This window comes from Dipteris shenzhenensis, chromosome 18, assembly GCF_047967505.1.
Source record: "Dipteris shenzhenensis isolate YYH24624 ecotype China chromosome 18, Dip_SZ_1.0, whole genome shotgun sequence".
Classification (NCBI taxonomy): domain Eukaryota; kingdom Viridiplantae; phylum Streptophyta; class Polypodiopsida; order Gleicheniales; family Dipteridaceae; genus Dipteris; species Dipteris shenzhenensis.
In genome coordinates this window covers 29,683,392-29,827,570 of record NC_141613.1, presented here as the reverse complement: position 1 = coordinate 29,827,570, position 144,179 = coordinate 29,683,392, and the positions used below count along the sequence as shown (strand labels likewise).

The 144,179-nt window shown below is 42.3% G+C and overlaps 4 protein-coding genes across 5 annotated transcripts; 3 read left to right on the top strand and 1 right to left on the bottom strand.

Annotated features, from left to right (window-relative positions):
* Nucleotides 1–31,455: 31,455 nt before the first annotated feature.
* On the bottom strand, nt 31,456–37,397 carry LOC147891079 (uncharacterized). The gene is made up of 2 exons (XM_087389142.1): nt 37,082–37,397; nt 31,456–36,879 (listed from the first exon to the last, which is right to left on the bottom strand). Exon 2 carries the CDS (start codon nt 36,864–36,866, stop codon nt 31,797–31,799), a length of 5,070 nt encoding a protein of 1,689 aa, XP_087245268.1. The 5' UTR covers nt 36,867–36,879; nt 37,082–37,397; the 3' UTR covers nt 31,456–31,796.
* Nucleotides 37,398–51,838: 14,441 nt separating this feature from the next.
* On the top strand, nt 51,839–90,203 carry PAH2 (phosphatidic acid phosphohydrolase 2). 2 transcript variants are annotated; one of them, XM_087390077.1, is made up of 12 exons: nt 51,839–54,860; nt 54,961–55,553; nt 55,658–55,731; nt 68,749–68,833; nt 81,337–81,423; nt 81,525–81,597; nt 88,640–88,683; nt 88,848–88,976; nt 89,130–89,228; nt 89,346–89,416; nt 89,515–90,032; nt 90,153–90,203. In XM_087390077.1, the coding sequence occupies exons 1-11, from the start codon at nt 52,277–52,279 to the stop codon at nt 89,552–89,554; spliced, it is 3,879 nt and encodes a 1,292-aa protein (XP_087246203.1). In that variant the 5' UTR covers nt 51,839–52,276; the 3' UTR covers nt 89,555–90,032; nt 90,153–90,203. The 2 variants fall into 2 exon arrangements, with proteins under 2 accessions (XP_087246203.1, XP_087246205.1); XM_087390079.1 differs by lacking the exons at nt 88,640–88,683; nt 89,346–89,416; nt 89,515–90,032; nt 90,153–90,203 and having other exon boundaries at nt 52,159–54,860.
* Nucleotides 90,204–117,147: 26,944 nt separating this feature from the next.
* On the top strand, nt 117,148–118,735 carry LOC147891077 (uncharacterized). The gene has a single exon (XM_087389607.1). The coding sequence runs from the start codon at nt 117,309–117,311 to the stop codon at nt 118,647–118,649; it is 1,341 nt and encodes a 446-aa protein (XP_087245733.1). The 5' UTR covers nt 117,148–117,308; the 3' UTR covers nt 118,650–118,735.
* A 20,028-nt stretch (nt 118,736–138,763) lies between these two features.
* On the top strand, nt 138,764–140,679 carry LOC147891076 (co-chaperone protein p23-1-like). Its single transcript, XM_087389407.1, has 6 exons — nt 138,764–138,942; nt 139,372–139,558; nt 139,717–139,882; nt 139,986–140,023; nt 140,140–140,191; nt 140,269–140,679. The coding sequence occupies exons 1-6, from the start codon at nt 138,938–138,940 to the stop codon at nt 140,304–140,306; spliced, it is 486 nt and encodes a 161-aa protein (XP_087245533.1). The 5' UTR covers nt 138,764–138,937; the 3' UTR covers nt 140,307–140,679.
* The last annotated feature ends 3,500 nt before the right edge of the window (nt 140,680–144,179 follow it).

Here is a 144,179-nt window from a genome sequence, read left to right as displayed (position 1 = left end):
CCCTTCTGAATTTTCCAGCTCTGAAAGCCAAAAGTGGTCTAAAAACTAGCATCATCTAGTTGACCCATTGAGATGAGACTCTTGGTCAACTTAGGCACATGTCTCACATTTTTCAAAACAAATGCAGGCCCATTTACAAACAAAAACTTCATGTCACCTGCTCCCACTATGTCACATGCATAGTTATTTCCAAGATGCACACAACTTGCCTTTCCACTGTCATAAGTGGAGAACCATTCCCTATGGGGAGCAACATGGAATGAAGCACCAGAATCCAAAATCCAATCCTGGGAATATGCATCATCTGAAGTGGTAAGTAAGTCTGCATGTAGACTAGACATGAAGAGAATGTTAGTTAATTACCACAATTAATTACCAGTTAATTACCAAGACGGTGGCATTTGCTTCATGATTTCCAGCCACATTGTAATTAACTACATCTATGGTGGCTAAGATCCATTGTGATGGTAGTTAATTACCAGCCATCGCAGTGCAGAGTGTAGCTAGATGCTCAGTAGAGTGCAATTAATTATCACAGTTTGATTAATTGAGTAGATAGTCATGATTATTTGGATGGAACACCGAGCGTGCAGCCACCATGGTGGCTCAAACTTTATAATATATAAGATCTATGGCATTTAGTATTTTGCTACATTGATCTCATCCTACCTCTGCCCTGTCATTTTTCTCCATGCACCCTCCAGTTGTTTTTCTCTCCTAATCTACTTTGCTCCGTACTCGCTCCTCTAAGTCTCATCACTCATCTACTCCCTTGCTCATCTGCTTCTTTGCTCACCCACTCATCTTCACCATGCCTATTGTAACTACTACCACCCCTCAATGCAACATGATCCCAATGGAATATCCCAATGGAATCTGCCTTCTTGTATAAGGTGATTGTGTTGCACTCTGTAGGACTGTAAATGCTGGCTCTTTTGGACACCCTTCAAACCCTTGGTCAATTTCTCCCACATCTTCATGTCACCATCTTGGATGGCATGGGCACCTCTGGCCTCTTTATGGCTATGCTGTATGGATTCCCCCTAGACGTTGACAAAACGCTCAAGATTTTCACAGTAGAGTACTCTCATCTTGTTGGGGTGGTCATAATCTGAGTCCTAGAAATGTGCATGGACTTCAGCCTCTCCACCATCATCTCCTCCATTGGCTCCACAAAAAATTTGAATGCAGTAAGCTGGCCTGAAGGTAATACTGAGTTGTACAAATACCCTCTTATTCAATGAGGCTCATAACCACTCAGTATTGGTTGGATGTAATCTTTTGGCCCCTAAGGCTCTCAGTGATCTTTTGGCTTGCTATATGTAATCTTGTGGCCTGTAAGGCTCTTAGAAATTGTTGCATTTTTACAAATGTAATCTCTTTTTTTCAATTTGAGGCTCCCAGTATGCATTGGTGTTAATTTTAATGTAAACCACTCAGCAATGGCCATTGCTGCGTGGTTATGGTCACTAGATGTAATCTTTTTGCCTCTAAGGCTCCCAACAATTGTGGAGTTTTTATACATGTAAGACCTTCTGTTCAATTTTTGCGTATAAGTTGTTAATTTTTATATAACCTGTTATTGGATGTAGATGTAATCTCTTTTGCTCAATTTCTACTCGATGAATTGTAGTTGATTATCTAGTTGGCACCACCGGGTCTCTAGTCACCGTGATGGCTCGGAATACTTTTGCCCTCATTTAGGATTTATTGCAACAAGGACTAAAATACCGTAAAGTAGGACTATAGGGCCTCCAGTCACTGCGGTGGCTCAGAATACTTTTTCCCTCATTTAGGATTTATTACAACAAGGACTAAAATACAAGTAAAGTAGGAATATAATTTCATTGGTTTAGGACCAAAATAGCACTAAAATAGCTCCAACAACCCCCAGAGGTGGTTGCATTGAGATACATTTAGAAAAATACAATCAAACTTTTAGAAAATACAATTGAAGATATGGCCCTTGAGGGGTCCCCTCTAGGAGCAAGGGCCATATCAACATGCATTGAGATACATCTAGAAAAATACTATTAAGCTTTTAGAAAATACAATTGAAGATAGGGCCCTTGAGGGGTCCCCTCTAGGAGCAAGGGCCATATCCAAGATGCTCTTAGGCAGATATGGCATGTCGATATAGCCCTTGCCCCTAAAAGGGACCCCTCAAGGACCATATCATCAATTGAATTTTCCTTGGTATCACAAGGAAATACATTTTCCTTAGTGCAGTAAAATATATATTTTCAAGAACCAGCGCAGTGGTTGTCATAGATCTCCTTCTATTTGCCAACACAATGGTCGTCATAGATCTCCTTTTGTAATAAGTAAAAATAGGTAATGGAGCCATAAATTAAAGAACCAACATGGTGGACGCTCCAAGAAAAGCTTTAATTTTCCTAATCTGCATGGGCGCGCTACCTGATGACAGATGGAAAAGCTCCTACAAAAGGCTAGGCAATGACAGGTGGTTAGGCTATTTAGACTGCATTGTGGCAATATTTAGAATGATAGATTGCATCTCATTATTATGCCAAGAAATAGCACAGGGTTCTCTCCAAGCCAACCTTGAATTTTCATGATTTGCAAGGGCACACTGCCAAGTGACAGGTGGCAAAGCTGTGGCAAATGGCTATGTGATGATAGGTGGTCCTGCACTGCACAAAGTAGTGCAGAGATGCATGATGTAGTGTAGAACTACCATGTGTCAAGATCTACAGTGTTCAAAATAAATAGATTGCATCTCATTATTACGCCAGTGCAGCGTCATGACGTCAAGAAAATTTCTAGCGAGAGCACAGGTCCCCATAAAATTCAAATTCTCACCCAGAGTGCATCATTTTGTAGTCCCAAAATGGGGCCAAAAATAGTTCTATGATTGGCTACATGCAAGCAAACGTTGACCTGTGCATAACTTCATGCCTATGAGGATATAAAGGATGCTTTGCAGCTTATAGACCCCGGCATATTGGGAGAGTTTACTTGGTCTAATAGATAGATTGGGGAATGCAAGCGAGAAGCTAGAGTGGATAGAATTTACTTGGTCTAATAAACAGATTGGGGAATGCAAGCGAGAAGCTAGAGTGGATAGAATTTATATCTCCGGCCACCATCTCTTTTCTAGCAATTCAAGGGTAGGCTCTACCCTCTCTTTGTTTGATCACAGGCCAATAAGACTGAGCTGTGACTTTGGTCGAGGGAGGAAAACCTCATCTTGTATCAAGGTTGACCACACAGCCTTTTTCTCTTTAAATAAGTACAATGTTAGATTACTGAGGTTTGGGGCAAGATGGATCTTGTCAAAGATGCCTCCTCTTTTTGGTAAAATACAGTTAGGGACACCCAACAGATTTTGAATAATGCAAGGAAAACTGGGCCAGCATATGGGCCAAAAGAATGGAAAAATTTAAGGAATTCATTGAAGATCTAGAGCTGTAGGCAAGGCAGGGGATCGCTAGTGCTTGAGAAGAGCTCCTAAATGCTAAGATTGACCTCTTGAGAATGGGAAAAGCTAAGTTCACGGAGGCACATGTTTATCCCAAGAATTGGTGGTTGGGTAAAATGGATAGAACAACTAAGGAAGTTTTTAAACTTATAAGGAACAGATCCAACAAGGACATCCCTCCATTGGAAATAGCTGCTGATGATCAGTGAGCTAAGCGTGATGAAGAAAATTGAGAATTTATAACTAAACATTTTGAGAATTTACTCCTCCCCAATCTTCCCCGTACTTTCCATTTCTCTCCCCATGGCTTCTCTACAGGAACTAGCAGAAAACAACGTGAAGATCCCCATGTTTCCCACATTCCCTATCAATCATCAATTGGACAAAAACATTTATGGCATGTGGTGTGTTATGATTTAGTTAGTATTATAGTCTTTCGAGTTGGCAAACTTCATTCTGGTAGGTGGCACAAGGCCTCGGGGGGTGCACTACTAAGAAACCCTAGGTATCACTTGCATTCAAGGGGTATTAAAAAACCCCTCAGCTAAAATTTTTGCCCCAATAATAACACCCCTCTTTACTTATGAACTAAGTGATTGTTTCCTAATTTAAAAGTTGAATTATAAAACCCCTCTTGTTATTGTAGTCCTGTTAAATTTTTCCAAAAAGTTGAATTAAAATACTCCTTTTGAATGCACATGGTACACTAAAATCTTATGAGGTGAACCCCCCGAGCACAAGGCCAGATTCTATTGATGCAAGTTTAGGCATTTGGGATCAAAAGGAGACCGAGAATCTGGCTTAGATCTAGGACCGTTTCAATGTAAGGGTATGTTCATTCATCTTCTTAAATTGTACCCCTCCAATTATTAATCATGTAAAGGACATGATGGCTTCCAAGAGTATCTGGGAGCATCTAGCCTCCCTCTATAATTAGACTTCCCCTATCAAAAGGGTCTTTCTTGAGGTTCAGATGAGGATATTGGATCCCACTAAAACTTGTTCTATGCAGGAACCTATCAATATACTTCAAGAATTTCAATAAGAGATACTTCACGTCGAGAAGGAGATATCATCTGAAGATATGGCCATTAGTTTTCTCTCTCATATCACTTCCAAGTACTATGCTTTTTATTCTTCACTAATTACCAATGGCAAGATGAGTACTCTCACTTGGAAAGAGTTGGTGCCTATGGTGCTAGATCAAAAGGAGCAGTTTCAAAGTTCCCCCCATGGCAGTGGCTCCAATGCTCTAGTAGGTCCACTAGAGAAGGAGGCACTTAAGGTGGAGCGATCTTGTAATCACTGTGGTGAGAAAGGCCGTTATTGAAGGAAGTGCACTTATCGGGTCAACAACAAAGGTACCAGTTCTTTCAAGGGTCTAGGTTCTTCCTCTACTGCTATCACTCCCACTTTTGTACATATTGAAATGATTGATTCTCTCGCTTCCTCTGTTGGAGAGTGGGCTCTATCTCTACAAGTGAAAGACTTTTGGACCTACATCGTCCATAGTGGGGCAACTTGAAATATGAGTCCTTCCCCAACTACACTGAAGGATTTTGGGATCTCCGGTGGTGATGTGTGCATCGGCGATAGCTCTATCATCAAAGTTTGTGGTGAAGGCCACCTCGACATCATTCCAATGGAAAAGGAGGGATGCACTCTCCTCGAGTTCTATTTGTTCCCTCTCTTAGATTCAATTTATTGTGTGTTTATGAGAGTTGATGTCTCAGTATCACAATATTATTTGATGAACACTTTGTGGAAGTCTGGGATAAGGCTACTCATCAGGTGGTACAGATTCATACAGTAAGTCATGGCATCTACACTCAGTCTGCAGTTTCCATAATCATGTCTTCTATTCAAGGTGACTTGTGGCACTTACGCTTTGTCACTTGAATGTTGAAGCACTCCAGTATGCTGCTCGTGAATGAATGGTCCTCGGCTTACCTAATGTGGGTAGTAAGTGCAGTGAATGATGTTGATGGCATGTATTCATTGAAAGCAACATTAGGATGCCTGAAGCAAGCTTCATGATGGGCTTCCTTACATCTGGAGTTGGTCCATGTTGATCTCTATGGACCTATGACTATTGCTAGACGTGGGCTCTCTACTTCATCCTACTAGTTGATGAGTTCAGTAGGTTCATGTGGGTATCATTTTCTAGCCCACAAGTTGATACCCTTCTATATCTGAAACTCGATCTGAAAAAATGTGTAAAAAGGGGATTTAAAAAACTCCTTCTTTTGAACCCACATGCTATGCTTGCATATTTATGAATGCCCCCCCCCCCCCCCTTGAGACTCAGTCCCTTCTTCACCCAATTGTTATGCAATCATCCTTCAAGGTAAGCTACAAGGGGATGAGGACCATGCAAGAATCCTATGAGTGCATGTTCAAAAAGATAATCTTTTGCATCCTCTAAATATTCTTCATCTATGGTTGTCGTGAGGCATTTACCTGGTTGATGAGAAGTCTCCTTTCTTATAGTAGCTGGGTCACCCTTATCATGATCATTCGTGGATCGTCCACTCTACTCCACTGTGGCCGTTGGGGTCCTTTGGTTGTTTGCCGGCATTGGATGGCAGTGAACCATCCTTTTTTTTTGGCTCTTTAGCACCATCCTGGTCTCCTTTGCTCTACTGGTCTTATCTCTTTTCTTGTAACTTCGATGGTTTGGGAGCTATCAGAATAGGCCATCTTATGGGGATGTCAAAACAGCCTCCTTTTGCATGTTTATAATGCCCGTGCATAATAGGTGCAGAACTCAACGTCTTGTCTTGCTTTGCTAAGAGAAAGTCTTCTGGGCTGTCCAATGTAACTACTGGGTCATGACGAACCCCTGCCTCCATGACCTCCTCCATTGCCAAGAAAAGAGGCTCTTCCAAGACTTGTGGAGCCTTGTTCACCACCTCCTCCTTGACCGACTCTGTCTTGGGCACCAGCAGGGAATCATGGAAAAGAAGCACCATGTTTGTCAATTTTGTCGGGGGTAGGAGACAAGATTTGTTGATGCTCAGGTCTCTAGTTGAGCAAGGGGGACTCAAAAAGGTCAGAGAAATCTATCTTGGATCTTTCCAAGTGAAAGGGATTGAAGGCAAGAAAAACGCATCAAACTGGGGAGTGACTATCACATTATAGGTAGGATTAGATCTGAACTTCGCATGCATGAGCTCTAGGGGGGGGAGCTAGAGAGGACGGGCTATCCCATTTGAATCAACCTCCATCTCTCACCTCATCTTCACATTCATTGAATTTCTTGTGATTCCAAGCTTGTCCACTTTCTTGTACAAGGTCATTGTGTTACACTCGCAAGGACTTCAAATCTCCTTGAAATACTTGCTCTTGTGGAATGTCTTCATAATTTCCATTGATTCCCCCCACATCTCCATGTCGCCACCTTAGATGGCAAGCACACAGTTGTGGCCTCTTTATCGCTGTGCTCTATGGATTCCCTAGAGACATTGACAAAGGGCTAAGAATTTTCAAAGGAAACTTTTCTCATGTTGTTGGAAGGGGCGAATTTTGAGTCCTGCATTTGTGCATGGTCTCATCATCTCCTTCATTGGCTCCCTAGAAATTCGAACCTAGCAAGCTGGGCTAGCCTTTATGAATAACATAATGTATAGTGGTTTATCATCAATTGACAATACTAAGTTGTACAAATATCCTCTTTGCAACTTTTGCTCAATGAGGCTCATAGCCACTCAGCAATGGCTAAGAGGTTATCCTCACTGGATGTAATCTTTTGGCTCTAAGGCTCTCAGCAATTGCTGAGTTATTATAAATGTAATCTCTTTTGTTCAAATTTTGCTCCATGAGGCTCACAGCAATGCTGAGTTGTTAGTTTTTATAAAATATCTTTGAATGTAGATGTGATCTCTCTTGTTCAATTATTTTCTCGATGATGTAATCTTTTGGGCTCTAAGGCTCTGAGCAATTATTGAGTTTTTATAAATATAATCTCTTTTCAATTTTTGCTCCATGAGGCTCTAAGCAATTGTTGAGTTGTTAGCTTTTATAAATTGTCTTTAGATGTAAATGTAATCTCTTTTGTTCAATTTTTGCTCGATAGGCTCTCAGCAATTGCTGAGTTGTTATAAAGTGTCTTCGGATGTAATATCTTGTTCAATTTTTTTCTCTTAGCAATGGCTAAGTTGTTGTACTCTTCGGGTGTAATCTCTTTTTCAGTTTTAACTTTAATACATATAATACTATTATCAGAGTCATTCGTAGCAGCCATTGGTAGTAGCAATCATTGGTGGTAATTCGTAGCAGACATTGTTGGTTGCAGTCGTTGCACAAGCAATTGGTGCACAAGGAAACACATTTTTCTTGGTTTTAGGATTAACTACAAGCAGCACTAAAATAGTTTCAAGAACCAACACAGTGGTTGCAAGAAAATACATTTTTCTTTATTTAGGATTAATTGCAACCGGCACTAAAATAAAACAACGTAGTGATTGCACAAGAAAACACATTTTCCTTAGTTTAGGATTAACTTTAAAATGAAATAATATGTATTTCCTTCGTTTAAGATTAGCTTTTAAATGAAGGAAATGTTTAACTTTGTGCAATGACTGCAATAAAATAGAACCAATGTAGTTGTTGCAAGGACATACATTTTCCTTGGTTTAGGATTAATTGTTGCAAATAGAACCAACATGGCACCAGGAAATGCATTTTCCTTCATTTTAAACTCAATCCAAAATATATAAACAATTGTCGGGCTCCAATGTAGGTCTCATGTGACCCTGCCAGTTAACGTAAGTACATTTTCTTTTATGTAATTAGGAGTAGTTAGAACCACCTCCAAGAACCTGCATGATGATCGCACCAAGCCAACATCAGCACGATGGTCATGAATTTAGATCAACGTGGGAGACTTGCATGTAGATGACACGTGTCGAGTTGTGGGTAAATAATAGGTGCCGAGCTACGAGTAGATGAAAGGACAGACTATGGACAGTCTAATGTACAAAGATGTGGCATAGAGACTACGTAAAGGAGGGCAAATTTGCTCTTGTAGTGACATGTTCTAAGCTCTACGGTGTTCAAAACAACAAGTTTTGATAGATTGTGTCTCATTATTACATCAATAAGGCAATCATTATGGCAAGAAAATTTTCAGCGAGAGCGCAATTCTGCCCAAAATTCAGAATATCACCCACTAGCATGTCACGTTGTGGCCCCAAAATTGCCCCTCAAATAGTTCCCTGATTGGCTACACCCGATCGTGCATTGACTCTAATGATATCGGTTGTTGCAACACCCCATCCCAACCCCACATCTTCGCAAGATTGGAGGACTATTAAAAGCACGTAAAGGCTACATTTTTTCACTCTAGTGGGTGGTGGTTTTTTAGAAAGGGCATATAGTACTTCAAGAAAAATTCAGCTATCCACAGAATCACTTTGTAACACTCCAACAAGTAGTAGTAGTGAGGGGACTATTAGGCAAGGGGAAGAATGTGACCATCAAGCAGATGCGATCTCAATCCAACCTTCACACACTGAAGTAAGATGTAGAATCCCAATGATGCATTAGGAAACGAATCCAAGTTGGTAGCTCAATGGTGCTAAGGTGGGCTTCCTAGACAAGGATGTATCTCATATTATTAATAACATTTTTAAAAAGTATGCAGAGACCATCACAAGCCGACTTACAAAAATCTCACTGGTGTGTTTCACATACAAGGATGAGCTAAAAAAAAGAATCCAAAGAAAGGAAGATAAGCAATATGTTTAGTTATATTTTTGCTACGGTCCTGATTAGAGAATAGCTCGTGGAGCTATAGTATTTTTTATCATGACATAAATAAAAACCGTCAATTTCTCAAGGGAAAAAACAGAATGATATTTAATCATTTAAAAGGCCTGGAGATGATGTAAAGGAAGACTGCACGAGATAAAGGAGAGAGAGAGAGAGAGAGAGAGGGGGGGGGGGGAGCGAGAAAAGGTGGAGATGGTGTGGGGAGAGAGAGAGAGAACCACTTTAAAGTCTGCATTCAAGTCCATACTGGAGCTAATGCAGAGAAGCCACGTATCAACATATTGTCCAATAGGAAAATTGCACTTCCAAAAATTCTAGATATGCCTAACTTCTGCTTTGCCCAATTTGAAACGTTGCTCTGGCTACCAAAGGGCAGGCCAAAAAAAAAAAATAGAGAGAGATCCAATCAAAAAGCTAGGGACACTCATCGAAAAGCTAGGGACACCTTCCTTAAAACTTACAAGAAATGTCAGCCCAACAAGCTATCTATATAGTACTTTCATTATCATATTTACCATTACACCATGCTTCCATAAGAACACTATTCATAAGCACATCACCTTCATAACACCGAACAAATCGTACAAGCAGTGCCGGATGATTCAACTAGCATAATGTGTTTATCAATCCTTGACCCTTGCTGCAGAGTTTGCATGTAAGACATAACTCTCTTGTTAAGGAGTGGCTGTGTGAGTTTGTAGATTGGCAAAAGAGATTGTTGAAGGAATTGGGCAATAATTACGGCCGCCTCCGCCTAGCAATCTTAGTGTCAATAGTCAGACTGTCTTCCAAGGTAGGATCGACAGGAACTGTTTCTGAGAATTGGACTGTTTGATTCTCATGTTGGAACGGCGGAAGTTTGTACCAGGTATTCCTGCAGATGTTGTAGCAGTACCAGTCGTATCTCTTTGTAGTTGAGTCTACCGAAATCAGCAGTTGGCTTCGCCTGCCTGCGCAAAATAGGTGGTTGGTACATCGAGCTCGCTGATCGTTCGACAGAAACTTCCAATGCCCTGTGCTGAAGCTAAATCGCCAGACATGTATGGTAGGACTACTGTTTGGACGACGCACTACTGCGACCAGCATTAAATAGCCATCCATCTCCGTGATGTTAAACACTGCATCCGCTTCTCCTAGATGTCCGGGCAGCTCTTCCTTCCTGCTCGACCCATCTGTACTATTGAAGATGCATAGAAACACACGTCGGCTGACCAAGCCTATCAGTACAGACGACAAGTAAGCCAGATTTCCGTCGTTCCAGTAGATCCTCGATATCGGACTAAGGGAACGATGCCACAGTAAAGTATGTTCCGTCTGGAAAACCATGCGGTCGAAATCCAACGTCTCTACGGCGATCTGGTCTTCGGTCTGTCCAAGCTGGAACGTTATAACTAAGATCGCATAGCCCGGCCCCGATCGCCTTAATTCCCTTCTTTCCATACGTATGAACCTCGCCTCACCAACTTGAGGTGGTGATTCTATCCATGGGTTTGGAATCCTCGTCTTGAAGCTGGTAAATGTTTTCGAGATATAGAAGTGGGAGGATTCAAAAGACCCCCAACAGAGAAGGCTACCGACGCCACACATCGGGTAAATGGACGAAATGTAATTTCTATCGACTGTGCTACCCTTGTTCTGACGGAGGAGAGGCGCTTGGGGTCGACCTTGGGGAAGAGGGAGTAGATGCCACGCAAGAAAGTTGGTATCGAACGCTGCGGCCCTGAAGGGAGTTTGGCCGGCAGTACTGCAGTAAAACCAAGGACGATCACGTCTGGAGATGGTGTGAAGGAGTTTAGGTGGACCTGTGCAATGGAGGGCAGCGTTCAATTGTGTAGAGACCGAGCGGAAACGGACGAGATCTTTGATGTACAAGCGGTTGAGAACGTGTTTGAAGAGGATGCTTTCGTCCAAGTGTTTCCAGGTGGATGGGTCGAGCTCGTCGTCGTTGACGACGTCGTCCTGCGGCTGCTGCTGCTGTTGAAGTTGGACGATTGCGGCCTCTTGCTGCTCCTGCTGCTGTTCATTATGGACGATTGCGGCCTCAGAAGGCTGCTGCACAGAGTGGCGTCTCCTCTTTCGGTTGTTGTCGGTGTTCCTAGCCATGGCAGCGGATGTCGGAGAGAAGGGTGATGAGTTAAAAAGCTCGCCGGCATGCGTGAAGAGATGCGTCCCTTCCTAATCCTTTTTTTTCGGCCCTCTCCTGGATACACGCAACTCTTTAAAGTGAAAAATACCGTTAAGGGGTGGGGGAGGGCGGTGGAAGAGTGGGACCGTTAAGGGGTGGGGGAGGGCGGTGGAAGAGTGGGAAATTTTTGAGGGGGAAGTGGTGGAAAGAAGGAGGGGGGTCTAGATAGTAGTTACTCCACTTGGCAGCTGCATGTGCGGTGGAGGTTTATGAAGAGCCTTCTCTTTGGACTTATCAAATTAACGTCGGTGCATGATGAGGGTGGGAGGTTGATATGCGCAATAGATACGTTTGGGTGATTACATTAGGGGAGAAATAGGGTCTCAAAAGGGCCTCCGATTAGTGTTTCCTAATTTCAAGGGAGTAGAGAGGGATTTGAGGTGTACCAATGAGAGTGCTAGAAGGTGTGGGGCAATGGTATGTTAAGGTGGAGGGTGAGCAGGCGTGTAGAGAGCCCCTATTGGTTGCTCCCCTTACACTAGGGACCACCCAAACCATCCCCCTCCCCTCTTAACCCATGTTTGACCCTCCTACCAATTGCACCTCCCCCACATGAGCCCAAAACTGCCTTCAACGGGGATGGTAGGGCCCTTCTGGCGAATTTTCCTTCTCCCCTTCCTCTTTCTAGTGCCTCTGTCCCCCACTGTTCTAGTCCAGCCTGCCAAATCACTCCATTTGAACCAAACCCCATGCATTTTCCCTCTTCCCCCTCTTTCTCTGCTCCCTACTCTGGCCTACTTGCTGCAGCTCCTCTCTCTCTGTCTCTGTTTCTCTCTCTCTCTCTCTCTCTCTCTCTCTCCCCTCTCCCTCTCCTGTGCCTCTGTTGGAGCTGCTCTGTCCCTCTCCTTCTCCCTCTCCTGTGCCTCTGTTGCTGCTGTTGCTCTGTCTCTCTCCTTCTCCCTCTTTTGTGCCTCTGTTGGAGCTGCTCTATCCCTCTCCTTCTCCCTCTCCAGTGTCTCTATTACTGCTGCTCTGTCCCTCTCCTTCTCCCTCTTTTGTGCCTCTGTTGAAGCTGCATTGCCCTGTGTAGGAATCCCATTCTTGCTAATGCAACCTCTGCAAGCATGGTTAGAAGCAAGGCTACAAGACCACGTGATGTTGTGACCTCTTGTGTCTTCCACAACACCAGAAATGCATTGGATGAGTGGATCCCTTACACCTACAGCTTAATGATTGGATATTGGAAACTCCTGTCCTCAAAAGTTACTCCCTCAATCAGCTACTATTTGCCATGGATTCAGCTAGAACTGCGTTCCATGACTTCATCTCATGAACTGCATTTGCAGATCGTGAGAAAGAGCTATTTTTAGTGTCTGATAGGACATTAGATGTCCTAGGCACATGTATGCGAGCCAAGGATGATTTCTCAGATCTCATCCTTTACATGCAAGATAATTTCTCAAATTTTGCTTATACACTTGACCATTCTTCAAAGAGATGGGTTTCCATAGATTACATAAAGTATCTATTTGTAGAGGAACCTAACTTTTAAAGCGCTTGGCCGGCTTTTGTGACAACCTTACAGGGTCTAAGCATGGTTAGGTGACATGCTTTTTGTGCTTTATGAAAGCACATAGCACATTACTTATAGCACAAATTATGTACCTTAATATATGAAAGTTTTTAAATATCAATGTTCTTTAATGAACTTACAATATTGTAAGAGTCAAAAAGCACATTTTATCATTGCAATAATTTTTTAAGGTTTAAAAAAGGTGTCCTATACCACTAAAAGCAGTAAATGTCCCAGACAGTGCTTTTTGTGTCACCTTCCCATGCTAAGACCCTACAAAGAAGGGGTTTAGGATAGTCGAAGTTCAATACATCCTAGACGCAGGGATCAAAGGATAGTAAAGGCACCAAATTCCTTTCATGGGAGAGAACATTCATCTTCCTTCTCCAAGAAGGAAATTTAGAGGAAGAAGCCTCATTGTCTAGCACCTCCTCTAGTAGAACTGTTGATCTGGTTGTCCCTATACTCGGACATGTACATGGAAGAGAGTCTTGATGATGCAACAGAGGAGATGGAAGTAGCTCAAGCATTGAGCCCACTTTAAGAGCCCCCAGTAGAGCAAGAATCTGCATCAGAGACCGCTGACCCAGAATCAAAATTATGGTCCTTGTCCCCCCTCATCATCGATGAAGAAGAGTATGTATTCCTCCATGACATAGAGGTTCTTTTTGGACTACAAGAGGATGAGGCACTCGGAGTCCTATCGGGGTTCGATGTTGACACAAGTGTCAAAGATCCCGAGGTTTTAGGTTCTGAAGACCAGACAATGGAAGAGTTTCTCTTGACGATGCTGGTTTCAATGAGGGATGCAGACATGTCCATATATGATGCACAACCCTCTCGTGCAGAAGCTTCCACCTCCAACACAGGTCAAGAGAAAGCGTCCACCTCCTCAAATGGAACATCACACAGCACCTGGTTCCATCAACATTGCAAATGAGGAAGGGATAGAAGCCGGCGACGCTATAGTGGTAAGTTCGAACAATATTTCTTATTTTGATGTTCTTTCGATATAATTTGTTTTGTCAGTCTTCTAATGTTTGTTGAATTGTTGCAAGACGCATTTCAGCTTAATGAATTCTCATCTTGATGGGGTAATGTTCGCAATGCATTTGGGCGAGATCATTCTTTGGCCCATTACCTTGGCAAAGTCGCAAAGTATATCCTGGTCTTTCACAGCAAATTTTCTCCTCAAGGTCCTTCGGAGCTGCTGAAGTGCAAGGCATTGTTGCACGCTATCGGATACTCCAACATTACTTGAAATGCCGACAAAGTCATTTTGGTACACCGCCTAGCTGCTATCAATGCCTTTGGATAGAACATTCATGGCAAGGCATTAACAGCAACGGCTATGTCTTTGGCAGTAGGAGAGGAGGATGTTAGTGCTGTTGCGACAGCTAGATTTATATCTAGGAATCCACTAGGGGATTCAAAGACCCCTATTCTCAATGTACTCGAACTAGCCAAGAAGAAAGATAGCTTGTGAGGCCTTTTGTATATATAAACATATATTTAAATGGATATTTTAATGGATACATGACTACATATCTTTATTATTTGTTTTAAGTTATCATTGAGCTCATCATGAATTCCATTGCATTTTGTTTAAGTTGTTGATGATATATTTTCTCCATCATTTTAATTGTGTTAATTTAATACATTTCTAGCCAATTTAGTATCATTTTCACCAATTCTGGGTATTGAAAGTTCATTTCTGTCAAATCTTGAAGGAATTTCACTGTCGCACAGAAGTCTAGAATGCCCAAATTTGTGCCTTGTTGGGTTTTAGGCTTTCTAGTGTCCTGGCAACGTCCCGACACTTTTTCCTTCTACACGACGGTGAAATTCCTTCAGGATTTGACAAAATTCAAAACTTACATTAAAATGATCAATTACTTTAAACATGGAGAATACACAACAATGCAATAGTGTAGAGAATGTGGATATATTTTATTAAAAAAGATCGGCCCTTGGGCCTTAGATACAAGATAGTGCCTTCAAAGGCAGGGGGTGGTCTAAGTCCTAAGAATGGGTTGCAAGAGAATCTAGGGCTTCAAGCTTGGGTCACTCTGTAGCTGCTTCGCCAGAGCCATGTCCTTGTCCATGACCATGACGTGCTTTGCATGGATGGCCACTGTGCGGATACTTCTTGCGGAATTAAATTCCAAGCATAAACAAGATGCAAATACAACGTTGACCTATTAAAGTACGCATAGTTCTGCGTGTAAAGTACATATGTGTACTCTCTAAAGTGGGATGGGCAAGATGGTATCCCACTTTGGATCCTTCTTATCATGATTGGGAGCTTGCATTTGGCTGTAAGATAGAATGCCATTCTCCCATTGTAAGTGAGCCTTTTTCTTACATTGCGAACACATGCAAAAAAGGCATGTGTTCATTGCATTTGCCCCTGTATCACAACCATGCAAGCACTTGAGGGTTTTCAAATCACTAGCAAGATGCCATTTAGCTCGAAATGTTCCATGGCCATCGACTGTCAATGTTTGCCCTTCCTCTTGTCTTCGTATCATCGATGGGATTCTTGTTCTATCTAGACCCACTTCAATGTCTCATGGCACTCTTTTGGAGCCTCAAATGCCGCAAGCCACCATATATCTTTCTCTAATTGCACTGAGAAATCTTGCTCTACTTCTTCATTCCCTTGAACAAAGGCTTTAAGGCTTTATTCATAATGCAGATGCTCACTCTCTCTAACTTGTGTTCATTCCCAATTAAGCTTCATCCATTTTGATGACAAATATGAGCTTTCCATTGCAATCTGTACAACAAAAGAGAGAAATCGTTAGGATAAACATGATATAGTAAATGAACTAAGTAAAGTGCAATGCTATAATGGATTTCCTCTTACCATCTTCTCTCAGGCCATAGAATTTGACCATTGCTTGTTGCAATTTCTCAACATCTAAGTAGACATTATTGAAAGCATTCATCTCAAAGGTTTGCAAGCCAGATTTCCTTTTACTCTTCCAAGTCATTGTGCCCCTTACGCAATGGTACCCTCCAAGCATTTCTCTTGCACGTTGGTTTGTTTCTCACCGTGCCTGTCTCACAGACCAAGGTGTGGGTAGGGGCACTGTAGACTTCTTATACTTTCCCAAAATAGCAGACATAAAAATTTTGAAAACAGATGTGTAAGCTTCACGACTTACACCGACAGTATCACAAGCTGCAAGCATCTCCTTTGCATCCACAATATCCTTGAAGTCCTTCATCACCTCTTCAACAACTTGCACATGTAGGTGCTTGTGTCGTGTGTCCCTTAGTATCCCAATGACATCGCTTGACTTCAATAAACTAGCTAGAGCATATGAACAGTCACTATCATTCCTGTCTGTTCTTCCCATCACATCTTCCATGAAGTTCCTAAAGAAGAACACGAGAAAAACTTAGTCACAAACAGGGTAGCACAAAAGAGTGTAATTTCATTGGAACATTTGATAACCAACCTTGTAGCCCAGACTCTCCTCTTTCTAGCACCACCAGTGGGTGCCAATGCATCCATGTTATGTAAGTACCTTCTTTTCCTTTCCTTCAATCCCAAAGGTGTTTCTTTCATCTTTTGTACTCGTTCTTCTGCCTTTTCTCGTTCCTTCTCTATAGCTCATCTAACTTGATTGTATATAGATCTTTCCAAGCCTTTTTTAGACTCAGCTAGCTTACAAAGTGACTCTTCTAATTTATGTCACTCCAAGTCCAATGCATTTCGCTCCAAGTCCAATGCTTTGGCTTTATCATGAAGATAATGGTTCTTCCTTTGAAGATCCTGCATAGAGTTATGCATTGCAATAATGGTGCTATTTCCTAAATGTGCTATCATCTCATCTCTGCTTGGGCTTGCTTGCATAGCCATTGACTGAGCATTGTTTAACCGATTGCAATAACCAAGCAACGCTGCATGTCCATTTCCAACAAACCAGACTAGCTCATGCATTGTATGGAACGGAGGGCTCTTTTGGTTGGCAGGATCTAAAGGATACAAGGATCCTTCTACCCCAAGGTCGAGATGCTTGTTTCCTTGTGAGCGAAGACTGTGGATTTTGGAAGCTCCCCTCAATCCGAGACTACGTGTGCTTGCATATTTATCCTCCAACTCTAAGTGAACCTAGTACTTGTTAGAGACGTCCTCGAATGGTGCCATGAGTAAAGGAGTGTAGAGAAGGAGAAGGTGTGGAGATGCAAGCTTGAAGGAGAAACACGCAAGAAGAGGGAGGGCGAGGAGGAGGAGGGATGGGGGAGGGAGGACCAGTAGTTGAAGAGGAGGAAAGTGGGGCAGACTAGAAGGTGTGGAGGGCGAGGAGGAGTAGGCATGGAGGAGGAGGGAGGGAGGATGGAGGAGAAGGAGGGAGGGGGGAAGAGGAGCAATGGTGAAGGAGGAGGGATGGGGAGGGGAGGAGGAGCATGCATGGAGGAGGGAGGGAGGGGGAGGGCAGGAGGAGTAGGCATGGAGGAGGGAGGGAGGGAGGGGGAGGAGGAGGAAGGGGGAGGAGGGAGTGAGGAGGGGGAGGGCGGGGGGGGGGGGGGGGAGGGAGGGAGGGAGGGGGAGCAGGAGGGAGGGGGAGGAGGGAGTGAGGAGGGGGAGGGAGAAGGGGGAGGGAGGGAGGGAGGAGAGAGGAGGGAGGGAGGAAATTCAAAATTCGAAGTTTGAATTTTGAATTTTTTGGTTCCCACCTAGGAGTAAGAGTTGTGTAAGAGGTGTAAGAGGTGTAAGAGGTGGGGTCACTTTTGGGCTTAACCCACCTAGGTGAGGGGGGGTTAGGACTTTTTGGGACCTACCTTGGCCCTTTCATTAGGACTAATCCATAATCCATTCCTTATGAGGCCCTTTTGAGACCCAGGCCCTTAGGCCAAAAGTAGCGTATGATTTTCCTGAGTCTCCACCAACTCACGTCTAAGATCCAAGTGAATCCCTGATTATTTTCCATTTTTGGAATAATAAAATTTCATTTATGTAGATACCCACGTAAAAAAGGTATATGTTTAAGAGCTATATTTGCATTATACTCACCATTACCACGCTATAAATGGTGTAAAGTACTGAGTGCTCCACCCTATCATTAGTGTTAAATTTCATGTTATTTGAGATAGTAGTTACCTCTTACTGGCTCGAGTGCTCCAACTAAAGTTTGATTGGGCACAAAGTAGCTGGTTGTGATTGCGTACTCCCCGTGACTCTGAAGCATAACTATGTAGATGCTTGGAGTATCTTTGCGCACCCACCTTTCACGTCAAAGACTCCGTTGGCCAATATATGAGGTATCTGTGTAGCTATCAAGATTAAGCAATCATGCACAGCTTTACAAGTTAGACCACCACCTCAAATACTTGTTCTTGGTATGGCTTTATTTGGGTGTCGATCAATGTATACCTGGCTTGCTTCCGTTGTAGAAACTTTCCATCAATAGTGAGTGGTCTTCAGGCCTTTAGCTGTGCCGCAAGATCCTTCCTTGCCTTTGGAATAAACTGGTGCATAATTCGATCGTTCAGCCACTTTGTTATCCTATCTCCATGCAAAGGAGAATAGCATGATTTCTACATGCAGAGTTACGCTCAATACCGAATAAGTCTACGGGGAATATAACTACTGACTGAGATCAATGAGTGTATAAGAGCCATGTCTCATCCCTGGACTGAGCATTGATCAGAGTCTCCTTATGGTCATAAGAGCTAAGAGGTCTAGCCGATGTCTATACTAGCAGCTTCTTTCCTTTACAAGGAGCCCACATAGCTTTCCTCTCCTGCTATCAATCTTGTCAAGGGATGGACAAGAGTATTGGCAGTAGTATAGCTCAAAAGCTATTGTATGAGCGAGAGAAAAAGAAAGAGAAACGACCAAGCATCATGCATTATCCCTGGGAATCAAAGTGTGTTTTGAATTGCAATGGTTTGAGTGGGAGGCCTTATATAGTCATCAACGTATTCAGGCCGACCCAGTCGGTCTATATGCATGCAACGTTTCACCTTATATGTGCATTTCCATGCAAAGTCCCATGGGTAATTAAAAAACAATATCCTTTAATAGCAATTCCTCACGGACTAGCAGATGTTTGAACAAAAAAGGTCATGGTCTAGCTTTTATGATAAGTCTAGGATTTACTTCTAAAAAAGTACATACATGTGTGTGTGTGTGTGTGTGTGTGTGTGTGTGTGTGTGTGTGTGTGTGTGTGTGTGTGTGTGTGTGTGTGTGCGCGTGCGCCCAACCATCCACCTGCACTCACAAACCCACACCCTATGAGGGTCACCATGTCCCTTCGTAGGGAGGGGATCATGGTGCCCACCTTTAGAACTGAAAGACATCCGAACAAGCCTAGATTAGATCATGAGTGTTTGATCAATGTTTCAGGAACACCAATTTATGAGAAAGTCAATTATAATCCCTAATCAAATTTTGAATTGAAAAAGTAGAATTTATACCAATTTTATTAGATCCTCAGTCTTGATCAAAATGCTATGGAAATCTCCCTTGAGAAAGTTACAAACGAGGGTCGCCATGCTCCTCATAGAGAGGGGTCATTGTGTCCACCTTTTGAAGAGTTAATAGAAATAATAGTTTAAGAGCATCGTTTTAAGTGATATCAAATAATTTTTATTAGATCACGAGAATTGATTGAAGTCCCAAGAAAATCACTGTTAAGGAAGTTAGAAACAACCCTCCTGAGTCTCAAGCTATTACAACCATTTTCAGAAAAGTATCTGAAAAGTTTACGAATAAAATAAGCCGCCTATTTGTCATTGTTGCAAATGTAAATGATAGGCATAATCTGAGAGCATATAGCCATATAGCAAAGTTTAGATGGTCTATTGCTATCCACATTGATGAATCTTGAAACCTTGTAAGGGAGGGAATCCCTTTTGTCATATTTTAAGATGACGAAGGCTCCATCATGTACTGATGTGATAATGACCTCTGTGCTAAGAAACTTAGCACTAGTTCCAATTATACAACCATTCTCCAATCGGCATAAACTTGTGGTATCAGCAATAATCTACACAAACTCAAGAGGATAAATACAATTATCCCCAATGGAACAGAATATCATAGGGTTAGGTATATTGACCAGGCAAATGTCATCAATGTATTTAAAGGGATATTGAAACCATTTCAAAATATTCCATCTGCCTTGTCTGGCCAAATTGATGCAGAATTTGTATTCAAAGTAAAATAGATAAAGATTGCACCAAATGGGTGAGCAAGACAAGCCCATAGGAATTCCCTTCTTTTGCCTCCAGGTTATGTTGTTAAGTTGAACGTACATGTTGGAAATGAGCCATTAATTAATTTTAATGACCACCTCCATATCATAGTTTAGCTCAAATCCACCTATCAAAGTCCATATACCTTCAATTGGAGAGTGAGGCTTTTTTTGAAAAGAGATAAAGTTGAAGCTACTATCCTTGAATGTCATAATGATTACCTCCCTTATGATGTTAACTAGACCAAGTTCGCCTTCTAGAGGAATGTTTTCATAGCATTGTGCTATGTCAGCTGAAAAAATACTAGTCCTAACTGACTATAACTAGGCCTACAAGGCTCATACCAAGGTATAAGTGGCATCTATGGAGAGCCCATGAGATTAGCCATTAGCCTAGCTTTGCTATTGTTGTTTAAAATAATTCCCCGAGTTAAGTTCTATCAAATGGCATATCGATTGTCAGTCTTCAACAACAATCTTCTTCAGAGAATCTTATCATGCTTTGGGAAGAAGTTCTAGTTTCTTTCTCTTGTTTTGTGGGGGAAATGTTTTGTAGGCTTAGTTGATATTCCTAACTTGCTGCATCAGAGAATATTTTTGTTTTGATGGTTTATGTATAGCCCTCTCTTCAGTTTGAGGGGGGTGTTGATGATAGGACAAACTCAAGGTATGGCTGGCTAAGGGCCTAGATGAGTTAAGGGGTCTGGTTGATTGGATTTTTCACTTGGTGGAATGCATGGTTGGCTACATGGACATTTTGGTGCGCATGATCTAACTGTGGTCACACCTTATACCATGGCACAATTCTTCTTTAGCCACTCGTGGTGAAATATCTTCGAGATGTCTAGATCGTCATAGGCATTGCAACGTGTTAGAGTATGTAGCAAGGTGTGAGAGTTTGTGGTGTGGATGATTTTGTTAGCAATGTAGCTCCAACAAGCTTGGCTACGATGAGGAGATAGTCCAATCTCAGTCGCATATTCTCTGGATGAGATATAGTATTCGTTATCTTTTATTGTTGTTTTACTCTTTCATGCATCAATGCAATCATTTGAATTCGGAAATAACATCATGCAGTTTTCATCTCAAGAGTGTTGTGACTAGCTATTTGTCATTGCATGTAATGATCTAGAAAGCCTACAAGGGAGGATGAGAGATGGAGGAAGAGAAAGGGAAGCTCAACATAGTGAAGGAGGGTTGGAGATTGAGGGAGAAGAGCGGTCACTTGTGAGTGAGAGTGAGCTATATTAGCGTGGAAGGGGATAGAGTAAATTGGTAGGGGGCATTGTTGTTGTGGAGGGAGCTATTAAGGAGGTGTGTTTTGTAAGGTGAGAGTGAGACGTCTTTTTGGCTCTTTCTTATTTCTTTTTCTTTTTTTTGGGGGGAAGGGGGAGGAGGGGGCAGGGGGGCTAGGGAAGGCTGCACCAGGGAGGGACATAATGTAGGGTGCTAGGCATTGTGGTAGGGGACAAGCAAGGCCTAGGGTGATGGGAGGGGTGAAGCCTAGGGTGGTAGGGCATGGGATGAGTATTGGGGTGGGGGAGGAGTAGCACAGGTGGGTCATGGGCACTAGGTCAGGGTCATAGAGGGGGCAGATGATTGTTGCAAGTGGGGACAATGGTGCAATGGGAGGAGGGTGGCATTAGGCCCACCAAGGGGTGGGGAGGGTGTGGGTAAGGACCTTGAAAGATAGGAGGCATAGCTAGGGTAGCACGTAGTCAAAGCAGGGGGTGCAATCGAGATAGGGGCAAATGGGGGTAGCAAGTAGGGGCCAGGACTCAAGGTATGAGTGAGAGGTAGGGGGACCAGAGCAAGTTGCACTAGAGGTGGAGGGTTGCAAGATAGGGAGCCCATTCAAGTATAGAGGCAGGGCCATTAGGAGGTGTTGGGGGTGGGGGACACAAGGGATGGTGAGGAGGGCCGGTGAGGGTGAGCTTCTTTGTGCATCTAAAATACAAAATGCCATAATTTGGAATCACAAAATCTTATTGCACATGCAATAACTCACTTGATGCAATAGCCTCCATCCCTTATGCCACCTCCCTGCACTATGTGCTTGCATGCATGAAGCTCCACCTTAAGCTCCCCTTGATGAATGTTTTCAACACCCACTCATAAGAAATGCCATCGCCAAACCATGTTGCATTACCTTCCTCCACACCCAATTGAAAGGATGACGACCATCAAAGATCTATTGCACAATAATGGCCTTGAGAGTTTTGCACAACTACCATGGGATGCATACTTTAGCAAATTACTTCAACATGGGAGTGTTCTAGCTACTCTACACCGACAACAGGCACCCCCAACCAATAATTCTTCAAGTCCCCCTTTGAGCACATCTAACTCAACAAGTAAAGGGAACATCTTGTGGGCATCCGTGGCCAAAACAATCACCCACCACAAAATCAGCCAAGATAGTAAACGGAGTCATGCCAAGCTACACCAACTTTGTGGCATAGAAGGATGTGGTAGGAGACAAAGACATTTTGACTAGGGGCACACTTTAGCAAATAATCCCTAACCCACGAAGCCTAAGAAAAATAGTCGTTTTGTTGGAAAGCACTGAGCCAAGCATATGTTCAAGCAACCAATTGGCTACCGAAGTGCAGCTCGAAGAACAAGCACCCAAGGCTTTTCAATAGGCTCCACCCATGGAGACCTCCTTAGGGGCAGCATCATGTTCATGAAATATACCTTTGTAAAACTAGAATATATCCAATCATACACATTCATATTTTTGTTGTTCTAAAGTCCAAAATGCTACATTGAAAATAAAAGCAAAAAGAAAAGAGGAAAAAAATGAGCTAGCAATTTTTTTGAAAACAAAAGGTAACCATATCTATCAACCAAAGCAAGGCTTATGCCATCATCAATGCCCAAGCATAAGCAGCTATACTAGTATTCTAAAGACCCGCAGTCTCTTGGGCAAACCCAGTCCTCGATGCCACCTGACCGGCCCATTGGCAATGAACCAAGGAATTGACTCTTACTTTTGATCCAGAGTGCCCCTTTAGGAATCCACCAATGTGGAAAACTTGTTTTAATGCCCCAAGGAGCCAGGTCAAGGTGAGGAGCTAGCTGAGCGATATGGGTCATAAGCCACCTCGCTCAACATTGAATGCCCACCTAGGTAGCCCATTACGATGACATCAAGGTGGAGCAAAGAGAAGCCAAACTCGAGGCTCAAATTATTGAGCTAGCTCAAGAATTTGATGCCTACCGTTCCCACCAGGCCAAGCTCCAACTAGAGCACTCGAACTATGAATCACAAAGGCAAATAGTGGAGACAATGGCTGAAGTCCTCAAGATAGGAAATTGAAGAGGCAACAGAAGTCCAAAGACAAGCCTGCGAAGCTAAGATAATGTGCTATCACAACAAATGCATAGCACAGAACAAGAAAATCAGAACCTTGAGGCTAAAGCAGTGACATGACTGCAACTATTAACCCACATTTGTCATCGAGGAGATGGGTACACGTCGAGCACAACTAGAGCAAATTCAAGAGAAAGGTGTAGAATGAAACAAGAGACTTGCAATCGAAGCTCAACCCATCTAGCTTAGCAGTGTTGCCACTATGCACATTGTCTCTCAGACACAAACTCCGAGCCCTGATGAAGCCTCATATCGTATCGAATGGTGTAAATAGAGGACCATAAAGGGATTAGGGACAAATCCTAATCTAAAGGGGTGAAGTTGCATTAATATGTATTGTTAGTATGTGTCTGCACTACACTCCTCACTCTCTCTCACCTTCTCCAACATGTACGAGATGTCATGTAGTATTTCATTGCACTATCGCACTGCTAAAGCATTTTATTCAAATGGCTTTAATTTCTATCCATGTTCTTCAAGATGTGCATGAGAAAGTTCATGATCAAAACATTTTTGAAGACCTTCCAACCCGATACATATGTTTCAATGTGCTATGATCTGTGAGGTTCCCTCGACATTTGCATATCTAAATCCAAAAATTTATTCTTGAGCATTTCTTTTGTTGCACTCCCTCCACATTTTCTTCCTATGTCAATAAAAGCATCTTAGCTATTACCACTATCTTTAAAGGTCCATATTAAATCAACTTAAGGCATGTACAAGATTAGATGCACCAATTGAATTACACTATTACATTGCTATAACATTTTCCTTCAATGGAATGAAATCCAATCCATGTGCTTAAAGATGTTTGCATGAGAAAATTCATGATATACAAAATGTAGAAGACTTAGCATGCCCACATGGAACAAATACCTTTCTTATACATGACAATATGTTTGAACTCTTAAGGATGCTAGGATTATGTAGAGGAATGCAAATACTTGTAAATAATGATTACGTATTAACATATTATCTAAAACGAATTCAGCTTTCCATGGTATGTTTATTTTACCGTGTTTATTTTCATGGTGTGTTTATTTTATCATTGTGTTTAGTTTACGTTTGTGTGATAATAACGATTAATATGAAATGTAATAAGAAAGAAATTCATGGAACCCTTTTAAACGATAGAATGCTAAACATATGTAAACATAGGCGGTTACAAACAACTTACGCTCATACACACTCACCTAAAAGAATAGCTTAGGTTTGGTGTTAATATTCAAAATGTGTAAACATAAGAGGACCGCATGCATAAGCTTATGCTCACTACATTAACCTGAAAGAGTAGATAACAAGATTTCACCAAAGGATATAATATGTGAACAAAAAGACCAAATATACAACCTTATGCTCATCCATGTTGACCTAAAGGAATAGCTTACCTACCCTTCTCAAAGCATAAAAGGTTTAAACATTCCTAGACCACACACACTAACATTGGAACATACTTATATACTTCTATTTGTGCACATGAACCTAGAAGAATAGACTCCCAACTCTCAAAACAAGACAAACAAATCTGCAAGCAACAATCTCCCACACCATCCACATAATAGAAATGCTCAAATGAATTAACTTAATAGCATTCTTGCATCCATTCACACTATCCTAGAAGTACAAAATGAGAAGTAGCTTGTACTGATCTTTGAGGATACAACCCTTAGACACAAGTCACTTTTTTTTTATTTATTTATTTTAAAATATACACACATCACTCTCAATGTTTAATTCAAACTATCCCAGAAGCACAAAAGAAATATTAGTTCAAATTGCAATGGAGGATAGAATGCTGAAATGCAAGCAACCAAAAAGAAATCACACGCAATTGCACACATCCCAACCTATTTACATGGGTGTATTAGCAAAATGTGCCCAAACAAGGCAAGTAGCAGATAGGAGTATGCGATAGGCAGCAAATTTGGTACAAAATAAAAGAGGGTCCCACAACTTATAGAAGAAAATCCTAATTGACAAAATATATTTAGTACAAAATATATTCATGAAAGAATATATTTATGGAAAATAAAATATTTTGCATAAAACATGTTTTGTACAAAAGATGTTTTGAATTAGGCAAGGTGCCATTTGTGAACTTATATGCCCTATTCACAAAGTTTCTCTTGTTTTTAAGACTCTAAAAACTAGCATAGCTACCTATATATACCTTTGTAAGATTTGAATATATCCAATCGTACAAATTTAGATTTTTGTTGTTTTAAAGTCCAAAATTCTACAAAGAAAATCGAAAGAGGAGAAAAAGGAGGTAACCAAAAAAAATAAAAATCAAGAAAAGTACTTCATTAAGTATGAATAAAAACCGCAAAGCAAGCTCAAGTACGGGAGTACATCATGTCAAGCATGAGAAAAAACAGCTCAGAATGAACAAAAAAAAATCTCGGGTGGTGGCTAAAAATGCCACCTCATCCCTAAAGGAGAGTCAAAGAAGAAAGGACAATCCTTTCGGACTCTGAGAAAAGCAACCCTCCTAGCAATAGCAGTCCTGGAGGTTCCCTATATGTTCGCCCAAATGGCCATCAAAGTGTGTATAGTATCTGCCCAAATACTGGCCATAGTCTGAGAAGGGTGAACCAGGGAGTCCTCCAAAGCCTCTGTACATCTAGCTCTCCAAATATGCCATGCTGTGATACTAGCCAGAATCTCCCAAGATGTGTCTACAGAAGCGTGGGGAGCTCTGAATGGAGTAAACGGAACATCCCGGAAGGAGCATGACTCCACAAGATGTCGTCGAATAAAGAAAGCTATGTCCGTGTCATGTCCCTCAAAGAAAGCCTGTGGACCAGTGAGTGACAACCAAGCAACTGATCCCCAAGTCATGAAGAAGGGTGCTCTATGAAAAGTGCAAAGTATCCTAGCAACACCCTTCCAAACCGTCCTCGCCTGAGTGCACTCCCAAAGGCAATGCTGCACTGACTCAACTGCTGAGTGGCATCGAGGACATGTAGGGTCAGCCCCAAACCTGGATCTCCATAGGTTCATTGCAATCCCTCCATGAATAGTAAGCCAGATGAATAACGTGATTTTCCTATTCCTAAGGGATTTCCAAAGCCGCCTCCAAAAGTTTTTCTGCATCTCTATAGAAATCTGAAAAGTATTATATAGATGCAACACTTATATATTTCCGTACGTCCACAAACTGGACAAGATACAATACCAAAAGGTTCTCCTACTATGTGTCTGGCACCTCTAGATCTCTAAGCCTGCGTGCTCCACTGAGCATATGTAGACTCTCTATCCAAAGGATCTCTTCCACCTTACCGTCTGGATACCAGCCCAGGTGTGCAGCACCTTGAGCTAAGTCTACAGCCCTTTACGGTCTCCTTCACCTCCTATGCATAGGCCCAAGGATGGTCCCCTGCTGCTCCTTCCTGCTCTTGGTTTGCTGCTCCAAGTGATGCCCCTAGGGCCACCTTTTATAGGGCTACAGCCCTGCCAAAAAATCGACTAGATTGCCGACTTTTACTGCCCCTACCAGCCAACTGAAGGGGGAGGGCTATAAGTAGCCCCCCCAGGGCTCATTTGCTTGCTTTGATTGGCCGTGCCTGGCCACATGGCTTCCAGCCATTGGCCCACGCAGTCCCACCCTTTATCCTTTGTCCCAAACCTGCACATAGGGTGCCAAAACCTTTGCTGAATGTGCAGTCTTCTTCATGTGTGGACAGCATCTGGATCCAAATCTGCCCTCCATGGTGGATCTCGTACTTCCACATTCTCTCCATGACAGCCCATGCTGCCAATGTGGCAGCCCCATACCTATTACTATTCCATGGTCCACTCCCCCAATGCACTCGTCATATGGGGGCTCACAAGTGGGGAGGTGACCAATCCTATTCCAACACCCTCTCACTGACCCACATTGGCCAGATCCATGAAGATGCTTAAGTAGCTCCTGGTACCTGGAAAGCTCGAGTTCTAAGGTGGGTTCATGACTGAAGGTGGTGGTGCCACCAGGTGTTGCCAAAGATGGACCTAGGTACCAGACTGGTGTGTGAAAGCAGTGATAGGATAATTTCTGTATATATTTTTCTCCACATAGATTGTGCATGAGGGTAGACACTGAACACATGATAGTGTTAATTTGCGGGTTGTGTGTGAATAAGCCAATGTAACTAGCTGCACATGTAAAAGACCTTTTTATTTTGAACTTGAAAGACTAAAAGTTTTTTTGCAGGGACTTACTTGGGAAATGATGATAGATAGTGTGGGAACACCGAGATTTCCAGAGCAAAAGGGTATCCATGTGATGTCAATGTGGGAATATCAATGTGTCAATCAATGTTCCTTTGTCATGTCATTATGTTGTTACTTGTGGTTTCCGTTCTATGGTGGGCAATGTGACTACCCATGTGTTGGATTTGTTTTTTATATGCCATGTGATAGGGCATTTAATGTGGTCACTTGTGTGTCCATGCAACTAAGGTTGTATATGGAAAGCTTGTGAAAGGTTTGAGTGGTGATCTAAAAGTTCAATGTGCATTAAAATGTGCCTTGGTGTTATTTCATGTGGATTGGAAGAGTGGTAAAATGGTTATGGTGAGGTGGCTGGAAGAAGCACCTAGAGGGTGAAGGTGTCAATTACCATATGAAGAATCGCGTATGGAATAAAATGGACATTTTTTTCTAAAAATACAATGTATGCACGTGGCAGCTGAGGGGTGTTAGGAAGGTAGGAGGTGGCAGCCTGGCCATGCACGTAGAGGTTGCTGAATAAGGGAGACGGAGGTGGTGCAAAGGAACGTCATGGGGGATTGCATTCGCAGGTGCGACTGAGAGAGAAAAAAAGACGACGGACTGTCCACGGTTGACATATCCAGGTGCGTAAGGGAAAAGAAGAAGATACGCTAAAGGAAAACCACGATGGACTGAAGGCGGCCTGTCAATGGAATCGATTTTGGAGGAGCTGCCGGCTGATTACGTGGGCTATTGGGAAGAGCGGCCTACGTACATGATATATGTCGTGGTGGGTCTTCTGTGAAAGGAGAGCTGATAGCATACGAAGAGTCTTGGAAAGGGACGATGGGTATCGAGTACGTCGCTGAGCATAGAGAGCGTGTTGAGCTTACGTGCAAGCAACAAGAAAGGGACATCGCAATAAGTCAAGGAATTTGTCAAATTGTTGCTTGGGAACAAGAGGATCAATAATCGTCAAAGATCTCTACATGTGGTGTTTTTTGCTCATGAAATCTGCGTTAGTTTTCTTAAGTGGCAGGCTGCTTTGATCTAAAGGAACTTGGTCCATGCTTGATATTAAGCTTGGGAAGCTGACTAATAGCCAGACAGAAATCTGGTGTGCATGCTCAGTGAAGAAGTTGCTGAATTGAGAGCTGATCATTACAGAATTGACATGTTGCATGGGCATCATTTTGTTTGAGAAATGTTTGAAGGGGAAAAGTGAAGTTGTTCTTGTGTCTGTGCGTATCCTGGAGCTTGGCTTTGCTTGATGGTTGTGTTGATGTGAGAGTGTTCACTGTACGGTTTATACTTGAGATTTGTGTGGAGTCCTGTGGTCGGTTGGATACCTGCTCTGGAAGTCGGTGCATAAGCTCTACCTTGAGAGCTACCACATTACAGTACTGATCCCGGGGAAGTCCTGAAGATATGATTTTGTCTCTAGAGTTCGATTCTGAAGAAGTGGATATGATACTGTTTGTAGGCTTTCATGTAGGAATTTACTGTCTGAAGAGTATTTTGATGGTCAGTGGACAGTTGAGGGATGAAGAGTGGGAGGGATTGACAGTAGATGAAAGTAGCTTACCAGATTTTGTTTTACATTTTGAGTTTTGTGAAGAGGAAGACACATTGTAAAAGTTGTGTTTTGGTCTTTGAATAAAGCGGGATGTTAGGCATGATTTTGTGTACTTGTTTGTTTGCCTTAGAGAGTTTGTTCAAAACATTCAGGGAGAAAAATGTATGACTGTATGGGGTCAGCAGTAAAGCACTGAGTCATTTTGTGTTTGTCTGAGGACAGTCCTGTGTTTCCCTTTTTTTTCACTTCAGCGGAACTGGACCTGTTGGAGCAGGAACCACTGGTTGAAAAGGCAGAGAAAGACTATGACGACACCCATTGGGTAGGACTCCCTACAAAGCAACCTTAGGCAAGAAGTTCAAGTTCCTTTTTACCAGGACTTCTGAGAAGGTGTACAAGCCCAATCGCATCACAGAGTCAAATGAGCAGATCATGGAGTCGGTGAAAGATCACATTGCAAAAGCACAGGAGGCCTACCTGATGTGGCCTACAAAGAAGGGCAGCTGGTTTACCTTTGGATCATGAAGAAGCGACTTAAATAGGTTGGGAGGAAGTGTCCAAAGCTCTCACATCGAAGCTTTGGTCCCTTTCCAACTATCCAGGTTATTAATGATGTGGCGATGAAGTTACACCATGCATCCAATTTTCCATGTGTCATGACTCAAGCTATATGTGGGTCCGGCACTGATAGTGGTCCCAGATGTGGAGCAGCCCGAGATCGTTGATGAGGCAAAGGTGGTCGAACCTGAGCAGATTTTGCTTCATCGGTTCAAGAAGGGTACAGGCAACCGTCAGCGCTAGTACGCAGTTAAGTTCAAGCATAGGGGCTCCCACAAGGCACCATGGATCGAAGAGGATTCTTCACAAATTATCCCCACCTCCTTTCAGGATAGAAGGAGCCTTTTCACCTAGCCTAGTTCTAACACTAGCAGAAGGGGATGTCACAGGCATTTGGTCACAGGCATTTGCAGCCCACCATGCTAGCTATGGCGGATGCAACAGCATCAGCAGCCAGGTCAGCAGCCGTGTCTGCAGCCATACAGGAGCCGCATCAGCAGCCATACAGGTGCGCTCAGCAGCCACGTGTAGCTCAATTCAGTTCTAGGCACTGGGGGCCTATAAAAGGCAGCCCCCTTGGCCTAATTCTTCATCCACCTTCAGGCTTGAGTTGGGGCAGAAGTCCTCAGCCAGCAGCAGTGTTCTATGGCAAGGATTAGGGAGCAGCAGATCAGCCCCCCATCCTCGACACCTACAGTGTTCCTTCAGGTCCAGGTTCATCGCTTGGACAGCGGCAGCCGGGTCTCAATCAGAGCAGCCCTCAGTTCATAGATCTACAGTGAGGGATTTGCCCGTCCATACAGTACTTCTCGGCCCTTCTTTATTCAGTTATATTTGCAGACATTTATACAGTTTATTTTCCCACTTTGGAGGACACCGTTCATGCACTCACCTCACAGCGCCCACTTGTGTTTTATGAGTGCATTTTCATCTCAAGTTTCTATCTCTATTCAGTCAGCATTCGTAGGAGAGAGAGTGCGTGAGTCTTTCTCCATACTACATGTAGACTTACCAGAGGGTGTACGAACTGACCTTTTCAAAGGGTTCACCGCTTAAACCTAAGCCCATCATTAATGCCAGCTCTTGGGTCATAACCGTCACCTTCCCTCTTCTGCAGGATCCGATCACACCCTCCCAAGCCAAAATCCACATCTGGTTTCACCATTTGGCGAAAATTCACCCCCATTTTTCTTGATACAATACTCCCAAAGATATAATTCATAGGTGAAGGTCAGACTCAACCCTTATGAAGACTAGCAATTTAATGAGGTGCCTCGTTAAAAATTAGTCCACACCTTCACTACAATTCCAATCATAGAATATGAGAATGAAATTCACCATGGAAGAATAACAGAGAAAAAATGGCATAGAGAGAAGATACCCAATGCCTCACAGACCGTCTCCTTTCACAAAAAGAATCCCCATTCTCATCCTCCAACAACAAACATTACCTTAAAGCTAGTAGATAGCCAACTGCCCAAGCCAATCTATTAAATTTTAATAACTAAATCCAAGGCCTCTTCCAGAAGATAGCCCTTAGTTAGAACAGTGTGGTGCACCTTTCCCATCCTCTCACAGTCTTCCTCTTTAAAAAAAGAGCACACTTAGACAAAAATCGACAGAAGGGTTCTTGAATATCACCATAACATTCAACATCCAACTTGTATAGGAGAAATGAAAAAACCTTACATTCCTGATAAAGTCGTCTGTAAAATTATTCGAGACACATCCATAGCGGGAGTGCATACTATGCTGGCACAAATCCAGTTCCTCCCACAACAACGAAGATGGGAAAAGGAACAAGAAGTGGAGAGAAAAAGGCCAAACTAACCCAACAATTGCACATAGAGCACCTCTGCAAAAATTATTTACCATTAACACTGACATCTGTCCTTGAAACACCATCAAGGCACGGAGTATACTAATAGCTGGCATAAAGCCTGCACATCTCAGAGACTTCATTGGAGTTCAAGTATCATCTGCAGTCACAGAGGATGCACTAACTATGACACTCACTTGCCGCAGAAGTTTAATCATCTGGTCCTGTATATCTCCAGACGACTCATTTACACTAGACACTGAGTTTGGAATAAAAGAGCTAAGATTTACAGCCTTGCCACTGTTGCTAGGGCTAGCAATAGCCTGGAGCTGGTGTGGCACGGGAGAATCTACTAACGAGCCTGTCCTCCCATGCTCAACCTTGTTCAATGGTAAGGAATTTGTGACAGCATGCTGTCCTTCTCGTCTGTCCATTGTCGATGGAGAGGTTCTTCCATCAGCTCTCACAGCAGAGTTTTCTTTTCCAGACGATGAAATGTCCTGCTTCATGTCTAATCGTTGAGGACGCCACAATTGATGATGTCCTTCAGGGCTCTCCTTTGATGATGGGGATTTTCTTCCATCAGATTTCACAGGAGGGATATCTTTTCCAAATGACAAACTATCCTGCTTCGTGTCTATTGCCTGAGGATGTGAAAAGTGTCGGAGCCTGAAGGTCACTGCTGCCTGTCCAAAAATTGCATTTTCCTTGGCATACTTCAAAGCCATTTCGGCATCATAACCATGCTTGAAGACAACCTGAGCTGAAGCACTGTTCCTGTACACTCTAGTTTCTGCAGTTTGTAAGGCCCCGAATCTGATAAATGTTGCCTTCAGCTGAGCTTCAGAAGGCAACGCAAAGCCTTGGGGGAACCTCATGAAAAGGCCAAGTGGGGCTTGGGAAGACAATTTTTCATCAGAATGTCGGATAGGGCTCTTCACACCTGACACTGGGGAGGTTGCCTTTCTAGAATATTGCTTTAGATGCTTTCCATTGTGATTCTGCTCAGTAAACTTCCCTGTGATTCCTGCTTTGACAGCATGTTGCCCATGACCAGACGTTCCCAGACTCTTTTTTGTAATCTTAGAGATACCTTCCTGAAGGACCTCAGACTTCCTTTTTCGTGCTGCTAGTGCAAGCTCTTGCATGTCAAGTCTCTCTTTTGTAGGTGCCACATTCTGCGAGTGAGATTTTGACTTTACAGCCATCAATTTTGAATCACTAAGATGGCTCCTGCTGTTTGGATGTGGATCGGTCTTCCCCATAACCTGTTCACCTGACTTTGTCAGTGCAGTACCGTATCCTGAACTCTTCTGAAACACCATGTCCCGGAATTTTAAGAAAGCGCTCGATACTCCATCCAAAGGTTTTTTTGTGATTGTATTGTTTAAGGGACTTCTTGCCAGGGAATGCAGGCCTTGAAGAAGTTGCAGAAAGGTGGGATCCTTCTCATTAGCAGACTCACTAGCAGGTAATTTTGGGTTCCTTAGCTTCTCAAAAGGCTCATAAGCTGAGCTTTTCTTTTCTTTCTTGAACCCTGGCTTCATGCTCGCATCAGAAACAGTTTTCTTGGCTGGAGACTCATCCACATTCTTTGGGATTGGAGTGAGTTCCCCTGCAATTCTTTGAATGCATTCACCCAACTTCGGAGACTTCGTAGTCTTTTTAGCGTCCTCCCCTTGTTGTGAATGCAGGAGGCTGGCTTGCTTTTCCCTCTTCACTCTTTCTTCCTGCATATTCTTAGGGTGCAGCAGTGGGACAGGTGATTTCTCCATATTTAACAAGTCATCAGGAATCGCAGCGTCCGTTAGTGGAGAAGCATTCGCGTCATCATGAAACTTTGTCCTGTCTTCAGAATCTTTTTGCATATGTACCATATCAGACATCACCAAAGATGAATTGCTGGTGACCTGCCCTACCAAGCCTTCCTCATCAGGTTTGGCCACATCCAGAGTTATTTGGGAGGGTTTTACCTCTGGCTCTTCCCTTCTTTCCCTCTTATCAGCCTTCTTATTAGAGCCAGACTTCACGTCAGTAATACTCTTGACAGCACTATCCCTCAAGTTTCCCTTCCTGAGTCTCTTCAGAAGTTTGGAATGGAAACCCGCTATCGCCATCAATGTTTCTGCATCATCATCTGAGCTTTTTCCAGCTTCTGCTACTTTTCCTACCATAGGAGAGGTCTCATCATCTGATTTTTTCTCAAGTTCTGCTACCTGTACAGCCGCTGGAGAGGCAGCATCTCGTTCCAATTCAAATGGCTCAGACCTCCTGGCTTTCTTACTGCCTCCAATATCCTTTGGGACCAAGACTCGTTTGCTTTTACCCAAAACCGTGCCCTCCCTGCCTTCCTTATGACTTTGAACTTCTGTCTTCTCTAGTACCTTTGTCCCATCACTAACAGTAGCAGCAGCTTCTTTTACATGACTAGAGTTCCTCACACTCCTCATTACAATGGATTGGTCTTCACATTCAGATATTGGCTTTTCCACCATCTCATCTTTGCCAACGTTAGCCTTCTTTGCCTCTTTACCTTTTGCTGCAGCAACCTCACTCTCAGTCTCAAGGGCAGAAAATCTCCTCTTCAATTTTGAACTTTGGTCAGCAGTTGCAGCAATACGTCCTCCTTTACCACGGACCTGAATCAACATGTCTTGCAAAAGTTCATCAGAATTCGGCATACCCCTACCAAAGATGGAAGTACGAAAACCATAGGAATGTCCGCGTAATTCTGAATCTTCAAGGCTAGAGCTCCAAGAACCGAAAGGTAAGCAGGCTACACTCTTCACAAATTTCAGTGTCTTCTCTGACTGGAACTTTCCTTTACTCCCTGAAATCTCCTTATGAGACTTGATCCTCACTCCCTTCTGGATGCCTGTGTTTGCATCTGGAAATGTACCAGTGCTATGCAAAACTCCCTCATGACATGAACAATGTAAACCTAGCTCAGCACGCCTGCAAACTTCATCCAATGCTTCTGCAACTGCTTTGCAAAAGCTCTTCATCGTTGTCTGTTTTACTTTATCTTTAAAATTTGGTCGAAATGCTATCAGCTGAGATTGCTGCAGCCAGCCAAAAGTGCCATCACCAAAGAAGGCTACCAAAACCCTACCAGATCTCTGTACCTTCTTGGCAAAACCAGAAGCGTCAGCTGAATCAAAAATCTGGCCAGGCCACCAAGGATGGGACTTTACCTTAGCCCACACCAAATCACCTACAGCAAAGGTAGGGCCTTGCTTCAAACGTTTTGACAACTCTTCAGCAAAGTGCTCATCTTCAGTGTCATCAGAAACACGTTCACCATTGGTTGCCTCGAAGACTTTTTCATCCTTACGAGTTTCTTTGCCAACCTCACCTTTTGAAGCGTTAAAAGCGCTTTGCTTGCCATCCGAAAGACCATCCAATTCATTTGCACAATTTTCACCCATCGAACTTTGATCATCAACTTGCTTCTCCAAATGAGAAATCCCAATAAGCTCCTCCGCAGCATGTTGCTCCTTGATCTTCTCTTCATAAACATGTTCCAAAGAGTGCTGTGAAGCAGGCTTGTCAACGTCCATGCAGTACTCCAAGGCAGACTCGTCAGTTCCCATATGCAAAACCCCAACAATTTCATATGCTGTATTTTTCCCCCTAATGGTCGCTTCATCACCAGGCTCCACCGAACCCTGTGAAGCAGCCTTTTCAATGCCCATGCATGTGTGCAATGAATTATCTTCCTTCTCCTTTTCAAATGTTTCTTTGGCACTATCAGCCCCGAATAGGTCTGTTACATTGGCTTTTCTAAACTCCCCTTCATCCACTTCTTCTGCACCAATGCCTCTATCAGAGCGACTTGATTGCCCAGAGATCAAATCTGTATGACTCTTTGACAATTCCTCATTCTGTACACCAGGTTCCCATGATCTATCCAATGGGCTTGTCTCACTTTGAAGGCGGACAAACTCACCACCACCAATGTTTATCACTGTGTCATTGTTGAACTCAACTTGCACACTCCCAAGCTTTATTTCATTCTCTGTCTGTTGAGATTCCTGTGGAACATTTTCGAGGTCATTCCCAACAACAGTCATCGACTCTCCTTGTGTTTGAGAGCCCACAAAAGTCAACCTACCATCAAAGTTTCCTCCATGTATGTTTTCACTACGTTGAACAGCCAAAGATTTGTTTCCACCATCTGAACCTTCACAGTACATCCCCAGATTTCCTTTTTCCTGAATACAGGATTCCAAAGCACCTGCGCATTGCACAAAGTCACTGCCCTCCATGTGTACTATTCTCTCACTTCCAAAATCCGCTCCAGTGTTGGTCAGCTGAGATCCTTGTGAGGCATTCCCAGGGTCCTTCCCAACAGCTGTCATGGACTCCCCATACACCCGAGAGCTATCGTCTCTCTGTTGAGATCCCTTTTCATGTTGACCTTCATCAGCTAAACCCTCCTCACCCTGAACAAGACGACCCTGTAGACCTTCGTTGTCCCCACGATGAACAGTTGATGGCTTAATTTCAAAAATCCCTACAGATTCCTTTTTGTAGTCTTCCTCATCTGAAGTTCTGAAAGATGCCCTCAAACTTTCTTCTGTCTGTATTAGAAAATCAACAGCTTCGGCACATTGCCCAAAATTCCTGCCAGGCTGATGCACCACCTTCTCCTTGTTGACTTCCAAGGTAGCGCTACACGAATCATCCATCACCTCTGGAATACCTTTAGCCGCAGCATCCAAAGCTGAGGCCCCGTGCTGCTTATCTGACTCGGCCCCCTGCTTGTGGTCTGCATCCAGATCGAGGTAAGCCACCGTGACTTCATTACAATCGTTGAATTCTGACTGTTTGGTAACTGGTGAGTCGTACAGGGATGCTCTGGCGGAATGTTCAGCTTCAAGTCGATCTTCTACGGCACCAGCAGGAAACGCTGAATTTATAGCCTTATCCTGCTTCGGAAAACCTTGAACCCTGTTTCTCCCTGAAATTACAGAAATACAAGCCCCTCCAACGGCCGAATCCAGCGGAACGTTGCCTTCTTTCCCTGCTGAGGAATCTTCAACCCCCGTGGTGTTCGTCTCTGGGTCAGCCTCCAGAGGACCACCATCTGCGAGCTTTGCTCCACGCAACGAAACTTCGGTGTCTTGAGGGAAAGTCTCCGTCCTCCGTTCTTCTAGCTCCGAGACAACTGAACCTGCCCCGAGCTGCGAATTACCAGGAGGGTCTTGTTCGTCCATAGAGAAAGAGAAGCTGCGCGCGCCCAAGGGGGTTTGGTGAGACTCCTCGCACAGAAACGAGAAGCGCAGAAAAACTCGAAATGATGCAGGAAGGGCGGAAAATGAACATCCTCCCCGTCACCGCGTGCCTCCAAAGCTACGAAGAGTCGTCCTCGACGGTCCAAAAACGAAGCAAAATACAAAAACTCAGGGGAAAAACAAAGGGGAAGGCTGACCTGAGAAGTTCGAAAGGAGGGGCGAGGTGTCTGCGAGAAATACACTTCAGCGGGAGGTCGAAGGGGGAAATTGGGCAGAGGAAGGTGCCATGGGAGAGGGGAGGTGGGAGATTGCAAAGGACAGGGATGGGAAGATGGGGTTTGAGCACAAGAAGAGGTGCAATTTGGGGAGGAGAAGGACAGAAGGACGTTGGAGGAGGAGAGGATGAAGAGGGGCTTGCCAGGAATTCAAGCTTTTGCCGCCATAGCCAGCCAGTCACAGAACAGCCCTCATCAAAGTTGTTGATGATGAACCTCACACGCAGAGAGAAATTTTATTAGTACAAGTTTACACACACCCCCCCCCATATACTGCCTAATTAGTCACACGCGCACACTTTTTTTTGGCCGGCCCTTTGGGAAGGGGTATAGGTATGGTTTCAAAAGGTGAATTATTTTCTTTTGTATTTGTTTTGGGAGATCCACTTAGAAATTTTTTATCAGTGTTTGTAGTGGTAATTTAAGTGCTCCTTTATGGTTTCATTAAGGGTGTTTACACACTTGCCCGCCCGTGGACACGCCCAAGGCTCATGGATGAGCAAGATTGCCTACCCACACCCCGCCCACGGTTTAGATGCATTTATGGCATCTTGGGCGCCCATAGTGTGTAAACACCCTAATGTCTCTCAACGAAATCTTTTGCATGCCTGAGAGGATTCGTTGGAGTGCCGTCTTCGTCTTGGAATTCCATGCTACCTTTGATTGCATGTTGTTGTTTTGTGGACTGTAGAGGATTTCTGCATTCATAGACAAGATACTCAATGAAAACATCCATAACTGGCTATCGTGGAGTGGCAAAGATTACTTAAGGCAGGAGAGTTTTGCACTACTCCCCAGAGCTGCTCACCTCGATTTAGAAGCGGCCCTCAAGAAAAACCTGGTGTACCATGGAATTCTTGGTAGTAAGGCCCAGCACAACACAATTGGGAAGTCCTGGAACAAGTTTGTCGATTCTTGTTCAATCAAGTGCACACATCAGTTAATCTCTCTATGATGGACTTCGCCAATTGTTTACATCAAAACTCAATTATCAATTTCAATTTATGTGATTTTCTTTGAAATGGCAACATGTAATTAGTTTTTCTCTTTCTTTTGTTGTATTCAATGAAAAGGCTTATACGAGAGAACCCGGAGTATGTTAATTTGAAGTCAACACAACATTGATTCTAATTAAACAATCAATGGACTAAGAACTTTCTTTGATCTCTTAAACTTTAATCTAAGTGATTATGTATTATTATGAAAAATTATACGTTGTTTCATTTGAAGGGATCTCTATGAGTTAAGGGTTACATGTCTTGTAGGTCATTACCTGCATTATATTCAATTTTCTTACTTCTTTGGTTTGGTGACAAATTCCATAGAAAGGGAAAAGCCCTTAATGTGACATAAATCTTCTCCATTTAGCCAATTCCTCCAGTAGGTATAGCCTTAGTAATCCAAGGTAACCTTTGATCTCAGTAGGTTCCTATCTTGCATACAAGAGTGGTACAAGAGAAAAGCTCTCCTTCTCAATGTTGAATACTCCCTGTAACTCTTAAAACACCATGGGGGATGGACACCTCTGACCCCAAGTCTTATAGGAGTACCTCTTGCAAAGCATTCACAACTCCTCTCAACTAGAGTATGAGTATGCCCTATGTTGCATAGTGAACCTATTTGCTACCCTAAGCTCACAATGACATATGTAGGTGACCCAGGCCCTCAATACTTTCAGAAAGAGATAAGTGAAATTACTTCCAAAGGGAATGAAGAAAGAAAGCAGTCAACAACTAATTTAACTTACAACGTCTCTGTCCTCATCTCTTGGTCCATCAGCAACTATGATTTGGTCTGCCATTCCCTCGTCACTTGCAACTTTGATAATTACAATTGCAAGTGTTCCCATGATGTTAGAGATTGACAATTTCCCAAAGTTGATCATCTTAGTAGCCCAAGGAACATATGTGTGAGGTGGTTGTGTTTTATTTCACAAAGGCACATGTCAACAGCACTAATGTGCTATGTCCTATCAAAGAAACCTCGTCACAAAAACAACTAGTTGAACGTCCCTATATAGTTGTGATAGGTCTTGCAATGTTTCTGTAGATAGGCTTGTGTAGTGAGATGCCATTAGAGGCAAGCGAAGAGCTGCATTGATAGTTGTCCCATGTTGAATGCAGCTTTCCCAGTGTATGCCAACAAGAGGACTTTCGATAGATCTATATTGTGTGTTTGTTTGTGCGAGTAATACTTAGTAGTGCTTGAACAATTGCCATTAGCATAAATGTCTTCCCTGTTCCGACATGTCCTGTCAAAAATAGTTGGATTTTTGTATTGGTATCAATTCTTTTTTTCAACATGATGTCTTCGAGTATCAAACATGTTACATTATAAGTCAATAATGATGTGTTATGTACTTGGTTTTGCTTCTCTAGTTTGGGCATGTCCATTCCAATGTCATATTTTTCCATGTTTTGAAGTTTGGACTGGCTACTTGATGATGTAGAAGCATCAGAAGTGGTTCATGAATTTGTAGGAAATTTTGGAATAAGTTTATTGTATTTTTCTTTATTTTGGTTTATGATATGTTTGTTTTCATTATATGTCTCATGCCATGTAGGAGTCTCTTCATTAAGTGAGGGTTCTACATTGTGATATGGAAAGGAACAAAGTACGTAGTTCTCTGTAGTAGTTTTCTGGATCACGGGATTCACTATAGTTGTTAAATTGAATATTTTCAGCTTTTTCCCTTTTTTTAGGCTTTTCCCGCTGAGACTGTATATTCACTTGCAAAAGTTGCCAAGCAAATGCCATGAAGAGCACTTGTACATTTTAAATATTTGTTGATAATGTCATTAGACAATATGTTTGTGCTCTCTGGATGTAGTACTTGAAGTTGTTCTCGATGTTTTAAGAGTAATTTTCTCTTCTCAGGAAGGTTGTGTTAATGTATTGGAATTGCCTTGATGAGGTTGAAAGTGGCAATGACAGACATAAATGAACAGTTTGTTGGGAGCTTATGTGTTGTGTATTTAAAATTACATTGCCAATGTGTCGAATGCGCTCATTTGGGAGAGTATTGGATGTTATGCTTTGTGAAAGTGCTACTTTTACTGCCTTTGTGGTCTCCTTATCGATTTTTGTCATGTATGAAGTACAATATGCTATAGCCCCATGTGGGTTTAGTATGAATTGTACATTTGTGTTTGCTCCGTAAAGTAATGACAAGGTTGGATTGAAATTATTTGTGTATATGTCTTTTGGTTCTCTTTTCAAGAATAGTGTCGGCTGTGCAATAGATGCCTGTAGTGTTGAAATGTATTCTTGTTTAGACAATCCAAGTGTTTTTAAGAAACAACTATAGTCTAATAACAATGTTGTATCTTCCAACAACAGTAAGTTAATTGATTTCACGTTCTTCTTTAGAATGTTGTCAACAATTTGTTCTTGTAATAGTAATAGCACTTGGGTATTTTTCATGGGAAATCGAGGAAATCCAAATCTACACTTTTTTGTTTGCTTAAAGCATGTTTTACGATGTCTATGAGTTTGGATGTTTTTTTGTGCAAAGGGAAAGAAAGAAATGTTTGTGCAAATGTACTTGTCGCGGCAAAAGCTTCGATCTTTGAATTTGTGGACACACCCAAAATAGGTTCACTATTAATCCAAAGAAGGCCATGATCATGCTGGCTTCCTCTATTTTGGAATTCAGTTATGAAGAAGAAGTCATCCACTTTGCTTAGAATAGTGTCATCTTTTCTAGGTAGTGTCAGGGCTTGAAATTTATGGATGTAATATTGGCCAGTTGTAAGAGGGTCTTCTCAGATTAGGTTTTGCAATTGCATGTTTGGGTTATGATGTTTACTAGTGTCAAGGTTATCGTTTAGGTTGTGCAGACAGTTTACCAATGGTTCCCATAATATGTCAGCAAATATATTAATGACACTACCATGTAGACCAAATTGACCTTTGTAGGTCAGTTCTTGAATTTGGGCAAATGGTATTCTTATAGAGATCAAGTGTACTTCAATGTCATTAAGATTTGTTGTGTAAGTTGTTTTAGGAGCCATCTTCATGTTCTTAGAACATAGCAACGGTACTTTGTTATTGTTGATGTTTTTATAGCACATGGAACAAAGAGAATTACTTGATGAGTGAGAATTGGATATATTTATACCATTGCTTTGGAGAAATATAGCGATTTTGTCTTTTACTTTCGCAATTTTAATTTGAATTTCAATCACCCGCAGCAAACACATGGGTAGCTTGGAGTATCTAAAATTTTTTGTGCGCATTGTTGTTGGTGGCTTATTTGATTTCGCTTTTGTTTGTGTTGACAAGTTCAAGCAATGGTTGTTGAGGTTGGTACTAGTGTTGTCATTGGAATAGTAGTACATGCAAACACAAATCTTCTCGTTTTGTACATTTTGTTGAGAGTAGCTTGTATTGAGTACTTTTTCCCAAACCATTGCTATCTATGAAGTAACATTACTAAATCTTTTGTACATGGTGTTGGATTTTGTTGAACAAGTCTTTGTAGTAGTTCCTCATCTTTGCTCATCCATACATCATATGTAGGTCTTTTGTTCAAATGAATTAGTGGAATGATTGTCAAAACACCATTTGACTCATCTAAAAGTCGGGCTTTTGTAAGTGTTTATTTGGCTTTGCCTATACTAATATTCTTGCACAACTTTATTCCAGTGTAGCATAGCAAAGTGAACGATGTTTCAAAGATGGCATGAAAGCATTGAAGGATATCTACCATCAGTACAAGAGAAGCTGAAGAGTTATCCACTAACTTTTGTATGTTATGACTTCTCAACAATGCATCTTCTGCCAACATGCTCATGTGCCATGGTGTATTAGTTGTCTCAGATGTAGAGAGAATGTTCTCACAAATGGTAGTTAGCAATTGTTCATAACTTGGCGGAGGGAAGAATTCATGAAGACAAACAAGCTTGTTTGTGTGCATCAAGATTTCTAGCAAACAACTAGTTTGACTACTATAGTCAATAGTTCAATTGGTACATTCGACAGTGGTGGATAGTTGCCAGGAGTAGAATAATAAGCCTTTGAGAGTTAGTAGTTGTCAATTTGTGCTACCCAAACTAGTTCAACATTGCAATTAATGCTCCAATCATGCAATAAGTAAGAGGTAACTTCTTTCTTGAAGTCAACATAGAGGCATCTTGCTTGGATATGCCACTTCACACTAAGATGTAAAATCCTATAGCTCAATTTTGATTGCTCTCGTAAGAAGGGGTAGAAGGGTAGGCTATTGCTACTATTTAAATGCTATTGTATTATTGACACCCTACAAATTTCCATTCACTACTCCCTTCGTCACATTCATCTTGCATGCCACACAATTTCATTGCCATGGTGAAGCCTGCTATTAGAGTCCAATTTGGGGAGCTCTCTTTTGAGTCATTTCCTTAGCAGAGAAGTCTCAGCATGTATTGCAATGCTTGTTTAAAACTCAAAAGAAAAATTGATGTAGTTGAAGGAAGTCATGGTGACCAATTATTGAAATCAAGCAAGAGAAAAAAGAGACCATTGGAGAGCTTGAAGGCCAAGGACATTCATATGTATAGGCCTTCATTGCAACCAAAGGCCAATTGGTAGAATCTCTACAAGGAAACCATATGAATATATTACTACACTTGCTAGAAGTCATGATTAATCACCAATTGTGACCCCCTAGTAAATAAATATGCAAACAAGGTCAAACTCTTGAAAGAGGCATACAAATCCATGCATGAAACATATAAATGGCAAAACCAAAAATTAATGATTGGGAAAGATAGAGTCTCTCAACATTCAAATGACATGGAGAGACTAGTGGAAGGGTGCCCATGTTCTCATGGAAAGGGATATAATGACAATCCAAAATCTTAGCAAGAATTGTAAATTCAAAAAGCAAAAAGACATGTCGATTTAAGGACTTGGAAAGCACAAAATCAAAGGGTTAAAAATATATTTTGGAAAGCACAAAATCAAAGGGTTAAAACAATATTTTGGAATCAAATAGATGACACTCTCTTCTTTGATGCCTTTTGACAAATGGAGATCAAGTTGAAGGGGCTGACATATGACCATGTAGTTTAGGAGTCTAGCTTTGTGATTGAAGGTTTGTTATTAGTGTGCACGCAACATTATGTAGGACTTTTTCGATGGTTGGTGAAGCTTTAGGCCATGATTAATTATAGACATCGAGGCTTGCAGATGTGACTCTCTATCTTTCTCACTCTATGTGTGTTGAATTCTAGCCCCCCCTCTCTCTCTCTCTCTCTAAGTCGTGTATATTGAAGTCACTCACTATTTAAACAATGTTGTTTAGTAGAGCTATATATTTAATCAATTGCTAATTAGCTAAAATCAAATAATTAATTTGTCCTTTCATTACATGCTTGCAATCAACCTACGATAATTAGCATATTGATTCATCAATCCCGCGTCTCCCATGCCCTTCGAAAAATCTCTCACCCCTCTTGCTCTGACAACCTGTTGATCGCGTGGTAGCCTCGCCAAGTAGATCATCCCAGAAGAACGGATGGTTTGTTTTTCTCAAAATAAAGGTAGTACACTTCTAATGAAAAGGAAATTGGCAGTGGAAAAGTCGAGGAGGTGTATGGAGCCTACTCCCTCTCTTCTCCCCCCTTCCTCCCTCTTCTCTCCCATTCCCTCTCCTCTCCCTCTCCCTTCCTCTCCTCTCCCTCTCCCTCCCACTCTACCTCCCTAGGCTCAACGCCTCCATGTATTTTATAGATCTCACCTGTTTAGATCCCTCGGCTTCTAGAGACTTCTGATTAATCATAGACCATGCAAGATAGCATTTTTTACATCCATCTGATGCAAAGACCATCCCTTTGATGCAGCCATAGCAATGACTGCTCTTACGGTTGCCATCCTTGCAACTGGACTGAATGTTTCTTCATAATCAATGCCATATGTCTGTGCATACCCCTTGATGACTAATCTTGCCTTGTATCTGTTCACAGAACCATCTGCATTGTGCTTCACCTTATAAACCCACTTAAAGCCAATTGCATTCTTGTCTTTAGGCAAAGGCACCAATTCCCATGTAGCATTTGCTTCCAAGGCATCCAAAGTGGCCTAAGGCCTCTCTATACGTGTTGGTGATTCTTTAGATGAGCCGATAACTCAAGAGGCTACACCAAGACTTGATCCTAAGCAACCTTACATTGAGGCAATGCTAGTTTCTTCATTGGAAATGGACAATGACATTCGTGAATCTTGGAAAGAGAAAAAGGTTGACTTATGGGATGAGAGCAAAACAAAGACCATGTGGGAAGGTGTGATCTTCTACATTTTCCTAGATGACTCTACGAACTTTGATCTATTGGGTAGCAAGTGCATTAGTGTGGGAATTGATAAGAAATAACAAGTTATAAGAAGTAAAATAGGATTTTGTATGCAAGATGTCGGCTCTCTGAGCCGTCTGAATACTTCTAATTAATCATGCCACCCCACCTGACCTTAATCAACGTTTATTTGTCCCACTTCCCCCGCACATCGACTAAATAATTAATATGTTACTTTTTTCTCACTGGGGGGGGCCTATTCTCTCTCTCTCTCTGTCTCTCTCTCTCTCTCTCTCTCTCTCTCTCTCTCTCTCTCTCTCTCTCTGTCTCAAAGCTGTGTATATTGAAGTCACTCACTATTCAAACAATGTTGTTTAGTACCTATATATTTAATCAATTACTAATTAGCTAACCATACATTTTTGAGCTAGCAAACAGAATGTGGGAGATTTAGCAAGTCTTTATTGCAGAGACAATAGGTTGAAAGCATTTAGTACCATAGTTGGTATCAATTCAATTGATTCATTGGATAGTATTGTTAAAACTGACCCACATTTTGCATTAGTAGTTGTCTTAATGTGCACACTTTCTTTTAGCAAGTTCCATGTTTCAACGCCCTTAATAATAATAACCATAATTGGAAAGGGCATCTTTTTTCTTTGGGGGTAAAAGAGAAGTACATTAAGGGGCTGGTTAGGGACCAATGAAAAACCAAATACAAAATTTGGATTTTAGGTAAAGTGGATCCATGGCCTATGCTGTAAGTAGCTAAAAGGAACTAAGCCCTGATATGGGCACCAATGTGGAGTAGCTTCCTACTAACCATAGTGTCCTTGTGGGTTAACACCCACCCCATATCCCTAAGGGTCTCCTTATCTTGAATAGCAATCGTTGTTTCGCTAAAGCCCGCCCCCTCAGCCACATTGAACATGAGATTGTTGCGGAATTCCCACACAGAACTCAATAATGCAACTCAAATGTATGGCCAGCAAGCAACAAGTGAGGATGAAATGTGTGCATCCACACCTAGTAGGACTAGCCTCCACCTTGAATCGATGTAGAACTTTTCCATGATTCCTACCTCTTGGACTACCTTCTCTACTGTTCACCAAACTTCTCAAAAAATTGGACAGTATCACATAAGGTGACCCACAAATTCAATGGCTATTTTGAATAGAGGACACACCAACGATACTGGAAGGTGTTTTGATAGATTCCCTTTAGTATGGAAGCCACTAGTGCATCACTTTCCATGGTAAAAACTGAGCCTTGCATACCACATAGTTTCTCCAAATGGTACGTAGCCTTTGACCCCACCAAGCATACCCCCTTCTCAGTGCCCACTATTTGTTTAGTTCGGGGATGAGCGACCCACATTGCATCAAATGTTAATATGCCAATCTAATTGAGATATTCCTAAGGCAGGTCTTTCCTAGTGACCATTGGTCTTCCCTCCATGGCGGTGATACGACGTGTTAGTAGGCCACGACACCAGGATCCGCGCTTGAAACCAACTTGTATAGCAGATCCCAATCCCTAGCAATACGTGGAATTTGGTTGCATAGTTGCTTCATCGTGAGCCAGTTTGCTGATCTAGCATCCCACAAGTCAGCCCATGACCTCATACCTTTCTTGTACAAATTGCATGCACTGGCTATGTCATGGAGCCCAAACACATCATCCTAGAGTATGTTACTCCGCCAAATGCTCTCAAGGAGATTGGAGTTGCCTTTTAGGCCTTTGCGACCTTTTTAAGAGAGCAAAGAGATGCCCTCCTTCCAAGTCGACACTAATCTTAAGCCCATTACTTGCAAGCTAAAGCCCAAAACCAATCAGTCGTACTAGGAGAGACCTGGCCAAGTTCCTACCCCTCTACCTTACCTTTCTCAATGAACTCCTTAAATATTTCTATCCAAGGTGAGGGACCATGGAAAAGGCAAGGGAGCCATTTGGAGAAGAGGGATATGTTGCATACTCTTACATCAGGTAGTATCCATGCATGCTTACAAAAAACCAAAATCCTTAATGATAGCAGAATCAGCAAAAGTTTGCCAAGTGTGGTCGCTATCCTTTTGATAGAGTCACCCAACCATTGAGGAAGATTAAGGAAATTCACCCATCTTGGACAATCATGATACAAGAATTCATCCACTGAGAACGATGTGCTCCAAAGGATAACCCGCACCGATGTGCTCCTAGACAATCATGATACAAGAATTCGTCAATTGTGCTCCAAGGGATAACTAGCACTGATACCCATGCAAACATGCAAGACCTCCCAAGTATGTCATTCCAAAGAGCTTCTGATGTAAAATGCACCAAGAAAAGCCCCTTCCTGATGAATCTAGCCACATACGCTGTAGTAGGGATGTCGCATTTGAAGACAAGGAGCCGTTGTAGCTATCCAGTGAGGGAATCCTACCAGTGTATACACACTTCCCCTAGATAACTGCTCAATTTTGTGTCAGATCCACTTGTAGCTCTCAAAGACCAATGTGTCTCTGGCTAGCCTCAAACATTGCTTTGTGCCCACCTCTTTGGCATGACGTGCCGCGTTGGCTTGCACAAGCCTCTTTGCTTCATCAACTTCTAATGGGGTGAACCCTGCTTAGACCTTCTTCACTAGCACTTTAACATACGAGAGGGATTCTTCGACATCCTCCTCGACTTTTGCAACAGTCTCCTTGGCATCAGTGGGCACCTCTTTCGAGGAACTCCCCTCCTCCCCACTCACACCATGGCCTCAAGGTCACCTCTATGTCTCTTTAGGGAGCTCCTACTCTCACACTCACGATTGGTTCGAGTGGCATGCATGCATAGCTCTGCTCACTCACATGCACAAGTCGAACCTCCTTGGAGCACCAATAAAACCATGGAATGGAAGGGCATCATTTTATCATGTAGTTGACGTTACTTTCAACTTTCTCACTGTTACAAGTACTAGAACTATGAATATAAAGACCTAATGACTATTGATATAGATGAGTTAATGATATGGTATCCATAATAAAAATAACATAGGGTTTTGGAATTTAAATGTATTGCCATTTACAATGCAAAAAGGGTCTCAAAATAGTTTCAAGGAAGCACATTCTTTTGATCAATGTCATCCACTTTGGATTCACAAGACTTTTGATTTACCCTTTTATGATTTTAAATCCTTAATAAGACTAAAATAAAGTCCAACAAAACTCAAAAAATCTTAATATAGTCATAGCAACCTTAGGTTGAAATTTAACAGGGAGAAATATGTGAATTAATAGTGATGATTACAACCTTTGTTCATGTGTGGAAAAGAGGGAATTTGACTTGAATTCTTTCTCTAGCTTGAAAGGAGGCCAGATCTTGACCTTGAGTTGATGTTTAGGAGTTACCGTGCTACCTCTCCCATATACCACAAAGGTATATGCATCATTTCAAAAAATGGGTGCTCAACACCCCTTTAATAGAGCTCAAATCATATTCATGTGTGCTATTTTTCCTTGTATTGATGAAAGTTAATTAAATCACATGGAATTAAATGCGCTTGTTTGCACAATGTCAAAGATTGATTCCTTCCACCTTTCTCATTGAAGGTGCTAGAAGAAAAGGATCTAGTAAGAATGAGAGTTGGAGAAATTATACATTTGTACTTCCCCTCCTAGAAACCTTATAGTTTATATGCAGTACTCCAATGTAGGCATCTTTTATTTTTATTTTTTGACTTAATCATCATTCACTTTTATAGTCAAGCCTAGATTAATGAAACAAAGAGCCTGAACAGTTATCATGCTTTCTTTCAACATCAACGGCTTGACTTGAAAAGGAATACAGCGGTGCACATTATAGTTATAAAGAAGTTAATGAATCCAAAAACATAAGGATATTTGCTATGTGTAAAAATGAATATCATATAATTCTTGAAAAATCATTCCCCTTGCATTATTTTGGACATAACAAATTTACAATGTGCAGGCCATCTTACGTCAATTCATTTGATTGGTTATGAAACCATGTTTTTATACACTAACACTTTTTGGCTCTACAACAAATAAAATAGTTTTCTATTTGTTATTGTCCTTTAAAAACTACTTTTCAATCTCTAACTGACGTTGCCAAGTGTTTCTAGTAAATAATATCATGATCATTGACCTTTTGTTTTTCACACTCCCTTTTTATAACAAGTCTCCTTCTTTAAGACTCATATAAAAGTCCTAATATTGCATGGAATCCTTTGGTTCAAGGCAATATACCCCATGGCAACAAATGGGATCTTCTAATTGTCCAATTCCATGTAGTATGGAAGCTTGAACGTCATTATACGTTTGTGGTCCTTGAGGATGTGTTGAACTCTCATATCATTCATGCTAGATAAAAAGTTAGCCCTGAAGGAAAGGGCACTGCTATGCATATGATAGAGGCACCCTTAATGCCCTTATGTACTAGATGGATGAAATTGCATAAATTAGTTCCAAAGGATTCTGTTATATCTAAGTCGTGGAACTACTTTCAAGCTTGGGATGGAATAATTAGTTTTTACATCACTTCTTTTCCTAATCAACATGTGTAACTTTGCCCACATGTAGGCCTTATGCTTTCTAACTTTCACTCTATCTAGGCTCTTCATAATAATTTTTTTTCGTACAAGAGAGTGATGCAATATTATTACAATGTAAATCTAGGGTGGTATCGTTGAAATAGATCATTCTATATATTATTTTATTCTTTGGGGTGGAGGTTGTTACTAGTATAGATATTTTCCAAACTTTTCAAAATAATGCATGCAAGCTAGATGTAGGATTCTAGATATATCGATAAAAAGCAACATGTGTGTGACTCACTTTGCTTTGATGAAGGGGAGTTCGCTAAGATAACATATAAAATGCGGCTTGGGAAAATGACCCCTTAGAAAATACCATGGTATACAAGACATGAACCCTTGAAGCAACAGGTTCTTATACACACGTTGACCTTTAAGAATTACCATCTTAAAGAACAAATGCAATTGCTTTTGGCCCCTTAATACCCCTTTAATGCTCCTTAATACCCCTTCCCAATTGTTTTGATAGCATATGGGCAAACCACAAAAAACTATCTTTGTGCCTAGACGAGATCCCTTGGCTTCGCCACCGATAAGGGATCACAAGGAGGTCTCATGCATTCTAATGTTCAGACTATCTAGCCTCACCATAATATCATTTACTTGCTACAAGAAAGTGAGGCAAAATGATGGCAAGGCGAAATCTAGAAATATATGATTTAATATAAAGAAAATGCATACTATATTTTATATTTAAAGTATTTTGTTGGGGTGGAGGGTGTTAATCCTAAGCTTTTCCAAAATTTTCAAAAAAATCCATGCAAGCTATAACTAATATAATAATTAAAGTGCTAAAAGTTTACTTTTTAATGCCCCTATATTTTACTCTAGGCTCCATCTCTAGTATCGATCTTGGACCCAATCATACAAAGCCCACTCACTCTTATCACATTCACCTGGCTTTATTGTGATAGAGGCAAATTTCTCTATGTATGATATGCTATTTATTGTTGGGCTCAGAGCTCACACCCATAATTTAAGCATATGCATCAATCATGTATTCGCGCTTACTTACATAAGAGGGTACAATAATTATAGCCCCTAGGTCCCATTCTCAAGCTATGCAATGAAAGATCATGATGACCCAACCAAATAATTTAAAGATATTAACGTGTCTTTTGCCAATGCAAAAAGTTATCGATGCTCTAATGCAAGAAGGAGTGCTTTGAAAAGTTGTAAATTTGGGTTTCTATTCATGATACAAAGTAAAAGTGCACACTTGGGAAAAGCATTATATGTAAATATGCACATTAGCAAAAACATATTTAATTTTGAATTCTAGCTACAATTGATCCCAAAAGTGAGAGTTAAGGTTTGAAGATAATAGAATTTGGCATTGCAATAGTTGTTTCATGGTTGTGCTACTAGGAGGGTGGTGTATAAGTAAAATTTGACAAGATGTTTCTTTTTTAGAATAGTTGAGAATTGAATTATCGATTGAATTGTCGGATGGTAGCTTGTAGCCTATGTGTCGTACTCTTATGGATTCCTTGCCGTATTAGAATTTGTGAAGTTGAGAACATGACTCAAATGTAGCTCAACTTAAAGAGCAGCTAATACTAATTTGCTTAGCATAAATGGAAGAAGGCAGTGGCCACTCAATCAAAATTGTATTTCATTGTACATACACCTAGGCGTTAAGCGAATTAATCACATTTCATAAGTAACACGTATATGGCATGTGAGTCACTCAATTACAAAATCCCCTTGTCTCTTGAAACACGCTAATGTTGCATGTGATCTCCTAGGGCACATTTTAAAGCCACTGTCTAGAATCTCCATGGACCGACCATTTCATAAATATTTGTCTCGACATTTCTCCCCAAAAAAATCATTGAGAGTTGTGATGTCACCACACTGGAGCCACTATGGCTGTGTTGTTGTCTATAGTTGTTAATATGTATACAATAGATTTTCACAAAACCATTGACCTCAAGAGCTTTAAAATGTGGGGGACTACATGCCACCTTGGCATATTAAATGCTCGTAAAAATGTGGATTTTATGTCATTTCAACCCTCAAAAGTATTTTTCTCAACAAAACCATTGATTTGAAGAGCTCACTCGTTTTGTGGGTCAAAAAATGGGGAAAAAAGGTGGAAGACCAATGCCACCTTGGCATTAAAGTTCCCATAACTACCACAATGTCATAAGAGAGCCTTCTCGCCATGCTGAATCTAACATCCCTAAAATGTCGATTACCTAAAATTTGAACTTCCCAACCTTTGCGCCATCATGCATGTGGTGCGTGTGGTGTGCGTGAGGTGACCATAGGTGTGGACTTTGTGCCCACTGGTCCAAGGCGAGTGGGTGCCCCTTGACAGTTCTGATGCCGCCGGGAAATAGTCGGGTAAAGTGGCAATGGCTTACTTCGAAGGAGGGTTGTGCCCTTGGGGGGGGGGGTTGCAAAGCCAAGGGGGAGCCACGTAGGAGGGGTAAGTGGAAAAGGAAACGGGGAGGGGAGGCGACACGTGGAGTGCTGACTAGGGGGAAAAAAAAAAGGGGGGGTTTGCATTTGGGGCAACGAAACCGGGTCATCTTCTTCATTTGGGAGCTTATTTGTTTTTCTGTCTCTGTGTTTTTGGCAAAGCTTGCTCTTCGCCATCACCATAGCCAGAGCTCGCGAGCTTCAAGTTCTTCTTGCTTACAGAGGTAAGCTGCCTCCTCCCCTTCTTTCCTTCCCTTTTCCTGCTTCCGATCCCCCCCCCCTCCCCTCCATCGCCTCCTCCATCCCTCCTTCCCCTCCCCTGCCTCCCCCTTCCCAAATTTAGGTCTCCCCTTTCGCATTGCGGCTTCCCATCGATCCTCGCTTCCCCCACCGATTCCCCCCCCCCCCGGTTCACACGCCTCCCCACCGTTTGCCCTCCCCTGCTCGACTCTGTTTGGCCCCTTGCCGCTGGATTTTCGTGGCTCCATCGCCTTTGGGTCGCTCTATATCGAAGAGGTTGCTTTTCCTGCTTCTATACCCGCAGCTCGAACCGCCTCGCCTCATGGTACCGCGTTGCAATGCCTTGCCTCCTCGACGGCATATGATTGGGACATCTGTGTTTTGAATCACCTTGCAACGGCACGTCCGAGGAAAATTAGTGGGCTCGCTGTGTCCCATCGTCCTTTCGATTGGTTTTCTCGGGACGAACTTAGGATCTCAGTTTTTTGGGCGCATCGGCTGGCTAGAAATAAAAAAACTTCTCCTGCAGCTAAGCCAATCTCGACTTGCTCGTTAAGAGGAACTGCGTCGTTTGATTTGCAAAATCGATGTGCAGTCAAAATGTTTGCTGTCGGCATGCTAGGCAGCTATATTACGCAGGGTGTGTATACGGTGGCCGGTCCTTTTCATCCCTTTGGGGGGGCTGTGGATATTATTGTGGTACAGCAAGAGGATGGTACTTTTAAGAGCTCGCCTTGGTATGTGAAATTCGGTAAATTCCAGGGTGTTCTTAAAAGAAGAGAGAAGATCGTGGACATTTCGGTCAACGATGTGCCAACGGATTTTCATATGTATCTCGATAATAAGGGTGAAGCGTACTTCGAAAAGGAAGCGGAACCTGAAGAAGATACGATGATGCTTTCACCACCAAGTGCTCCCTCCTCGGGGGATGAGATGGCAGAACATGGCAGAATAAAATTTTTGCTCAACTCAGAGGCCGAAGAAGGATTAGAAATGCAGGAGGCACGATTTAAAGACACAAGTGTCAAAGCCACCGGCATATCTGCTGATGGCTACCCGTCAAATTCTGGAATGACAGAGGATATACAGGCTGATAGCGATTCCACGGTCTGGGTTTCTGATGCTCTCGTTAACGAAGACAGGAGCGAGGTTTTCATTGCTATTTCAGAGACCAATAGCTATTTGGTAGAGGGAAAACTTGGGACTGCCAACGGTACCAAGTTGATGCTGAAAAAGGAAGAGAACAGTCCTCAAGGATCAGGAAAGGAAGTTGCCAAACCTTCCCGGTCCATCTTTGGGTTGGTGTTCGGGAGAAAAACTCAACATGTCTCTGGAGGCCCATCCTCTTCAAAACATCGAGGAAATGAGATTGCAGCAGATGATCTCAAATCCAGACTTTCTCTAGAAAGGGCCGAAATAGTGGCAGATCTTTTAGATAGAAGATGGGGGACTGGTGGAAAGGAAATCCTTCTAACTCCCACCTCTATGGGGCAGATTACGGCCAGTGCTACACCTTCAGGCTCACAGGGGCCTCAACTATCAGAGACAGGAAGTTTAATGCACGGTATAGGGGGTGCTGAAGCTTTTACAGGCGAGGTTTTGCCTGAGCTGTTAGAGCATCAGCAATTGTCTGGCCAAGGAACCCTTGCAGAAGGTCTTGGACGACCTATGCTGGAAGAGTCAGCTTCAGAAAATGCTGGAGTAGATGATTTGCGAATAAGTATCTTGAGTTTAGAGACAAACACCCAAAATACAGAAAAAACTGTTGACAATGTGTCAGAGGACAATGTGTTAGAGGAAGACTGGTTTTTAAGAACAGCTGTGGAAGAACAGAGTTTGGTTCTTCTCTTCCAGGAAACCATGGGAGATGAGCGTCGATCTAGTGATTGCCTTTATGGTGCCATTTATGAGGCTGGACATCAAATTAGTAGATGCAATGAAACACAGGCAGGCAGTGAGAAGGCAGCACCTTCAGGTACCTTAGTCGAGGATGCAAATCAGAACACTGAATGCGGAACCAGTCCAGAAGTTGTGCTCATGAGTGTCGATGGTCATATCATTACTGCGCCAGTAGGTTTTGAAAGTTTTCGTCCAAATGCCAATGAACCTAGCCAGTCTTTTGATAAGGGCGGGAATTATTCAGGCGTGGTTTCTTGTAATGGTGGTGTAGAGGTTGCAGGTACCTTAGTCGAGGATGCAAATCAGAACACTGAATGCGGAACCAGTCCAGAAGTTGTGCTCATGAGTGTCGATGGTCATATCATTACTGCGCCAGTAGGTTTTGAAAGTTTTCGTCCAAATGCCAATGAACCTAGCCAGTCTTTTGATAAGGGTGGGAATTATTCAGGCATGGTTTCTTGTAATGGTGGTGTAGAGGTTGCAGGTAATTCGGAGTCCACTGAGCCTGACGCTGAAATCAGCCATGATCAGCTTGGTGTTGCTACATGTACTAGCAGGATTCCGCATGCCGAAAGTAATTTGTGCTCAGCTCATTTTGGTAATGTGGGCGGGAGTCAACAGCCATCTGTGAATATGGAGGCTAGGTCTGAATCTTTTACCAGGGGTAAGAGCAATCTGATAGTCGTACCCCAGGATGAGAGTGCCAAGGAAATGGTTCCGACTTCTTCAGCTTCATTGCCAGCTCGATTACGTGATATTCAAAAATCGGATTATGGGCACAGTCGTTCAGCAGGGTCTGATTCCTTCTTAACGCCTCAAGTACAGTTTGATACAGGTGCTACTTATATTTCCGGCAAAGATGTAGATGGAAACCTTGGCTTGGATGACAGGTCTGGTGATCTGGGCGAGAGTCAACAGCCATTTGTAAATATGGAGGCCAGGGCTCGAACTCTCACCAGGGATAGGAGCAAACCCATAGCTGTACCACAGGGTGAGAGTGACAAGAGAATGGATCGGCCATCTTCAGCTTCTTTGCCAGCTCGGTTGCATGATGCCAAAAGATCGAGTTATGGGCACTTGTACAGTCGTTCAGCAGGCTCAGATCCCTTGTCAAAGCCTCAAGTACAACAGTTTGATGTAGATGCCACGTATGTTTCTGGCAAAGAGGTAGATGGAAACCTTAGCTTGGATGACAGGCAGACTATAGAGGCCATGGTCTACAGAAGCGGAAAGAATTTTGCAGAAATTGAACAGGCTCTTGATGCAGGAAAAAGTTCTAGTGTTGGTAATGTTTGTCTCTGGACTCTCTTTTTGCATCTTTTTGAAATGACAACCTTGATGTTTTTGAGTCCTTAGCTCATGTCTTCTCTGGCTTGTGTTTCCAGATGTGGAACTCTCTCTGTGTAGGCATTTGCTATCAGAGGGAATGGGTGCTGAGGCTGCTGCGAGGGCCTTTGCAGGGCAGAAAGTTTCCTTTGAAGAGTTCCAACGTTCAGCATCAGCTATAGTTGCTGATGAGAAACTTGTGGTAAAAGTTGGTGAACGTTACTTTTCTTGGGTTGAGGCTGTGCCTTATATCCATGGTATGGTGACTTTTAGTAGCGAAGTAATGAAAGGAGGCATTGCAGTTGAAGCAATCGATTTTACCAAGGATACAGAAAGTGGAACTGTTGCAATGGTTTCTTCTCCGACTAGGTGGAGCCTCTGGCCTTTCTCCTTTAGGAAATCCAGGGTTGAGAGAGGTCCTCTATCAGCATCCACTGTCTCTAAAGAGGCATTGCTAGCAGCTACAAATGTAGCTGTAAAAAGTCCTTTTACGGAAGAGCTTTTACAGAAGAATGGATATTATAAGCGGCCACGGAAATCTAAAGAGCGTACATACACCCCAACATCAGCACAGCTGGCATCTTTAAATCTTAAAGATGGTCCAAACAAAGTGACTTTTACATTCTCCACACGAGTTCTTGGACAAACGCAGGTTTGCTATGCTGTCGTATGCTCTTCTGTGCTTGTGGTGATGACGTGCAATGTAGAATTGGGAAGAAAATGTTAGAAAAATTTTCTTATCTGCCAAATCTGCAGGTGGATGCCCGAATCTATTTATGGAAGTGGAATACCCGGATTGTGGTCTCTGATGTTGATGGAACTATTACAAGGTAAACTGCTGTGGAGTTTTGGTCTTTTTACTCTGCAGGAGATGTGAGACATTTCTGTTTTCATCTTTGTAATATTGTGAAGCACGTGAGCATCTATCTTGGTTGTTGATCATAAATGTAGAAGAGAGGGACGGGCAGAACTAAGGAGGGGTACTCTTGCACAATGCCTTTTGCCTGTCATGATTGTTCAACTGGTAAAATCCTTACATTTTATGAGGCAATCAATATATACCTTGATGCGAAGTATTTTGTCTTTGAAACCCACACTAGGAACAAGCAGGTTTTGGCCCTCACCTACCAACAAAACCTGTTCCCGAGGAACCATCGGGACAGCGTCTTGTGGTTGGCCATGTAGAAGGAAGGAGTCTAGGCTCAAGATCCCGACCAGACCATCCAGTGGTGTGTGCACACCATCACAACAGCCTTAGCCACTCTTATATTGAAGAGCATCCCGCTTTATGGAAAGCATCCTGGCAAAAGCTACCAACTGGCCCTTTGCTAGTGCTAAGTCCACTAATCGGAGAATTAGTGTGTAGGTATCCTCTCTTAATCATTTATTGTTAAGTGATAGGAAAAGTTCTTGTGCGAAATAGCAATTGACTCCCAAACCTATCCTTCCACTTAACTTTGAACTTTGGATTAACTTATTCCTAAGTTTCCTTTCCCTAAAACCGATAACTCTTGTTTCCTTTCCCTAACCAGACCATCCAGTGGTGTGTGCACACCATCACAACAGCCTTAGCCACTCTTATCTAGAAGAGCATCCCGCTTTATGGGAAGCGTCCTGGCAAAAGTTACCAACTGGCCCTTTGCTAGTGCTAAGTCCACTAATTGGAGAATTAGTGTGTAGGTATCCTCTCTTAAGCATTTATTGTTAAGCGATAGAAAAAGCTCTTGTGCGAACTAGCAATTGACTCCCAAACCTATCCTTCCACTTAACTTTGAACTTTGGATTAATTCCTAAGTTTCCTTTCCTTTGCTAGTGCTAAGTCCACAAATCGGAGAATTAGTGTGTAGGTATCCTCTCTTAAGCATTTATTGTTTAGCGATAGGAAAAGCTCTTGTGCGAACTAGCAATTGACTCCCAAACCTATCCTTCCACTTAACTTTGAACTTCGGATTAACTTATTCCTAAGTTTCCTTTCCCGAAAACCAATAACTCTATTAGGTTCATATGGAACATAGGTCAAATCCTCAAGTTCCACAAGTTTTTGGGGCAAAATGAGACTGTCTCCAGCTTCTAGCACTTCTTTTAGTCTACTGACATGAAAGACCTGGTGAACTCTAGTTTATACGCAACTTCATGAATCTTTTTCAAGATGATCAAGGGTCCACAATCTGTAACATCTAAATTCTTTGGTATTCACAAGTATACATGCATTCCCTCAGAAAACTCTATGGGTTAATGCTGTCTATCAGCTTAAAACCATGCTCTATCCTGATCACTCTTGATAGATTCGCGTGTAGTCACTAACATCTCTTGCATGTCCTGCAAGATATCCTCCATAGGTTCGCTGTATTCCCAGATGGCCTATGGTTGGGGCATCACACATTCATATATAATTGTCCTTCCAACCTCTTCTATCATTAAGAACCCAAACATTTCATTTCGGAACAACTCCTCATTCTAAATATAGAACTGACCACCGGCCACTTGAGCAAATGGTATAATCCCCGAGTTTTGGTCTATTTGTATGGAGCTCCTTGTTTGGACCTGCTACCAACAGTGACTCAATGACTATCCGTCTAGGTGAAACTCGAAGAGTTTATTTCACCAATGTGACTCAAAGCATCGGCGATCTTGTTCAAGCTACCCTTCCAATATCTAATCTCCATGTTAAAATCTTGCATTAATTCAGCCCATTGTTATCCCCTCAACTTAGGCCTACCACATATCCATTTGATGGATTCGTGGTCTGTCAATACAACAAACTTTTCTCCATATAGGTAATGTTTCTAAATTTTGAATGGATAAATAACCGATACAATTCCTTTTCCTGAGTAGGCCACCCAACTTGGTATCATCTAGCAAAAGCTAATGCAGTTAAGGCAAAAATTTCAGCTTTCCTCAGACCCAGAGTCTAGGATGGCCCTACCCAAAAGCACCAGCCTGAACAGGGAGCAACTGTTATCGGCAATAGCTCTGTCAGGCACGCAATTTACACCTCCATGGCCCTAATCATGCTCACCAGCCGACTGTTCCCACGATGGATCTCTAGTAGCACACAATCCCCTACTAATCGTATAATCATGTCCCGGTCAAGCAGTCGTACTACACAACAGCTCCTATATGCTTACCAGATAGGTTGCTCTGTACTCCATCTCTGTGTATTGGCCCTCAGCACCTGCGATCTACTGGTACAGCCTTCAGCAGCACCTGCGCATAACCGCATCAATAGTTCTTTTATCTTTTGATTGTTCTGACATCCCACCCTGCGCCACGATTACCCAGGTGGGTGTCACGGGACGCGAATTTCTAAGCTTTATGAATTTACTGTGACTGCCCTAGCCTCCAACTGATTAAAACAGTTCAAAGGACACTTCAATGCAATTAATTCCATGGGCCAAGTTAAGGGGCTGAAGGTTAGAGAGGGGTAAAAATCCCTTTCGCTAAAAATAGCTCCACGAACCACGTTTGGCTAGCTAGCTTGGAAGGCAAGCTGAAAAGTCAATTTGCTTTCATGGCTGTTTTCTGGACCATAGAAGAACATGGAGAGGCAACGTACAGGCTAGGCAAGTGCTCCAAGGCTAAAATAGCTTCAGGAGCCACGTTTGGCTAGCTGGCTTGGAAAGCAAGCAAAAAAGTCGAAATTTGCTTTTAGGGCTGTTTTTGGGAACACAGAAGAACAAGGAGAGGCAAGGCACAGGCTGGGAAAGTGCTCCAGGGCTATTCTATCACATCGCCTTGCTGATTCTTGACTACCAGGGCAGTTTGTGGGCTGCCAGAAGCTCAAAAACGAAATTCGTTGTTGTGCCAGGAGCCTCCAGAGCAGTTCGTCTCTGCTGCATGCCTACTCTGTTCATGCCTTCTCAGAGGCCCAAATCTGATTCGCACTTCTTCCAAGAGGCTTCCAAGCCAAATGCCTATTAAAATCGCACTTTCCAGGCAGTTTGGAGCTTCTAGGGAACTCGATTTGCTTCATGGCGATTCTCTTCCAGCAGCTTTTTGCTGATTTTCACTTGCGAGGCTGCAAAAGATCTTGCCAGGGAATTCGTTTTTCCATGCTTGCTGTTTTCCCAGGGTTTCCCGAGCTTTCCAATCAGTTGATCCATTTCCAAGAGCTTTCCTACTACCTCAGAACCTTCAGATCCTTTGGCTTTGTGCAGCTGGCCTTTTTGTTTGCCAGGAGCAGCCAGGTGTGGTTGTTTTGCTGGCCTCTGTCTTACTAAGACTCCCTTGATGGGTATTCAGAGTTACCAATATGGATTGAGTTGTTTTGCTGGGCCTCTATCTTGCTAGGACTCCCTTGATGGGTATTTAGAGCTACCAAGACTGATTGGGCTGATTTCTCTCCTGCTAGGACTCCATTTTGGGCTGATGCACGATAGTGGGTTTCTTGTATTATGCTAGTGGGTTTCTTGTATTTGGATGCCTTTTGAATAAATGATAAAGAAATACTGAAAGGGGCGCTAAGTTTAGGGCCAATCTGGTGTCTGGTGCAGATAGGGGAAATCTTGCTCCTGATTTTGGTTTTTGTTATTTATTTGATTGGCTGTAATAATTCTCTAAGTGGCTGTAATGATGGTATTTGCTTGTTATTAACTGTTCACCACCCTTTGGATTTTCTGAAGGCCGGTTACAACTTACAGTGGGTTTAAACTGCAACAATCAGTCAAACAATTACCTGTTTCAGCAAAACAACCTCCTACAAGGGCCTGCAAACTGATTCCACCCACCTTGCTGGCCTCTACAAGCCTCACTATAGCTGTGTGAACTGGTTCTGTACCAGTTGCTCAGCCCTCCTTTCTGAGATAAGCAAACTAATAGCACAAAGCAACTAACTCGCAGATAATTTGTTATGCTCAAGTTGAGGCAACATGACCTTGGAAGGGTCAGTTGACATTTTCCTTTAAAGGATCAATGTTTGTATTATATTTGTTTGGGCTTTACGTAAATGATCAGAAAGGAATCAAAGTCAAGGTCCTTGGTGAGGTTGATATGGCACTAGACTAGGTGGATCTAATTGTAAGGGGTATAAATGCATTAAATGTGCCAAGGGGCAAATGATTTCAATGATATCCCAAGAGAGGGGTAAATGATGCATTTAGGAGGTACCCTAAAATGTAGACATGTGGCATACTAGATCCATCTAGGGAATTGGGGCTCGTTGGGATTTTGCAAGCAGGAGCTTTTACGTAAAAAATGAGATTCTGTAAGCTTGCTACCATCGAGGTTGGCTGGGAGGAAAATATGTGCCTATGCTCGTGATTGTAAAGAGAAAGATAGGCCTTTGAATGTTTAGACCAAGTTGCGGCCTGCTGGTATTGTGATAATTTTTTCTATCTTAAATGGTGCGTTGCCCTATCAGCTAGATTTAGATTTAGATGCTCCTTGGGGAGAGACTAAAATGAAAATGTTTAGACTTCACAAGCAGTTGTAGCTTGAATGAAGAGATTTTGGACTACCTTTTGATTAGCCTTCTCCTTTAGTGCTAGCCTTCATCATGGCTGAGTCTGCCCTTCACCTCCGGAGTGCCGACAGAAACTCAGTACGAAGACTTTGTATAAATGGATGCTCAAGTATGTGTGGGTGTGTGGATTCGTATGTGTGAGCATATTTTTATACTATGGTCTACACTCACTGTTGGGCGCTGATGACGTCAATGGGGATGTCATAGTAGCTAGTCCCTGCTATGCATGATGGAGTTTATGGTTTTCAACCTTGTGAGTGACTATCATGAGATTGAAACTGCACTATGTTGTGTTTTTAGAGGATGAGTTTGGGAATGTTCCTGGATTCATCTAGGTATAGGCCTTTGAATGTTTATATCGTGATATTTGGTATCAGAGCTATAGGCGATTGGGAAAAGGGGGATTGAGAGAGGTCTTGGACTGGCTGGGCGTATGACTAAGCTAATGAGCTGAGGAGGAGATAAGATGACGTCGTGTTATCTATCCACGTTATTTGTGAGTATGTAGTATATCGTGGGCAGTTTGTTAATCAAAGGGCTAGGTGACGCCCCAATTTTGCTCCGAATAATACGGAGCGTAGATCATATTTTGGTATTATATGTTCACGGACGTCATCGCAATTGAAAGATATCAGGATCGCGTACTGTCGCAAGTGCATAATTTGGTACCTTTAGGGCTCTTTGGCATCGCGTGAGGAATATTATATGGTTGGGGGCGCTCGAATCGTGGGTCAATTGTTGTGCGAAGTCCATGAGTTACAATAGTCACATAGATTAGTCTTCTTCGTCATCGGATTGACTACACTGGTGTTGCTTTTAATTACGTTTATCGCGGAGCAATTTTGGAGTGTGAAACAGTTACGGCTTGGGGCTAAGGTCACAATAGTATCCGGTGGATTTTAAGGAGTGATGGGTCGTCTGAGTGCGTAGAGCTGGGTGTGATGTTTACTGTTTACGACGTGGTTACTTTGCAATGATATAGCGTCCAAATCAGATACTCACAGAGATTTGGTGAAGGAGATTTCGGGAGCAAGGCAACCGTTTAAATGGTTGTATTGACAGAGGACACATCATTTAAGGTCTTTGGACCTTGAAGAAGAAGAAGAAAAAAAAGAGAGCCACATCATCCATCCAGGACAGATTATAATTGCTGATTGGGAGTGGTTTGTAGGGACAAGTTGGTCTCTTCATGCAGCAAAAATATGACCAGAGAGCTCTCTATGCCTTTTAAGTTTTGTTGGAATATATGCTAGTTTATTTGATCTCGGTGTTTGAGTTATTTGAGATTGCTGATATTTCCCTAGTATAGGGAAAAGATATTCATCTTGGTTCTCAGCTATTTTCAGTTGATGGTTATGCCTGTTTAGACACCTTTTGTGGTTATGAGATTGGAAAGCAGTTTGTAAATACAGTTTTAGGTGGTGCTTGATTTAAAAAAAAAAAAACACCCATCGGCCTAAATGGAAGTAGAAGAAGAAGCTTCTAGGGTGGATTCCGTAGAGTCGGGAGTCCGGCCGACCCCGCAGGTATCGCGCCTTGCAGGCCATACACTATCTTGCAGAATTGCATTATTGGAGGATGCCTTGCAACAAATTTTAGCACAACAGTTACAAGCAAATGTAGGGCAATCCGATCTCAGGAAAATGGTTCATAGTATGTTTGCTAGACCATCTCGTCAAGAGAAAGGTAAATCTCCAATGGAACCTGAAACCAGTGTTCATACGGTCGAGACTAGGAGGGCTAAGGTGCCTAATATTGCCAATTATAGGTCAGAAAAGTATTCTGGTCGGATGTCTGACTGTAGTTCCGATATCATAGAGACCTGGTTATACAAATGGGAAGAGGCTTTCGCCATTTGTGAAATTAGGAGTGATATGAAGAAAATCCGCGAGGCCACCCATATGTTTAATGAGGCAGCGGATAGGTGGTGGATAAAACAGCAGAAAGATGGAGTGGCATCCACTGCTTGGGAGGGGTTTAAAAAAGAATTTAGAAAACACTTCTTACCTCCCGACGAAGGATCGCGAGATCTTAAATGTGGCTACCATCAAATTTGTATTAGAGCCGAGGATGTGCATAAAACCGCTTTTAGAAGCAGGTTTGGACATTATGAGTTTTTGGTAATGCCGTTTGGACTTACCAATGTTCCAGCTACATTCGTCATGCTTATGGATGATTTACTACGTCCGTATATCGGAAAGTTTGTAGTACATTTTATTGACGATATTCTTGTGTTCAGCAAAAGCATTGCTGAGCATCACGAACACTTAAGAATAGTGTTCAATACTTTGAGGAAAGCCAGTATTTATGCAAATAAAAAGAAAACTATACTGTGTATGGTAAGACTTGAATATTTAGGATTCATTATTGCTCCTGAGGGGGTAGAAATGGATCCAAAGAAAGTGGCTGCGAGACTGACTCGGCCAATCCCTTAGAGTTTGACCGCTTTGCAATCATTCTTGGGATTTGTCTAATTTTATCGAAGGCATATCAAAGGATATTCCGAAATAGTATCGCCATTGACTGATCTGACCTCAGATAAAGTACCTTTTATATGGGGATAGAATCAGGACCGGTGTTAAAAATAGTTGATCCCCAGAAACCGTTTTTCCTTGAAACCGATGCAAGTGGCATTGCAGTAGGAGCAATTCTCCTCCAAGAGGGAAGGCCAGTAGCCTTTGAAAGCAAGAAGCTTTCTCCCTCTCAACGAAATTAGCCAACTCATGAATTAGAGTTGTATGCTGTTGTCCATGCTCTGAAAACATGGATACATTATTTATATGGATCAGAGTTTTATGTTGATGTTGATCATGATACTCTGAAACATTTTTGTAAACAACCTGACTTGAGAGGCCGCCAAGCTAGGTGGGCAGAACTCATGCAGGAGTTTAACTTGACGATTCAGTACCGAAGAGGGAAGGATAATAAAGTTGATGATGCGTTGTCACACATTATGCATAATATGAGTTTCACGGTATTAGAAAGTGCTCTAATGACCGAGATTAGAGAAACTCAAAAGGTGAACTAGTTCGTTCAGATCCTTTGGCCTAAGACTCATGTATTTAAACCCGGGGAAAAGGATGACCTGGCATCCAAAAAAAGCATTTTATGCAAGATATACCATAAGAGATGGTATGCTGAAAAGAAATGGCAAGGTAGTAGTACCTAGTCAGAATGATCTCAGGCAGAGAGTCATTCAACAATGCCATGATAGCCCATGTGCGGGACATCCAGGAGTCGAGAAGACATATGATCTCATGAAGTGAGATTTCTTTTGGCCAAAGATGAAAAAGCATATTCATGAATATGTGATACGTTGTTTTTCGTGTCAGGTAAGTAAGGCAGAGCGAGTGAAGCCACCCGGACTTTTACAGCCTTTGGAAATACCACTAGGTAGGTGGGAGAGCATTTCCATGGACTTTATTGTAGGTTTGCCTATGACACAAGGTGGATATGATTCTATCCTTGTGATAGTTGATCGTCTTACCAAGATGGCTCACTTCATTCCAACTAGAGAGTTTGTTAGTGCTCCGCAAGTGGCGGATTTGTTTATTAAACATATATTTCGTTTGCATGGATTACCCAAATCCATAGTGTCAGATAGGGATGTGAAATTTACCAGTCATTTTTAGAGTGCGGTGTTTGAGACACTAAGGACTGAGTTGGGAATGAGTAGTGGGGATCATCCAGAAACGGATGTTTAGACGGAAAGAATTAACCAAATTTTAGAGGATATGCTTAGAGCATATGTGTCATTGAGGCAACATACATGGGACAAGTGGTTGCCATTGTTAGAATTTGCCTACAATGATAGAAAACATTTTTCTACAGGATTCGGTCCGTTTGAGTTGAACTATGGTTATAGACTAGCGAATCCAACTACAGTTGTAATACCTCAGAAAGTGCCTAGTGCCGCGAACTTTGTAGTTCAGATGCGGGAGATGCTAGCACTTACGAGAGCTAACATCCGCCAAGCTATGGATAGAGCTAAGGCGTATGCGGATGAAAATAGACCCGTTAGAGAATTTAAGGAAGGAGAAAAAGTTTTTCTCAGAGTTCCTTCGCACTATAAGTCTTTGACTGCAGGAGAGTGTGCTAAGTTATCACCCCGATATTGTGGGCCGTGGTTAATTCTAAAAAGAATAGGCAAGGTTTCCTATAAATTAGAATTACCACATGGTTGTAAGGTATACCCAGTGTTTCATGTTTCTCGTTTAAAGAAATTTTTGCATACAGGTGACTCACTAATCGAGAGTGTTGTTTTGTTTTAGGAGATAGAGGATAATGCAAGACGCAAACCAACAAGAATCTTGGACCGAGGAACAATGCAAGTACGCAATCAAAAGATACCCATGGTATTGGTTGCATGGCATGGTTTACCTCTATCAGAAGCTACCTGGGAATCCGTGTACCAGTTACGGAGAGTGTTCCCATACTTTATCGTTAGAATGTTACGCTCAAGTTGAGACAACATGACCTCGGAAGGGTCAGTTGACATTTTCCTTTAAAGGATCAATGTTTGTATTATATTTGTTTGGGCTTTACGTAAATGATCAGAAAGGAATTAAAGTCAAGGTTCTTAGTGAGGGTGATATGGCACTAGACTAGGTGGATCTAAGGCTAAGGGGTATAAATGCATTAAATGTGCCAAGGGGCAAATGATTAGAATTATATCCCAAGAGAGGGGTAAAATGATGCATTTAGGAGGTACCCTAAAATGTAAACATGTGGCATACTAGATCCATCTAGGGAATTGGGGCTCGTTGGGATTTTGCAAGCAGGAGCTTTTACGTAAAAAATGAGATTCTGTAAGCTTGCGACCATCGAGGTTGGCTGGGAGGAAAATATGTGCCTATGCCCGTGATTGTAAAGAGAAAGATAGGCCTTTGAATGTTTATATCGTGATATAATTAGTGTTGCAGGACCGATCCCCCCCCCCTCCTTTTTCACCCACCGACCGTCGCGGCAAGTTCTACATCCTACTCCATGACTCTCAACGAATTTTGCCAAACTCGTAGAAACACTTTGCACAGATGAAACACACACCTAGCACCATCTGTTTGCATATCTTGCAACGATTTCTTTGTGTTGAGGGCCGCTTTGATACCAACTAAATCCAACCCTAAACACAATCCAATCAACAATCAGCAAAACCATAAGATAATCAGCAAGTGAATCACCTCCTAGTGACCTCTGAACACGTGGGCCAGAGATCAGACTCCCACAAAGCCCATGCCTATAGCTCTACCGTCCCATACCACTAGAACCCGTTCCTGAGGCCATTGGTACATCCTCTGGTGATCTGCTATGTAGAAGGCAGTAGTCTAGGCTCAAGATCCAGAAGAGACCATCATCTAGTGGTGTGTGCACACTGAATGCCATCACAATAGCCTTGGCTACTCCAATATAGAAGAGCATCCCACTTTATGGAAAGCGTTGTTTGCTAGTGTTCAAGTCCTCTAGTCTCGACTCCCACGTCAGCTTGCTTCCTTTAATCCTAACCTTATGGGATTAAGTTCACTAATCCAAGGATTAGCATCTAGATACGTAACAGGAAAGGTGAGGTAAATATATTTGAGGGGATTAAATAATAAAGATGGCCGAAGGAGGACGGGAATATATTTGAGGGGATTAAAGTTGGCTGAAGGAGGAGATAGATCTGAGTGGGTAGGGAGAAAGCACAGATGTAGAAGAGGGGGATGGGGAGAATTAAGGGGGGGGGGAGAGAGAGAGAGAGAGAGAGAGAGAGAGAGAGAGAGAGAGAGAACTAAGGTGAAGGAAGCAGGAAGGGGGCTTCTAGATTAGATAGGAAATGTCAACATCAAAACGTGAGTACAATAGTGGGGGAATTGAGACTTATATAGTCCTCCCACATTCTCCTTTTCAACCCTCTCAAAGTCTTGTGTTTGCCCCTAGGACTATACCTTAAGTGGGCCTCGTGTTCCCATTTTATTACTTTGAATTTATATAGATTGCAAATGCATTTGTTTTGATTTGTGCCTTGTTATGCATGTGGGGGATGTGGCCTTGCTGTTATGCATGTGGTGATGTGGCCTTGCTGTCAGTGATGATTCAAATTGACTCGTAAGCTGACTTTGTTCATCTGGTTGGAGTTAAGCTCGTGCAAGACCCTACAATGTGGCTGAAGGCAGCTCTTAGTTGGTTGAGGTGCTCATGTTACTGAGCATAGTTGCAAGCAGACATTCGCAGTTTGCAACGTTTGCTTGCTGGTCCTGTTTGAAACAAACATAGACGCTTTACAGACCTGCAGTTTTTAATAGATGCATCTAGTATTTCAACTCCAGGCAAACTGCATGTGAGTGCTGAAGCCTGCAGGCGGCAGACCTGCAGTTGATGACCTGCAGCCTTTACAGACCTGCTATTTTTAATAGATGCATCTAGTATTTCAACTCTGGGCTACTAAAACTCAAACACTCTCATTAAAAAAACACAACTGCTACCAAACTGCATGCGAGGGATGAAGCCTGCAGGCTGCAGGTCATCAGTCATGCTCAAGTGTCATTGTCTAGAGGCCTATGCCATCCTCATCCCCTCCATTGTTTGCAGGTGAAGCATGCCCAAATTTAAAAGGTTTGCAAACACATTTTAGCAAATGTATGCTAAAGCATGCAAACACATTTGTTTGCAACTATGTTACGGAGCAGGAGACAGAAAATTAAGATTGGGTTGGTACAAGAAATTGCAGGATGTAAGGAGTTGAGAAAATTCAGATAGTGACAGGTATCTCTGTTTTCAACTGCAGAGAAAATTCGGGTAGTGCCAGGTATCTCTGTTTAACTGCAGAGTAATTGCATCAAATTTTAAAGCATAAATATTTTGCACAAGCGTAGTAGACTTTGTAGTAGCATTAATCATGCCCAAGAGACTCCGCAGGTCTTTAGAAACCCAGTATAGCTGCTTATGCTTGGGCACTGATGACGACATAAGTGTTGCTTTGCTTGCTAAGTATGTCTTCCTTTTGTCTTTCATACAAGTTTTTGTTTACCTCTTTTTTCTTCTCTTTCATTTTCTCTTTTATTTTCTGTGTAGATTTTTGGTCTTTAGAACAACAAAAAATCTAAATTTGTATGATTGGACATATTCTAGTCTTACAAAGGTATATTAATCATGCTGTTTATGCTTGGGCACTGATGACGACATAAGTGTTGCTTTGCTTGCTAAGTATGTCTTCCTTTTGTCTTTCATACAAGTTTTTGTTTACCTCTTTTTTCTTCTCTTTCATTTTCTCTTTTATTTTCTGTGTAGATTTTTGGTCTTTAGAACAACAAAAAATCTAAATTTGTATGATTGGACATATTCTAGTCTTACGAAGGTATATTAATCATGCTGTTTGTATCTGCGTCTTGAATAAACAGATCTTGCATAGAGGATTTTCAGGTTGCAGGGTTGCTCAAGTCGTTTCGTTGCAAATTAATTGATCTGGCAAACTATTGAGGGAAAACTGCATTGTTCCGTACCTGGCCCCTCATCAGAGCCATTGTTCTAATTATTAAACTTTGATTTCCCACTTAACCGGAGCTCAGCCATAAAGAACCTGAACTAGTCTCAAACGTTTAGTAGGACTGTGTTCATGCTTGACAGTATAAACTCGTTCCCGACTGATGCTGGTGGATGGTCTTTCCCTCATGCCAGTACCTTGTTGAGTAAGCCCATCAATAATCACTCCCAAATACTTGTAGGTGCTGAAAGTGTCCGGCAACCAACAGCATCCTAGACTCAGGTTATAATGGGCACTCAGTAACCCCAGGTCAATTTGGTAAACATTTGAGATGTTTTCATAAGCTGGGATACTATCCTTATGAACAAGAAGGAAAGAAGGTGAACTTCTGACTTTTTCCATTGCTGTCTGTACTCCTATTAGTTTTCAATAGGTTATATGGCTTATTAATACAATCTTTTTTCTGTCGACTCTTGATTGGACAACTCTCTTCTGCTAGCAAGTACCTGTATGGTAGTTACAAGAGTCTGAGCTGGTGTAGTTACCATGACTTGATTCTGCTGGTCTTTAATAACTGTAAGACAGGGTGGTCTGTCAAGGAAGCACCTAGAAGGATATTTAAAATCAGGATACAAGGTGGCCTGGAGGACAGCACAAAGGTAGAGGAAGTTCCTCTAAATGGCCTAGAGGATAGCACAAAGTATATATTCTCTCTGCTGTGTTTGATGGCAGCAACATCACGAGTAGGATTTGTCCACGCTTGTCTTTCTGTTACGGGCTTGCTTTTTAGGCACCCGAATGTGGGAGTTCTTTATATGTAATCGAGGACCTTTTATCATGAAATCAGTCTGCACCCTTCTTTTAACAAGCTGTTCATGCAAAGGGGATGCAATTGTCTCCTAAGAAGATTTTCTTGATGATTCGCAGGTCTGATGTCTTGGGACAGGTGATGCCTCTTGTTGGAAAGGATTGGAGTCAGTCTGGAGTAACACGTCTTTTTTCTGCCATCAAGGTACGAGTTTTGGGCAGTGTAATGTATGTTTTGAGTTGGACATCCCATCTCAATTGTAGAATTGCGATGTGGAAGTACAGATTTATGATGACTTCAATTTTGTAGAAAGGATGTAGGTATTTCTAGCTGGAAGAGAGAGAGAGAGAGAGAGAGAGAGAGAGAGAGAGAGAGAAAGAGTATGAGACCAGCTATACCTCAATGTGGAAATGCTAGGGAAGCCAAAGGGCTTGTTCATGTTGCTAAAAGGAAAAATAATCAGCAAATTACAAAGTACAAACTAAGTCTGAATTCCCTCATCATCAGGTCAATGGAGATCATTTAACACCACATGGTCCCTCCTTGGCTGCATATCTTTGTGGAATGCCAAGGATAAAATAATGTAGCTCTGCAGAATGGAGAGGCAGGGTGGCTTGTCTATATCTATGGTGAATGTTTGTGACCTATCGTTGGTGATTTGTGGTACCCTGTTGGAACCAAGCCCTCGGTCAAGCAACTGTCGTGAAACTACTAGATTCAGTGGATGAGATCCTGACCACATGGGTCCCAGGGAGCTTGGGTAGTCTCTTGAGATCTATATCTTATCCTTCCTACTAGTATTAGAAGGGGGCTTTCATTTGTAGGATTATATATACTCTAGGTGTATATCTTTGTAGCTTTAAGGATGTTCTCTACTCTTCAAAAAATGGATTTGCTCTTTGTTAATGTCAGCAAGAATTTGTGATTCCTCATGTGGACAATGTTGGAGAAATTGGGTCAATACCCCACCTGTTAGCCCTCAAATGAGACGAGCTCAGGGGGTTGACACCTTAGCATACATGTGGGTGGAAGAACCTGTAAGGGGACGGATTGAAGCTGCCATGTAAGCAACGTGGCTGCCACATGGGCAGCAGACCATAGGGCCACCAAGTACCTACATGGGCTGGAAAGAGCCCAGCCAGAAGCCCAAGCAGACGGCACAACAGTGTGCAGAAGTAACAGGCAAGAAAGGCTGCGATAGTACCTGGTCACCAAGTATGGAGGGTACTGTAGGTGGTGCAGCCACTGCAGCAGCATGTACATCAGGAGGGCAGGCTGTACAGCAAGTACAGCAACATGTACAGGTCGGCAACAGCAGCAGCTGCTATACAGCAGGTACAGACAGAACGGTGCTGATTGGACAAACCTTTATAGGCTGAATTCCTGGATGAAGTCATGTTAGCAGGTCAGCCAGAAGAAGAACTATGGCAGGGCCAAACTCCAGGGGGATGTGCCTGGTCTGGTTGGCCAGATCAGCAAACCAGTTGGCTGGTTTATTGGTGCCAGTCGGCCGAGTTTGGTGGGGTTCTCCCTCTATAAAAGGCCCTAGGCAGGGGACCAAAGCTATTTTTTAGAGCTTGGACTGGGCTGCATCCAAAGTAGCTAGGAGGAGCCTAGGAGTCTACTCAGCCTGCATACCCTCGCGTAAGTGGAGCAGTGGGTGTACCGCAACAGAGTTCTTATAGGGGCAGTCGTCCCAGCAGTCCAGAGCACACCTAGGTGCCTACCTGCAGGTTGTAGGAGAGCATAAGAAGGTGCACAAGAGGGAGCTCTGTCAGCAATGAAGTTAGGAGCAGAACTTTGCAGGAGTGCTCAGCCTTGAACAGCTATTGATGCCTACCATAGAGTTTCTTTCTAGAGGTGTTGATACATATGTGAGCAGGTTTTTTTTCTTGAGATTCATGTTGCAAATTGCTCTTACATTTAAGTAAAGCGCATGTATTTGAGTTGTTTTACTGCATTAGTATCTTGTGATCTCCGGGTGAATCTGGTGTTGGCCTTAAGTGAGCAACCAAACATGGTATCAGAGCCAAAGGTTATGATCCAAGGATAGCCTTGCTCCTGACATGAAGCCTGTGAGATTGAAGATCGGGAACCTTCTTCAAACTGAAGGGTGGAGTCTTTGCCTAGGAGGAAGGAGCTCTCACATTCAGAAGTGCTTGTGTGGCTTGCAGTTGGCCAGCAGACTTCAGGTCGTCTACATGAAGCCATGGGATCCAACCTACTCATTCCAAAATTTGGAGAGTCAGGGAAGATGGATGGAAGCAACTATTCAACCTGGAAAGTGAAGCATCAGAGCCATTTGGTTGCCAGGGAGATTTGGGAGATGATGAAAGGCACGGAGCCAAAACCTATTGATGTGTTGGATGCCTCAGCGAAGATAATTATGCCGGACGAAATGTAAGAAATACTTGCTGTTTCCATGATCATTGAGACTATTGCAGATTCAGTGATACCTCACATTCAGCTGGTGGGCACAATGCACTTGGGATGGAAGACCTTGCAGGATTTATATGAGGCAAGGAATACACCTTCAGAACGAACTGTTCAACCTAAAGATAGATGAAATAGAGCCGAGCCAGCCCACAACTTCCTGATAGATTCTCTTGGAGCAGTGCCTCACAAGGTGGACAATAACCAGCTAGCCATGCTTCGGGTTAGTAAAATTCCAAAGAGCTACTACAAAAAAGGCCACTTATGCTCGAGGAGCTAGGTCCATTGTTGCTTTAAGAAGGAGCTCAAATGAAGGTGTACGACGGGAAGGATGAAGACAATGGTGACAAGAAGGCTGTCATAGCGAAGAGCAAGGGTGGCGAACGGAAGAAATAAAAAAAGAGGAATGCCAAGCATGATGACGGGGACGCTCCTGACAGTGAGAATAAGAAGAAGAAAGAAGTGCTTCTATTGTGATACGCATGAACATTTGCTAAGGATTGCGGGAAGAAGAAGGCGGACCAAGCAAAGAGGGAGGACCACTTCGAGCCGGCGTCAACTAATGTGGTAAGAGAAGAGGTGTTCTGAGGACGACACCATGTTCTGGTGAGACATAGTTTGTAGACCTAAGAGTGAGAGTGTTCATGAGAGACATTGAGGAGTGGAGCACAAAGCTTGACTTTGTGGTGGATTATAGAAAGTGCTACTCAGCCATGAGATGCGAGGACCAGTGTAGTACCATTGGCAAAGATAAAGTGGGTTACTCAGAGATGGAGCTTGAAGTCACCAAGGGGAGCTTATGCACAAACTTACACAAAGGAGGGGATGAAGATGGTACTCTGTCAGTAGTGAACTCGGGCAGAACTTGGCAGGTGTGCTCAGCCTCGAGCAGCTATTAAAGTCAACCACAGAGGTGTGTGGTAGAGAGGAAGAGTTTCCTACAGAGGGTGCAGCAAAACAGAGCCTATTTTGGTACCTGACCTCAGAGGTTGTTTCTAGAGGTGTTGGTACATATGTGGGCAAGTTTTTGTACTTGATTCATCTATATATATTTTTTTTTTTTGGCTATATGTACCTGAGTATCTGGATTGCCCTCTTACATTTAAGTAAAATACATGTATTTGAGTTGTGTTTCACATTAGTATGTTGTGATCCGGGGTGAATCTTCCTCTGTTGGGAGTTATGTTGGCCCAGCAAGAAGGAATTGGTGAAACTTGCATTGACTCGGTTTGCTTACATGTTTATCATTTAGCAAACTTGCTGGATGATAGAGTCTACAATGGATATGATATTGAGAGGCAAGGCATCTTAATTGATGAGTTAGATATTTAGAGAAGAGAAGATATTTCAGCCCCTCTTGTTAATAGGAAGGATGGATGTTGCTGCAGCTTCAAGCAGCTCTAGTATTTTGGAGTCCCATTGTGAGGCAGATGAGAATGATAGTGATGAAGATGAGGAGGAGGAGGATGGCACCGATGCTAATGCTAATGCTAATGCTAATGCTGATGAGGATGAGGATGCAGCTTGAGGCTTGAGCCTCAGTAATTGTGATCAATTTCAGCTTTGTTTCCTTGCTGTGGCAGCTTGCAGGCTAGCAGCATGGTAGCCTTTTCTTATATGATGCTTTGCAACTTGTCTTTGATGCTCTGGTGTAGTACCTATAGGCCACTTTTAATTTTCTAGTATCTGCTACCTGCTACCCTTGATCATGATGTTTTGGTGTAGTGTTGATCTATCACTATGTATCAGAATCCAGATGACTTTGGTCCCTTAATTGTTCTATGAATCATGACTTTAAAATTAATACAAGTTTGAAGTTTGAAATTTAGTTGAAAGTTTGGTAGCTCTGTATGTTAACAATGTATACTTTCCTGGTTTTTTGGTGTGTGTAGAATTAGGGTCTCGTATGATTCAGCCCCAAGGGTTGAACCATACTCCAATCATACTTCCGTACCCAACGTATGATATTGGAGTAGATCCAAGGTTTTGCACAACTCACTGGGAGTCATACATATCACAAGATTTTAAAATTCCTCTCAAAGTGTTGAAGAGAAGCTTTTGTTGGAAGTTGAGTTGTGAACAGGGAATGCAAAGTTTGAAGAGTTGAGAAACCAGCTTTATATTCGATCTTTTACGTGATGATAAAAGTCAAGAAATTTCTATGAAAAGAAAAAAGGGCATGATAACTGTACACTGTTCACTAAAGTTTCTTCTAGGTGATTTGTTTACAACCTAGGACACTTGTTACCTAGAAAAGAATTGGTATTTCGATGGTTGCCATTCTGAAGATACAGAGCCACATTGTGGCAAGGAAGGTGTGGAAAGTGACCATAGGAGGAGACTTGAAACCCCTAGCCCACAGTGGATGTGACAAGACATGTATTAAAATGTGTAGATCATAATGGGAGGGGAAAGATGCTGAGATGTTGTCAATGATTATTGGTATGTACTTGGCACTTGCTTTGTGCATTAATTCATGTTTTAGCCACTTTCTTTGGGTAGAGTGTTGGCCGTTATTCTCTATTGGTGAGAGAATAGAGGATGAAAGCCTTCCTAGCAGACAAAGAGGCCCTCAATTCCTGCGTTGGTCAGGCTAACTTTGAAGTACTTGAAGTGCTGACATGGATGAGTCTTTCGGAGGCTTCTTCATGCCAAGTTGCAGATTGCTAGAAGCAAGAAGAGGTGAAGCCTTCATGTTGGAGACGAGACCACCATCAGATTAGGAGGGTATACTGTTACCGGTGGATTTCCCAAGTGGGAGCTCACTTGGAGCTCGTTTTGGTGGTGGAGATTGATCCAGGATTTCTGGAAGGACATGTACAGATGAGGATCTATGTAGAGCTCCAAGCAGCCGTGAGGATTCCATTGCTTGTGTGTGTTGCTTGGTTGTGGATGGTGATGTAATGATGATAAGTTGAAACAGACCCTGGTGGCATGGTGCTTTGCAAGATCCTGGCAGTCCTTGGCTTATGAGGGGGGGACATGAACCTGGAAGGTACCAGGATTGCTCGAGAATGTTGGTATGTCTATGAGTTGTGCAAGGAAGGTGATTGGCATTCAGTAGAGGAGAGAGTGGTTTCCTGGAATTGCTTGTGGTGAAGCCCCATTTTCCACATGATTGGGCTGTGCTTATACAGACACACTTTCTCTGCTCTCTCTCTCTCTCTCTCGTATGAACTATTCTTGGTAAAAGATTGCTTCCGCTGTTGTGCATTATATGCATGGTAAACTGTCATGTGCACGGATCGGTATCTGACGTGTACTAGGTACACAGAACTAGCTCAGGTTAGCCTGGGGAGGCTTAGAGCTAGGCAGGCTTGATTCTCGGGTTGAGTGGCAAGGGTATGAACTATTTATAGGTCTTCGCTATTTTTGGCGCCGGGGCCCGAGTCTATAAAAGAGGCCCAGGGGGTTCAGTTCTCAGTGTGCAGTTGGGAGCAAGTCTCGTTCCCAGGTGCTAGGTTTGATCCTGGATTGTGTCGCGGACGCGCGCCTGCATCTTAGCGTAGCCCAAGGCCCAGTGGCAGATCCAGGGCTTCACAGCGCCACCTGGTGGTATGGGACACCAGGCTGGTTAGGATCTGATTGGGAGTTCGTGCCAGTAGCTCAGCTCGTGGCTCGGGGGGACATCTTCTGGTTCGGGATCATATCCCGTAGATGTCACGGTTGGGTGGTGAGCAGCCTGCTCAGTTCTGATGTTGTGTGTGGTTATTTTGCAGATCAGGGGTTTCAGGAGTGCTGGGATGTGTCAGTTGGTATCAGAGCCAACTCCTGAGGTAGGAACTTCTGATGCGAGAAATTTGACAGATTTCTCTTCCAGGTATGCCCTAAAATTCGAGATTTCCTGCTGCGTTTTTGCTGTCAACCTGGGGTAGAAGGGGTGAAGAAATATCTGGAAAAGGAAGAAGAAGAGGAGTGAAATAGAATCGAAAATTCTGAAGGCTACAGAGAGAAGTCTGAGGGAGGAGAAGGAGAGCAGAAAGGGAGGAGAGTAGGGCAGGAAATAAGCAGCCAGGGAGTAGAGGATGCGGGGAGTAGAAAGGGACGCAGTAGGCGAGGCTGTAGGGGCAGGACAGCCTGCGCAACAGGCTGTCCACAGCCAGCGCAATAGGCTGTCCACAGCCTGCGCAAAAGGCTGCGAACAGCCTGCGCCTAGGGCTGCGTGCAGCCTGCGCAGGAGGAAGGGCCGGAGGAAGGTGCTTTTTTGCGAAAAAAGCACCCCTCCAAAGTTGGAGGGGCTCAGGTGCTTTTTTCGCAAAAGCACCCCTCCAAAGCTGGAGGGGGCTCAGCCTTTTTTGGAAGCTTAGCTTCCAAATCAGGCAGCCCTGCACCCTATATAGGTGGGGGCTGGGTGCTAGGCAACCCACAAGCAGCCCCAGATTCGAGACATCACCTCGAGATCTGTGCCAGCCCGCCTCGCCCTTCAGCAGCGCCTTGTACGAGCAGTTCCCTGCATCCGCCTTGCTTGCGTCAGCCCTGCACAGCTCCCAAAGTTCCGTACCAGCCCGTACAGCTGCAGCGACAGCCGTACAGCCTGTACGGACTGTACCATCTGCTCCTGTACCTGCTGCTGCTCCGTACAGCAGCTGCGCCTACACCCGCAGCCACCGTACGGACTGCGTCAGCAGCCGTACAGGCCACCTCAGCAGTCCGTACAGCCTCTATCGTTGACTGCGCACCCGGTTGCAGATTTGGGGAGGCACCAGGACTCGTGGTCTTCCAGATTTCAGCATCCTTTCTGTCAGTTTTATCTGGGACGGTTTTCTTCTACTCCATCTCCCTCCGTGCTCTGTTTCAGTTATTTATTTTTCTCCGCTTGTAATCGAATCAGTATTCAGCCATGTCTGATGCTCCGAATCCCGAGTTCACTATGGGGGAGCAGGAATTAGACTACACTCCAGTGGGGGAGGATGATCAGGGTCTCTATGACGACCTGATCACTAAGAAAGCCTTCAGTGAGTTCACGACTGCTCTAGATGGTAAATTTGAGCAGGTCAACGTTAATCAATCGGGGTTGACACAGCAACTCCAAGGGATACAAGCTACCTTGACTCTTCTGGCTAGCACGGTTCAGGCACTCACGCATGTGGATGCCATGGCCTCCGTGCTAGGCCCGAATATCACTCCGGATCCCTTTCCAGGTGACCAGAAATCAAGAACAAAGGAGGTGGTTGACACTTGGCTGCACAAGTGGCAAGTTCACTTCCAATTTCACCCCTATCCAGACGAGAAAAAGATTCAGCTAGCAGCAGGGTTTATGTCAGGTAAAGCCTTGCTTTGGTGGAAAGAACTCCAGCCTAAGCCTGACACTTGGACAGAATTTGAGGGTATCTTCAGGAAGGAGTTCCTGAAGAAGGAAGATGACTACGATATCGTCGGCAAGCTCAAAGCCCTCGATATGTCAAAATTGAACTTAACTTTTGAAGTCTATCTTCAGAGATTTAGGGATCTGCAAACCAGGGCCACCAAAATGGATCCTGTAACCTTGTTAGGTTTTTTCGTGGATGGTTTGCCAGACTCCTATAAGTTACAGATTAAGAATAACAAGTGCACAACATTGCAGGAGGCCATGACATATGCGCGCATATATGATGATACCATGGCCGGAACCAAGGCAACCACAGTTACCGAGACCAGCGGAAAGAACAAACGCAAGTTCTTTCAGCATGCGACTGGTATTGGGGAGACGAAGTCTACGGACAACGCCTCCAGGAAAAGCTTAACTCCTGCGAAGAATGGTAAGGCCTGTTTCCTTCGCACTCTCAGGCTCAAGAAAGAGGGCCGGTGTTTTTATTGCGAGGAGCGGGGCCACACGAAGAATGAGTGTCCTAAGCGGAAGAACCAGAAATTGGTGCTAGGACCAAAGCTCCAGGCAGGTCCGCGTACCGCAGCCAAGGGAGCCAACCAGGTTACGATGACAGGTATTTCAGTGAATGTCATTACCTGCCCCCTTTCTTGTAATTGTACCTTTAATACTTCATTGTTTGGTTCCCATGATCTTTTCCGAGTTTATGGAGAAGTTAGGGACCAACAGGTTCACATTCTCTTTGATCCGGGCAGCTCTCACAATTTTGTTAATTACAAATTTGTGCAGAAGATGGGGCTGTCCACAGTACCTAGCGACCACACCTACGAGGTGCAGCTTCCAGCCGGGAAGCAGTTTTGGGATCGCAAGGTTGAAGCGCTTCCCATCCGGATTCAAGCCTACACAGGAGCTCTCACATGTTACGTTATGCATCTAGAGCATGTAGACTTGCTGATCGGGATAGAGTGGTTTAAAACCCACAATATCCAGATCGGATGGACGGAGCATACCCTTTCTTTTGAAGACAAAGGCACCCAATTTTGTATTCAGTGTGATAAGATTATCCCTTCTCAGGGGCCTATTGTATCTGCGATGCAGCTTCGGAATATATTGAACACTTCTCATTATGATGTCTATCAGTGTGTTTTGATTCCACTTTCTACATTTGTTGTTTCGGTAATTAACAAAAATGAATTAAGTGTGTTTGAACACCGAGAATTGAGAATGTTGTTAGATAATTTTAAAGACGTATTTCCAGCTCAACTGCCGGAAGGTTTACCTCCAGAAAGGGCAGTAGATCATCGCATAGACTTAGTCCCAGGGGCTCAACCTATCAGTGTACCACCGTATAGGATGAGCCAGGTAGAGGAGGATGAGTTAGCTATCCAGCTTCAGGATTACCTGAATATGGGCTATATCCGCCCAAGTAAATCTCCTTGGGGTGCACCTGTCCTCTTAAGAAAGAAGAAGGATTCTTCCTGGAGGATGTGTATAGATTATAAACGATTAAATAAAGTTACAATTAAGAACCGCTATCCTTTACCTCGTTCTGATGATTTGATAGACCGTTTGGCCGGAGCGAAGTATTTCACTAAGATTGATTTGCGTACGGGTTATCACCAAATCCGTATCTATGCTAAACACATAGATAGGACCGCATTCCGGACTAGGTATGGTCATTACGAGTTCCTCGTATTACCTTTTGGTTTGACCAATGCTCCTGCTACTTTTCAGCAGATGATGAACGATTTGTTCAGAGATTATCTGGGCAAATTTGTTGTCGTGTTCTTAGATGATATCTTGGTATATAGTAAAACGCTTGAGGATCATATAGGACACCTCCGGGTTGTCTTATTTGTTCTAAGACAACATAAGCTTTATGCCAAGATGAGTAAATGTGACTTCTTTATGAAGGAGATCATTTACTTAGGATACAAGATTTCTTCTGAAGGTATTAGCATTGATCTGGATCGTATCCAGAAGGTTTTAGAATGGCCTATCCCTCAGACTGTGAAACAACTCCGTTCTTTCCTAGGATTTACGGTATTTCTTCGGAAGTCAGTCCGTGATTATTCACAAATCACGGTACCCTTGACCAACATATTGAAAGGTCGTGGACGCAGGTCTACTCAACCGATCCCTTGGAATGATGCAATGAACAAGGCTTTTGAAACCTTGAAGTTATCTATCAAGGAAGCACCCGTTCTTGCATTACCCGATCCTACCCGGCCTTATGTTTTAGAGGCCGATGCGAGTGATTATGCGATTGGGGCAGCTCTATTCCAAGAGGGCAGACCTGTAGCTTTTGAGAGTAAGAAGCTAGACGACACTCAGTATCGTTGGCCCACACTCGAGAAGGAACTTTATGCGGTAGTGTATGCTCTCAAGGTTTGGAGACACTACTTGTATGGTTCAAAGTTCCTTGTATTGACTGATCACCAGTCAATCAAGTATGTGTGTGATGGATCAGAATTGAGAGGAAGGAAAGCTAGATGGGCAGAGTTAATGCAGGATTTTGATTTCGAAATACGTTATCGTAAGGGTTCGTTGAATAGTGTGGCGGATGCCTTAAGTCGAGTTAAGTTTGTAAATGCTTTGTCATTTACGGAAATATCCTCAGACCTATTTCAATCCTTGAGAGGGCTATACGCAACTGATAGTCATTTCAGTTCTTATTGGCAGAGAGTCCAGGATGGGAGCTCCATGGTTGACCAGGACTCAGGGATTGTGCCACCTAGGATACAGGCGGCGGGAGGTCAGTGGATGATTCGGAACGGCTTGCTGTTCCGGAATGAAAAAATTTGTGCGCCTGATGTTCTGGACCTTAAATCCAAGATTCTCTGGGAGTGTCATGATGCTCCTAGTGCGGGACATCCAGGTATACATAGGACTCTGTCTCTTGTGAAGCATACCTTTTATTGGCCTAAGATGCGTGCATTCGTAGAGAACTATGTGGTAGGTTGCCGAGTTTGTCAGGTTACTAAGGCTGAACGCCTTAGGAGCGCGGGCTTATTACAGCCATTACAGATTCCAGGTAATAAGTGGGAAAGTATTTCCATGGATTTTATTACTGGTTTGCCTCGAACGCGCAAGGGTCATGACTCTATTTGGGTCATAGTCGACCGTTTGACAAAAATGGCTAGATTCTTACCTACAAGAACAACTATTTCAGCTGTTCAGCTGGCTCACGAGTTTGTGGACCACTTGTTCAAGCTGTATGGTTTGCCATCTGACATAGTCAGTGACAGGGACTCAAAGTTTACAAGTAACTTTTGGACACTTGTATTTGAGAAGTTAGAAACTACTCTAAGTATGAGTTCCTCGGATCATGCACAATCCGATGGCAGTACAGAAAAGGTCAACCAGTTGGTTGAAGACATGCTTCGGGCATATGTATCTAAGAGACAGTCTTCGTGGGAAGATTATCTACCCATGATTGAATTTGCTTACAACAGTGCAAAGCATTCTAGTACAGGTTATAGTCCTTTTATGCTTATGTACGGGTTTCAACCTAAGTCACCAGTTATGGTTGGATTAAAAGGGATTCAAAATGATGCTGCTAAGAACTTCTTGCAAGACATGCAGGAAATGTTGCAGTTTGCCAAGGAGTCTATTAGAAGTGCCCAAGATCGGGACAGATTTTATGCTAATAGACATCGTTCACCTAGAGAGTTCTCTGAAGGAACGATGGTATATTTGAGAATTCCTAAGGAATCCAAGAGCCTAAGTACTGGTTTGGTTCCGAAATTATCCCCCAGATATTGTGGCCCATTCAAGGTCATTAAAAGAATTGGACCAGTTGCATATCGACTAGAATTGCCTCCTGATGTTAAAGTACATCCAGTCTTTCATGTCAGTAGACTGAAAGAAGTATTGGGTGCAGATGATCAAATTGTTTCTCCTCATGAGATTATAGAAGTTACAGATTTAACTTTTATTCCCCACGAACCTGAATCTATTCTTGAATTTCGTGAAAGACAGATTCGAAATCGTACTATCACGGAATACAAGATTAAGTGGAAGGATCGTGTTGAGGAGGATGCAACATGGGAGACATTACAAAACCTCCAAAGAACATTTCCCGATTTCTTAGCGAACTCAGGAGTGAGTTCTTAGAGGAGGGGGAGTATGTCATGTGCACGGATCGGTATCTGACGTGTACTAGGTACACAGAACTAGCTCAGGTTAGCCTGGGGAGGCTTAGAGCTAGGCAGGCTTGATTCTCGGGTTGAGTGGCAAGGGTATGAACTATTTATAGGTCTTCGCTATTTTTGGCGCCGGGGCTCGAGTCTATAAAAGAGGCCCAGGGGGTTCAGTTCTCAGTGTGCAGTTGGGAGCAAGTCTCGTTCCCAGGTGCTAGGTCTGATCCTGGATTGTGTCGCGGACGCGCGCCTGCATCTTAGCGTAGCCCAAGGCCCAGTGGCAGATCCAGGGCTTCACAGCGCCACCTGGTGGTATGGGACACCAGGCTGGTTAGGATCTGATTGGGAGTTCGTGCCAGTAGCTCAGCTCGTGGCTCGGGGGGACATCTTCTGGTTCGGGATCATATCCCGTAGATGTCACGGTTGGGTGGTGAGCAGCCTGCTCAGTTCTGATGTTGTGTGTGGTTATTTTGCAGATCAGGGGTTTCAGGAGTGCTGGGATGTGTCATAAACTCTCTCACATACTTACATACTCTGTTAACATGTCATGCAAGAGTGACTTGCTTCATGCTAAGACTTCTATGGGATGTCTCTAGCTATCAATGCAATTTATGAAGAGTTAGTGAGAAATTGCACCACCTAGGTGGTTCATCCAAAGAGACTAGCCTTACAGCTGAAGTAAAACTAGGTCACCCTCTGCCTGTCTTTGGTCCCTGTTCATTCCCTAGCACGGAGCTTGAGTTTCTTTTGGGCCCCATATAAAGCCATTAGTGTAATAAGGGTTAGAGTCGTGGGTTCCTTTTATTAACACAGTGACAACTTTTCAGGATAATGGATACGAGCTACTGTTTTTAAGCGCCCGTGCCATTTCACAGGCATATCTTACACGGCAATTCCTCTTGAATTTAAAACAGGTATGTTCTGGTTTTATGGAAAAGAGTAGCAATGTTTTTCCTTTGAATTTGATGATATTAAGGGAAGCAACGTTGTCAATTTATGCTCTTTTGTCTTGTAGGATGGGGAGACTCTTCCAGATGGTCCCGTGTTCATCTCTCCTGATGGTTTGATCCCATCACTTTACCGAGAAGGTTCTCTCTCTCTGTGTGTGTGTGTGTGTGTGTGTGTGTGTTCCTCAAAAGAAAATAAATTTTTTTGTAAATGTATCTGCCACGTTATCTGCTTTAGGAAAAAAAACGTTTCCTGCCTGCAGTGTTTCCCATGTATAATGATTCTGCACCTTGATGTGCTTTCATGTGCATGATATATAGAATTTGGATGTCAGAATGTAGTGGAGTCGGTTAATCCTATGCACGAGCAAAGGCAAACACTAGCAAGGTCATAGAAAGGACACTGTTACTGTTGACACTCTCTAGGGAATGATGATCTGTTAAACATTGAGGGCTATGCAAGTTAGAATTTTCAAGTCCTACATCTTTGTATGCCATATTTCAAATACATAATGTGCGGTATCAAGGAGTGGGTATGTGTTCTTCACAAGCACAAGTTAGAGCTATCTCACAGGGAGAAAATGAAACTGGACAAGGAGGTCTCTGGTGACTAGTTTATGATCATTTTTCAATTGTTGGTATTGCATTTTCCTCAACAGCAGCTCCCTCTGTTCACATTTTTTGCTCGACCTTTTCTGCTAAGCAATGATTTTGTGATGAGATTTTTCTTTTAACAGCGATTGTAGGGTGAGGACTGCATTTGATCTGAAAACAGATCCAATACTCCCAAGCACCCTTCTAGCATCAAATTGCAGCTACTTCAGGGCTTTAGGGCGGGTCGTAGCAGAGAAAACACATCCTAGAGCAATTTGCAGCAAGTCTAGGGCTCAGTGGAGGGCTCGAAATCCAAATCGCAGCAGGTATAGTGTCCCTAGGTGGCTGGAAAACAATTCTCATCAGGATCTTGCCCTCAAAACCTGTCATGCATGCCAAGGACTTGTAGATATGATGCTGGAATTGTTAAGCAACTACAATCCCCAATTTAGGGGCAAACAAACCAGCAGCCAGCAGGGCCATGCTGTCGGCCAGAATCAGGCCGACCAGCTGGTCTGGCCAACCCAGACCTGGGCGACCAGCTGGCCGACCAGCTGGCCAGTCCACCGACCAGCTGGCCGACCTTCTAGGTCAGGCCTATAAAAGACTCCCTACCCCCTCACTCTCAATGGACTGGACCTGCAGCTGCTCCTCACCTCCTCCATGTTGGTAAACTGAAAAGAAAGCACAGAGCGAACACAAACTCAGAAATCTTGCTTATGGAATGAAGAAAGGTGAGGTCTAGGCACCTTTTACATGATCACTGACATCACTGATTACCTCTGAGCTCCACAATCATCTCCTCAATCTGCTCCTAGATTCTCTCAATCATCCTATGTGGCTTCTACCACCACCTAACTGTGCTTATGGGCACCTAACTGTGCCTTTAGCACACACACATAGAAACCAAGGTGTGCCTGAGGCATACACCTTGAGATATCCCAACAAACCCCCCCTCAAGGGAATGCCTCAGGCTATGTCAAGGATACATCTAGCACAAGGTGTCACATGCCATCTCATGGTGGTCATGGATCTATCAATGGCTAGGATCTCAAGCTAGCAAGGGTTCCCATGGGTGTAAGGTAAACAAAAGGGATACAAAAGATTTTCCAATGGTTATCTCCCCTGCATGTACATGCACACAATGTTTGCAGGAGGTACCATGGAGTAAAACACATACACATGGCCTACATCATATGGTGACCAGAGGTGTTTACAAAACACACAAAACACAATAGTTTATTTCATTCATTTTGGAGGACTATCCAGGCTGAGTACCTTGACTCAACAAAAGAGAGATCTGGAGCATACATGGAGATGATTCAAAAAGCATAATCTTTAAAGGATGCCTCATCTTGTGGAGGTACATCAACTGAAAGTACATTGGCATTTTCTGTCTTTGAAGTTGCTTCCTTTTTGGCTCTACAAAACCTTTCATGATGATTGTTTTTGCCACAGTGTTTGCATGGATTGATTTTGAAGCAGTCCTTTGAGAGGTGATTTGTCTTCCCACAATGATTGCAAGGTGAAAACTTGCCCTTCTGGATTTTGATGGCATAGGCTGTCATTGCCTTTCCGGAGCTCCATGTGGCTTTCTTCTTCTTGGAGAGCAGAGATAAGACCTTCAAGATTAGGATTAGGAAGATTTTTCAAAGTGGTAACAATATGATCATAATCTTCAGGCATATTCTTGAGCAACACTGCCATTGCATCATCTGTAGTGATAGGAGAGTTGATAGAAGCAAGTTGGTAATTGACATGGGCAGCCAAAGGAGTGCCACTAACCATCTTCAATTCAAAGAAAGAAATTTTAAGTGATAATTTTGAGATGTGAGAGCTAGCACCAAAAATAATGTCAAGCTTATGCCAAGCTTCTGAAGGAGACTCTAAGTCAGAGATGTGATGAATATCATCATCTCCTAAAGCAAGAGCAATGATGCCATATGCTTTCTCCTCTCTAGCGGGATCCCTTGCCGGGCGTGTCGGAGCTGAGGATTCTCCAGCATTGGAGGCTGTTGAAGAAGAAGTTGAAGCCAGTTTGACAAGTCCCCAGAGGTTTTCCCTCATTAATGCAAATTTCACCTTCATCTGCCATGTGTGGAAGCCCTTACCATTGAACTTATCTATATTCAATATGGTAGCCATGAGAGGGTCTAACCCAGGTATTGGGCAGTGTCTTCTCTCTTGCAAGGCTAGAATAACAACTGAAAAGCTTCAAAATATAAGCATTTAATGTAGCAAAGACTTGTGACCAAATTTCAATCAATGATGCTTTTTCTTACATGCTTCACAGAGGTGGCTAAATGAAAGCTTTCCAATCAAATCTAGGTATAGCAACTTAAAAGAAAGTTGTAGCCACAGTTGTACTAATGCTTTTCAAAACTTCAAAACCTCAGAAATGCTAAAATAGCATCTAATGTAGCATTACTTTCACAACCTTGTCAAAACTGTCAAAAACAGAGGCCTGAACTTGGAGGGCTTGTATCTCACTCTCCAAAGTAAAGAAAAAGGGGCTTTCTGAGGCAAAAGAAAGCTCATATACCAGAGAGAATCCACTGAGGAGGTTGGGCGAAATGGCGCGTTGTTTTGCCCGGGGGAGTTGCTGCAGGCTGAACCTGAGTTTTGACGATTTCTCCTTTGTTACTGAACCAACTGAGCTGAAAAATGACTCAAAATGTTCGTCTTGAGGTCGCCCATCTACTCTTAAGAGGGCTCGAGCAATGGCGCAGCAAGCAGGGAGTATTTTGCAACAGAAGAATGACGAAAAAATGCGCTGTTTGGAGAATGGCAGCCAGCAGAGACGTTTTTTTTTCAATTGCTTGCAGGTGGAGGTTCGCCCAAACGAGAGGTATCTCCAGCAGGAAGGGCTTGGAGAATGGTAGAGAACTGAGGGAGAACAAGCTTTAGCAAGATTTGGGAAGAAAGAGAAGAAATAGTGAAGATGAAGAAGAAGAAGAAGAAGAAGATGTGGCAGAAATGGGCTCAAGGGGGATCAAAGGGCTCTGATGCCATGTTGGTAAACTGATAAGAAAGCACGGAGTGAACACAAACTCAGAAATCTTGCTTATGGAACGAAGAAAGGTGAGGTCCTTAAGTAGGCACCTCTTACATGATCATTGACATCACTGATGACCTCTGAGCTCCACAATCATCTCCTCAATCTGCTCTTAGATTCTCTTAATCATCCTATGTGGCTTCTACCACCACCTAACTGTGCTTATGGGCACCTAACTGTGCCTCTAGCACACACACATAGAAACCAAGGTGTGCCTGAGGCATACACCTTGAGATATCCCAACACTCCATCCTTTGCTGCAGCCCCTCTTGCTCCAGATCTACTCCTCTGCTCCAGTTCTGCCTTAACTCCTCTGTCTCTCTATTCCTCTCCTTCAGATCTAGCCCTGAACCTCCAGCTGTTGCTCGAGATCTGCTCCTGACTGCTGCGTGACAAGCTTCCACATTTGTCCTCTTCATCTGCTGCCATCCTCTCCTACCGCTAGGGCAGCTCCAGCTCTTCATGATCTTCGTCATCATCGAGCTACATGGAGGACTGCGTTTCGCTCCCTCTGTTGCTATCTTTTCTACTGTTTCTCTACATGGAATCATCTTTCTGATTCACCTCAGCCACGGTCCTTGAGACACGACGGCTTGAGATTCTTGTATTCAGTTTTTCATATTACCAAACAGGCACTATGTTTTCTGAGTTCCGTTCTTCAGTTGTCTCTGAGTATCGTCTATTTTTGATCGCTCCACTGCAAACCCTATCGTTTCTCTATATGGTATCAGAGCCATGGTGATCTAAAGACCCGAGATCTCTGGTGATCTAAAGATCCTGCTTCTTCATGGAGGCCATAGGTACGGGGAGCATTACTCCTATGAACATATCAGTTTCCTCTTCATTCCGCTGCGCACTACGGGAGAGAACTCCATCTTCTACTCCCATCCCTCCCTCCCTTTCTAAATTCCATCTTCTACTCCCATCCCTCCCTTTCTAAACTCCATCTTCTACTCCCATCCCTCCCTTTCTAACCTCCATCTTCTACTCCCATCCCTCCCTCCCTTTTCGGTTTCAGGCTTGACCCTCCCCATTCCTTCGAACAAGGAGGTCATGATCCTTCACCTCTACCACCATTGGCATCGACTTCCAAGTTCTACAAGTTCTCCCTAGGTGGGACCCTTTCTGTTCAGATGTGTCATGATGATTGTTGTTTCGAATCTTGTCGAGCATGGAGGTGGGGTAGACTCCTCTCTCCCGAGGTCCAAGATCGGGCACACACTGGCTCACTGTTCAGCTACGACCTCTTCCTTTGGCGGAATCCCACCATCCCTGGATTATCAGTGCTGCTACGACATATTTGTTCTTTACCTTTGCTTTTCCCTCCACCTTTCGGCGGTGAGAGGGGGTGGCTTATTCTCTCGAGCTTCACAGTGTTCTTATTTTTGCTGATCATACGTGTAACTAAGGCACTTGAGGTTGAGCAAGGGCACTCCTCTTGTGACCTCTGCATTTTTGCATTGCATCTCTTGGGCATTTCGCAGGGATAGCCACCGTCGACATCTCTACACGAAGCTCCAAGCACACTATATCTGCCCCTCCAAATTGGCAATTGAGAGGACAATCCCCAATTTAGGGGCAAACAAACCAGCAGCCAGCAGGGCCATGCTGTCGGCTAGAATCAGGCCGACCAGCTGGTCTGGCCAACCCAGACCTGGCTGACCAGCTAGCCAGCCCACGACCAGCTGGCCAACCTCCTAGGTCAGGCCTATAAAAGACTCCCTACCCCCTTACTCTCAATGGATTGGACCTGCAGCTGCTCCTCACCTCCTCCATCCTTTGCTGCAGCCCCTCCTGCTCCAGATCTACTCCTCTGCTCCAGTTCTGCCCCAACTCCTCTGTCTCTCTATTCCTCTCCTTCAGATCTAGCCCTGAACCTCCAGCTGCTGCTCGAGATCTGCTCCTGACTGCTGCCTAACAAGCTTCCACGTTTCTTCTCTTCATCTACTGCCATCCTCTCCTACCTCTAGGGCAGCTCCAGCTCTTCATCATCTTCGTCATCATCGAGCTACACGGAGGACTGCGTTTCGCTCCCTCTGCTACTATCTTTTCTACTGTTTCTCTACATGGAATCATCTTTCTGATTCACCTCAGCCACGGTCCTTGAGACACGACGGCTTGAGGTTCTTGTATTCAGTTTTTCATATTACCAAACAGGCACTATGTTTTTTGAGTTCCAATCTTCAGTTGTGTCTGAGTATCGTCTATTTTTGATCGCTCCACTGCAAACCCTATCGTTTCTCTATAGGAATCAGCCGTACAGCACCTCGGGAAGTGTGCAGGAGTGGAGGAAGTGATTCGCAGCAAGATAAAGGGAGGAGGTAGAGAGACAATACACCACACTCGGGGCCAGAAATAAGGGCTGGCCCCCCTCGAAGGTCTTTATTGCAATAGAAAATAACTTTCTACAATTGGCTCTGAGAAGAGCATGAAGCTGACTACAACCTTGAATGAATCTAGGAGCTTTGAGGCCCCTTCTTTTGTAGACTTGGCCTAGCTAAAAGCTAGACCTGCTTTTCCAAAGCTACTTTTTACAAAAGCTAAGATTTCCTCCTTTTAGCCCACCTTGGGGTAACTTTTATGAACCCCGTGGGTCCTTATTCTTCATTTTTCTTTCCTCTAAAATAATAAAATACGACATAATCCCACTAACATTTGGTCTAGAGTTTGGTATTTCTGACATCACCAGTGCATCTGGAGTGGGCCAAAACCCCCACCTTGCCAACCTGTCAAATCATATTCAATTGCACAAGTGGTTTTTCGGACCTTTTGGTCTTGGGTGCTTTTTGCCTTGTGGGACCTGCTTTTTACCACTTGCTCCATCTTTTTGAGCCTTTTAGCACTCTTCCAAGTCCTACACAAACTCCAGCACTTTAAATTCATTAAAGGTTAGCAAAATGCATGCATTCTTGATTCTTGGACTAATCTAGTCCCTTGTGGGCGTCCCCACAATTCTTTTTTACCAATGCAAAGCCAAAGTAAAACAATAAAACTTATTCTTAGTTAACCAAAGTCAACATTCTTTGACCGAAGTTAATTCTAATAAAGATTATACTTTATTTCTTGAGAGAAGTACCAAATGGTGACATGATCGCTCTCGTTTCCTTTCCTTTAGAGGAGTGAAAGAAAGTCAGCATGTTGGTTTGTTTATGTGCTCTGGCCGAAAAACTTTCAGCATGAAAACATATTCTATTCCACATACAATATTTTAGTGCCTTTTCTAACAAGTAGAGGTAGGCCTCCTTGGCAGCCCAGGCCTCCCAAAAAAAGTACAACGTAATACATGACATATAATAAACATGTGTACCATATATACAAACCAGCAAATCACTTCAGTGCTCATATGTTATATATGGTGTTATTACTCAACCAACGTAGATGCATGTCACATGCATATGATGTAGCCAATTACCATCCGAAAGTTTGATATACAGACCTAAATGCTGAGTTCCTAAAGTAGATGCACATTGCATGCATTATGTCCATTCAAGTCTTTATCTATAGCTGCCTAACAGTACTTTTCATGTGTTGCAGTCATACGGAGAGCTCCCCATGAGTTCAAGATATCTTGTTTAGAGGTAACGTGCATGAAGTGCAGCTCTGTCAGTAAATATATGTATAGATATATACATATATACAGATTTATTTTAAACTTGCACATGCATGCATGTGTGTGTGGTGCTTCGCATATAGATCACTTCTGTTTGATGTTTATTGAATGTTCGTGCATGCTTTGTTTCAGCGAATTCGAGAACTGTTTCCAAGTGACGTCAATCCATTCTATGCCGGCTTTGGAAATCGTGACACGGATGAAATAAGCTACCTTAAAGTAGGAATCCCAAAGGGCAAGATTTTCATAATCAATCCAAAGGTACTCAGTCTCACTCTGTTAAAAGCTTTCCATAGTGCTGATTTGTGGTTACTCCCATCTTTCAATGGCACTGATTTGTGGGTGGTTCATCTTTGTGGAAATTTTTTCTTTTTTGCCATTCAGCTTGATTGAAATTTTTTTACTGTAATATAGGGTGAAGTAGCAGTGAATCATCAGGTGGATGTCAAGTCATACTCATCTCTTCATACACTAGTGGATGATATGTTTCCAGCTATGTCGTCACGTGAACAGGTCTCTCTCACATGGTCTGCCTTCTATGTGGTCGATCGATGAAGCTTTATTGTTGTACCAGTCTCTTCTGTCATTGTGCTCACTGTTCTAATGGAACGGATCTTGTAATGATTGCAGGAGGATTTTAATTCCTGGAATTATTGGAAATTGCCACTTCCTGATATTGACGATGATCTGAGGGCTAACAGGTAAACTGTGTTTAATAACACCAGTTTTTTGTTTGCAATTCTGGGCTTGAGATTGCTTCTAAAACAGTTCTGAGTATTGTTTGTTTGACTCTTTACAGTTCAAGGGGGACAAAAAAGGGTGGGGATTTGAAGAGATAGCTTGCTCTGAGGTCTTGCTTCTTTTACAATTGGTTCAAAGGACCGGCTCTGAAGAGCACTTGTGTAGGTGCATTCATTAGTAATTATTAATGATTATTTGAGTGTATGATTTGGCCACTCCACATGGGGGTTGGTCCGGGACTGTAAAGAAAATGGAGGTTGTACAAATTGTAAGTATATAGTATAACCACCCACCAAGGTTCTTGAGCATTTGATGAGTGCAGTCAGTTTACCCAGATGGAAAAATTTCACGGGATTGTATACTAGTGTACTAAACGTATATAGATGGATAGTCCACTGCCCATTGGATTCTGTATCCTACTCAGCTTTTCAACTTGCTTCTTGACATGTAAATTATGCATTTGGTGGTGAAGTTGGGACAAGGCAATGTAAGCTTTTTAAAGCAGCAAATGGAAGACGCGAACGTATTTGAAAGTTGGTGTCTCCCACAGTTGTACTTTCACTTTCACAGTGTCGGGTAATCATTGTTTGTGCCATTCGGTTGAATATTTCGCTCTTATTGATGTGCTGTATTCTTTTTGTCGAGTCTGGAAAAGGGCTCTTTCCGACTGGTTCAAATTTGACTTTTCGTTTGTAGGACTTGACCTGGTTCTGCAGATCTTCGATACCTGTGATTGTTCTGTCCAAGAGACTACAAAGAAAGGAAATTATAGTGTATTGTATAATCCCCAGACCAAGCATGAAGAAAGGATAAAGGTGGAATTTTGAGGTTTACCTTTGAATGAACCGAAAACATTTCGTTGCCATCTCCAACTAATGGTGCTAGCTGGAACCCATTTTGGAAAGATGAAAGGATGGAATAAACTTGTATAAATATATACAGCTGTAAGGAGATCTCAAAAGCATTAAGCATGGAAAATTTTGCCATTTGAAGTAATCTTCTTTGTATTGTCTAAGTTCGCACCCACAAGATTAGACGAGATAAGTAACGAATGGTTGCTGCAAATAAACAAGCTGAAAGGGAAAATGTGTGAAGAACGACTTACCTAATTCTAGCATCAACGACATGATTTTCAAGAATCCTCCCCTTAATTGTTTTTTTGTATGCAAGATTTTGAAATTATAAATGTCTCTTCGAGGACTACCTCAAGAACAAAGATAGATTGCCCTCTCCTTTGTGGGGAAATATAACACTTTCCTCTATATTTGAAGCTCATGCACACTCTCCATGTCTTGAACTTAGGGCTATCTACACAAAGAGCTATATTCCTCTACTTTACGAGGCAAGAAAATTGTTTGTTTGTTATTGCCTTCTAAAGTTTTTCATGTGCAAAGTAAATGTTCCTCAAAGATTCAAAATTATCACATCTTTAGTATTTGAGCTCATGCGAACTCTCTGTGGCTTGATTTGACTTGCCTAAACAAGTTTCAAGAGGCTTAAGTAGATGGTGCTTGCATAAAGAGTGAGAGTCCATAATAAGCGATGAACACCAATTGATGGAAACATACCTACCATAATGTTGGCGTGACGCGAATCATCATTTGGAAGCCTCCATTACAGTGGAGTCCATTGAAGAATCTAAGCAATGCCACAACACTATCAAATCCAAAAGAAGCTCAAGCAGTACAAATGACTAGAAAAGAAAAGGCATAGGAAAGGGGAAAAATGGTCTTTAAAAACTAGACTACGGAAATATAGTTAACACCTTTAGTGATTCAAGTTTCACAACGAATCTCAAACGATGGATCCTTACATTGATTAGGATAATAATATTAACATGACTTAGGTTTTCAAGAGCCTATTAGAGACAAATGACAAGCATAACACTCTTAGAAGCCTAGAAAGCAAAAGAAGGGAATAAAATTGAGAAGCTAAAAATATGAGGTGAATGGCATAATAGTGCAATCCATATGTTAATAGCCATTGTATCATATGGAAGGGGATTGCAAGACTTTTCAGCACTTTTGTTCACCTACCTTTCTATATGACCTGGGGATCAGTGGCTTGGCTTACTCTTTCAGGGCCCCAGGTATTTTTTGAGAGACTTGACTCCTCTTGGGCTCTTCACATTTGATGACATATACCCATGTATCCCTTCCACCAGTGCCATTCTAGTATTCCTCCGAGGCATGCTATCCTACCGGTAGTTAACCCTATGATCGGTGCCATTCGTCCATCCCGTCGACCTGAATCATCTTGTCGTCCAGTGCTTTAATGTTAACCCCGTAACCCAACCCAACCCATCGACACGTCATATCCTATCCTGCCAACTGGCGCCATAAGACTAACCCTTCGATCTGGCAGCATACATCTAAGCCTCCAAATTGGAGGGATAGCTCTGGGAGCAAATTCTCTTACATAAAATATAGAACTGAATTTGAGGCAGGGTGTGCTTTCGGAGGGGTGTCATACATGCACTTGAGGTTTGGGAGAATTTTGTCCAAGGAACCTGAGCCCGAGGATAGCATTTTGTTACACACAGCCCACCTTTCGCCCCAGTTTTGGTTCAACTCCAATAGGGAATTCAATTCCCAGCTCTCGTTAAGTGTTAGGGCTCCGACGTGATGATCTCTCCAATTTAGATGAGATCGAGAGCTTGAACGAGGAAATGCAAGAACCAACTAGCTCGAGGGCCTCCGAATTCCCCTACACAAGCATAGCTCTACCTCATTCTCCTACTCCTTTTGTAGCCTCTAGATTAAGGAGAACCATGTCCAACATGTTCGAATGGTTAGGACGAACAGATTCAACAGAAATGGAGAACTCTTTCACTACCAGTATGCCCACGAAAAGGGGAGGCCAACGACAACCAATCCTTGAGCCACATGGAGGGATAGAGGCCGATTTTGTGGACTCAAGACCCACAGTCTTGACTGGACACCCTAACTCAAAGTGCATGGAAGACGAGGACCCATTGATTGAGGGACTTCGCTAGACAAAACCTCGGGCTTGGAAACTCATGGTACCTCCAAGAGGTGGGGCTCATTGGAATTAAGCAAGCAGAAAGCTTTCACGTAAGGATTTCTTGGGATTTCAGCAGAGAAGCTTGCAACTAACGAGGTTGGCTGGGAGGATAAACTAAGTGCCTGTGCCCGTGATTCAACGAAAAGCTGGAAGAACCTGACTTCCAAGTGTCCCCAACATTCGCTGTTAGGCCACAGCCCACCGGCTATGTGCCCTTCCAAGTTCCACCCTATAGACCAATGCAAGGAGTATCTATACAGATGCCTAGTAACCAGCTTCCTTATGGAATCCAATAGTTTACCCCCATGGTTACAACCCTGATGTTCGGGGGAGTAGGCATCACAGCCCCAACGTCGGCACTGGCGAACAAATGGACCCCGCTACCAGGGCAAGGCCTAAGGCTGCCTCTATGTCTTATACAGTGCCGCTTCCTCAAGCTTCTCAAACAGTATTATCGAATGAGGCGATGCGTATCCTAGTGGACGCACTAGGAAGGGGGGCCGCTCCACCCTTGGATGTACTCGTAATTCCAGTAGGGAACACCAATCCCTCTAGGAGTCGACCCATAGCCATCTTTGAGATGATAAGTAAATTTCTTGCAAGCGATTTGAGCAAATATGCAAAGCATTTGGTGCTCCCGGAGATCTGGAAACGGTTAACACCTTCGGCCTCAGCCTGGATGGCAAGGCAGGCCAATGGTATAGGCCCCTCAGCCCTGTGGAGACAGTCAATTGGAAGGCGTTGCGAAAAGCCTTTATCATAGGGTTTGCTCCAAGTGGTCACAAGTCGAGTCCAATCAATCAGTTTTAGGAGGTGAAATAGAATGAGAACGAGTCCCTTCAAGACCACATTGCTAGGATCAAACACCCCCAATTCTCTCCCACTTATTCCTGAGAAGAGACAACATTTGGTGTGTAGTTTGCAATGGCAATTACCTCTCGAATGAGTGCCCCTACCTCAGAGCAAGGCAAGCACTCTATTATGCACACTGCGATAGATGGGGGAACCATGACACCTCTCAGTGCCGATATCCGAAGGTCCTTCCCCATTCAATCTACCAACCAAGGCCCCAACTAGCCTTGATGACGGCCCCACCCAACCTGATGAATGCACAAGGAGCCCCTTTAGCCAATCTAGGGCAATATCGGGCACAACATACTCCATTACCGCCGCCCATATGAGGTTCGCAACTGTCCCCACCTCCTATAACTCCAGTCAACCAAGTATTGCTGGAGGAATTACCTAGTGATTGGGAAGAGCATGAACATGATCCCGGCCATCCTGACTATGATCCTTATGAGGAAGGAATTGGCATCATAAGTCACTACCTTTTACATGATGATCAGCATCTTCCAGTATATCAGACAGTGACTGTGGCCTTAAGGGCAAGAGACATGAGTTCAGGAGGCCCCTGATCCAATGCTATATGTGTCAAGGTCCACACATGGCAAGAAAATGCCCATATAAGGGTGCATAATATTTTTTAGAATGTTTGAATCATCAAAGAAATGTTCACATAGTGTATTATTAGATTTATGTTAAATTTTGAAAAGCCAATACTCTTTGGAAAAGACTTGCTCAACATTTGACACCAAAGAAGATGGATATTGTCAGATATCGTGATAGTAACCCACCACCCCTCAAAACATATAGCAAGAACTCTCTTTCTTTGGGGGATGGCACAAGACAAAAGACTCTCTTTGGCCTTACAGACGATTGGTACCAAACCAATAGAGCAATCCACACTAAGAAATAATGTTGAATCCAATAACTAAAGATTACACCACCTCATTCCCTAATTACACTTAGCTATCAAGGATCTTTGATTACACATAGCTATCAAGAAGCTTCAATCCTTCTAAACCTATCAGAATACGTAGCAGTGCTTCAACTACAGCTACTACAAAGGGGTGGTGTGGAGCCTATGTGCCTCCTTAGAAGGCTTAAGTGGGATAGTGTCCTTGCTCAACATCATAGCTCTTTGGATTCTCCATCTCCCATTCGTGAGGTCTCTCCCTATGTGTGACGTTCAACACATTGCTCTAGCAGTTGTCCTTTGTCTTTGTACAACTTCTAGTATGTTCCTCCAATTTTGATGTATTAAGGCCAACTTAGCATCTTGGATGTGGACCTTCACTTGCAACTAAGTTACATTGCTAAGCTTCATTTTTGTGCTAGATATGAGAGATCATTGTCTTGCCCTAGCATGCTACTTTGTCTCATCTCTCCAACAATTTCAATAATAGTTCTGTAACTCTATACCTAGACTTGTGACTACATTATGTCACTAAGTCTAACTTGATGCCAACTAGTAGCACTCTCAACTATTGCTACTATGTCACTTAGCTTAGCCTCATCTTTACAACACCAACTTGGATCTAGACTCCACAAGTGACTACCTTATGATGCATAGTTCATATTTACAATACCTTAGGTCTCCAACTACTTCCTGTCTAGCCATTACAATATGTAGCTTAGCTCCTAGCAACATACCATAGGAGAAATTGCAAAAAATTCCTCCAACCATGCTTCCTTTATTGACTTGATCTTCCTTGATTCTCACGATCTTGCAAATGGCACTGGTGTCAGTTTGAGTGATGCCTTGAATAATAATCATGAAGAGATTACCTCCTAATTTCTAGTCAATGAGAAAACCCTTGAATCAATTTTCTCATTCATCATCCGAGTTTTCAATAGGCTTACCTACCCCTATTAGGGTTAGATGTCATCTGGGTTGTAAGTAGGGCTACCTCTCATCTTAGTCCAAACCAGGACTCCTATGTTTGGAACCTAGCCCCAAATGCGTACATGTTTACCTATCGTCTAAATAAAATTTGGAACTCTTGGTGTGCAAAAGCCAGTCTAGGGTAAATTTTCTTTATTAGAAGATCTAATACCTCTACTTTAGATTTATTAAGAAGACCAAATACCTTTTACCTTCACTAAGACGTCCAAATATGTCTTTGTACTTTGGATTGGTTGAGAAGTTCAAATATGTTCTATTGCTCCCCTCATGTCTTCCTCATATGGGGGTTCATATGCAACGCAATGATCTCTAATAGACATCACCACATAGATAATTCTATCACATGCCTCATTGTTCAACTCATTATCCTCCTCATATGGGGGACTCATATGTGAGGCACTAATCTCTAAGAGAAATCACCGCATAGGCAATTCTTCATCATTTTGGCAAAGACATCAATTTTAGTGGCTTACATAATTTCATTTACATTTGCATAAATCCATATATGTTTTTCCCCCCAAGAAAGAGGGTATTTTATTTATGATTTATAGAAAATACAAAAAGTCTTTGGCACAATGGCCCATGATTGCAAACGGATTATTGATCCTAAAAATGAGTAAAACAACCATAGGGAAAGAAGACACAAGTCACAAGTTCTATTACAAAGCACATAAGTTCTCCAAATTGAAAGTATGCCACATGGGCTAGCCCCCTTGCATGGGTAGGGATTGGAAGATGGCATTTAAGTGCTTTTGTTGTTTCTACGAAGTGCCATGATCTACAAATAGATTCCATATATCCTTGGTAACCAGCAAATGTGTGCTGGCCAAATTTAAGATTTTTTGCAATCATGCATCACAACATTTTATGATCTTTTGTGACTCCTATAGTCACCTACCAATTCAAGAATAGTGGCATAGCATCAAAGAAAGGCTTATTAAAAACCATAACAATTTGTCGAAGCCAAATGAGCCATAAAATCTAACTTCTCATGATTGTCCAATCCCCTTCCACCTAAAAGGCTTAATTTCCAAGGGAACATTTTATAGGAAAGGGGTGAGAAGCCACTAATTTGTTGGAATCTCGACCAGATATTTTTGGAGAACCTACATTAAGGAATAAGTGAGCAATATCTTGTGAGGAATTATGACAACATTGACAAGAGGGGGACCTTCACCAATTGCTACAACCCTTCTACCTACTAGATAGACTTATGAATGATCAACCACAATCAGTATGACTACTTTTCATGCAAATTCTTGTCCCAAATTTCTTTGAACCTAATTATCCAAGACTTTATATGATCTCTCGTTAGCCATTTTTTATTTAGCAATCCACAAATACCCTACTGAATAAACTAGGAGCAATTGTTTCTAACCATATAAGTGGAGTTCGTGTACTGCTTCTATTTGTCTACCCCCCATCCAACCCAAGGACTCCCTATCCTAGACATGCACCCTAGTTTTAATGAGAAAGGTTCAAACTTGTTCCATGTGTATCTTTGTATGAATTCTCGATTTGAGAGCCAACCATTTTTGTCCCACAAGTATCCCTTTCTTATTCTATCTAACACCTTGTTTCCAATCCCCATCTTGCAATGTCTTCTCTATCCATGTAACATAAAACTCGATGTTAGAGTCGGAGGTAAAGGTACCCATCTTCCAATTAATAAAATCCCTCATTACTTTTGACCCTTTTAACAAATGCTCCACCACAAACCCAAACCTTTGGCAATGCAGGGCTCATTGCCAAATAAGGCAATCATTATTGTGTAACAATTCCAGGTTTTGTGCCTAGCAAGTCTAGTATGCTTAAAACATTTCCTAAGTAGGATGGACCAACATTCCTCGTGTTAGAAAGACTTAGTGATCCACTTAACCATAAAGTGAGTAGTAGACCATTCAAGATTGATAATCCCCAAAGCTCCTTTAGACTTGGGTAGAGTGAAAACCTCCCACCTTACTTTGGCAACTTTTCTATAGCTTCATCCCCTCCCCAGTGGAAGGTTCTAAACAAAGAGTTCAAGTTGAGTAAGCCTAAACTAGAAGGAGACCAACATGAGAGAAAATATATGACAAAGGGGTAAAGAAAGTAGTTTATAAATTTTTCTTATTGGGAGGGAGAGCTTGAGGCCGTGCCATCTGTGAAGATTTTTCCTAGTCTCTTCAATGACTCACTCCCAATGGGACTTAACTACCAATGAAACCCCATAGGAACCCCCAACAATCTTAAGGGAACCCTTTTTGGGATCTCTTTAGAACCCTAATCTTTTAAAATCTAAGGAACCGAGAACCTAGTACAATTTACACCTACTTTATTGTGATTAACTTGAGAGATAGAAGCTAACCAAAAAGAATTCAGGCAATCTAATATCTCCCAACTAGAATCTCATAATTAAGGGAAATAATATTGGTGTCATCATCAAACTACTATCAAATCACCCATCTACCATTAAGTATTCAGATGCCCTTAACCTCTCCATAGTTAGGTCATGTCCTATATTAGCCATCCTAGTGCACTTGTAGCAATTGTAAACAAGAGGGAGAAATGATGTCTTATGGAACTCTTGAAAGCAAATGAAACCCCATAGGAACCCCCAACAATCTTAAGGGAACCCTTTTTGGGATCTCTTTAGAACCCTAATCTTTTAAAATCTAAGGAACCGAGAACCTAGTACAATTTACACCTACTTTATTGTGATTAATTTGAGAGATAGAAGCTAACCAAAAAGAATTCAGGCAATCTAATATCTCCCAACTAGAATCTCATAATTAAGGGAAGTAATATTGGTGTCATCGTCAAACTACTATCAAATCACCCATCTACCATTAAGTATTCAGATGCCCTTAACCTCTCCATAGTTAGGTCATGTCCTATATTAGCCATCCTAGTGCACTTGTAGCAATTGTAAACAAGAGGGAGGAAAGATGTCTTATGGAACTCTTGAAAGCAAAGGGATTAGAGTTGAGACCTTTAACCTCCCTTAGCCATGGAATTAGAGAGTAAAGTTTCTACATACCTCCTTGGCCCTACCCCCATATCTTCTAAGGATTGGATGACAAATCCCCATTCCACCATAGCATAACCCTTGTTAATGTAAACCTTCATAAAGCAAATGTCTTGTCCCTCTTCCTATGCCAATTCTAGCCCTTCCCATAGGGTTAATGAGACACTTCTAGTCAAGTCTCTAATCCATTTCTACATTTCGAATCTAAGTCGCAAGGCCAATGGATTAGCTATTATTTTGTAGCTTGCATTCAGCATTGTTAGGGGCCACCAATTGGAAATATTCTTTCAAACCACCCTTAGAGATAAGCTCAATCAAGCTAGTATTCACTCTCATGTCTAGAGATACTTAAATATGAAATCATTTTAAAATTCCAGTAGCCTTGGACCTAGCCTTCGACCTACCATCTCCGAAAATGAGAGGCAAAACTCTCCTTTTAGCCATTACATCAACAGCTTCTTTTAGTTTTTCCAAGGTGATCGGATTTTCCAAAATGCCTACATCAAAGTTAGCAAATACTTTTGGCCTCACCCCACTACACCTCTCCCTTGAAATTAATTTTTCTATGCTGCTGACTTCTCGCTCCCCTATTTTTTATAAAGTGATCATTAATCTCCCTTACAATATCTTAATGTCCCTATTAGGTAAAACAAGATTTTGGATGTATTCCTGGAATGTTTGTTTCCTGAGGCTCTTGAACATGTCTTCAATTGGCCTATCAGCTTTACCAACCCACCAATCTCATTGATAAATTAATTGTTGTTTACATTTGCACCACTCCTCCTTCCTCAATTTTGCCTTAATCTCTCATAGTTCTCTCTATCCTTCCTCTTGTTGCCACTATCAAATCTTTGTAATTTTTCTTGTAAATCAAGTCTTCTTTTCCTCTTAGCTTCTAAAGCTCTTTTTCAAAAACCCTTAATTAAGAATTGGGTTTCATTTATAGCCCTAACCCACGTGCAATTGCAAGAGGTCTTTCCCTCAAAGGCATACTCCCAAATCCTCTTGGTCTTCTACTGCACGTAAGGTAGCTGAAAAGAAGGATTGGCTTTAAACTAGGATCTTCTTAATTGGCACCTATTGGTATGTGGTCTAAAAGGGGAGGTATTTTAAAGTTATCTAACCTCTTTCAAAGTCCTGCCTTGCACCCCTATAGAAATATGAAGCCTATCTAATATGAATTTTCTATGGTTTGTCCCTATCTGATTGTTGCATAATGCAAAACCAACATTTTCAAAAACACCCACTAGACCCACTTGATCTTTAAGTTTCAACCAGACATTCAGTTAACTCTTACTTAATACCTTGCCCAAAGTGTTCCATTTGTCTGCTTGGTACTCAACCATGTTAAAGTCACCCATTCAAATGGTCTTGCTTGGAAGATTGCATCCATCCCATAGGAGGGTCATGTCTTTAATGGAATTTGGAGCATAGATAGAAAAAGAGTGCATATTAGCTTAGGATGAGGGAAATCAATCCCTATGCCATGCTTGCCAAGCTATACAATTTGCAAACTTTTTACTAGTACCTAGGGCAGCCCTGCCCTTGCCTACATCATGAGCTAAAACAAAGCATAATCTATTTTTGTCTAGCAATTGTAACTACCGATGCAACTAAGAACCCCCTACCTTGAACTCCTATAAGGTTAAGAAACTCTAATGTAACTGAGAACCCCCTACCTTGAACTCTATAAGGCTAAGAAACCAAGGTATAATTTCTTGTCTCTAAGCCACCCTTTAACAAAGTAGGTCTAAAGTCTTTAGAAAGACTTGCACGTTGAGACCGAGAAAAGAAAAGTCTAAATTTGTGTAATCCATAAATTAATTATTTTTCTTAGTCTTTTTCTTAAACTAGGCTAGGCCCTTAGGAGAAAGGCTAATACCCTTTGGGGATTCTTTTTATCCTTGCTATCCATTCCTATTAACTCTTGCAGGGATAGTTGTCTTTGCCCCTTTTATTCCTGACCTCTATAAAAGGGCCTCCCTCACCTATATTCAACAAAACTTTGTCTACCAATTCTAATTGCCCTTCCCAAGTTTTCTCCACGGCTTGAGAAAACCTACAATGTTCGGATGAAGGCCCATGTATGGTAACACATTGGCCTCCTCAATGGACATCTCAGGCAAAGTGGGATGTCTTGGGTGGAAGGTAGCATTCTATGACAAACAGGTCCTAACTCGCTATAGTTCAAATCCAGAAAAATTTGGAATGCAAATGCCTCCTCTCTATTGAAATCACTCCAAAAAAAGACGATCTATGAAGTACCACTACCCCTCCTGACTCTACCTGTATCCCTCATCTCATATCTATAAGCTGTCTCCCAAGCGTATCCGTGCTAACCACCGGTGGTGGGCGTTTTGGACTTTGGTGTGTCTCTATGTAGAAGACTATGTCTCATCAGCTCTGAGAAGTTCCTTGGCTCTAACCATAAGGTACCATTGGAGTTCTAAATGGGTCTTGGTGTCCTAAGTCTCATAGACCCTGCCCCCCTATGTGGAAGGGTGGGTGAGTGCCCGACGGGGGTTGGTAAAGAGTCATCCATCTCGTACTACCACCCCCGAGTTACTGTGGATTCGCCCACAGCCCTAACAAGACAAGTTGGCTCTTTGGGCATTCTTGTGCTTCCTTGCACTCTACCCCATCGCCCTTACATTTTCTCATGTTATAAAAACAATTGCACAACACTGTACACATAGCTTCTTTTGTTCTTCACGTCTGCATGGCCACCTCTGGCACCATGCTCCTCTCCACCCTGCTTCTTCTCCTCTTTCCTTGCAAAGACCCACCCAAGTGCAAACAAAGACCTATCAAAGCACTCCAACAAAAGCAATCCCTTCACAAAGAAGTCGTATGACGATTGATCCAAGCATTTCCCCTGCATATTTTTCTACACTGAAATAGTTCCTCTTTGTTTTTCACTTTCCAAAACTACCAAACAAATTCCTTTTGCAACGCAAGGCACAAAACTGGCTTTGGCATGATTCCTACACCCCTTTTCCCCCCACAGTTCCTCATTGACATTGATCAAGTTCTTTTGGATTTTGAGCAACTAGCTATGCACTAACATTGATAGTGTGCTCAACAGTCCCATGGGTGGACGAAGAAGATACATACAGAATGAGGGAATCTCCTACTTCATCAAATGTCCATTTCGTGGGTCATGGCTAGTCCCAAATGACTAAGAGGGAAAGTTGATGATGAGAGCATCAATAAGGGAAAAGTACATGTAACATGTTGCTTTTTTACTTTTAATAGCGAGCTTGCTTTAAGGGCAACATTTTGCATATGGTGCTACATGTAGGAACTTCCATTTCTAGTCAAATTTGACCCCATTTAGCATGAATGTGAAGGCTATTCTTATAGATGGGAGTGCATCTTGACACACCCTACTACTTCAACCTGTAGGGATGTCAGGTCGTCAGCCATGGAAATTGCTATAGGTGGTCCTTCAATACCGTTCTATGGCATAATGCTACTAGTTGGTATCATCACGGAAGCATATGACAAGGGTTGCTTTTAGTTGGCGTCTCTCTCGATCGCAAGCTCTATGACCTCCAGGGTGGTAGCCATGCAAGTGGTTGCATTGTCCATCGGTGTAGCCATCGTATGAGGGATCCCACAAACCCTCATGTTGAGAGCCTTGTTGGGCCTCTGTTCGAGAGAAAGGTCAAGACAATTTCCTTTGCACGTTCCCATTTTGCCACATCCACACATATCGATGTCACCGATTGCATGGTGTCTATTTGAGAGGTGTGCTCCCCGAAGCTGTCCCCATAAAGTGGTCACCTCCTCCTGGAGCTCTAAGATGTTCTATTTGAGCCCCTTGTATGAGGCCTGTGTGCTCACGTATGATATGAGTCCTAGGTGAAGGGTTCTTACTCCTATGTGAAGTGAGTTAGCTTCATATCGCGTGCTTGTATGTTGTCCACCTCCACATCAGGAAGGACTCCCAAGCATCTGAAAGATCAGCTCATGGAAACTCAAGTCCTCTTGGGATCTGAAACTGAAAAGGACGTGGTACAAATGTAGGAGGATGGGACTGATTAGTAGGTAGTGGTTAAGCTTGAGTAAGATGTGAAGATGTTTGAAGTAGTGGTAAAGTATTTCCAGCTGAGGGTTGGAAAGATGGTTGGTTGAGGAAGATATGAAAGGAACGATGAGGAATAATTTGGTCCTATGTATGTCATCCCTGATGCTGGTGAGATAGAGGTGATGAGTTTGGCATCGAGTCTGTACTAGTAAGAGAAGAGGTCAAGGTCGAGGTCCTTTCTGTAGATGTAGATGATGTAGGCACTAGTAATGTAGAGCCCTTCTGTACCGCTATGCTGTCCACTCTGAGCAAGCCATGGTTGAAGTGTTTATTGACATCTTCAAGCTTTAAGTGCTTCTCTTTTTTATTTTTATCCTCTTTCTTGTGCTTCTCCTTCTCCATGTCCTTCTTTTTCTCCCCTTTCCCCATGTAGAAGTGTTGTTGAGATGTTGTTTGTTTTGTTGTTTACATGGATGTATGTGGTAGCCCCTCATAGGAGTGAGCTGGCTTGAGGCAATTGAGGCAAGGTGGGGCAAGACTATGCCCATGGGGATGTTTAGCAGCAACTAGTAAGGCAACCCACAATGGGGCTAGTGAATAGGGAGAGTGGGATCTTGGACAGCACAATGACGCGGTGCAAGAAGGGGGCATCGCAAGTAATAGAGAGCCACAAGGGGGCGGAATGGCCATAGGGGAGGGAGAAATGGCAGAGGCAAAAAGGCCATTGGGGGGAAAAGGAAAAATGGTCGTAAGGGAGGGCGAAATGATAGTGAGTGGGATAGTCACAGGGAGAGTTGAGGGGAAATAATCCCATGTCTTTTTTTCTTTTTTCTTTTTCCTTTTTTGTTAAAAACAAAACCTTCCCCCACCCCGCTCACCACGCTCTCACTGACCTACCCCTCCATGGTCCTTCATCAAGGGGTACGTTGCCTTGGACCGATGGGAAGTCAACTAGGGTATAAATCCCCAAACAATGGAGAATTTTGGTCTCAATAATCAACAATCGGAGGATTTGCATCCACATGTTTATGCCATTTCAACCTTTCTGGGGCGTTTCATCCACAAACTCAGAGCTTGTGGTTAACTAATATCACTCATCATCTTTTGGCAATTGCGGTTGTGTTTGTAATTGCTGGCCACATGTACAGGACTAACTACAGCATCGGACATAGTATAAAAGAGGTTGTACTGAAATTGAAACTGCCAATAGCACTCTGATAATATGGGATGACCAAGATAGAATCTTGAGCTACCCCTAGAGCTTGAACTCAGAGCCAGCACATACACACCGACATGTTTTAGCCATTTTAAGCCATGCATGTGTGAGTAGAAACTCTCTTGTAGTGTGAATATATGAAACAAGATGAAGTTACCTCAATGGGCCTGCCCTCATGTTTATAAAATGAGGGACTATGTTATGGTCTATGTTTGTATGGTTGTGTATAGTAACAAATGGTCAGACCAGTAAATGTAATTCATTCCATTTATTGCATTTGTGTTTTTTGAGTCAGTCCATATGTGGTCTATAGTTGTCCCATGTATCGTAGTGTTGTTTGTAATCAATTGTTGCATACCATGTTTTTGAAACATTTTTTTAGGTTTATTGCCGGTGGTCTATCGGTATTGCAGTGAATGTTGAAGTCCCCTACATATTAAGGACTGCCATATTTTTTCCTATTTGTGTGTGGTATATCATTAGTAGGCACTCTCAACCTTCGTTGTATGCCTCATTTTGTTGTATTGGCACCAAATCTGGTTTTGAATAAGTTGCCAACCCATGTCCTAGACACGTTGATGCTTTGTTGAAGAGTTGCGAGCCTTCCATCACTTTTTGTTGTGTGTGAGTTTCCTAAAAACACAAAATGGTTGGGGCCGTGATAGTTCTGGATCTTGTTATGTCTTCTCGATGAAGTTGGAATGACCTTGTGTTTAGGCTTTGCAATGTTTTGTATTGATTGTCTTTGCTGCCAAAGTCGACCTTAAGTATCCAATTGCAGTGTTGGCATAACCTTTGCAGTTCTTCTTGGACGTTTGGAAAGAAAGTATAGTTTATCTGAGTCCCGCACTCGTGACAGTGCTATGTAGACAAGCCCATGCGTCTACACCTCTATGGGGTCAAAAGCCAATTTCTCTAATGTTAGGCCTTGCGATCGATGGATTGTCCTTCCTACTACTTCCTCAATCGGGAATTGCCTCCTTATGATTGTGTTTTTTGAGTTGTTGCCAAGCTGGATCTTGCAAGTCACGCATTGAACCGGTGTCCAATTGGGTTTGCATCACCTGTGTACAAGTACCTGTGCTCGTACCATGCACGCTATCTTACTCTTCTGTCATTTAGCTCGATTTGGATGATTGATGGTGTTCTTGAGGTGTCTGATCCTTTGAAAATGCCATCGGTGCCATTCACGATCCCGTTGCTGATGTCAAGGTTTCTTGAACATACCTCCACCAGCATCCCTGGCTTCAAATGCAGCTCGTTATGCCAGCCAACAGTTTTGTGAGGGTCTTCGGGGATAGTAATGTTTCTGCCCCATGAGTTTTGCCTATGATCAGTTGCAAGCAGGATGTGCGATGCTCCTCCACCAGCATCCCTGGCTTCAAGTGCAGCTCGTTATGCTAGCCAGCAGTTTTGTGAGGGTCTTCGGGGATAGTAATGTTTCTGCCCCATGAGTTTTGCCTATGATCGGTTGCAAGCAGGATGTGCGATGCTCCTTGCTGCTTTCAAAGATAGTCATATTGTGCCTGTTCTTTGCAGTATTTGTGTAAAACAGGTGCAGGACATTGTTTTTATCAAGGGGTTCTTTGTAGTGGTTCGCATTTAGTTTGTAGACACCCTCGAATGTCTATGTCCCTGTCCTTATTTTGTTGAGACTGCCAAGAAATCCATATTTTCTTATCGCATTGGCTCCTATAGCTCGTAGTACTTTATGTGGTTTTTCTAGAATGATCCCAGCGTGGATCCTATTGCCGCACGCTCATCAAAAATCCATGAGACTTTAACGAGGCTTGCTTGGCAGAGGTCACCACACTGGAGGACATCAATGCCTCCAAATGGCTTATCGTGGTTGTGCTTTATCTCCCTCATTCGCATGTCTACCGTCTGCTGCAAGGAATGTGTTGATTCCTACAAGAGATATTTCATCCACTAATATTGCTTGGACATCGTTGTATTGTGTGCCTAGTGCCTGTAGTTTGTTTGCTGATGACACGCACACATACAAGCTCATTAGCAAAGGCATGTGCAGGGTCGCATGTATGGTGTTCCCGTCTATTGCTCGAGCTACTTTCCCAGTGTAAGCCAGCAACAACACTTTTGCCAAATCCACGTATGTAGTTGATTTATGCGAGTAATGACACCACAGAGCCTCAGCTACCGCCAATGTAACATGGGTTTTTCTTGACCCTGCGTTGCTCGAAATGAACAAATGCAGTTGTTCTTCAGGTTTTGTCCTCTTTCTTAGCATGATGTCATCCAAAATGTTCCTCTACTCTGCGTTGATTCCTGTAAGGATTTGGATGTACTTAGGATTACCAATTGCGTTCAGCTTGCATTGTTGAATTCCGTCATTATTTGTCGCCCTGCTTTGGTGCATGTCATGTCTGAAGTTGTACTCATCCCCAGATATCGTCAAAATGCCATTGCTCCTAGTTTTTGTAGAGTGGTCGCTGCCAGATGTCGAGGCCGCCAGTGCCGTAGCTATCTATACAAACAATGACTAATTAGAATTGATTACCTGTTTGTGCTTCTCGTACATGTCTTTCCAAGTTGGAATTGCTGGCTCCAAAATGTGCTCTTCATTCTAAAATGGTAGGTACAACAAGCACAACTCTCTATAATGGTTCTCAAGTTCTTTGTTCTTGTTGTAATTATTGAATCGTATTATTCTCTCTCTTTTTCTTTTTCGGGTGCTTCCCCTCATCACTATGTAGTTGCTTGCAAATGAAGCTAGGCATATGCCATGCACTGGTGGTGTTCTTTTGGTGTACTTTGTGACAATATCATCGAAGAAGATATCAATGCTTTTTGGCTGCAAGAGCTTCAGTTGAGCCTGGCGATTGGGTTTGTGTTAATGTACATAAACTCTCTTGTAGAAGTTGTCAAGGGAATTGAAAGGCAAAGGTAGATGATCTGATGGGCACTGATGTGTTGTGTGTTCAAAATCACATTGCCAACCTTACGCACACGTTCGTCTGCTATGGATAATTTTCCTTAACGCTTTGGTCCATTGCTGTCTTCACCGTTGCCGCTACGTTTGTTTCTTTTTCATTTTTTGTCATGTAGGATGTGCAATACGCTGCAGCCCCATGGAGGTTTAGTACAAATCGGATATCTGTGTTTGCTCCCCAAAGCTTCGTCAAACGGTGTTTGTGTACATATCCCTGGGTTGTCTTTTTAAGAAGACTTTTGCTTTGGAGAGGCTGCTCCTAAGTGCAAGTTCATACTCCTCAGATTCGCAAAGATTGGAGGAGCGCTTCCATAGTGGGCACATCCATCGTTTTATCATGTAGAGTTGCTTTGATCTTCAGGTAGTTTGATTTGTGCCTTTCCTTGTCTACTTCGCTGGGCAAAGGTCTCAGGATTTTTATCTGGCGCATGGGCGCCCTTGGGAAGCCGAATATGCATTCATTCCTCTTTGTTTTGCAGGTTTTCCTCTACCGGTGCGTCTGCAAATCGGAGTGGTTGTTCTCGAGCCTGCTGCTATCAGTTGTGATCCATTGGTCAATGAATTCCGCAATGTCGATGTCATTGGTTGTGTTGACGCATGGCGCAGCATCCACCCATAGCAACCCATGGTCGTGTTGGCTTCTTCTGTTTTGAAACTCTATCACAAAGAAGAAATCGACAATTCTCCCTAGGATGCTCTCATCTTGTCGGAGCAAAGTCTTTAGAGCGTTGAATCGATGCACGTAATACTGTGCCGTTGTGACGGTGTCCAACCTTGTCAACTCTTGTACATCGATCATTATGGGTTGCATCGCCATGTAAGTTGCTGTCCCTTAGTTTATGGAGGTAGTGCACAAGTGGCTCCCATCGTTTCTCAGCCATAGAAAGCGTTATGAAGAATGCCGGGGTCCGATTTGCTTGACCATGGCGAAGAGGTTTTGTTTCAGCCTCTGCTTGTAATCTACCAATGTCCTGAGGCATACGAAGTCCTGAAACTCGATTGTGGATTGTAGCAGCCTCTCAATATTTATGTTTGCCTAAGCTGTTTGTGCCTTGATTGCCCTTCCTTGTAGTTGTGCCTTTCTCAGCCGGACCCATGTGGAGGATAGAACCTGCCGCACCAGCATTTTCATTATCTTGAAGAACAAGTTTTCCATGGAGAATGCAAATCGCCGGTCCTCGTTTCGTAGTTCCCACTTGACTGTCCTGGTAACTTGCTCTATCGGTTATGCAGTACGCTCTCGGGAACCCATAAAAAAGAGTCGAAAATGCAAGCTCCTTGTAGTGTTCGTCCTTAAATAAGCCGACCAGGCAGTAACCCTTTGAAGGTGCAACCACAATGGGCTTGCTTTTGTAATCGACAACTTGCTGGGATGTGTAAATGCCATGTACAAGAGTGTCTATTACATCTTCATTCGGCATGTTCTCGTCTTCCATGTTTGGAGGCGTTGCGATTGAGTCTTCATCGAGGCACTGTGCATTGTGCATATGCTCCAACCCTGTCTGGTTCACTTTTACACTGTTTTCCATGTAAACGGGGGTGTCCAACATTTCATGCAGCGCACGCATTGTCAGTAATGGGTGCACCAAACCGCTAATGTAGTTGTATGCATATCTCATGCGCCGTTTGATTGCCACCAGGACTATTGCTATGTCGGACAAGAAGCGAGGAAGCACTTGCTGGGCCGTATTGACGTCAGCACAACGCATGTACTACACTCCCATGGAGTCCGAGCTCCCTTCATAAGTGAGTTGCCTGATTTGTACGAATGGTATTCTTATGGAAATAAGGCACCCCTCCACCATATTGAGTGACGCAGTATTGGGTCGTGGGTATAACACAAACCACAGACTTCTTTGATCAGATCTTGCGGAGGGGTCAATCCCTCGTCGTTGGCGATTTCGATTCTTGTGCGTTTCAACTTCGCCTTGAAAGTCAGGTAAGAGTTGCAAGCAAAGTCGGGTGTGTCCTCCATTTTTCGAAGGTAAGAACGGTGTGCCTTTTTAATTCTTGCTTGGTCCCTGCAAATAGAGTCCGCATGGTCCATTTCCATACCCTGGTGGGCGAGGAGGGAGTTATTTTTTTCTTGGGATGTTTGTGGGGTGTATGCCCTCATTGTATTGACTATAGCTGGATCGCTCAAGCGATAAGCAGCAGCCCTGAGCTTGTAGATCTTGTTGCAGGTGGCTTTTAAATCGTGCCCGCTGTCTGGACGCGCTTGCGCGAACATTTTCGCAACGCCCTTGGTTGGCATGTCCACGCTTTGCTGAAGTAGTTCTTTCAAATAAACCTCGTCTCGGTGTGTCCAAATGTTGTAGGCCCGTTTCCTTTTCGCTTGCTGTAATGGCAAGAGCTTGCCTGGAGGGATCGATTGGTCTATCAAAAGGGATTTGCGCTGCTCACCATCAGCCTCTCCCAATTCCAATATTGGTGTAAGTAACAGGCCATCATATAAATACACAAAGAATGAATGACTGAACATGTTGTGGAGCACTCCCATGCAATGGCAAATAATAGCGACGTCTCCCTCGCAATGTTGGAGTCGTTGGAGCAACTGGTCAGTGGTACGACCTATTTCAGTTACCGTCTCGTGCAAGAACTGGTGGTGCTGTCGCTACTGCATCCGCGCTGTTGTAGTGGATGGCCTCAGCCCGAAGAACATCTAAAATCGATTCGCGTGACTTTATGGGGTATAGAGCTAGCAAGAAGCAAACAAGTTTGTGTTGCATGGGGCATATTTCAAGAAGCTTTCGCTCACGTTCAAGTTGAGCAACGCCGGTTCAGCTGCGGCACCCATCAGAACAGGAGCGGATCCACTTGCAATCCCTACTATACGACTCATGAATTATACTTCTTCCGAGGAAGGGGTGTTCACAAAACTCAGGCAAGAGGAGGTTGGAATGGCGAAGGGGAATGTGGAATTGATTGGAGGGATCAAGCGATTTTACTTACAATCGAGGGGCAGTTGCTGTTGGGATCGTAGAATAAGTGGTTTCACTGTTTGCACTCGTACATGGTTGAATGTAAGTGGCACCGGTGGAAGTGCACACCATGAGCCGCCGTGTCCAACCCTGATAACATAGTACTTGCACACCAAAAAGTAATCTTCACATCTTTTGTCACAATGGATTCACTCAGAACGGATCACAGTCTCATGTACATTGTATGGAAATTGGTTGAGTTGATGCAAAGCGAAGACGTGGGTGAGTGTGGCCGTTGTCTCGACTTTGGAAAGTGCAATCATTATCAAACAATTCTATATCGTTTATGCAAGAAGGCTGAAAAACAGAAAGACTATGCTGCATCGACGGTTGCGGGCTAAAGGTAGAGAACATGTAGTGAAGACGGTGTTTCTTTGGTTGAATGTCTTTGCAACTAGAGACGGAAAATGATTGCTTTACTGCAAAGGATGAGTACCTTGCATTGTTTGTAGAACATGTGTTTGATTCATAATATGGAAGGTCTATATATTTTGGTAGGTAGACAAGAAATAGCAGTGTCGACAATTGATTGTATCTACAGAACAAGCTTTATTCGAAGACAATTTTTGCTTTTTTTTTTCTAACAAACAAAACGCACTGGTATGGGTACGGCTTTGACATGACTATGGATGTACATTTGAAAGGCCGCTGTTAAAGCATAAAATATGTACATAAAAGAGAAACTGAAAGCGGTAGACATTCTCTGCACAAGTATTCACAATGGTTTGTGAGTGTAGGGGATGGGTGCTACTACACACTCTCGTTGAACTTTTTGATGAACCCCAAACTATTGATAGTGAACTCCCCCGTTGGCCTCTTCTTGAGCAACAGCAAGCGTGTGGCGACAATGCTTCGAGAATGGAACTGAAGGAAAAGGCATCGGAGCCCAAGAACTTCATCCACGTGTTGCTTACGACGTTGGACCGCAACCTGTGAACCATCTTGCAACACAACACAGCCTTTCAAGCATGGGACCCTGCGAAATGCTCTGTACGTCGTCACATGAGTAGCAACGTGGTCAAGATGGGTCTCTGCTGACACGCGTGCTGTCGCAGGAATCACAATGATATTCTGTCAGAGGATTGTTGAGGCTGACGAAGTGCAAGACACCAACAACCTGAAGCATGTAGTTCACAGAAATTGAATTGAATGTATAAAAGACAATGGACACAGAAACAACACAGGCTGATGTTGCATACCTTCTTGCCGTAACTCATTTGTGAGACTTGCCGAATGAACGTGCTGTGTAGCAACGTTCTCAGATTGCCTTCGAGAACTGCGCTGAGTATGGTGAAATCAAACACACCAAGAGCGCATGCCTGGCGCGCATGTAAGACATGTTTCTCGCTACGTACATTACGATCCCCTCATCCACAAATTCCTCCACTAGGCACGTAAGAGTATGGCACCTATCCGCAACGAAAGAAACTTGCTAGCGACAAACACGAGGCGATTAAAAAAAATGCCAAAGGGGGCTTGGGAGTGGGAAAAAGCATTGAAATTTTAAATTGAGTTCTGCTCACTGTGGCCCAATCTTTTGGGTTGGGGCCGTCAGCGATAGTGATATGGTTTGTTGGAGGGCCATCCAAATCAACCTTGACAATGACGAAGGTGATTGTGTCAATGATCGACGTGAAAGGTGCCCTCAAGTTCTCCATCTGGTTCGCGCCCACATGCAAAGAGTACACTGAAGTGCCCCCCTCTCCAGGTGCTCGCTTGTTTATCGTGGGACCCGCCACCCGAAAAAAATCATCCACCTGGAACACTTCTTTAAACTATGTTACATAAGGAGGAGGGACATGCAAAGTGACTGTCTTTAAGCATGCACTGTCTGTGAAGTCAATGCGCATATATACTTTGAAAGTTCCATATTTCGCAAAAGCACTTTCCCCTCAAAAGCGAAGCGGTACGAAACGAACTTGGACAGACTGCTGATTGCTAGTATTGGGAGAGGAACTACATTTGCTCGAAGGGTGGCAACATAGTGCTCTTCATTGGCCCTGTTCCCATCAATGGTTGCAGTTTCGGCTCGGGCCTTGTGGAGGACGCTCAAAATTTCTTTGATTGCACTTTGGCGAATGTGCCTTCCAATATTTGAGCTTGCTGGAAAGCAAGTACAATGGACTTTGTGAGGATGAGCACGTGCAGAAAATCCAAGAGTTTCCAAGTGTTTCCTATGATGTTTTGATAGGTCATTTGTGCTAGGCTTGTTAATGCATTTCTAGAGTTTTGATGCAAATGAAAAAGAAGGTGTTGTTGCTTGCAAAATAAAGTAAGCTAATTGGAGAACAACGTATGATGCGCTTACTATGGAAAAGCATCAAGCGAGAGTGGTACTTTTAGCATTTTCGTTGCATGACATTTAAGCTAAAGTGCATTTGAAGTGTATCTACGAACGGCGAATCTTAGCATAGCGATGGAGCCATGGCCAGAAGTGCTTAGAGAGGTCGGAAGTGTTCAGGTGGAATGCTAAGTTTTGCAATGTCGTCCCCAGAAAGACAATTTAGAAAAGAAATCCATGTACATTAAAATGTTTGAGCTTCCATCAATTGTGAGAGAAAGAAATAACAACATTATGCGAAACATGCTGGGCGCATTAAACAACTTGTCTTGGTGTAATTGGTGTCGCGAAGGATTTAAAGGACAAAGCATTCTTATATCCTTTTATAAGGTATATTGAACTTCAGGGTGCTTGCGAAAGCAATTTAGAAAAAGGGAAAAAGTATGAACAAAGAAGCTCGAAAGACTTTTGTGGAGGTAGCTCAAAACAAAAGTGGCGATGCAACTGCTCTAAGCCTCCAAAACCTCGGAGCCGCTTTCTTCCTCGGGCACAGGCGGCCTAATGTCTATAATAATTACGCACTTTATTTTTTCCTTGCACCCTTTGTCACGTGAAATTTGGCGAACTGGACCATGCAAAACAAAAAATGAAAAATTGTTTGTAACAACCAACATTAGAGGGGGAAAAAAACAATCAGAAGTTACCCTCACCACATCCTTGCTTTGCTGCTGCTTGGAATGATGTCTTCAGCGTGGGCTTGGGGTGCTTTCGAATACCTCCATCCTTCCTCGATGCAAGATCCAAAGGCATACTCGCAATTGAAAAGGGTTTCGGAAATGATGTCTTTATCAGGCAGGTACCCGTTGCAGACACCATACCTTCTCGTGCCAGAGCAAGAACTCCATCTCTCATTCGAGGAGAAGGGCCTAGGCACAAGTTGGGAATGAAAATACACATTTAAAAAAAATGCATGATCCCATACGCTAACGTGAGCACACATGCGAAATGTGTATTACCTTTTGTCGGGTTAAAGGGTTCATTCGTCGCAATTGCTTTCCCATTGGATCTTTCACATGGTTTACCGTGTATCAAATGGCCTAAACAAAAAACATGTCACCATCTATAGACCAAAGACTAGAGAAACAACATGAATTTGAAGCTATAGTGAGTAACAAAGGATTAAGACGCAGGAGAAACAAAGACCTTCACTCGATTTGTTGTCTAGGGGATATTGCTCTGCTGCAAGCAGCAATTCCTTGGGAGGTGCACGTACATCACATAGTGGACCCTCCTCTACTCCACATAAGGGTTCCTTAGTTAGGACTCTTGATTCCTGCACCTCCTTTCCATGAAGGGAAATTGCAATATCAACTACAAATTAGGAAAGAGAGGTAGGTAGTTGATTTTATGATAAGAACAAGTTGACAAAGATTGTTTTCCTAGGCATGTTCAGCTCAAAAACATCTCATCTCAATTCATGAGACGACACGATGCCAATCATCAGACAACGTTTTGAAGGGAACACGCAACGATTTGCTTTATTTTACAAAGTGGAAGAAAAGACATTTTAGAGATAGATAGACGCTTGAGATGGAGTCTGGAGGCCAATTAAAGGCAATCAAGTAGAGTCGAAGCTTGTAGTTTTGTGAAAGAATTGCAGAAGCTACTGGAGGAGGGGCGTACAAAGATGGCTCGTGTATCAATTTGTTCAGGGAGAACTAGGGGTTGTCCGGAGAAAGAGATTGCTTTTACGGCGGAGACACAGGTTACTAGCAGGATAGATTGTGATAGGAGGTGGAGGTAGACGATGGAGACGGCAGCGAAATGATCCTGCCTCTGTGGTAGGACCGCACAAACAATTTTTCTTGCAAGTAGCTGCATCTGAGATTGAAGCAGAAAGCGTCGTCATGGATGGTGGAGGGGACGAGGTTCTTTCTTTGGAAGGACGAGAGGCCATGCTTCGTGCAGAGGCCTTGATGCTTCGCTCGTTCGAATCCGACAGTTTCCTTGGTTTTAAAGCGGAACCAAGAAGATGGGGCCTTGCATCCATCTTTTGAGAATATCTGCCACGCTAAAGAAAAATCATAATGCACCTCTGTAAAGATCGCCCACGAAAATACAATCCTTCGGATCTGCTCAAGCTTTTCCCGATTATTCTTATAGTAGATACCAAGTGAAAGAAATTGCGAAGGCGAATGTGTGGCATTATCAGAAAGAAAACATCGCTGGATGATTTCAATCCACGATCGCAAAAGCAAAAGGATCCAAGAAACCGACCGTTAATTCCAGATTGAGCGTCATCCTTGCATTCTTTTTTGCATTCAGCCATGTTCATCAGACCTGAACCATTGTATCAAAAGTATTAAGTATTAGATAACAGTTTTAAAATGTACGCAATTTTATCATGAATATTATATTGAAAAACAGCGTCGAATGTTTGAAAGGAAGTTGGAAATGAATCTGGAAAAAACGAAAGACCTCTTTCAAACTCTCCACTACTGAAAAAAAGGAAGACCTCTTTCAAACTCTCCACTACTGGTCGCCATCACCTTCCTATTCATTCAGGGAAGGAACCTAGTGTAGTTCTGAGACATGGTGGATAGTGGGTGGTCGTATACAAACGTAGGATACATCACTTCAGAGCATGGAGGTCACGCACGTTAACAATCGATGCAAATGCTCCTTTATAGGTAAACGTGCTTTTAGAAACTCCCTACTATGCGTGCAAGCCTGCTTTTTTTTTCTAAGACAGGGTTCATCATATTCGTAGTCTAGCCTTTTCGACAACATTTTGGAATTCTCTAGACGAAGGAAAACACGTACGCTGATAGAAACTATAATCGTGCGCTTCAACAATGCAATACTAGCGGACCCTTTTCTTTTTCTTTATAAAGTGCCCAAATAGACTACAAAAGGAAGGCATGAAAGCACTCACCTCGTCAACCATTAGAATCAGGGTCACTCATATCAAGATCGCACCCCAAGGGGTCATCAGTGCATTATGAAATATCAGAAGAGCCTGTAAAACATAAACTTAAAAGGTAGCGTACCTCCATAGCAAGAGAGTTCGCAACCACAACTGTATACAACAACAAATCATGATTCTTCATGACTGAGAGAATTTTAGCTGGCCATTCGTAGATAGCACGCAATTGTCAAAATTTACTACTTTGAGATGCCAACCTAACGTAATACACTTAATTACAACGCTACTCCAATATACAGATGGGAGAGTCATCGGTGCAATTTGCAACCATACGAACATGAGTATTCGCATGTATCTTTTGTTATTTCAAATTTCACCAAACCTATTTATTCAAGAACAAAACATCTTCAAATCCACATTGCCAGTAAATGAGATGCTTCTTCAACCTTTGAGTAGCCACTTGAATCCGTGTTATCAATGGAATGATATACACTTGCAAGGTTGCCATGCGATTAAAATGCCTCTCAATTCTTTACGGACTCAAAATGTGAAGCGAGGGCATTTTTATCTACTGTGCACCATATAACTATATTTTAAATCTATTCTATAAGAAACCAACTTTTCATCCACAAGACGAAACATTGTGAGTAAGCAAATGTGAATTGAAGATCTTCTTCAAGCTTTCAGTTACATTACAAGCTAGTTGCAAGTAAGCTCCTTGACATCCAATTCGTTTGTTGATAGCTTCTCGTTGCTGGCCTCAAGCTCCTTCTTACCTTTCCTATCCTTTAATACCCTCACAAAAGACCTCAGTGCCTCTCCTGCATCCCTCTTCTCCCTAATGAGGACCTCGCTCACATGTGCAGAAGTTATCTCCACTCCCACCATAGCTTGCTCCACTTCCCCATACAACTCTTGTTCCTCTATCGCCAGATAATTTTTGGCCAACACCTTGAATGCCTCATAGGTGCAATAGGACATGTGGATGTGCATGTTCATCCTCCTCGACCTTAGTAATGCTGGGTCGAGTTTGTCTTTGTGCTTGGTTGTGAAGACGAATATCCCCTTGCTCCCGCAGCAAGGCCACAACCTATCTATGAAATTCAGTAGCCCCGAGAGCGTCACCTGACTATCCTCCTTCTCAGAGCCGTCACCAGTTGGAGTTGCGGCCAATCTACCAGGCACTGGCGATCCTACCTCCTCAGAGATGCTACGTACTCCTCCCTTGTCATGTTGTTCATCTCCTCTAGTTCCTTCTCATAGGTGCTCAGTTGCATGCACAACTGTCCACATGGCACTCATAAACAATGTATTCACAACACATGCTCCAAGAATAAAATCCACGAGCTGCCCGAATACTTTTATAGGAACCCTCGTCATGCCCTTCGAGCCCATTTTGCGAAAGGCAAGAACAAAACACTAGTCGCACCTTCCAGTATTATGCAATACTAAGAAATTTATGTTCGTTGTGGGACCCCAATACTTGAGAGCTACTAGATCGTAAGCCTTCGCCACCTTCTCTTCTGTATCGTAACCTCCTAAACAATCTGACAGGAGCTCATCTAGAGTTAGCGTCAACAAGTAAAAATTGGACAGTAGAAAATTTCACGGGGAAGCATAGATACAAAAAACCCTAAACGAAATTCTGCGAAAAAATGCAGTAGAAAGGAAAGAGATTTGTACCCAGATATATTGTTGAGGCAGGCACATCCGCGAATGGATGGGAGGACAGGATAGAAAAAGTTATAGTAAGAAGTTGAACCAATGAAAACCTCTACATGATGTATCCATTGACTAAAAATCACAACGGAGACAAAAGTTGCACGCTGACTTCCGACTGAAACATAGTTCCTACCTTGTCTACCCTTGTGTGTCTGAACCTCCTTCCTGCAGCTATTATCCCACAAATGAGCCTCATATTGTCCTATCCACCTATGCCTGGCAAGAAGCACCTTCGACATAAGAAGCTATGTGAACGCAGACCTAGCTGACGAACTTTCAAAGCCATCAATAGTAATGTTCACTCGACGATAAGCGTTGCGAGTACACTATAACATACACTATAACATACCTTGTCACACCGCGAAACGGCAGGCAGGAGGATGATGACGAAGCGACGAACTGCGAAATGGAAGGAAGAGAAAAATGCAAGAAAAGGGAGAAATCGAGAGCTAGGGAGGGAGGCGTGGGAGACGAAGCCCACATCCATGCAAACTAGACGACGCAAAGCCATGCAAGAACGTTAATTGGAGGGAATACAAGGACAAATCCATTGGAAACATGTGAGTACCACGTGGACCGCAAAAACGGGGCGGCAAATGCAACTTTAATTTTCCTGTAATTAAATAAATCAGGATTTTTGCTTTCCTCACCTGCCACACCATTACTTAGGCTTCCACTTTAAAAGTGGCAGGCCAAAAACTCTCTTGTAGTGTGAAAGTACGAATGAAGCGTTAAAGAATGCGATGTTAAACGCATTTATGTGGCATCTCATCTCATCTCAACTTTCATTAAAAGGAAGTTACTTAGAAGCAAGCAAGGAAGGAAAGAGGTGTTTCTCAGGTTTCATTTAAAGCAACTACTTTTAAGGTCCTTAAGAGGCACGCAAGCAGGGAAGAAGAATTCTGTCTCTCTCTCTCTCTCACACACACACAGAGTATCCTCTTTGTCATCTAAGAGTTTGAGCAAACTATGGCGTCTCCCTTCGATCAGAACCCTGAGTACCTGCCTCCCAGACCCCCTTCCTACACCTCCTTCCCTTCCTTTGATGGCCAATCCTATCACCACCACGACCGGGAAGATGCGAGGCAAGATTTCCGTGGCAAGCAGCGGCTTCGTGCGGAGTGGGGTGCGGAGGTTGGCCAGCAAATGGATGGGAGGGAGCGACAGATAGACGCCCCTCCTTACAGACATCCGCCTGCCTACGAGTACACTCGCACCCGGGGTCAAGCGAATGAGAGCGTCTCTCCGTTTCCGGCACAAGGTTTCGTTCCAGCGAGCTCCGCATCTTTATACTGCCCTGGCTCTGTCACGGAGCTTCAGTTAGCAAGAAGCCGTTATGGGTCTTTACATCCTACTGGCATAGAGGAAAGTAAGAAGAAAAAGAATTGGAAGAAAGGAAGGAGGAATGATTCGTTTGTGCGTTCAGGCTCTCGCGCAGAGGCCTCCGCTAGGCATTATAACGAGGTGGGCTTTAAGCAGAGAACGGACATTGCAGCGAGCTCGAACCAATCCACTATTGGCAGAAGTCGAGGAGATGGTGTGCTTGAATTTGGATATGGGAATCCCAAGTCGGGGAAGCCTTTCGTCGGGCAGCAAGCTACAGCTCATGCAGATATTGGAAGTGGGTGGGAAAGAAAGTTAGGGGAGGAAGACAGAAGGTCCACGTGCTCGTGGAAGCGGTCTGTTCTTGAAGATCGTTCACTAGCAAAAAGGATGCCAAGAACAGATGCCCAAACAACCAGAACAGACGTGAATGCTTTGGGACAGACAGTCACTGTTACCATCACAAAGGAAGCTTCTGTAATACAAGCGTGGATCGGTGGACAAGGCGTCAGCGAGTTATTTGGATTTGATGTTGAATGGAGGCCCAATTTTGAAGCGGGTTCCAACAACAAAGTGGCTCTCTTGCAGGTGTGTGGAGAGAAAGAATGCCTTATCATACAGATGCTGTTCCTTGACAGAAAACCCAATGCCTTGGGACACTTTCTTCTGGATCCTCGAAAGACGCTTGCAGGGGTGAACATCAGAGCTGATACTAAGAAGTTAGACGAGGACCATGGACTGGCATGTGACAGTATCATTGAGCTTACAACATTTGCTGCACAGAAGCTGAACCGAGGTGACTTGAAAAATGCTGGTCTGAAGAAGCTGGTGCAGGAAGTTCTGGGCTTGAACATGCCAAAGCCCAAAAAAATCACCATGAGCAACTGGGCCAAGCGAATTTTGGACCCTCTACAGGTGGAGTATGCTTGTATCGATGCATGGGTCTCATTTGCCGTAGCGAGCAGGCTGATGGCTACCAATTCCTGAGTCTTCACCATGATATTTCTGAATCGTCTCCACATGCTCTTGGTTTATGTTTATACTACTTTTAATGTGTCGTATACATTTTGTAAGTATTCTTTTAAATTTCTTGCCTAGTTTGATAGCAGAATTTGTTTCCAGTCGAGCCGCCTCTAAATCTCTCTTTTAAATATTGGAACATAATTTAGTCTACATGCACGCAAGTGTGAACTTATCGTCCCTATTTTATTTCTGTTCAATCCCCCCCCCGCCCCCCCCCTCTCTCTCTCTCTTTGATTTCTTTCTTCCCGTTTTTTCAGGAAATTTATAATGGTATATTTTTATGTGTGCTGCATGGATTATGTTTGGAAGGTGCATATGTCCCGACAGCTATTTTGTCAATTATTGTGGTGTTTTTGTGTGTGTGTGCCCATTCAGTGTATATAAATGAGTGGTCTCCTTTTACTTGTTTTTTGGTTTCTTCATTGTTTTCTTTCCTTAAAGTGGTTGTTATACTTTTCTTGAATTGCAATGTTTACTTCTTCTTCTTTTGCATTCTGTATATAGCCTTTCGAAGATTGAGCGCTGCTTGGGCTGCTTGGGCAGTTCTTTAAAGCTCTTTTGTGCAAGGGGGAAATAGGGATGTGATTGGCACCACTCTTTCCAACCTGGATTTTAGCCCTCAGGGAGGCATGGTGTTTAATTTCAAACATGACCTATAAATTTAGAGTCCTGTGAGGTACTTTCTTTTAATTATGTTTCCTTATTGAATGGAGCAACTCTAATAGAGGTAGATTCGATTGTTCAGGTTACAAGATGGTCTAAATTCGATTTCATGAATGTCAGTGCACCTCATACAAATACCGATATAAGGATCCTCAAAAGATCAATGTGTCGCTAGATAAAGAGCTATTGAGGAATACTATCTTAACATCTGCAAGGACATGGTATAGCTGCCTTGCTGGCAGCACCCTGCAGCCCAGGACAGCAGCTGTACAGGCTGTATTGGCCTGCTGATATCACCCGCAGGCAGATGGATACCGTAGGACAGGTATGGGACAGCAGATACTGGGTACAGGTAGAAAGCAGGCGCACTGCAGGTACAGCTGACGTCAGCAACAGATTGGCAGTAGAGTAGGGGTCAGCAGTTGGATCTTGAGCAGGTCGGGCCTGTCTGTGGCAGATCTGGCCACAGAGTAAGTCGGCCAGCAGATCTGCCTATATAAAAGGGGCCTTACACCTTCTCATTCGGGGATCAGCTTTCAGCAACTAGGTCAGCCTACAGCAGCAGCAGGTCCTCTAGTCTCAGCCTCGGTCTGGACAGCAAACAGGGGCAAGGAGCAGAGGGCAGCCTGCCATCCGAAGGGTCTCCCCTTCATTCAGTTTGTTCTCTGCCCATGGGCAACAGTTGCATTCAGCCTTTTGGGTCAGCAATAGCAGTAAATATTCTCTTTGGGGCTGTTGCAACCCAATCCCATGTCATTCTCGCACACACTCACAAAGATAGACAATCAAAACCAAAACTTCAATAGAAATGTCCAAAGATAGGACCAGTTGATAGGTACAAAAGGTGATTCACAATGTAGACGACTTGGAGCAGCACAGCGGGATGCTGCTTCGCTGGTGCTAGATCTGAATCCACAGGTTGTTGCCTCCAGTTAAAACCTTCATTGGCTTACAGGGGAGCCCCATAACCTGTCTTCTCAGCTACCCTTCTGCTCTGGATATGGTGCCCCACTATTGAACTCTACATCCAAGGCAAGGACCTGCTGGAACACGTCTGCTTGGAAAGTGGGTGCCCTGAACTGCATTTCTTGTGTCTAATGTGGGCTTTATATAGGCGTCAGAAGGCCCCCTTGTCTGACCAACTTGCTACCTGTATGACCAATTTGAACGACTGGATCTATTCTAGGTATATTTTTCTATCACATGCAAATTCTTTGAATTTTGTCCAAGTGGTGATCAGTTGTTCAACTATATTAAAATATCGTACGCGGGTGCAGAAGCCCCAACAGCTAAAAATTGTAGACTTTTGGACTCTGAATTTGTATCAAGGAAAGGCTTGGTTTTTGAGTAAAAACTTTAGTTGAGCCTCATTTTTGTCAAACTCAATGCGTTACATAGATTGCATTATGTGAGTATTCTATGCTTAAGGCAAAAGTCCAAAATCATCCAGTCAGATATTGCAAATGTTTAGTGGGGGAGAGGAAGCATAAGATAGTGACACTCTTCCATTGCACAAAGTTTTCATATGTGATAATTTAGCTTTTTTCACCACTTAATTAATTGTCTCAATAATTTTGGTAAATCAAGGGCAGTTTTACCTCTACTCCAAGATGCTCTTGTTCCACATCACAAATCCGACTTGTGGTCGATTATGTCAAGCCTTGGCGAACATCAAAGAAGGCTTTCACTCATTCCAACACCACAAATCAAAGTTGTTCTTAGTTTTCTTCTAAAGCCTAAAAACACTCAAATGTAGGCTTTTGTATTTTGATCTTTGGGCTTTATGTTGAGTGCCATTTTGAACTATATTTCAAGTACATTAAGCGAATACTTTCCATGCTATTTTGACCATTTTTAGAGGTCATTATAGTGGTCCAAGTAAGTGCCATTTAGCAAGACTTTACTACAAGGTTTTGGGAAATTGAGTGATCAATTGTGAGCAAAACATTCAAAATGGCCTTATGAATACTCCGACCATGAAGAAACCCATATTGCTTAGAGTGGAAGCAACGAGATAGAATAAATTTGGCACCAAGCATGGTGGACTCAACAATCATATGAGGACAAGATTACAAAGATGTGGGCCTAGCCATGAAGTTCAATTTGTCTCTAAATGGACAAGGTTGTCTTGTTTTATGCGTTTGCAAGTTTTTATTTCTTGTTTGCAAAATATCCTGATGCAAGATGAGGCATTGGGTGTGCTTTGTGGTTTTGATGATGACACCAGTGCCAAAGATACTAAATTTGGAGATCAGAGGAGCAAACAATGGAAGATCACCTCATCATATTGGCTACATTGAAAGATGCAGACAAGTCAGTTTATTGTTTACTACCTAATCTACTGAAGAAGAATCCACCTCTCACACCGAACAAGATCAATCATGACATTGGCTACATTGAAAGATGTAGACAAGTCAATTTATTCCTTACTACCTAATGTGCAGCCCACCACTAAAGAAGCATCCACCTCTCACATGGGACAAGACAAAATTCCAAGATCAATCAATGTTGGAAGAGAGAAAGGCACAGAATAAGACAATGCTATGACAATAAGTAGCCACATGATCTTTGAGTTGGACTATTTTGATGGTTGTTGTAGGAGGCATTTAAAGGTTGATGAGTTCTCTTCTCGATGGGCCAATGTTCGAACCACATTTGCTCAAGGTCTTCCACGATAAGGCCTATTGAATTGTGAAGTGTATGGCCTTGTCGTGGATCATTAGGCATTTTGACATCACTCAGAATGCTGACAAGGTCAATTTGATCCATTGCATGGCTACCCTCAATGTGTTTGCCTTGAATATTCATGGCGTGGCATTGACGGCAACAACCGTATTCTTGGCTATAAGAGAGGAGAGCCTTAGTGCTATTTCTACTAGGTTTAGATCTTGGAACTTAGTCGGGATTCAATAGCCCCTATTCTTGATTACTAGATTTGGCAAATAAGAGAGAGAGGCCAGGAAGCCTCTTTGTCCCTAAATTGACAATTTGTAATACAAAGATCTATTTGTAATAATGTTCTCAACCTTGTGAAATTCTATGTCATAGCTAAAATTTCTCATTGATCTATGGCTAAATGGTGAATCTGTCATTGATGCATATAAGGTAATATAGCTTTTGAATTCCAGACTATTAAATACACCACGTCTAAGCTAGGGCATAGAGGAAATCTTTTGTATGTGAACATATGCCTTTTCCTTATTTACGGCAGGCAACCTAGGTTTTCTCACACCCCCTTGAGCCACTTGTCATGAATCTAAGCCCTTGATCTAGTTTCATCTTTACGGCAGGTATCTAGGGAGATGTTTGGGTTTTCTCACACCCCCTTGAGCTAATTGTCATGAATCTAAGCCCTTGATCTGGTTTCATCTTATGTCCTTGATTTCGTTTGATGTAAAAGCTGAGCTTTTAACTAAAACACTAAAAGCATATAGGTGCTTTTCACAATAAAAAGACTATATAAACGTTTCAAACCTATTCGATTAAAGAGATGGTCTACTTGATTTGCAAGTTTGGGCTTATTGGCATGTGAAGCTTTGGAGAGCCTCGTGATGACCTTATGCTCTACTCTCACAAGCTCAACTTACTACAGTGATCAAACCCCCATTTTCCCGAGGTTGAAGAGGCATGTAATGCTGGCTAAGTGGAGTAGCTAAGTGGAGAGTGAGAATGCTACGTGCTCTACTTCGGACTTCCTCTAATAATAGTTTTCTTTTTGTGCTGTCCAGAGTCTAGTGAACGATCTGAGAATGTTGGAATCATCTCGCTCAAGCACACACGCAGATCCTCTCAGGGTCACATTGCAAGTTTTTTGGATAGTCTCTCGGCGTTCGACTACGATTACGACCATTGACATTCAGGTAATATGCCAGTTTCTTATTCATTCGCGAGACTCAACCTCGGTGCTAATATTCTCGACGTTATCTCGGCACCCAGGGAAGGGCCCGTTCCCTCGGATTATAATTCTTTGGGAAAGGAAGCGTGCCTCCTCCCTGCTCACACTATGTGTGGTTATAATAATTATATATTATATATTATAATATAAATATTTTTAATTACTGGTTCATTTAAATTTTCTTATTTTAAAACTAAATTCTTACAACATTCCTCTCGTTTAATGCATGTTATCGATGCGAGGGAGCAAGGAAATCCAAGATGGATGCAAGATTGAAGGATGACTACACCTTTGTTCATATTGTTGTAATCCATGTGACAATATTGTAAAAACTGCAACGAGGATCAGTTATTGTATCGCCTTATTCATGTATTTGTTGGACTTTAGCTTCCAAAATATGGACATCACAAAATCAATAATAAATCAACACCCCTGACATTTGCAGGGAGGATCGGGTCCTAACGGACCCTGTGTTGCATCTCATGTCCACTATTTTACTCATTCTCTTTTTTCCTTAATAAAGAATTGATAAAATAGAAGGATTCAGCTTCAATTTCGAGTTAGTAGTTACTTGCTCCACGATGGAAAGATTGCCTACTTCAAATCTACTTTTTATCGAAAGCAATAAAAAAATTATGACCACATCACCTTGTCACTAATTTTTAAGGGGTCTTCTGCTTTGAATTTGAAGTTTTGGGGACACCCTACCTATTTGAATTTGAATAGTTGGGGATATCATATTTTTTTGGTTAAGTCTTGTAGAGCTACTCGTGCTCTCAATTTTGAACTTAAAGATATCTAAAATCTAAGTTACAATGCGAAAGTTATAGTACTCATCATATTCCATGCACTTAAGTATTGTTTCAATATTGCGTATACTATTTTAAATTCAACTTAGGGCATGATGATAAATATTCCAAGTTAATAAAATGCTCTTAACAACTTTGGCCACTCTAATGATAATTTTTTAGAAATCTAGAAGAAATATGACCACAACAGAAAAGAAATTTCATCAAGATGGCATGTTTTGTCTAAAAACACCAAAGCCTACCATGGCACAAATTTGGCCATTTGGAGGGTGTCCAAATGGCTAGCTTTAACCTGTGGAAATTTTTTGTGTTTCAAATAGAATACATCCCAATGAACTTTCTCTTCTATGCCACAATTAGATTCCTTCATCTACCCCTACAGAATCTATATTCTTTATGCAAAATCATGAAGTGCATCAAACTCAACATAGATAACATATAACGTGAAATATTCACAAGGTGATGTACTAGAATATTTCTTGGTGTCAACTTTAAACTTGTCTTCCTCTTCTGCCATCGACTTGCTAGAGGCTATGAAGCTACTAGAGGCTACTAATATCTCACTACTACCGTGGCTAGTGGATCATCACTTTTTGCTAATACCATAGAAACAATTGGAAGCAAGGTGGACTTTGCTTGAGCATGAGTTCTTTGATGAGGTTCTTGATATGTTGAAGTCTTGTAAACAATGTGCCTTGGGTTTTCTCCTTAGTAGCTCAATCAAGTGGAGGGATTGGGCCAAGGTTTGTGGAGGGGATTCTAGTTGCTCTATGAAGGGGGATTTCTAATCGGGTGTGTGAGAGGAAGTGGAGGTGTGCAAGGGTGTGGGTGTGTGAGGGTTAAGGGATAGGTGATGAGGGTTAGGGGACGATAGAGGACGATCATGGTTTGAACAAAGTGAGTTGTCTTGGTCACTAGGAGTGCATTCAAAGTATGCTATGAAGATGGGGGAAGAAACTTGAGGTGGAGCACTAATATGGGTCTAGTGGGAATAATATGGATCTAGTGGGTTTGGCAATGTTTTTAACCCTTCCCATAGAAAATGTGAATCTAAGGTTTGAAATGCCTTACATAGACTTTTGAACGTACTTTAGGCCCTCTTTTTAAAATTCTTATTCGGTCCTCTAAAATAAAGGTTTGTGGAGCATGGTCCCACCCTGTACTACCATGCTCCATGTCTTCCAAACACATACACATAGTTCCATGCCCCTATACTCAAGCGCAGCTTTATGAAATTTAGAATGACATTTTTAGGTTCAAATATGCACTTTATTCATCACAAAGCCATGTATAATCAAAGCATACCTCCAGATTCTCTATGAACCCCATCTTCTCCCTTATCTAACTCTATGTTGCAACCAATGTGCAACTCCTCGACTCCCTATAGATGCATTCCAAGAACAATGCCTTTTGATATTTGATACAATATGAAGTACTTTTGCAAGTTCTGATGCCTTTTCTTTTCACACTTCAAACTCTTATCTATTAAGGTCTTAAAAGACCAAATAAATATCTTAACGTAGGCTACCTTGGCTCGATAGAGTGCCTTTAGTCCCTCTTTTTTAAAGTCTCTTTGGCCCTCTAAAATAAGGGTTTGTCAAGTGTGCTTCCCCCCCTACCACCTTACCCCCCATATTCCGAACACATATACACAATTCCATGCCCATGCACTCAAGTGCATCTTTATAAAATTTAGAACAACATTTTGAGGTCCAAGCATGCAATTTACTCATCACAAATCCAAAGCATAGCTTCAAATTCTCTATGAACCCATTTGGTCCCTTGTCTAAGTCTACTTTACAAAACTACTGTGCAACTCCTTGACTAGATGCTTTTTAAGCACAATGCCTTCTGTTCTTTGATAAAACATGAACCACTTTTGCATGTTGTAATGCCTTTTATTTTATTGACACTTGAGAGTCCTATCTATTAAAGGTCTTTAAAAATCAAGTAAACATTTTGTGTAATGCATTGCTATGGGTGATACCACCTGCCTTTTTAGTGTGCCTTCTCCATGCGTTGTGAATGGATAGAGGCCCCCATTTCTCTACAAAACATGGTCCATGTAGATATAGAATATGCTGGAGACATGAATGAACATAATTTTATTAGTCAAATTTAAATAAAGTAAGTGCAAAAGATTGTGATGGTGATATGATTACCATGTAATATTTAGTAAGTGACTCCCTTGATGCTTTTTGCATTAACTGCATGAATTCCTTCAATGCCATCCTGAACTTTTAATAATACATCTCATCGATTTGACCTTGGCAAATCAATTTTATTAATGCATTGAATGTTTGCCACACTTTTACTCTCAAAGTTGCTATTTCAGGATGTTAAGCTTAATTAGTAGTGCATTGATGCAAAGCTTTCTAGTATTCCCAACCTGAGCTACTATGAGTTAATGTATATTTTTCTTTGTCAAGATTGTGATTGGATAAGAATCTCCTTGCTTTTGCTCCACCCATGGAAAATTTGGCAAGACGATGTTGTGTTGCCCCTAACATTTCCTTGTCTACCTTACATGTTCACATCCTTTAGGGAATCCCATATTTGAAAGAAACTCCTCAACTTGTACAATGCAATGTGTAGATTCGCCTCTCCAAATCAAATTCCAAGCATAAAACAAGATGTAAATATAACATCTTATCAAGTATGCATAGCTCAACATGTAAAGTACATATGTGTACTCTTCCTAGTAGCTCCACAGCATGTAAAGTACTCTCTCTAGTGCAATGGGAAAGATGGAATCCTACTTCAAGTCCTTTTTGTCACAATTAGGGACTAGCCCTTAGTTAAAGGAGAGAATGTCACTCTCCCAATGGGGGAAGGAGACTGTAGGGAGGGAGGAGGCAGGGGGGGATCAAGAGGGGGGGAGGCCGAATGGGAGGATCATTGGCCACTGAAGTATCAAAAGCTCATTGTTGATAACACATGCAAATATTCATCAAATCAATCGCAACATGCCATTCAACTTGAAATGTTACATGCCCATCCATTGACAATGTTTCCTCTCCATCTTGTCCTTGATAATTGATGGGATGCCTACTGTCTCTAGAACCCACTTCAAACGTCTCATGGCACTCTTTTGAAGTCTAAATCACTAGCAATAGGGCATTGAACTTGAAATGTTACATGCCCATCCACTTACAATGTTTCCCCTCCATCTTGTCCTTTATAATTGATGGGATGCCTATTGTCTCGAGAATCCACTTCAATGTCTCATGGCACTCTTTTGAAGTCTCAAATGCTACAAGCCACCGTATGTCCTTTTTAAAGTGGACTGAGAAATCTTGTGCAACTTCCTTGTCCTCTTGAACAAAGTGTACGGCTTTATTCATAACACAAATGTTCACATCCTCTCTAGCTTGAGATCTTTGACCAATTGATATGCATACATTTTGATGACACTTTTTACAATGAATGAGAAAAATAGTTAGGATATAGAAAATGAAACTAAGTGGAATGCAAATATGGAATTCTTCTTACCATCTTCTCTCATTCCATAGAATTTGACCATAGCTCTCTACAAATTCTCAACATCTAATTAAAAATTATTAAAATCATTCATCCCTAATGCTTGGATACCACATTCTTTTAACTCTTCCAATTCATTGTGCTACCTACACAAAGGTATCCTCCAAGCATTTACCCAGAACATCGGTTTGTATCTTGCCATGCATGTATAGACCAAGATGTTTATAGTGGCACTACAGATTTCTTATACTTTTCCACAATAGTAGACTTGAAAATTTTTAAAGATATATGTGTAATCTACACCACCAACATCACAAGCTACTAGTGTTTCAATAAAATTGCTTGCTTTGGAATATCCATGGTGCTAAATTTTCTACTGATTCACGTGTGCTCTTCTTTAGCAACTTCATGGAGGATGATGGGATTAATAGACATGGATGGTATTGACTCTTCATACCCTCTAAAAAGATAATTGGAGCCAGGTGATTTCATTGGAATGCTGAAGGACCCAAGACATAAACGCTTGTATGTGCAGGGTGCTTGAGAGACGATGCAAGACTTCAAGGGCATTGCTAGATTCTCCTATTTTGAGCACCATCATTGGGTGCCAATGCATATGTAGATTGTGGTTGTCTTTTCCTAACCTTCAATTCCAAAGGTATTTCCTTTAGTTTTGCACTTGTTCTATTTGTCTTTTCCCAATCCTTCTTTGAGGAACTTTGAATCTAGAAATAGATAGATCTGTCTGAAGATATTTTCTTTTTGTATCCTCTGAGTCCAATCCATTGGGCTTGTCATGAAGATCCTTGTTGAAAATCTTGTATGGAATTGTCCATTGCAACAATGATACTATTTCAAAAATGTGCTCGTTACTCTTCTTATGCTCTACACACCTCATTTGCTTGCATATCCATTGTCTAAGCATGGTTAAATTGGTTGCAATAACCAAGCAATCCAAAATGTCAATCGCCACCAACAAGTCAAACAATATCATGTATTGTATGAAAACGAGGGTACCTTTGGGTGGCAAGGTCCATAAGATATAAGATTCCTTTCACCCAAAGGTCAATATGCATCTTTCCTTGCAAATGATACTATGGAGCACATTAGAAGCTCCCCTAATTCCCAAACTACATATGCTTGTATAGTGAGCCCCCCACTGTAAGTTCACATGGTACATGTTGGAGATGTACTTAATAGGGTCCATGAGTAGTCACAGAGTGTAGAGAGAGCTTGGAAGGCCCTGATAGAAGGTAAGGTAGGAATGAGGATGAGGAAGGATCACAATATAGAAGGCATGAGTAGGAGGAAGGAGAAGTAATCATGAGAAAGAGGGAGGAGGAATAGGCATGAGTAGGGGGAGGAAGAGAAGTAGGCAACAGATGCAAGAGGGAGGAGAAGCAGGCATGCAGATGAGGGAGGAGAAGTAGGTATGAGTAGGAGGAAGGAGAAACAAGAATGAGGAGGAGAAAGCACATGGGGGAAGAGAAGAAAAGGACATGGAGGATTACGCAAGAGGTGGAGGAGGAGAAGAAAGCACATGGGCGAAGAGAAGAGGGCGAGGTGGAGGGTCATGCAAGAGGAGGAGGAGGAGGAGAAAGCACATGGAAGAAGAGACGAGGAGGAGGTGGAGGCTCATGGAAGAGGAGTAGGAGGTGAAGGATCATGCAAAGGAGGACGAGTATGAGGACAAGGAGGAGAAACCACATGGGGGAAGAGATGAGGAGGAGGTGGATACTCATGGAAGAGGAGGAGGAGAGAGGAGTGAGGAGGAGGAGGAGGAGGAGGAGCCATGTAGCAGGAGGGAGGATGAGGAGGAGTTGGCTGTAGGAGGGAGGAGGAGGAGGATGGTGGAAGGAGGCAAGGAGCATTTCCAATATTGAAATTTCCAATTTCCAATTTGACAAAGGTGGCCCCTCTCGTGGTGATGTGTAAAGGTTATCGATAGCAGGCAGTTTCAATTGTGGGATTAATCCACCATTGGATTGAATTAGCCCCATAATCCTCCCCTAATACATTCCTTATGAGGCCCTTTTGATACTCTATTTCTCCCCTAAAGATGTGTTCCATCCACATATATGAAGCCTCCACATATGGTTCCAACAATGAGCCAAGATTTGACACTAAAGAAACTCCATCAAAGAGTTATTTAACAAGTAACTTCTAGTCAACATACATGCCTCATTCACTATGAGTTGCATATTCTAATTACCAACTTCCACAAACTAATTTACGAACTTTGGTAAGAACCAAAAGCAAAAGAGAGATTGATAGACCTCTCTATCTTCCACTAACATATCTTTCAAGTTCAAGATGTGGACCATTGCAAAGAAATATTCCTAATTCCTATAAAGGAAACCACAGTACATGCAAAGGACATAGCTCCTAACAAAATAATTGATAGAATGAGAAGTAACACAAAGATAGATCCAAAAATATAGATATGCACATAAACAATGTCAAAAATCAAGGCTAACATAGTGACTTAGAGGAAGTCACCATGGTTAACATCAATATGCAAAAGTCCAAATATGAAAAATTCATACAAAAACTACACATCAAATATGTTATCACAAATTTTGGGAGAGGGAAAAACCCCAAAAATCATCCCAAGATTCATCTCATATGATGACCAATTTTAGTCTCATTATTCCAACTATATCTTTGAAGAAGAAGCAAATGCAATTAACCTTCACAACATCTTAATCATAGAAGCACAAAATCTATTGGTAGAAATAGGCATCATCCAAAGTTCTAGATGAAACTTTGAAGAAATAGAACACTTTGAGGACACGAAAGTATTATTGATCAAGATGTTAGAATATGCAAGATGAAACCTATGCCAATGGATTTGGCATGACATCAACATGTGATCTAGTGGAAAGATTGAGCATACATCAAACTGTTATAGAAAACATGCAAAAGAAAGAAAGAAGAAAAGAATCCCTCTAATGCAATCAAATCTTGAAGATAAGACACAAAAGAAGAAACATTGATGGACCAATGTTCTGCTTTGGACAATGGCATGCAGCAAGAGATAGAAGGTCTGAGGAAGGTCTGCCATGCCAAGTTTGAAGGCAAAAGAAAGGTAAGCATGCTTAATATAAGGTAATCCATGAAGTACCAATGTACGTACATGCAAGAATTATTATAAAATTTTTTGGGTGCATTTCACAGCTATGTGAATCAAAGATCTACAAACACATAGAGAAATGCAAGCAAAAAAAAGTCAAAAGATGTTAAATTAGAGGAAGAAAGCCTATGAACGAGATGACAGATATATGACCATTTATCATTGATGGTATAGACCAAAAGAAGACTAAATCTCCCACATTTCAAACTTGTTCCAAAAGACCTAAAAGAGGAGTGTTTCAATCAGTACTATGTGGTAGGTTGTATGGTCTATCTTGCGGCATTAATATCAAAGGTATTTGCAATCCAAGAAATAATTTGAACCTTATAGTCATAGTAATGAATGAAGTTTTCTCAAACCATTGAAGGCTTGTTCCACTAATTTTATATGTGTTATTAGACAATACATCTAGAGAGAATAAAAATGAAGTGGTTTTTTCTTACCTTTTTGTGCTTATGGAGACTGGAATTTTCAAAATTGTGAAGCACTGATTCCCATTGGTTGATCACACAGACGATCACCTTGATTAGATGTTTAGTAGATTAAATGCTTAGCAAATTCTCTATTGACTATGATGAAAAGAGACATGGTGACTTCCTTCAAGAAATTTCTAAGCTGTGTTCTTGAACCAAGAATTTCAAACTTCGTGAGACAATTGATTTAGAAATTTTGTATTTGCTGATAACAAAGTTGATCATTTCATTGAAATTTTGAATGATCAAGGCTTCTAGCATTAGTTTTGAATAAGAAAGGGTCCAAATGGAAAAATTTTGTTTTGGGAAAAACTATGTTCATTCAATTCCACATGGCCACCTACTACTCATGGTGCCCCATTCTTGAAGTTCATACCTAGAAGGGTGGGAGTTTATTGAATAAATTAGAACTAAAATGGCTTGTAAAAGAATCTAGAGCAAAAAAATAATCTAGGAAAACAAATCCAAAGGCTTGCATGTTTCCACAAGACTATTACTAATATTGCCGAATATTTTCAGATGTAGTGTGGACTTGGTGGCACCCATTCTTTGTAGAATAAAATATTATAGTGGAAATATGAGACAAGAAATGGATACTTGCATTTTAATGCCCATGCGGCATTCAAAGCATGATAGGATCTCATAATGTTGATCCATCTTTCAATATCTATAATGCCAAGCAAAAGTAGTAGAAGCATTTCTGGAAAGGAAACAAAACGTACCTTAGGACAAGAAGGATGAAGCACCATCATAAGAAGTTGTATACATCTAGAGTGGCTTAATCGAGGATCTTAAGTTTGGATTTTGGTTGCAGTTTGGGCATCAAGTGTATGAGCTGCCATTTTAGATTGCAAAGTGTTAAAAATGAATAAGGAGAATGAAAGTATAATCATCATTGAAACCCCCTAATCGGAAGAGCATAGAGTTCTCATGAGGGGGTACAATCTCATATTTCTTGTAACTTCTTGATTGATGTTTAGTAGTACTAATACGGAGAATTACCCAAGCAAAAACTCGGTACTTCACAAAGTCCATCGATGCTTTTGCTGGTTGTTACAATCAGAAGGTAGTGGTATCATCAAACAAATGACCAAAGATGAGAGGGATACAAAGAACATGCAATCAGTCAATACTTTGATTTTGGAGGATGTTAACATTCTAGCCTATCATTTGAGTTGACCAGATATAAAAATTTATCCAAGAAGATATAAGATATAATTTTTGAAAAACTACCCAATTCTCTGCAGGATCCTTATGTAGAGGAAAATCGTAGGAGGGGACCTTTTAAAAGGAGCCGAAGACCATTTTTTGGAGAAGTTTATTCAAAAGGGGTACATCTAAACAATAAGGAAGAGGAGGGATCAAGGACTTCCACACTTGAGAGCACTAGAAGCGAGGATGTTGAGGGTATGTAGCCTATTTCAACTACTATTGAACATGGGCTTAAGCTATCCATGTATGACAATAGTGAGTCTTTTGATGCCACTCTATAGAGCTAGGCAATTGGTTGCCTTATTTATTTATGCAACACAAGCCGTCCTAACATTGAGTTCGCAATGTCATAGTTGAGAAGATATATGGACAACCCAAAAGCCAATTGGTTGAGTAAGAAACAACCCACTATGGCCACCTCTTCACATTAGGCTAGGTATAGGGTAGCCTTCACAACTATAGTTGAGTGTACAAATCAGGAGATTGATGGTAGGTCTTGATGGGGTCTATAGCCACCCACTCCTATTCTCACTAAACTGTCAGGGTGCTAGCATAGAATTCTATGTTTCATGCCCACAAAAACACATTAAGGTGCATTATCAGTATGTCAAAGAGAGATTTCTCATAAGAAATATAAGCTTGATCTATTTTCCTACACACTAGAACATGGTAGATCTTTTTAGCAAGGCACTACCCATGGAAAATATTGACAAGGATTTATGTTTACTTCCTTTCGATGATTGGTCCATTCTTCTGTATATGTACACATGTATATGTACACACTACCACTACATCGGGGATTTGTTAGATTATGAGTAGTGTGGTGTGAACCCACCCTTGGGGCACTTTCCCTCTCTAGTTAGGAGGTTTCACTCCCTATGGTGGCTAGGGTGCCTATGTAAAGGATATATACGATTATTTTGTTCTTTTACAAGTATAGCACACAATATTGTGATACAAATTGTTTCCTTATGTATTCACCATTTTTCCAACAAAGGTGCACTTCAGATTAGTGACTACAAGATCAATGACTAAGGATAATCTACTTTGTACATTTTGTTGGATGATCCAAACCTTGGGGGGGTCACTCATCATATGTAACCCTATCACGTGAGTTCAACAGAAGGATTTTTTTTATTTCTAAAATTTACAGAAATAAATATACATAAGGGACTATTTTAAATAGTTTTGGAAAAAATTTACAGATTTGTATAGAAAAGGGGTACATTTTATTAATGAAAAATTTACAGATAAGGGATTTTAGAAATATCCCTTGAACGCACGTGGTATAGAGGGTTTATACATAGTGACCCCCCTGAGATCCAAACAAAGTTATACATGAGATTGGTGAGTAAGGACCCTGACATAAATATTGGGTAGAAGGTTTTTGAGAATTTCAAGCCCTAAAATGTCAGTAGACTCAAAGATAAGAATGTGTGTTACTACAAGTTCACATAGTTATGCTTGGGATTTGTAGCTAAGGACCATGCCATGATGAGTGGGTAGAAGGTTTTTGAGCATTGTAAGCCTTAGAATGTCAACAAAATCAACAACAAAAATGTGTGCTACTATATAGATACAAATTTGTGCTACTACAAGTGCACATAGGCTTTTTTCACCTATCTTGGCTAGCTCTGAATGATTTGAAATGTAGTCATCATGATTGAGCATTGCTACAAGGAGATAGTGCCCATGTCTCCTAGGCCAACACCCTTTCTACCAATCACTTGGATCCTCAATGTATGTTGCAAGGGCAAGCAAGTTTGATGGCCAAAAAAAAAAAAAAAGTTTGATAGCCTAATGTCTATGTTGAAGCCATTGAGTTGCCCACAATTATGATTGCATATGCAACATACAAATTTTTATATCTTGAGTTTTTAAAATTCCCAAGTTGTCAAAGCTATGTAGTTTTATATGCTCTACTTTATAAATTGGATTATGATCTTTGTAAGGCTTGAAAATAGTTTTCTTGATAATAAACTTTGATTCTTAGTTGAAATTTACAAAACAAAAATGTGATGTGTTTTGCTTTATTTTTACATCTATGTTTTAAATTCTTCAAATTATAATATTTTGAAATCATATGATTTGTTGTATCTCACATAGCACAAACACAGTTTAAATGTACTTTTTAACTTTGAGGAGAAAACTAGTTTAAGAGGTCCTGAAGGATCGAACCTTCTTCAAGTGATTTCTTTTCAAAGAAACATCAATTTCTTTTTGTGAAGAAGTTTTCATTATATTTGAAAGAAACACAAAGACATCAAGCACTGATATAATGATGTGGAATTGTTCAATCCTAGGATGATTAAGTGAAAGTATCCAAATATAGAATTTCATAAGATATTATGGGAACCCCATTGATTGGATTTCCTCTTTCTGCTTCCTCCTCATCCATGATAAGTCCAAGTGGCATGCATAATAGTTCATGATAATATTTTAGCACACCCAATTCTTTTTCAAGGCATGCAGTATATGGATATAAACTGAAACCTCTTAACAAGTAGATCCAAAATATGTACTCCATTTGTTGATATCACATCTCTTTTAAGTGATATGCCCTCATTATTTCACATATTGAAAGCAGGCATATGACTTAATGCAAGCATGATATCATGAAATGGTTTGCATATCTCTAGTCATATCATCAAGGGCTTCTTGATGGTATCTGGCATTGACAAAAAAAATGTTGGTATATAGGCTAGCATACCGACCTTTTGATATGTCAATGCCAAATGTGGATACCATCGAGAATCCCTTAACAACGTGATCATCTATATGCAACCCATTTGGTGATATCCTGCCTCCATCAAGGAATGTAGGTCCAATTATTTGAATTCAAGAGCTCCTTATTTGAATTGTTCAAAAAAATTGCTCCTTTTATACGAAGGTGGGAGAATTTTGCTAACATGGCACCTTTCAAGGTTAGCAAATTTGGTACCCAAATTATCATGTACTCTATACAAAATATACATGTACAAATTATATATCATATAGTGCAAGTTATTTTTATGCACTTGGTTTTCTATTAAATATTTATAAGTTTTGTACAAAAAATCCAACATCCACACAAAAAGGTTTGAGCCGTGAGATGGGTGAGGACCTACTCGACTTAGCTCAAGCATAATAAATCATATTTAACTAGCTCTTCTCTATATTCAAATATTTGCCAACTTCTCTAGCAACATTGATTGTTCTTGTTGTCTTTAATATAACTCTTGGGAACCTACTCACACTGATTTTTCTTAAATGGAAACTACTCACACAACACTCCTTAACCTTCTTGTTATGTTTCTCCTGGTGACTTCCATAACTCATCATGAATGGTGAGGCTTGTTTCTTCCTATCCTAAATCATTCTGATCTAATGCTATCTTATAAAACTACTTTTGGGAATCCTTTATATTTTTGAAAGATGTACTAATTCCATCATGTTTTGCCTTGGTGATTAGATTTCTTGCTTTGACATTGTTAAAGGTGTGTTTTGAGTAATGTTGTTTGTTTCTTTCATCATTCAATGCCTCTCTTCTACTCCTCCTCCTCCCTCCTCCTCCTCCTCCTCCATCCCTCCTCCTCCTCCTCCTCCTCCTCATCCTCCTCCCTTTTCCTCCTTCTGTGCCCACCCTCCTCGTCCTCCCTCCTCCTCCCTCTATTGGAAAGAGTGCCACAACTAGATAAGCCTACAATAGAAGCAAAGTATGCTTCAAAAGGGTTAGAAGGAGGTGTAGTCTCACATAAGATGTGTTGTGTTAGATAGGCCATACAATAGAAGTAGAGTATGCTCCAAAAGGGTTAGAAGGAGGTGAAGCCTCACATAAGATGCATCGTGTAAGGGTGGAAAGAGTTCTAGTTGTGCTAGAATGGCCATTCAAAGACCTTGGATATCTCAAAGACATTAGGCCATGCTTTGATTGCATCAAAGAAAACTAATCATGATATTTAGATGGTGGATTCAAGTGGATCTCAACACATGTGTTGCAAATCAGATTGGTTCAAGACAATTGTGACCTGATCTAGTCAAGGGATGTCTACATGTTCATCTTGGAGATAATCATCCACCTCTAATCAAAGGCCTTGGTGACATAACAATTTAGCCTCAAAATGGTGAGATCAAATCCATTTGTGATGTGCTTTATGTGTTAAGACTTGCTATGAATCTACTCTCAGCTCCACAATGTGTTGATTAGAAGATTTGGGTTCTCTTTGATAATAAGAAAGTTCTCTTGTTCACTCACAAAGGACTATTGGATGTGGTTTGAGACTCTAGAGATGGCATTTTTTACAAGCTCACAATCACACCAGATCAAAGAGCATGCATAATTACACATATTGGCATTGAATTGTGGCAGTAGAGGTATGGACATCTTCACTTTAAATTCATGCAGTTGCTTGAATGCAATGACATGGTCAAGCGATTCACATCTATTAAAGTAAGAGATTTATGTGAAGGGAAATAGGGTCAATCCACTAGATCCAAGAGACCATTAGAACAGATGCACAGTGACTAATACAAAAGCACTTTGTGGTAGTAAATACTTTGTCAAAATTATTGATGACTCTAGAAAAGTTTTTTTCTACTTGATGAAGCAAGGTCTAAACTTCTTGATAGGTTTAAAAAGTTCATGACAATGGTAGAAACTCAGAACAATTCAAAGGACAACAGTGGCAAGTTTGATTCCAAGAGTGATAAGTGCATCATGTTGGCTATGGCAATTGGTATTAAAAAAAGAAAGTCCCAGATTGCAAGATAATTTCTAAGCATGCTTCCTTAAAGCTACAAAGCATTCATGATGACAATGATCATAAGATAGAGGCTGACACTGGGTACTTTCAAAGACCTATTTCCATTGATCTTTGGAGATTCAAAGGCAAGGTCTTCTTGGCAAAAGAGAATGGTAAATGAAAACAAAAAAAATGCAAGTCAGATGAGGGTTCTGTGAGAAGTATAGTGGAAATGAATGGAAGAGAAAGAGAGAGAGAGAGAGAGAGAGAGGGGGGGGGGGAGGAGAGGGAGAGAGAGGGAGGGAGAGAGAGAGAGAGAGAGAGAGAGAGAGGGGGGGGGGGGGGGGGGGGGGGGGGGAGGGAGGGAGGGACGGAGGGACGGAGGGACGGAGGGAGGGAGGGAGGGAGAGAGAGAGAGAGAGAGAGAGAGAGAGAGAGAGAGAGAGAGAGAGAGAGAGAGCACGCCTCACACACACACCATACTAAGAAGGAGAGAAAGACACAAGAGAACTGTAAGTGATCTTTGGAGAAAACCCCGCCACAACTAGGGGAAAACCACGAAACCAATGAGCCATTGGAGAGCTCAAACAGACAACTCAACAACCAAGAGAACGGGAGCACAAGGGAGTGGATGAACTGCTGCACTACTCTGCTCCTCAAGTGCTATTGCGGGCTGGCTTTGCACCTCTACCAAGCAATGTACTAAAGTGATGAAAACAAATGAGGGGAGGGGGGCCTATATATAGGGTCAGCCCCGTTCTCAACCACATTCTCAACCAAGCAACCAGCAGGGGGCATATAGCCGACCCCCTACCCTAGAAAACCAACCCACTAGTAGGTGGGCCAACCCCCATTTGTTGCATGGCCGACTACTCCTCTCGGTCCTTATATCAAGCCCTCTAGGGGCTCTGGCCTCCACCTACCCTATAAGGGGCTGTACTCTAGCCTAGGTGGCCGACCAAGAGGTCGGTGTATACATTGTACAAACTTCGCTACATGCTCACACATCTTTAATATTTTCATTGTATTTGCCACATGCTCCTAATATGGAAAGTGGTATAAGTAGGTTCGGCTCCAAACCTCTCACGCATCTCTCGAGCTTTAAAAATGGCCCAAACCAATGTCTTGCGTCCATGTGAGGAAGAAGGAATCTCAAGATAATGAGGTTTTGAAAGAGCACCTTTCGCTTTTTGGAAAGAATCTTCTTCAAGTGCGGTTATGTTGCTTAGAGTAAGCAAGACTTAATGGGTTAGATGCAAAACATCAGGCTTCACGAGAAGTCAGATTAGATGCAAGCGCAAGATCTAAAAATTGGGGTGAGGTTGCTGCGGTAGGAAGATCATCAAGCTTGACGCCTTTCGTGCCGATACGCGGTGAGCCCACTGGAGTGGGTCAGGAATGGTAGAGTTTTGATGCACTAGCGGGAAAAGCCTACGACAATAAGATCATCATGCTTGATGACTACGCGCCACGCGGTGGGCCCATCGTTTTGGGTCAGGAATGGTAGAGTTTTGATGCACTAAGGGGAAAAGCCTACGGCAGGAAGATCATCATGCTTTACGCCTTTCGTGCCGCGAGGCGGTGGGCCCACCGGAGTGGGTGAGGTCAGGAATGGTAGAGTTAGGGGAAAAGCAAAATCTTAAGGGAGAAGCAAAGGATCCAGAAGGTTCAACGTTAAATAAATATTCGTTTAAGGTAAGCCCTTTTTTGTTCGTTGTTGTGTTTCTGGTTTTGGACTCTGTTTTTTTTTGGTGCTGTGGTTGCGGTTGTTGCGGACGAGAACTTATCAATCTTGCTCTCGTCGCCATAGCCTCGCTTCCAGTTCTCCTTGTGCCTCTCGCCTCCATCCTTCTCCATCCTTCTCCCATGGGGTAAGTCTCTCTCTCTCTCCCCACTTCTTGCCTTTACCCTTCTTTCCGATCTCCTCCTGTTGCTTGCATCCCCTCCCTTTTTTTGGAGCCCCATTTCCTCACGCATAAGCGCTTTCATCCTCCCCCCCCCCCCCCCCCCCCCAGCTTTTAGGGCTTGATTCAATCGCCAACGCTGTTTGTCCTAATAAGAAAAACCCAGTAACGTTTCCGTTTAAATCTCCCTTGAAACATCGCATGGGCTTGGATCTGTTCTCGCCGTCAATGTCTGATGGCCTACGTATGCTAGTCTGACATTGGGTCATCATCCGTTTAATCTATCCAGTTAGCCTTGTTCAGCAAGTATCAGCCATCTCACATGATTTGGGTATGTTCCTTAGGTAGGCCTGTCACTAGCTTCGAATTGATATTGGTCGTTTTGTGCATGTGCAGTCGGCATCCAGAGGTGAAGTGGGCTCAAAGGTCTGACAAAGTTTTCCTGACCGTGGAGCTGCCCGATGCAAAGAACCCAAAGGTTAAATTAGAACCAGAGGGCAAATTTTCATTTTTGGCTACTGTTGGACCCGATAATGGGTCTTACGAAGTGGACTTAGATCTCTTCGATAAAATCAATGTAGAGGTACTACTCACAATCGCCTCTGGTAAAGTTTTTGTGTCTTAGTTACTTTTCCGCTATGGGCAGTTTACTGTTCTGTTTGCTGAATCGTGCTTGGGATTTATTTCTGGCGATCACCATTCTTTATGCTGATTCATTTACACATCCTTATTTGTATGCAGGAGAGCAAGATTGGTACAGGATTGAGAAATGTTTTCTGTGTCCTTCAAAAGAGTGAAAAGGGGTGGTGGAAAAGGTTATTGAAAGCAGAAGGCAAATCTCCTCCCTATGTGAAGGTAGACTGGGACAAGTGGGTTGATGAAGATGAAGATAATGAGCCCAACAAACGTAAGTTGCTTGGATGATTAATGCGCTGTTAACTGTTAGTTATTTGGTGGCATTTGTTGGATGTCCCTATTCTCTAAATTTTTGTGTATTTGAATGTTTGCAGTAGATAACTTTGATCTCGGGTCTATGGATGATTTCTCGGTGAGTTAAAATTTATATTCTAATTCCCCATCTGTGACAGAATGCGGTCAAGATTGTATTAGCTTAGAACAGCACAGAATGTTATATGACATTTCTTCTCCACCGTGTATGTGCAGAGTTTCAATGCGGGTGCTGACATGGGGGAGGAACCAGATAGCGATGATGAAGGTATATAGCCTGTGCAATTTCTGGCTGTTTGTTCTGCCAGAGATGGAAAATTCATGGGTTGACTTTGTCTGCTGCAGATGCTGAACCAAAGGCTGAAAGCCATGCAGAAACCTAGATCAATGCATAGGAGCATAACTTCTTTGAAGGGCGGCATGCAAGTAATGTTTGTTAATAGAGAGTTTTTCAATGGCCATGGATTTGGTTATGCGAGTGCTAAGTGCCATGTCTGGTATGGAAAGCCACTCTTAGTAGCAATTTGTGGCTAATGGGTGTATTCTTACATCTTTAAGGTTCTTTTTTATACTCGCGAAGGTTAGCTTCAGCAGTTGGTCTATTTGGAGAAATACATTCACTTTTATATTGATAGTTTGAATCACAATTCACTTTTATATTGATAGTTTGAATCACAATTGAGGACATGGGTTAGAGGTAGTGGTAGGGTCATGTTTAATTGAATGGGGTCTGTGTACCTTGATATTTTGGAACCAGCGTGGCTTTTAAGCCTTAGAGTGCCTATCTGTGTCTGACAATTATCAATTGGGAACGTGTGCGAATTAGGCTTGGGATGATGTTGAGCAGCGGCATTCCTTATTGGTCAGTTCCATATTCTCTTGTATGTAGGTTGTAGATCTGAATTCTGAATGGTTGCTCCCCCACCTGCCTCTCCTCTAACAAAAAAGAGCATGTGAAAGTTCTGAAGAATTAAAGTGCACACACAGAAGTGGGATTTTCTAAAGTTGTCTGCTGACTATATGTAAAGCATGTCGAGAACTAGGTCAACAATGTGCTCAGATGCATTTTGATATAGATGCTTACTGGTCTATCAGAGTTGCATTCATTGGCCAGTACTGGGAAGGTGGTTGAAAAGTGCATTGAATTAAAAGTACGTAAACGCATGAGAGGCCATTAAGATTTGGTGTGGGTTTGTGCAAATTTGTAAAACATTGCATGGGGACTTTTTGTAAATAGTTTAGTTACCTTTGATCAAACTACTTGGCCTTTGGCCTTTATTGGATTGTTAATGTTCTTACTCTAGAGTTTAAGGATTTTGGGAAGCCAGTGTTTCATTGTTGATGGTGTTTCATTGTTGATGTTCTTACTCTAGAGCTTAATGATTTTTGGAAGTTGGTGTTGCAAAGGAGTAAATACCTGGAACTTAGGTTAGGTTATGGCAATTGCGTTAGTTGTCAACCAACGCTGTTATAAACATCAACTAGTGACCAGCGTCATCACTAACACTTGACCTTTTTTTGCTCAAGCTTGCTGTGTAATTGCCCTCGGGTTTTCACTATATTTAAATGGACGTGGAAATATTGTACACATTTATCAACATATACCATCAATCATGTTATCAAAGGAGGGTTACCTTTTGCTCATGCTTCGCTCATCCATTTCTGTAAAACTATTGCTGTAGATCTTCAGTGGCTTGTTGTCCTTTGTGTTTTGCTTCTAAATGGGCTGGAAATGGAGCTGCTGAGAGGATGTTGAAAACTCTCCTAATTCACTCCAAAACCGGTGCCTTATTCCTCAATTAAACCTCCCAAAATGGTGCCTTCATCTTGAATAGTTATGGAACTTGAGCACCTTCATTCTTCCCCTGTCAATTTTAGTGAAGAGGAGAAGACATGGCTGAAGATGGAGTTGAAATGATGGCCTCAGTTTGCTTAACTATTTCATGGCATCAAAGTCTAGCAGAAGTAAGATGGTCATAAGCAACTATACCAATCAGCAAGAATGAATGGGTGCTTCAAACTGGCATGTGCTCTGAAATGGTCAACCTCTAATAGGGCCTTGAGCATAGCTAGAGGATGATATAAAAATAATTTCACGTGGAAATAATAGCCCCTATGAACTGGTAGTTTCATCCATTATCGACAATTGGTCGAGAGTATATTGTATCTAGCCAATATGTGGGTGAAGCTAAGCAGGGAAGGTGTTACTCAATTAGTATTTTCATCCATCATCAACAATTGGTTAAAGAGTATATTGTGTTTTGCCACTTTGTGGGCAATAACCAATCTGACAAATTAGGTTGCTTTGTCAATTTGCACTTATGCCAAGGGAGAAGCCTTCAGCTGTTGCCATACTTCAAGGGTGACATGACCAAAGTGGAATTGACTTCCATTGGTATTGTCATCCAATTGAGCTTAAGATGTAGACACATTGTCTTGTGGCTATCTCTTGCATAACGAGAAGCAACCTACAATGGCTTATCTTCTAGATTTGAAAGCATAGTATCGACTGAGTATCAATTGCATCATGACTCAATTGGCTTATGGAAGACATGAAGGTCTTCCATAATGATAAAGCAGGGACATTTATTGCAACAAGCAAAGTTGCATAGCCTAGGATGAAACACATAGAAGTACATTATCACTTCATTAGGGAGGCATTGAGGAAAGGATTATTTGGATGATCTATTACTCCATGAAGGAAAATGCCACAAACATTTTCATCAAGGCTCTTCCTTGAGAACATATGCCGTATCTCATTCGATGCTTGGGCATCAGCCCACTTTGTCACTTAGAGGGGGTGTTAGATATATCAATGTTTGATCATCAAGAGTTGTGACTACCCACTCATCGAATTGAACTCGATTGCAATGTTGAATGTAGGTCCCTTTTGTATCATGACTCTTTGTCCGTTTCTGAACAAAAAAGAGCATGTGAAAGTTCTGAAGAATTAAAGTGCACACACAGAAGTGGGATTTTCTAAAGTTGTTTGTTGACTATATGTAAAGCATGTCGAGAAACTAGGTCAACAATGTGCTCAGATGCATCACATGCATAGTCATTTCCAAGATGCACACAACCTGTCTTTCCACTGTCATAAGTGGAGAACCATTCCCTATGGGGAGTAACATGGAATGAAGCACCAGAATCCAAAATCCAATCCTGGGAATATGCATCATCTGAAGTGGTAAGCAACTCTGCAGATAAACTAGACATGAAGAGAACGTCATAGTCACTATCATGTGTGACTGCATTGATCTCCTCGATCTTCACTTTTCCTTTGTCCTTCCTCGGACTCTTCCTTTTGATTTGCACCCCAATTTGCATTCTTTTTCTTATCCTTTTTCTCTCTTTTCAACTTGTAGCAATCCTTTTTCATATGGCCCTTCTTGCCACAGTGGTAACACTCAATGTTCCGTGCCCTGGATTTGCTACGAGACTTCCCTCTTTCTTGGGACTTCCCCCTGAACTGTGATCTGCCCCTTTACACATTTAAGGTTGCATCCTGCTTGTTGCCGTCCATAGACTTCCGTCTAATCTCCTCGGCCAACAAGCTACCCACAACATCATCAAATTTCAGTACTCCACCAGGTGCAGAGTTACTGACAGCTGTACGGAAGGTATCCCATGAGGATGGCAATGAACATAAGAGAAATATTGCCTTAGTCTCCACATCAAAATTCATCTTTTGAGCCTGAAGCTGGCTAAAAATAATATTGAATTCATTCAAGTGAGAAGCAATGGAGAACTCTTCCTTCATCTGCAGCTCAAACAACCTCTTCATGAGGTAAACTTTATTAGAGGCAGTTTCCTTCTCATAAGTGGCACACAGTTTCTTCCACAAATCTTCCGTAGTCTGCTCATTTACTACTGTAAAATAAATTGACTCTGCAAGATGAAGTCTAATAGTAGACTTTGCTAATGCATCCAACTCATTCCAATCATCCTCAGACATATTTGCAGGCTTAGCTTCAATCCTTGCCAAGGGTTTAATATGCTTCTTTTGAATAACCAAAACTCAAAGCTCAAAGCATTAAAAAAAGATGCAGCTGACTCATGTGCTATGCATCCATATGAGTAAATCTGGCCCAAAAGAAAATGCCAACTACAATGGCAATCCAAAATGCCAATAAGTGCCAAATGGCTCAAGCATAAACACTATCCATGGGCATATGCATCAATAATATCTCATCCAAGAGAGCATAACACTATCAGTGCATCACCTGCAATGTGTCAAAGCTGTCCCTCAGCATAAA

Excerpts from the sequence above, each read along its gene's own strand:
- LOC147891077 (XM_087389607.1), top strand. The coding sequence starts at position 117,309 with ATGGCGTCTCCCTTCGATCAGAACCCTGAGTACCTGCCTCCCAGACCC.
- LOC147891079 (XM_087389142.1), bottom strand. The coding sequence starts at position 36,866 with ATGGACGAACAAGACCCTCCTGGTAATTCGCAGCTCGGGGCAGGTTCA.
- PAH2 (XM_087390077.1), top strand. The coding sequence starts at position 52,277 with ATGTTTGCTGTCGGCATGCTAGGCAGCTATATTACGCAGGGTGTGTAT. Across the intron at positions 55,554-55,657 it reads GAGTTCTTGGACAAACGCAG|GTGGATGCCCGAATCTATTT; the intron begins GTTTGCTATGCT and ends CCAAATCTGCAG. Across the intron at positions 68,834-81,336 it reads GTCTTTTTTCTGCCATCAAG|GATAATGGATACGAGCTACT; the intron begins GTACGAGTTTTG and ends ACAACTTTTCAG.
- LOC147891076 (XM_087389407.1), top strand. Across the intron at positions 139,883-139,985 it reads AGATAATGAGCCCAACAAAC|TAGATAACTTTGATCTCGGG; the intron begins GTAAGTTGCTTG and ends GAATGTTTGCAG. Across the intron at positions 140,192-140,268 it reads ACCAGATAGCGATGATGAAG|ATGCTGAACCAAAGGCTGAA; the intron begins GTATATAGCCTG and ends TGTCTGCTGCAG.